Here is a 141,417-nt window from a genome sequence, read left to right as displayed (position 1 = left end):
GCATGCAGACAGCCGACTGCACTGAGGGTCTGGCCGTGGCTGGGGTCCTGCTGTTTTGCAGCAGCTGGCAGAGAACCCAGAGAACCTAGAAGTGAGAAAGAAGTTGCTGGTGGGAACACTGGCAGGATGCCAAGCAAGCATGACCCTCCTTGCTCTCCAGGATTGCTGCAGGACTGGAAGATTTTGCTTTGTGACCTGTTGCTCATAGGGCAAACCCTGCCCACGCCCCCTGCTCAGAAACCGCTTTCAAAAGAGATGCAGGGATCTCTCATGTGAAGGTACCAGGGTTCTGACCTGTGTGAGGCACAGTCCCCCTGGGCCAGGACTCCAGCAGGAGACTCCTGGAGGAAGCCCCAAACCCAGGCTCACCCATTCTGGCCTGCGGACAAGGTGGCTGGCCTCACTGGCAGAGCATGGTGTCTTGAGCCTCCTGCTGGCTTCTGGGCGGTCTCTAGCCCTTGATCCCTGCCTGGAATTCTCCCTGGTCCCAACGTTCTCATTTTCCAGATGGGCAAGGCTGTGGGCTGCATGCTGCTCTGCAGGTTTGGGAATCCAACCATCCAAATAGTGGGTTTTACTCACAGGCCGAAGTCACCCGGGGTGGCTGAGCTCTCGCTGGGCGCCTCTGAGCTGTTGATTTTGAGGAAAAAGCATTGGCTGGGAAATTCAAGTCACTGCTGGCCAGCAGAAAGCAGAGATGCTCTTGGGTCTGGGGTAGGAAATGAGGGGCTCCTTTCAGCCCCATGGACCTGTCCTTGGGGCTAGACTCTTGACCCCAAGGCCACCTCTGTGCTGAGGGTCTTCTTGTGGTAGGGAGGGGGAGGGCAACCCTAAGGGCTCTATGACTGACTTGGATCTCCGGAGCCTCTCTTCCCTGCTGTGTGACCTCAGGCAGGTTGCTCGACCTCTCTGTGCTGTCACCTCTGCGTTCCCAGCTCAGCGAGGCACAGAGTTCGGAGTCATGTGAAGGCCCCTGCTCCATTCCATCCTGGAGGGGGCAGGAGGGTCTTCCTCCTAGTGCAAACAAGAAGGGAGGGGGCTGGAAGGGTGGTTGAGAACTTTCTAGCCGAGAGGGTGTGTCTGCATGACTGGGCTCTCTGCCCCCAGGGCTCTGGGAAAAGTTCCAGGCTTGAGCAAGTATATCACATTCCTTTCTTTACCCACCCAGCCTTGGATTTCATGGAAAACAAAATAGTGAAGGAAACACACAGAGAGGCCTGCTGCTTGTTTGGGATTCTGCTTGGGTTTGAATGGCTTTGCCAGCTGGGTCCCTGCACCCAGTGACCTGCTCAGCGGGTGCTCTTGGGCAGGACAGGCCAACCCCCTGCCCTGAGTTTAGGCTTCTCCGGTCCTGCAACTTCTGGCCTGGGGGGGACGGTCCAGTGTCGTTAGTCTGTCTATAATACTCAGAGAGACAGAGAAAGCTCCTTGCTACTTCCCTCCTCAGGCGCCTGGGTTGCCCGAGGCTGCGCTGGCGAAGGTGGATGTTCGAAAATCAATCTGGGTCTCCCATGTGTTGACAAGGACCCAATTACCTGACACACACCTGCTGCTTCCCAGGCCTGAGGCAGCAGGAAACTGGAATCAGGACCGGAACCGGGTACCGAACCCAGGCACTGTAATGTGGAACCCAGGTGCTGTGACTGCCATGCTCAGGGACCACCGCCCATCCTGGGAGGAACAGGTGGTCAGCCCTGGCAAGCACAGGGCGACAGAGGCCATGGGTGCCATCCTCCCGCTCAGCAGCACTGCCCGCACCAGCCCTGGGCCTGATGTCATCCAGAACCCTTGCTTCTCCACATGTGCCCAGCTGCTCTCTCGCTGGTGACCTTGGGCAGGATGCTACTTTCTTGGGACCCCAGCTATCTCTCTCTGAACCAGGAGGGGACAGGTGACCACGGAGGGGTACCCAGCCAGGACAACTCCCCCTCCGTGTGGCCTTCCTAGATTTCCAGACAGCTCTTTGGGCCTGCCCATCCCGCCAACCTCCACTGCTCCAACCCGAGCAGAGTGTGCACGTGTTTTGGTTGGTGAAAACGTGTCTTCTGCCACTCTCCTTTGGGTGGGTGCTGCCCCAGCTAGCCACAGGGGTGTGCCCAGAGCCAGATCCTTTGCATAGCCGTGGATTCTTTGCATCTCTGATAGCCTGCCAGAAGATGGAGGGACAAGGGTCACTCACTCCAGCCATCTCCTCAACGTGGTCCGCTGTGCCTACGCCATTACACAGGTGCTGCCTTTGAGCATCACGTGTGTCTTTGCCCTGTGTGGTTGCTCTAACCATGTGACTGGGGCACTAGGGAATAGTGGCGATGTCTTGCCCACAGCTCTACAGGCTGGGAGAGCAAGCCAGGGGCAGCAGGCTCGGGGTCTCTTGACCACCCTGCTGCCTGACCCGTGGACGAGGCCTTCAGGCTCAGCTCTCACGTGGCAAGAGGCATTGTCCCAATTCCAAAGGGCCTCTCTGATGATAGACACAATCCCACCTACAAGGGTGGCGCTCTCGTGACCCCATCACCACCCAGAAGCTCCTCCTTCTGACGCATCGCATTGGGGAGGGGAGGGGAGGGTTTCACATGCAACCAGGAGACCCCAGTGGACAGGGTCATTGTCTGGGCTGTGCTGGTGAAACAGAGGCTGAGTCAGAGCAGGGAGATGATGTGGTACAGGAAGCAAAGGCTGAGGCGTAGGGGCCAGGAGCCAAGGGAGGACTATCTGCCTCCCCCTGGAGCCCGCAGCAGGAGCGCAGCTGTTGCCACCATGGTGGGGCAGGCTGGGCTGCAGAATCATGCAGGATAACTGAGCGTCACACCAGTCCTCTGCTGGGGATGTTCATTGTGGCACCAAGAGGACCCAGCCCTGCCCGGCGCTGGGAGCTTCCTGCGGTGGCGTGCCGGCGCTGTTGGCTACCATCTGGCTGTGCTCCATGCATTCCTCCTGGTGTGTGTGTGTGTCTGACTAGGTCCCCTGGTCAGTGCCCTTTGGGCTGTTTAGTTCATCCTCAGTTTGTCAGATCCGACTCATCAGAGGCAATGAACCGTGTGCAGCTGACAATGTGTTTGGATTGGGTGTCCTCAGGAATATTATTGTGCTGGATGGCTCTCTCTCTCTCTCTCAGGTTTTTGAAGCTGCCTTCAAGCCAGGGGAGTCTGGAGATGTCCCAGCAGTCTGAGAGGGCTGGCCACCATCCTGTGAGTGTCAGGAGCTGGGGGATCTCCGAGGCCACCCCAGTTGATGACTTGGGGAGTTGGAGAGAGAAAGTAGAGCAGCTGTGCAGGAGTGTGGGGTGCAGAGAGCACATGTGAAGATGTTTTGCTTTATTTCTGCTCCCATTGCCCAGATGCAGTCCTGGTGCCAAGAGGCTGGACTTCGTTAGCTTGTCCCTGTCACGTGGGAGCCCCTGGGGGTCAGGGGCAGGTTCACCCTCCTCTCAGGCCTCCACCTCCGGGTGTGAGCCATGGACGGGCACGTGGTGACTCCGCAGTGGACATCCTCTGCTGGGCTGGACAATGACAATCGTCAGTGAGATCCGGAGGAAAAAACACTGTGTTCAAGTTCAAGTTCCAGCGCCACCCATGGCTTGCCTGCCCTTTGGAAAGCCACTCCCACTCTGGCTGGCGCTCAGCCGTGTAGTGGGGGTACAACATCCTTGAGGGACAGATCCGTCTCCTCCAGGGATGCTTGTAGAAGTCAGGGATCTGCCGATGCCCTCTGGTACCCTGTGGCCCAACAGACGGCCTGGTACAGAGTGAGGCATGGAGCCTAATGTTTGTGCTTGGGGGGATGCTCTTTGTCTGTAACTCCACCCCCTCCATTCCTCCCTGCACCCATCTCCTGGGCCTCTGAGGTCTCCTGACTGCCAAGCTGCCCTTATCTAAGAGATCATGCCTGCGTTCTCATCAGTCTGATGAAAGAAATACTGTTCCTCTTTCTGAATGGTAGGGAAAAATGTGGAGGAGCTGTTAGGGGGCTTGGGCCGTGTCTGCTGTCCTCACACATGTTAACATCACGCCTTCATTCCTCACTGTCTACTGGGCATTGCTTGCAAGACTCTCAACAGATACCAAAACCACAGGTGCTGGAGTTTCTTCTGGAAGATTGCACATAAGCCATACGCATCCTTCAGCATACTGCACGTCATTGCTGAGCTACTTCCAGGGGCAGGTGCGCTGCCTAGAGATTAAGATGCTCAAGTCCCACTTCGGATTGCCTGAGTTCAAATCTCCACTCTGGCTCCAGACTCCAGCTTCCCACAGGGACACCACAGTGATGGCAGCAGGCAATGTGTTCTGCCGCCCCCCCATGTGGGAGACCAGAGTGTCTTTCCAAGCTCTTGGCTCCGGGCCTGGCCCAGCCCTGCCCACTGTGACAGCCAGGACCTTGCAAGCTCTCTCTCTCTTTCTGTCTCTATGGCAAGTAATAATTTTTGAAAAATTTAAAACTTCTTAATACAATGTAAACATGATGATATATAAACATTTATATGGGTGCGCATTTACATGTATTTATTTTAGTAAATATTAATGAGAAAAAGTTCTATACCTATTCAACACAGGCATGATTTTTTGAAAACTTTGATTCCACGCTTGATTGAATCCATGACCTTTGCATTCACAGATACAGAGGTTAGCTGTGATTGCTATCTCATTGTTTTGTTTTTAAGATTTTCTTATTTGTTTTGAAATAATTTTTCAGAATTACAGTGAGAGAGGGAGAGACAGAGAGAGACCTGGAGGAAGCTCTGGCTTGAGCACTTAGACCTCCTGATGCTTTTCTCAACCACTGGAAGTGTAACCGTCAGGACACAAGGGACGCCAGCACAGGACGCCAGCACTGCAGGCAGAGGCTTTGCCCACAGCCCCACAACACCATTCTCACTACCTTTCCCCTTAATGTAGACACCTGTTTCCCGGCATTTCAAGCCTTAGTTCTAGCATGAAGACTTTCCCCTACACTTCTGTCAACGCTGGCTTCAGACATCTAGAAACTCTGTTGTTTGACACATGAATATTGAAAATTGTTATATCTCCCTAGGGAACTGGACCCTTTATCATCATACGATGTCCTCTGTGGTTCTTTGGGCAGGTTTTGAATTTCACTCCACTTTGTCAGCTGTTGGATAGCCATCCCTGCTCCCTTTGGTGGTGGTTGTGCTCTGTCATCTACACAGCTTGCCTTCCCGAGTTCCCGTGGGCCAAGATGGCTGCTATGGCTCCAGCCACAGCAATCCAGGTCCCCAGCGAGGAACTTCTGATTGGAAGGGGGGACTAGCTTTATTCAAGGCAGCTTTCTGAAAGTGCCGTGCCTGTTTTCCATTGCTGTCTAACTAATTTCCACTAACTTAGCATCATTAGCCTAGGCATGGCCATGCTGAGTATTCTCTTCAGGGTCCCACAAAGCTGCCACACAATGAATTCAGGCCTGAGCTCAAGAGAGACTCATTAGGGAAGGGAACTTCCAAGCTCAAGTGGCTTCCGAGAGAACCCCGTCCCTGTGGCCGCTGGAACTTGACGGGAGGGTGGCTGCTGTTTCTTACCTTTTTAGAATCTTTCAATGAACAAGGAAAAGATGCTGTCCTTGTAGCTGATGTGTCATTCACAAATCCTCACGGAAGCCATGTAACAGTCTGACGTTCTATACACACCTCTTCTCTCTTCACGTGATCTGATGAGTTGCAAAGGCAGACGGGGAATGTAGTTTCTTTGCTCATCAACAATGTATCCGCTGAGGAAATCGGGGTTCATTGCCAGAAACAAAGATGTCATCTCTAAACAATCTTGTCACTATTTGCCTTGCAATAAACAAAATAAAATGTTAAGAAACACAAATGCTTTCTCCTTTCCCTCAGGCTGTCACTATTGGTTATACTCTCTTAACTTTTTTTTCCTTTAATAAAAACTCAAATGGATCTGTGCAATGACCTCTTGCCCTCAGGGAAATTTCTGGCACAGTTGGCCATGCCCTGTGACTTCCATCCTCCTCAGCCTTCAGTCAGAGGCCGGTACACTTTATTTCACTTTGTCATTTCTGAGTCATTATGGCATCCTAGAGTAACCCTCTGAGCTGTGAGCATGGCCTTGGGCATGGGAGTTGCCCTCAAAGGGTCCATGTTGATGGCAAACAGCTGATACAGCCCTGAAGGCCAGCGGTCATGCACACAGACAAACTGCAGATGTGTTCACACAGCAGCAAAATGAAACTACTGAGGACGTGAGAGGAAACAGAAAAAAAAAAAAAAAAGAAGGCTGGATAAATCTGTGCCTGTATTTTTATGTTACGTGTGTGCAATTATATAAAAATGCATGTAATGCAAATAGTCTGAAAAGGTGCATGATGGAAAGCTAACAGCGCTCGTGGGATTTCAGGCATGAGCTCTTTCTTCCTTTCCGTATTTTTACCTTCTGCAGACTTTACATAGGGGCACGCTTCTATTTAGGATCATAAAAAGGAAAGGAAAAAAAACACGTGCATGCATGAGTTCTGGCAGGGAGGAGAGCTTCTCCCTGTTGGACTGCATGGGTGACACCTATGGGGGAGGGGGAAGTGCAGCTCACAGTGGTCTCCTGTGGGAGAGTCGACCTGAGGCTGGGATGAGATGATACAGCCCCTGCCAGGGCCCACCCACAGGCAACAGCATCACGGGGAAACCCCTGTGTTCACACCCTCCACACACAGCCCCGCTAATCCGTCCCTGTTGTGCCCACCCCTCACACACACAGCCACACTGATTCGTCCATGTTGTGCCCACCCCTCACACACACAGCCACACTGATTCGTCCATGTTCTGTCCACATACAATCCCCCCCCAACACAGCCATGCTGATCTGTCTTGTTCTGTCCACTTGACACCTCCCATTTCCAACTCCCTCCCCCACCCCCACACACAGCCAGGCTAATGCATCCATGTTCTATCCACATCGCCCGATAGGGCTTCCTGCCTCACATGCCCTGTGTGGCCCTGAGTACAGACTTACCCAACTTGCATCAAGGCACAGCCGGGAGCTGGTGGGTCTAGGCTCTGGGCAGTCTCTCGGAACCACCCCTTGGTTGGAGTCCTGGGCACCACACTGCCGACACTTGCATCAAGGCACAGCCGGGAGCTGGTGGGTCTAGGCTCTGGGCAGTCTCTCGGAACCACCCCTTGGTTGGAGTCCTGGGCACCACACTGCCGACACTTGCATCAAGGCACAGCCGGGAGCTGGTGGGTCTAGGCTCTGGGCAGTCTCTCGGAACCACCCCTTGGTTGGAGTCCTGGGCACCACACTGCCGACACTTGCATGAGCCAGCTGTGCCCTCATTCCCATGTCAGTGACTGAGTCTTGGGAAACTGAGCCTGAACCTGCTCCCAACTTCCACCTCTGCTTCCATGCCTTCAATATTCCTGCAGGGACAGTAACAGCCGTCAGCACACAGAACCTCGAGGAGGGGAAATCACCCAGGGAGGAGTACTGAGTCCCATGCAACCTCCCAGTCACCAAACACGCCAGACCCGTGGCTCAGAGACAGTGCCTACCGCCTGAAATGGAAGAGTCAGACGAGACCATACCGGTGCAATAACCAGATGGTGGGCCACGAGGGCAGCGACACACAGCAGAGCAGAGCCTTCTCTATTCTACACAGAGTGAAGTATATGGGGACTGCTTGACCTTGGAAGTCAAGCCAACAAACAAAAAAACACTAAAAAAAAAAGCTCCTCCATTTCTTCTCCCTGTATGTGTATTTTAACTTTGGTGGAGGAAGTCTTTACAACATAGCTTTTCTTTTGCTGTGAACAAGTTCAATAAATGAGTTTCGCTTTCATTTTCTCTTGAAGCAAAGGGATGTTCTGGTGATCTAGAGCCGTCATCTTTGTTCAGTTGCCTCTGTCATCCCCTCAGCCCGTCTCCATTGAGCACCTGCTCTGTAACAGGCACCGCTGCAGGGGAATACATGCATAACCAGGCAAACGGGAGAAGTCGCAAAGCCAATGCTGAGACCTGTCTCTAAACAAAAGAAGGAACGTAGGTGTTATGTAAGGGTATTTCTGGAAACATGGAAAACAGAATTACAGGATAAACTTTTTTGAGGGTAAACACATTTTGAGATCCAAGCATAGGTCATTTTCTTTTTTTAGAATTATTACACTTACACACAGTGAACAAATTTATGCATTCCATGATACAGATGCAGGAGCACCGTGACACCCCCGCCCACCCCCACTTCTTTGCCTTCCTACAGCCCTTTCTTACCCTCCTCCCTGCTGAAATTTTCTTTCCACAATTGAAATTATTTCAGTTGGCTTCACAATGACAGGCTTAACACTCCATTAGGTAAGAAATTCAGTAAGTAGCAAATAGAAAAAAAGAAACAGCAACTGTGTCTCAAGTGTGTAGTTAAGGGCTGCAAACAATAATCCAATCTTAAAAGGTCAGTTTCGCTTACACAGATTGTATTCTTGGTACTCTATACATCGGTTACCACGAATCAGGAAAAGCACAATGCTTGTCTTTTGGAGACTGGTTTGTTCCACTAAGCACAATAGTTTACATTTGCATCCATTTTGTTGCAAAAGACAGACTTTCATTTTCTTTTATGATTGAGTAGCATTTCATAATGCAAATAGCATTTTCTTTAATTATTCGTTGGTGCATGTCTGAGCTGATGTCACATCTTAGCTATTTCTAATTGAGCTGCTATGCACGCAGGGCTACAAATAGCACTTGCGTATGCTGATTTCATTTCATTTGGATCAGTTCCAGGTAGTGGGATGGCTGCGTCACACGGTTGATCTAATTTTAGATTTCTGAGAGTTCTCCAAACTTTCCTCAATAATGTTTGTACTAGTTTGCTATTCCCCCCCAACAGTGGGCCAGAATGCCCTTTTCTCTATGTCCTTGTCCTAGTTATTGTTTTCTGATATCTGTCTGATGGCCATTCTAATTGGAGTGAGGTGAAACCTCATTGTGATTTTCACTTGCTTTTGCCTGATAGCTGGTGATCCTGAGCATTTTTTCAGCATTTGAATACCATCCTGTAAAAAAACACCCATTTCTTAACGGAATTGTTTTGTTGTTGAGTTTCTGAAGCTCTGTAGAGATTGTACTAACCCTCCATCATCTGCATAGGTTGCAAACATTTTCTCTCATTCTGTCAGTTGCCTCTTCACTTTGATGAAGTTTGTTTTGCAAGGCAGAACCTTCTTAGCTTGATGCCACAATGCTTTCCAGGAAAATTTTACTTATCTATTGTGCATCTATAATTCGTTTTTTCACCAAATTACACTGTCTTCAACTCACGTGAAGAGATGTCATGTATTCCATGCATGCAATTCTAAGCAAGTGATACTCCCTTCCCTCCTTTTCTTCTCTCTTCCTTCCTTCCTTTCTATTTGTTTGGCAATTCTTGGTCTCTAGGGCCAGACAGATGGGTTTCTACTGAGTCCAAGCCTTCTCAAGTCCGCCTCTGCCTTGGGACTCCTGGGCTGAGCAGCGTGAGGGCTGACTGTGATCTCCAAACGTCCCCTAACGTGAGGTCTGAGTTGGCTAGTGGATCTCTCTTGGCATATTTTGATGTGTACATTCTGAAGATAGATGCCTTAAGTAAAAATCCCAAATCTGGTGTCCCATGCTGGGGAGGCGACCTCTGGGCTATGACTTTGAATATGGGAGCTCCACTTTCCATTCAGTCCCCTATTAGTTACTGGCCTTGAGGAGACTCATTGACCTTAATAAGACATGGTTTCACTTTTTTTCAGAGGTGATTATAACCCACCAGCCTATTTCACAGGGTTTGTTAAAAAGACTTCTAAATAAAAACACAGTCAAATTTCTTGCACCATATAGTCTGCCTAGAGAAAGGGACTGATATTTCAAGGGTTGGTATTGTACTGTCTACCAGCAGCGCTGCTATCCGTAGCACCACCATCCTCTTGTGTAGCACCACCTTACAAGCCACACTTCACGCCATCCTTGTAAAATAGAGGTATAGCCATGCTGCAGGTGCATTCAACCCTTCACCTTCTCTCCATGCCTACCAGATAAACTGCAGATCCTTCATTTGTGGCACAGAATGTGCTCCAGGCTCTGGTTTTGTCTTTGCTAAACTCCGTCTTCAGTTCATGGTGTGTGTGTACTGCTCTGGGTTGGAATGGCACGGACCGTGTGCCTTGGCCACCTTGGCCACCTTGGCCACCTTGCCAGCTTTGCCACCTTGCCACCTCCATGTTTTTGCCCCTTCTGTCTGGAACTTGGGTCTCTCTCAGAGCTCTTCATCTACTCTTCTTGTCAACCCTTTTCTATAGTTTTTTTTAATTTTTAAAATATTTATTTTATTGGAAAGGCAGATTTTTTTAAAAAAAAGATTTATTTATTTTATTACAAAGTCAGACATACAGAGAGGAGGAGAAACAGAGAGGAAGATCTTCCGTCCATTCATTCACTCCCCAAGTGACTGCAATGGCCGGTGCTGTGCCGATCCGATGCAGGGAACCAGGAACCTCTTCTGGGTCTCCCACGCTGGTGCAGGGTCCCAAGGCTTTGGGCTGTCCTCCACTGCTTTCCCAGGCCACAAGCAGGGAGCTGGATGGGAAGTGGAGCTGCCGGGATTAGAACCGGCGCCCATATGGGATCCCGGCGCATTCAAGGCAAGGACTTAAGCCACTAGGCCACCATGCTGGGCTCTGAAAGGCAGATTTTCAAAGAGAAGGAGAGGCAGAGAAAAGATTTTCCACTGTTGGTTCACTCTCCAAATGGCAACAATGGCTAGAACTGAGCTGATCTGAAGCAAGGAGCCAGGAGTCTCTTCCAGGTCTCCCATGTGGGCATAAGGATCCAAGGACCTAGGTCACCCTCCACTATTTTCCCAGGCCATTAGCGGGAGCTGGATGGGAAGTGGAGCAACTGGGACATGAATTAGTGTCCATATGGGATCCTGGCAATTGCAGGCAGAGCCATTGTGCTAGCCTTTTGAGCCAATGAGCTGGTCCCCCAACTTTGTCTGTGTATAGAATTACATCCTCTTTGTTTGTCTAATTGTCATCTGAACCACCCTATGAATGTCTTGAGAATCCAGATTATATCCAGCTCAGAATGAGAGACTGCACTTGGCAAAGAACAGATACTTCCCAAATGTGCTAAAATGTGATAACATGGGATGGGTGCTGTGGTACAATGGTGTTTGTGTGGGACCAGTGTTGTGGTGCAATGGGTTTAGCCACTTCTTAGGCCACCCACATCTGCTACTAGAGTCCCTGGTGTGTGTGACAGAATGATGTTCCTCCAAGATGTCTGTGTCTTCATTCGCATCATCTACTTAGGCAAACATGGCTCTATAGGCATGACTAAGTGAAGGATTTCACCCAGGGAAGTGTCCTGGTCATCCAGAAGTAGGGGTGCTTGGAAGAAGGCAAGGGAGGCAGAGGAGTCTGCCAAGGAAGCCTGGTGATTTCTGATTTTACAGATGTGGGAAGAGCCAGGAGCTGGGGAATTCAGGCAGCTCCTAGACCCTGGAAACCAAGAGGAAGTGAAACTCTGTACGGGCCCTCCAGGGGCAACATGCCCTGAGAACACCTGACTCCTGGAATTCTAAGATTATACATCTATGCCCTTTATTTCACAATAATTATTTATTTAAAAGACAGAGTGGTGGGCCTGGCCCGGAAACCTAGTGGCTAAAGTCCTCACCTTGAACGTGCCGGGATCCCATATGGGCACCGGTTCTAATTCCGGCAGCCCTGCTTCCCATCCAGTTCCCTGCTTGTGGCCTGGGAAGCAGTGGAGCACGGCCCAAAGCCTTGGGACCCTGCACCCGCATGGGAGACCCAGAGGAGGCAGACTTCGGATTGGTGCAGCCCTGGCCGTTGTGGCTGCTGAAGGAGAGAATTCATGGGTGGAAGGTCTTCTCTGTCTCTCCTCCTTACTGTATATCTGACTTTGTAATAATAATAAAATAAATCTTTAAAAAAAAAGAGTGGCAGAAAAAGGGTGAGAGAAGAGAGAAATTTTCTATCTTCTAGTTCACTCCCCAAGTGCCTACAAGAGCCAGGATTGGGCCAGGCTGAAGCTGAGAGCCAGGAACTCCATCCAGCTCTCCAACGTGGTTGGTAGGAACCCAAACACGTGAGCCATCAGCTGCTGCTTCCCAGGTAAATGAGTAGGAAGCTGGATCTGGAGTGGGGGCGGGGCTCCATCCCTGGCACTCAGGAATGGGCTGCCAGTGCCCCAAGTGGTGGGTTATGTTGCTGTCCCACGATGCTCGATGTGCTCGTGCTGTTGTCAGGCTCTTAGCGTGCAGAAAAGAAAAAGGCAGGAAGCTGCCAGGTGTCAACTGTCAGTGCTGAGCGGGGACTGGAACCCAGGACCTGCAGCTCCGGAGCCCGCCCCAGTTACTCTCTGGAATAGAAGTCTGCCAGAGAAGGGCAGCTCGCTGTAGGCCAGGCACCCAGTGACTGAGTGTTCCAGTGCCAATTCAGAGGTGAACCTAGAATGAGCATAGTTCCCTCTTCAGTCCAGTCCCTCTGTCTTCGTCTCTCCCAGCAGCAAGGAGGAACACAGTCGGGGTTGCAGACGTTCAGCCTGGAGCCAGAGAAGCTGGGAGGCAAGCCCTGCTTGCCTGCTGCACCCTGCCTCCTTCCCAGGTCTTCCTCCCCAACTTCCACTCCCACTCCCCCACTCCCCCACTGAGTGCTGGCCTCCCACTGAGGTAGGGAGCTGGGTGTCCAAGTGCCAAGTCAGCCTCAGGCACTAACCAGGTGGGCTGTGGTTTTTCCCAGAAATCTTTGGCTGGTGCCAGGTCCTCCTGGAACCTGCCCAGCGACTGTGCCAGCAATTCCTGTGGTATAGTTGTGATCTGGTTCCATGAGAGCTGGGCAGTGGGGGGCACCCAGAGGGTTGAACACCAGGTGCAGGAGGTGGCTGTCCAAGCGTGACGACCAAGGGCATCTCCAGAGCAAGCACCTGACTGAGGTCTGCATGGCCTCAGTCCTCTGGGTACCAAGGGCAGCAGGAGCTCAGGAATTAAGGGACAAGCACCTGCCCTGCTGACAGCTGAGGGTTCACACACTAGTTACAAGCAAGTTCAGGAAATTAAAATAATACCCATTGCTCTTGAATTGGGATAAATTTTCTAGAAGTCAACATAGCTTTGTGTATCTCTTTCCAAACTCCTTACATTCTTACCCACTAGTTTTGCTTCCAGGGAATCAAACTGGTAAACAGAGATGCAAAAGAAACACCTGCATGAGGAAGGCCACCAGTGAAATGCTATTTATAAGAATAAAAGCAAAACAAAACAAAAAACAAAAGTTGGCACCATGGTGTAGTGTGTTAAGGCTCTGCCTGCCATGCTGGCATCCCCTATGGGCGCCGGTCGGAGTTCCAGCTTCTCCATTTCTGATCCAGCTCTATGCTAATGGCCTGGGAAAGCACTGGAGGATGACCCAAGTTCTTGGGCCCCTGCACTCACGTGTGAGACCTAGAAGAATCTCCTTGAACAGCTAACCAGGACCCAGCTTTCTATAAAGCATCTCATTGGGTCCTCTCCATGATCCTGGGAGTTGTGTTTCATTCTTGAGATGTGGAAACTGAGACTCTAGCATAGCTGGTCACGTGCCCAAGGACGCATGGCAGGATGCCCAGGCCTTAGCATCTTACATTATGCTACACACAGCCTGGAACCGGGTCCAAACCCACTTCACTGGACCGCATGCCCTGTGCCACACTCACCTTAAATACAGCTCTCACCTGCCTATCCTCTCTTAAAGGCCCTGGGTCTCTGAAAGTGGTGGGGTCCATGGAAGGAGGGTGAGGGGTCCTACAGCATCTGTCAAACTCTGCCCTGCCTTTCTTCCCTTTGCAGGTTGATTATTCCCATACCACTGGAAGCATTGCAGGTTGCAGAGTTTTGGAGGATTTTGAGATATCGCACATGCACAATAAATCATCTTGGGAATAGGACCTGAATAAACCTGAAACGCATCTAGATTTCATATACAACTGGTACACAGAGTGTGAGTGTATAGTGCATTTTATTTTATTTTCACTATTTATTTTTATTTAAAAGGCAAAATTACAACAGAAAAAGAAGGAGAGACAGAGAGAGGGATTTTCCATTCACTGGGTCATTCCCCACTTGGTTGCAATCGTAAGCCAGAAGTTAGGAGATGATTCTGGGTCTCCCAGAGGGTTTCAGGGGTCCAAGGACCTGGGGCATCCTCCACTGCCTTTCTAGGTCATAGGTAGGGAGCTGGATCAGAAGTAGAGCAGCTGGGGCACAGATTGGAACCCACATGGGATGCCAGGACCACAAGTGGAGGCTTAGTCTATTATTGCCCCTGGGGCAAAGGTACTTCCATACTGTACTTTTAGTGCCCCTGTTTTGATCGTGGCCTTTCCTGTGGGGCCAGGGGTGTAATTTCACCCTCCAGTGGTATCTGCCCAGTGTTCACAGAGTTTCAGATTTGAAATTTCAGATGTTCAGGCTGGTGATGCCCACCCTTATAGAGCCAGGGATCATCACTGAGTGGGTGCATTCTGGTCCAGGCTCGAAGGCGTTGAGTGGTATTCTGGTGCTGCAGTTGGGGACCAGACTTAGCAGGGGGAGGCTGCAATTGTCCCTGCCCAAAGTCCTCAGAGAAATTGGGGCCATCAGGTGCTTGTTTATAGAAGGCAGGTGTGGAGGCCTCAGGATCCTGGTTACTCATTACACTTTGTTAAATGCTGATAGTGCAAACCCTCATAAATAGGCCAAGGGGTGGTAAACCCACACAAGGGCCAAGCCAGGCAAACACAGCCTTACTGATTAACCACAGCCCGGCCTCCAGGCCTGCCGGCTGCTGGGCAGCCTTGGAGCAGCTAGCGCCAGGGCCTCCGCCAAGGTGGGCAAGGGTCAAGGCTGAGTTTGCTCGCTGGGCCCCACTCATTGGGGTTCCTGAATCCCAGCTGTGCACACGGGAACCTGGGCTTGGGTGTCGGCTCCTGGAGCTTTTAGGGACCCCGGGGCATCTGCTGCTGCTTGGCGAAATGGTCCTCTGAACTCTTTCCCCAAGTGCCTGAGGCAGCTTGACTTTCTTCCCTCCCACTGGGTCCAGGGCTCAGCTACTTCCTGCGATTCTGCCCCTCAAGCTGGGTTGGGAACCATGACATTCTCAAGTGTCCCCCAAGACTAGCCCAAAAGCTTTCTGGGCTTTCACATTTTTGTGAATAACTTTTGTAGATGAAACACCAAAAGGAAAAGAGACATAGCTAGCGATGACTAAGAAAGTACTGGACTATTCTGGAGTCGGGGGCTGCTGCAGCACAGAACACAAACTAAGCATGCACAGAACAGCATGGATCTGTTTCCCTACAGCCCTAAAGGCCAGAAGCCCACAATGAATCTTCATGGGTCAAAACCAAGGTAGAGCTGCCTTCCTCCTGGAGGCTCCAGGGGAGTGCCTCTCCCAGCATCAACGGCCACCTAGGCCCCCAGCTTCCCGTCTCCGCATCTGACCCTCGCCCTCCCACCTTTGTGTTTACCAGGATGTGGTCTTTAATCTGGGCCCAGTCAGACCGCCTTGGGTATCTCCCCTCTTGAGTCCCTTGGTTTCACTGCACCTGTACCAGGGAGCACATTTCCAGGTTGGGGGATCAGACCCTGGACATCATCATGAGACCACGGTGGGTCTGAGCTCTGTCCCAGTGGCCACCAAGCCTCCTGATGACCCACAGGTGCAGGCCCCCTCGGGTACTGGAGATGCTGGGTCAGGGTGACAGGTGCTCATCAGGGCCTTGGGGTGGGGAGACACTCAGGCCACCAGGCTTTGGCTTCTCCACTGCTCCCCTGTGAGTGTCCCCAAACCTTCCATCCTGACAGCTTTCTGTTCCCCATGTCTCTCCGCCAGGCCTTGGGTCAGAAGCCAGACTAGGCCAGTCCAAGGTCATGAATGAACTTGGACACTGCATCATCTGACCCTTTGTTCTCCACAGACCCACCTGCACCCCAGGGCTGTCGAAAGGGTGGATTGCCATGGGAACTGCACAACTCCAAAGCTGATAATCACCTCTTATTCCCTGGAAGCCAGCCTGGGGTCTTGGAGCTTCGGCCTCAACCCTCCCTGGACCCAAGTCCTCTGGGGGTCTTCACGGCACTTCCCACTAAGAGCTGAAGCTGCCCCTGCTTCCTACTCATTGGTCTAATCTCACCCCAAAGCATCCCAGCTTATGAGTCACCAGCCACATGGGCCACAACCCACTCTGCACACCCACCGTAGGGACCTTGCTTTTCTGTCTGCCCTGGACAGTCCTCTAGGGAACTGCAAATGGAGGCCCGATCATCTGAACCTCCAGACCCCAGATCAAACAATTTCCCCAGGAATGCCCTGACTCTAAGCCTTCTGTATTTCCTTTCCAGCACTGGCTCCATTCTTTCTCCTCTCCTCCTTGGTGCCTGGCTGGACCCCAAACCCAGACTGTTTGCATGCAGATCTGGTCTTGGCCAGGGGTTTATGGCTGGGGGTGATGTTGCTCATTCATAGTCCATGATGCATAGGGACATTTCTGCTGTGCTGAGCCTTGGAGATTGTGCCAATGTTGGGCACCTGCCTTTGTGGCACATCCTGCCTTTCCCACAACATGCAAGCACTAGGAGAGCAGAGTTAGCTCCCTGTATCCCCATCACACCCTCTGGAACATACTAGCTGCACACCCATGCTTGTGTGATCACTGAAGAAACAGGGCCGTACAATTGGCAAACTTGTTTTGCATGCTTTCTGGAAGTCCCAGCTCTTCCTGGGCTTGGGGAAGCAGGGGTTGGCTCAGAGCCCTGGGGTCCTGCTTTCCTGTCTGCCGAAGTCACGGATTGGAGGGCTTTCAGGCCATCCTTATCCTTGTTATAAGTCAAATAGGCAACTCTGCTTCCCCTCCTCCCTCCTCTCTCTCTCTCTCTCTCTCTCTCTCTCTCTCACACACACACACACACATACAGAGTAACCCAAGTCTTCCTTGTGTTCAGAACACCTGATAAGCCCAAGAAAGACAGAGATGGGTGTTAATCCCACGGCAACACTCACAACCCCACGATCCAGTCCTGAACCATCTACAAAACTCCCTGCCCCTAAGATCCTCCCCTTCTGCTTCCCTGCACGTGGTGCTCCCAGCCTGCGCTCCTTTGCTGGTCTCCTCCCCCACCCATCCTGCCCCTGCCTTGTGCCAGTGGGATCTTCCTGTCCAAAGGTGTTTGTGGCCATGTCTCTTGCCACTCATGTGCTTTTGCTACCCTCCCATCAAGATGGGGCATCTCTACCCTCTCCCTTGGCATGGGGCAGGGCTGTAACTACCCCTGCAGAGTGCAGAGGAAGAAGGGCTCCGGGGTGGATCTGAGGCAAGGAGCTTACGTTTTGTCCAGGGCTTCATGCTTTGAGAGTGTCCCCCCGGGGTTCAGGTTCATGTGTAGGGAACTCCACTGTCATGGCTGCATTGCTGACAGGTGGGACCTTTAAGAGGGTTTGCATTGTGATCACAGGGCTGCTCTCTTGCCGGTCTACCTTCTTCCATGGATGACCCAGCCAGGAGGCCCTCACTGGATGTGAGTCTTTTGACCATGAAAGAGTCAGTGTTCAGGACTGTAAGAGATAACCCTTGTGCTTCGTGACGAGCCATCTGGCCATGTTGTGCCGTTAAAGTACATCTGCTTTTAGAAAACCTGGACTGACACATCAAAAGTCCACGACAGGAGCTCCAGCCGTCTGTGAGCCCCAGCTGAGGCACCTAGGTATGAAAGAAGATACCGCCAGACAAGTCTTCCCAGCTGAGCTGCTGGGCGAGGTGGAGCAGGAAGGCACCAGCCCTGCTCTGCTGACCTGCTCCGTGTGTGGACGCAGTGACGTGGTTTTTCCATGCAGGCAGGCTTTGGGGTATTTTCCTGTGCTATAGAGGGAAACAGCAACTGGGTCACCCCCACTGCCACTGAGCCAAAGTGCAGCCCCTCACTTCCTGAAGACGAGGTGTTGCCTTCTACCCGTTCCTTGGGCCTCCAATTGACCCCTTGACCTCCTGGGCAGTGGCAAGGTCAGTGACGGACTGGAGAAAGGGCGTGTACTGTCAGGATCCCATGACTCTGCCCGTATCTACCAAGCAGGACCTGGCTGCCTAAGAGCTGCTACCCAGAAATTGAACAGAGGAAACTTAACACGGGGAATAGATACAAAGGGCCTGCAAGAGCCGAGAGGCCCTCCGAGCTGCCAGACCAAATACATGTATGCCAGAGAAATTGGTATGGAAGACAAACAATGTATCTCTGTGTACAAGCATGAATTTTACCTGCATGCCCCATGCAACATTGGGGAAAGATTATACTCAAGACTGACTCCTCACAGCCCTAAAGGGCAACTTTACCTGGGAGGCCCGTGTTTTTACTTGTCATTTCTGGGAACTCTGTCCACGGGGGACTTAGAGAGCTTGGGGCTTGGGACAGCCAGAAGCTGCCTTCCCGGGGCTGCCACACAGGGCTGGAGCCCAGCAGAAGGGCCTGGGATCAGCGAGTGGATGCAGCCGCTGCACAGAAGCCTGGCCAAGGGAGGGGAGCAGTGCAGTTACTTCCCTCCAGCCCACCCTGAGATTCAGCAGGTGACTGAACCCAGCCAGGGGCCACTGGCAAGCATCATTTGCAGAAGCCACAAGTGCTCTAAGACATGGGCAGAGCGGGCCACGGGTGCAGTGTTCCTGCTGTAAATGTCATCATTGTGTCAAAAAGACACTGTTAGCCATTTCCTGAGCCCACATGATGCCTGTGGTATCTCCTCCAAAGTCTTTCCATGTGACGACATGGTGGATCAGAGAAGGAACACAAATTTGCTCCAAAGCCCACAGAAGGCTATGGCAGGATCACATTGCTGCTACACTAACAGGGGGCGCTTCAGCCCTGTGGGCAGGTAGGAGGGAGGACACAGGGCAGTGTTGATTCATGGTAGAGCATTTTGTCCAGCAGGAGTGCCATCTTGCTCTGTGTCCATGTAGTTTGGCTAACATCACAGCTTCTCATTCTCTCTTTCTAAATCCATTCTTCACTTCCTTCCAACATTCAGAACCTCATATTGACACCCAAATATGACACAAGACAATGGAATGTAATAGTTAGGTGCTTAAACTGCAGTCAAAAGGCAAGTTCCAATGCTGACTGGCCGATGTGGCAGTACTTTGCCCCAGGGTGGAGGCAGGACAGAGGGACCAGCTCTGGTGGGCTGGGGTGGCACTGATGGACAGCCCTGTTCAAACCTGGGAGGATCTGGTCTTGTGGGGAGTGCAGGGAGGGACGCTACAGGCAGGGAACAGCTGGGACAAAGCTGTGGGGAGAGCACACATGGAATGGGAGAGTGGGGGGACGTGGGCCACAGTGAGACCCAGAACCGGAGAGGCGAGCATCCTGGGTCTGCTAGGAACTTGGGATTATTCCCAGTGCTTGGCTGACCTCAGCACACACACAGTGGGAGGACAGGAGCAGCAACCAGGAGGAAAGATGCTGCCAGCGCCTCGGATGCCAGCCCTGCCCTCCTCCCGTGCCCATACCTGGCAGCTCCTCTGCCCCCTTCCTTGGACGGCTCCCACACTGGCAAACCTGCTCTCCCTAGTGCTCAGTCTGATCCCTCCAAAACAGGCCTGATGCCCATTCTTAGCTCCCTGGCTGACACGCTGAGTCCTTCTCCCAGAGTGGAAACCTCAAGGGAGTTTGGGCCTCCCTTGTTGTGAGGCTCGGGTAGGTCACTGCGCCCCACTTCCCACAGTGCAGAGCTGGGGGCTCTGATCCCAACGCTCTGAAAGGTTTGCAGGCAGCAACGATGACTGTGGACACATCCAGAAGCCAGAGCTTAGAATACTGAGTGCTAGCCCCTGTCCTTCTTCCCCACTCCAGGTGGACTCTCCCAAAATATCACTGACCTGGGCGTTTGGCCTTGGGAAGGCCCCCTCCTTCCCACCTAAGGGTGTGTCTGGGCTCAGAGCATCTTTTAGGGTCAGAGAGGAAAGACCTCCTGCTCCCACTGGAGCCTGCCACCCACACGCCCCTTGCCTGAGAGAGGAGAACTGGAAGTTAAACAAGCATTGGGCATTTGGATGGCTCTCTGGCAGGTTAGGAACAATGAGGGCCCTGCCCGTTATCCCACAGCAGCTCTGCCCTTAACCATCCACCAGCCAACAACCATTCACAAAGTGATGCCTGTGGCCGGTGCTGTGGTGCAGAGGTTTAAACTGCTGCATTCACAATGCTGGCGTTCAATGTCAAAGTGCTGGTTCGAGGCCTGGCTGCTCCACTTCCGATCCAGCTTCCTGCACCTGGGAAAGCAGCGGAGTGCAGCCCAAGTCCCTGGGCCCCTGCCACCAACGCGCGAGATCTGCATAGGGTTTCTGGCTCTTGGCTGCAGCCTGGCCCAGTCTTGGCCATTGTGGCCATTTGAGAAGTGAATCTCTCCCTTTCTCTCTGTCACTCTGACTTTCAAATAAAATATAAATATGTACTCTTTTTAAAAAGCGATATCCCTTCTCGTGTAGCCAGTCCTTGTTGAGCACCCGTTCAGTACCAGACCCTGAGGACACAATAATGCGCTTGCTCCAACCGGGAGCTTCCTCTGTACCAGGGTGACAGAGTGCCAACCTATAGTTGTGCTAAGCTGGGGCATTGGGCTGGAGGGGAGGTGGTCTTCCTGGGCCTTCTGATTACCTCATGGGGTCTGAAAAGGAGCGAGGCTGGACAGCAGAGGGTGGCTACTTCTGGATGGCCCCAAAGCCACCCCTTCCTAGAGGACCTGGGACCATCCTGTGCAGCCCCAGTCAGAGGGACAGGTGTGGGGCATGGACCAGGGTGTGGTGGGCCCTGGAGGCATGCAGCCCAGGCCTCAGCAGGGCAGGCGGCCCCCCAGCAGCCCTCCAGCTGCAGCTGTGCCTACGTGCTGGGAGGCAGGACAGAAGCCCCCACCCTCGGCACCATAGCCCCTGGGGTTGGCTGAGCCCAGGCTTTTTCCATCTTTATGTGGAAAGTTCAGCGGGTAAAGGGAAGTAGCGTTTGAGTAAGAGGAAGTCTGATTTCCAGGACATGCTGTGAAGTCACAGCTCTATTTTGGGAACAATTCCGTGGGCTCTGATTTCAATAGAACCTGTACAGGTCAGCGGACAATGGCTGGCTTCAGCGCTTCTCTTCCAGGCTTCCTGCTGCTGAGCCTGCCCTTCTGATAACCTGCTGGGACTATGCCACCTGCACCCCTGCTCCCATTGGGGCTTCTAGAAGGCTCCCCAGCCACCTCCTGTCAAACTCAGCCAAGAGCACTTTTGACTCCCTGACCATGGCTATGGATCTCACAGTGAAGACACCCGGTCCCAGCAGGACCTGGCGATACAGCTCCTCCAGGAACCTTCTGGAAACCTCCCTGACTTTGACTTGCACATCCATGAACAGGACTCATTAACGCAGACTCTGCCTACCTCCAGGGCTCCCTGTGCTCAGTGAGAGGGAGGGGAGGCAGTAACGAGGTCCTTCTCTGCCTTTGACTATGTTCTGGCTGTCCCTCATGACTGTGCTGACCCACTTCTCTGCCTCACTCTGTTGCCTCCAGCTGCCTGCACCTGCCTTGAGCTCCCTGCCCCACTCACCCCATCCCAGCCTGATCCGTTGGGGTCCACGCCATCCTGCCTCTTCCTCTTCATCTTGTTTGTTTAACTGTGATGCAGTCTCCACTGAAGACCCCAAATCGCCCATTCCCTGGAGGCCAGGCCACGGACTTCTCTCTTGGAGGTTGGGGTTTCAGGACCCCAACTGCTGGGATCCGTGCAGTGGATGTAGAGGACACGAGAGTGTGAAGAGGATTGTTCCATTGCAGGCAGGGCCACAAGGAATTTCCCGCTGCATGGCAGGCCCAGAGGATGTCTCTACAACCACCTGAATGCAGCTCCATCTTCCTTTGCATGGACACTGGACCACCCTGCGGAAGAATTCTAATCCATTCAGACATTGTTTGCTACTGTGGAGTTGGCTTTTTACTCAATTTGAACTTGGTGGTTGATGTCAATAATAATGTCTTGCAAAAGGGCCTTCTGTTGTTCATACTGTCTTGGCTGTCCCCATTGACCTTATGCTAATCAACGGACCTATATTTAGGGTTTCATTCTTTCCTTGATCTTTAGGTACTGCTTTTCTTTGTGATACAAGATTGAGTTGTAGGGTAAGAACTGTAGTAGGAACTTCTATTGTTTTTAGGTGAAACAAATGGCAGAATTATTCTTGGATACACCCATTTGACCATGACGTCAAAAGTCTGTGCCAGGGCTTGTGATTGCTTCTGTATAAGTAAAGGGGACAGTTTCCTCGCATTGTCTATTATGATCCTGGATTTGTAGTGGTCCGTTTCGTTCCTCTTTGCACCTCATCCACACACCCCTGTCAAGTTCGGAACTCAGCTGGAGCTGGATTCCGGCACCCAACAAGTAGACCATCCTGGGACAGAGGCTCTCGACACAACCCGAGCGGCCAGGAAACAACTCCCTAAATCCCCCTCTCGGTTCTCCTGCACACCCCCTCCCTTCCTTTCCTTTCTCCTCTTCCTCCCTCCCTCTTATCCTTCTCTCCTCTTTCCCTTCCACTCTTTCTCCATATCTTCTTCCCATCCCCATTTGCTCTTTCTATTTTCACAGAGAAAAAGACATGCATGGCCTGTTTGTGTAGGAGTCCAATGGGAACTTGTAGAACTTCAAGGCTCTGGGGATTCTGGGTGACTAACGGCAAAGCACTCCTAACTTCCCCCGCCCCCCTGAGTGAGGGTCAGGCTGCTCAGTCTCCGTCTCTTTTTTTTTGGCGGGGGGGGGGGGATACTTTATATTTATTTGAAAGGCAGACTTGACAGAGAAAGGAGATATAGATAAAGACCTCTCTGTTGGTTCACTCTCCTAAATGACCTCAGTGCTAGGGCTGGGCTAGGCTGAAGCCAGGGATCCAGAACTTCTTCCAGGTCTCCCACATGGGTGCAGAGAACCAAGGCCTTGGGTCATCTGTTGCTTTCCCAGGCGAGTTAGCAGGGGTCTGGACTGGAAGTGGAGCAGCCGGGACTTGAACCAGCACCCATGTGGAATGCCTGTGCTGCGGCCAGTGGCTTAACTTACTAAGCCATAATACCAGCCCTGAGCTGATCATTCTTGAAGCAATTCACCTGGCAGATGCTGTCTACTGGCAGACCCTGAACCTGAGGGGATCTTTATGAAGTTCAGACCCTGAACTTGAAGGGGCCCCTCCAGTTATAAGTGCATCGATTACCCATTTGTACCAGGCTGTCCACTTGCTGAGCAGTCAGTCTGGAGCAAGAGAGCAGACGTCAGCCCCAGAGCTGGCTTCCCAGCCTCGAGTCTCTGGGTGGTTCTCAGGCTCACACTTTATCTGCCAGAGCCCAGTTTTCTCAGCTGCTCCTGGCTGGGTTTTGCTGTGCTGAGATCAAAGGAAATGCTTAGAATCTGCTTTGACGTCACCCAAAGGGTCCCTTACTGATGGCTCTGTGTCCTGTGTTCCGTGGAACCCGAGCTGCTCTGGTGACATGTGGCCCTGTCTTCCCGTGGCTGTGGCTGGTTTGCCTGCATGCAAAGTGTTACAGAGTGACAGAGCAGAGCCCCCTCCAAAGGCTGTCCTAGCACTCTGAGCCCAGGAAGCCTGACTTGCAGAATGAATATGATCCTTTCTCAGGGCTCTCTTAGGGGCGAGAACCAGCCAACTCCCCTAGACCCAGGGATCTGAAGCTGCCATGGAGGTGTCTGTGTGTCGAGAGGGTGTGTGGCTGTGGGATCAAGTCCCTATCTTAGCTGACATCCCTTGAGCCTCCCACATGCCATCCTGAAGCCATGGGACCTGGTCCAGCCAGTCGCTCACATGCCAACCTTGTACAACCTGTCTCTCACTCACTGTCAAGGCCAGGCCTCCATCCCCTCTGCTGGGTAGAGGTAGGAGGATTACCTGTTTGACCATTCCGGCTCCCTGATTACCAGATCTAGCCACCTATATGAGAAGGTGGCACTGCCAAGGCACAATGATGCCCTCCCCCAGCAGGGTAGTCTCCAGATGCTCTGGACACACCTGGGCCTTGAGGGCAGGTGGACATGGCGCTGTGACTGACCGGGTGACCTTCAGCAACTACAGCCATCTCACCTGCTCTCCACTGGGCTCCTTGGGCACTACACAAGGGCTTCGTGTGTAGTCACTGGCTCAGGCCCCCAGCGATGCCCAAGTCGAGGGACCCTGCTGAGTACACTGGGCGCCCATGGGAGAGGCAAGGTGGAGACTGGTGGCTGGAACTGGACAAGAGCGCAAAGCAATGCCTTCATTTGCAGGATGCATGTGCCAACAAAGGGCATGAACACACTGAAGCCTGGGGTGGGTGAGAAAGTGGACACAGGAGGTGAGACCTGGAGCCTTCACCCACTGAGGGTTGGGGAGACCTGCGGGTGCCTGGAGGTGGTGAGGCTGACCCTAGGACGACAGGTGCCCACTTCCTTCCCCACGAGCAGAGTCCAAGCCTAGCCCTGACAGCCTTCCTTCACAGAGTCCTCAGTGGAGGAACCAGCAAAGCAGGCTCTTGGTTGCCATGGAGATGCGAGGTGGTACCTGGGAAAGCCCTGCAGCCTGATGCTAGATGGAGGAGGTACTCAATGGGCATTTCTAGTTCCTGGAGCAGATGGTCTTTTGCAGGCAGGGTCCATGCTGGGTCCTAAGGACCTAGCATGGCCAGTGCACCCTAGATCCTGGTTTCCAGGATCCCAGGCTAAGGAAGAACAGAGAGACCAGCAGTGTCCTAAAGAGGGTAGGGGAATCAGGAAGGCTTCCTGGAGAAGTGACATCATATCTGCGACCTGGAGGTTGACCAGGAAAGAAGAGCTCAAGAGGCTCGCGGCACAATCAAGCCCGGGAGGGGATGGACAACGGGGCTGCCAAGAGACCCCAGGTGTGGGACCCCTGGGACACGGAAAGAAGTCTACTTGGGCCAGCTCCTGGCTCTTGGGGATACTGCTCCATGTGTATTGATCTGCTTTCTCTCATGTTAGCTCAAACATTTATATTGTGTCCCAAGTTGGTGCTTTGAAACCTCCCAGACATACACAGCTTGCTTGGCTGGTGACATCTCATGCTTCTTCATTTTACAGCAGAGAATATCAAGTGCGGCTGAAGGTACCAGGAGAACTAAACCAGCAACCTGCTCCGAAATCAGCACCCACCACAGGTCCTTGTCCAGAACCCAGTGGCCCTGAGGGGGCGGGGTCACGACTGTGAGTCCTGAGGGGGCGGGGTCAGAGCTGTGAACTTTCTTATTCTTGACCTTGGGTTTAGCATCTGTTGTGGTCATCTTCTGCTACGTGCTAGCTACCTCAACCTTAGTGGTTCCAACAGTACTGATTTGCCTAGCCCACAGAAATGACTGGGTCTTGGGGTGTGGGTGTGCGTAGGTGTGTGGGGTGTGTGGCGTGTGTGTGGCAATATGTGTATGCGCATTTGACTTCTCTACTCCACACGCCGTCAACTGGGACTAGAGGATCCTCTCTCGACAGGGCACACCTGCATGGGAAGCAAGCTGGCGTTGACCTTGTCCTCCCTGCCAGGTTGCTCCAGCTCCCCTGCCCTGTGGAGCCTGGCCTCCGAGAGACAGGAACCTCAGGCCCGACCCGTCCCTGGCACACTCACTTGGTCCTGTCTTATGGGTCGGGGCGTCACAGACCTCGTCCAGCTTCTTCATTGGAGGGTTGTCCAAGAACCTGTGGTCCTCATTCTTGGCTCCATCATGTGACTTCCTTCAGTTCCTATGATCCCACAGAACACGACACATCAAGGCTCCAGGGTGCACCTGTGGTGTCCAGGCCCAAGAACAAGGAGAAGCACAGGGAGGCACCTGGATGGAACCTGCGGCCTGGCGCCCAGGGCCAGGGGGCCTGCCTGGCGAAGTGGAGACTTGTGGCGTGTTACACAGTGTCGGTGTGCCAGTTCCTACTCCTACAGTCATACAGGTTGGCGGACGGACTGGGGCTCAGTAAGACCAGCAGCAAGGGTTAGCTTTTGTTCTATGAAACAGAATCGAACCAAAAACACCCACAAGGCAATCAGCACAACTTTTATTCTTGCATTCATTTTAAGATTCATCTATTTACTATTTATTTGAAGGAAGGGGAGGGGATCCATTGATTCGCCCCAAAGTGGATGCGATAGGCCATGGCTGGGCCAGGCTGAAGCCAGAACCTGGGAACTCTATTCTGGACTCCTACATGACTGACAGGGCCCCAGCCCTTAGAACAGCTTTTGAAGTCTTCCCAGGTACACGCACAGGGAGCTGCACCAGAAGCAGAGCTTCTGGGACCTGAGCTTGATTTTCACATGGGATGCCAGTCTCAAGCAATGGTTTAACCCACTGAGCAGCAACAACAGCCCCAATCAGCACTTTCTGTTGCATGCCTACTATGTGCATGGCACTGTGCCAGATGCTAGGCATTTAAAAGGGAAGAAACAGAACATTCCTGTCCGTGGTGGATGGCTATTGGAGGCTGCACTGGCAAGCGGGAAGTCGGTAAAATGCCTGAGACACCGGGTTCTGGTCCACGCCCACCACGTACAGACTTGGAAGGAGAGGAACCAGTGGTCAGCTTGTAGAAGTAGCCACTGTGGCCATCTGCATGAATGAGACTAGCCCAAAGAGCTGGCAAGAGGCAGCCTTTCTTAAAGTCGAAAATGGGTCCTGGTGCAGTGGCGAGGTGGTGAAATCCTCACTTTGCATTCACTGGAATCCCATATGGGTGCCAGTTCTTGTCCTGGCTGCTCTGCTTCCAATCCTGCTTCTGGCCTGTGGCCTGGGAAAGCAGTCGAGGACAGCCCAAAGGCTTGGGACCCTGCACCTGTGTGGGAGACCTGAAGGAAGATCTTGACTCCTGGTTTTGGACTGACTTAGCTCTGGCTGTTGCAGCTCTTTCCAATAAAAATAAATAAATCTTTTTTAAAAACAGAGAATACTGCACAAACTTTGTGGAGTTCCCCCCCTCCAAATCCATGGGAGAGCGTCATCCCACCTATCGATTAAGAAGGTCTGGCCCCTCATCAGAGTGCCTGTATTTAATTCTGTCTCCAGCGCTTGCTTCCCGCTAATGCTGGTCCTAGGTGGCGGAGGTGATGGCTCAAGTCGGCGAGTCCCTGTCACACATAGGCAAGGTCTGAGTTACATTCGTGGCTTCTTCTAGGCGCAGTCCCGGCCATGGCAAGCACTTGGGTTACAAACTATTGGCAGGGGCTCTTTCTCTTTGTCTGTCACTCCAGTGTATAAATATTTTGCTTTTTAAAATCATCAAGAAAATATGCATCATAGATAACTAAACAATGTAAGGATCCATTCCCACGTGAGTTATACTTTCACCTGTTTTCCAAGACCCCTTTGATGCCCCTTGTGCATCTGCCCCGATATGCCCAGATGGCTGCTTCTGCAGCCCTCCCTGGGACAGTTCTCACCACGGAACTCGCATCCTCTGCGAGACAACAGGGTCTGCACTAGGGACGGGCGGTGTGGCAGGGAGCAGGCAGCAGAGTGCGACAGTGGCAGCAGCCGGGAGTACGCTGGCTCCCCTCCACACAGTGGCATCAGAAGCCGGAGATGGCACATCGGTGGAATGGCCCTGCTCTCAGACCCTAGGCTTCCTGTCTGCTATGGTCCTGCCTCAGGGGGCACCCGAGCTGCCTGCATCCCCTGGAGCCCCAAGCCCTGAGGGTTCTGCCCAGCCCACACAGGGCCATCCAGGACAGCACCTGCCAGCAGCAAGGCCATGGTCTGTGACTCCAAGGGAAGACATCGGTAGAGTTAATGTCCTCCTCATTTCTGCGGGACCAGAATGGTTTCCTTTAAAGCTTTTTGGGACAGAGTGGCTGGCTTCAGCCACCAACCTGCAGCAGCAACGATGGGTACCAGGTCCAGGTGGAGACAGGTGAGAGGTAGCAAGCCACCCTGGGTCCCTGTTCCTTTTGTGCCTCTGACCCTGGAGGTCACACATTGAAGGTGAGTTGGCATCATGGGAAGATGGAGATGGCCGGGCAGCCTGCGCTGTCTCAGCAACAGCCGGCATAGGAGCATGGTCAGACCCCACTGACTGGGATCTGGCAGGATCTCAGCTGGGACCTGGGGGTGTGCCGTGACGCTGGCCTCGGCCAGCCCATCCTGACCTGTTCTTTCATCCCAGCTGGTCAGCTGCAAGCTGAGTGGCTGCAGGCAGGAAGTTGGGGTCCTGTGTGTCCTGGCCTCCCCAAGGCCACTGCCATGGTTCAGGGAAACTCTTCTGAGCCCTCAAGGGCAAGACACAGGGAACACACTCAGCCCAGGCTGCCTGCTGTGGGTGCTGAGCTACTTTGTACCCATTTTGCAGGTTGAGAAACTAAGTCAAGCAGGTCAGGCTTTCGGTAAAGGTCCACACCTAAGAAACCACAGGAAGGCCAAAGAGAAGGGCCAGGTGCAGAGCTGGGCACTTGGAGGCCTGGTCACATCCCTCAGCCAGTTGTCATGTGCTTGGACACGTGGCCACTTCCCTCGGAGCTCAGACTTTGCTCTTGGCCTGCTGTTTGGCTACATCATGGAGATTCTGATCTGCTAGTCAGCAGGGTGCTGACCCATTGGTATTTGTAGCCCTTTGAAGTTCTTTCTACATGGGTGTGTGCCTTCTCACTTGTCTTTCCAAGTGTCTCGTGTGTGTGTGTGTTTGTGTGTGTGTTTGTATGTCTGTGTTTGTGTGTGTCTCTGTGTGTGTGTTTGTGTCTGTGTGTGTGTGTGTGTGTGTGTGTGTGTGTGTGTGTGTGTGTGTGTGTGTAGAGCCTGGTTGAAGCTGGGTGCATTGTGCCCTCTGGTGGCCATCCTCTCGTCCAAGCCAGCCAGGCGTTTCCTTTGGGAGCAAAGCTCAGAGCCGGTCCCTGGGGAGGGGGTAGAGTGGCAAGGGTCACTAGCCAGGACTCAGGACCCAACTTACACCTTGCAAGTTCTGGTTTCACCCCAGCTCCTGGGCAAGTTTAAATTCTCTGGTGAGGCTAACACCTCATGGCAGGCCACCTGCAGGAATCTGGAAGAGCTACAGGTGACGGCCTGGCAGGTGCTGCCTGGGAGTGCCAGGGAGCCAGCTCCTCATTATGAAGCTCATTATGAAGCCAACACTGGGCCACCATGCTTCTCTCTGGACTGTCTCTGACCTGCTCTCCCCGGTGGACCTTGGATACACATTTGCTGGTCACAGCCCCATGTGTTTCTGCACGCGGCACCTGTGACTGCCCTGTTTCTTCTCTTAGAACACAGAAACTTTGGGACTTTACAGATTCGTCTGAGCTAAAGCTCCAAGGGGAGCAAGCCCCGGGGTCATCCAATGTTGCAGGAGGAGCTCTCAGCCTGGGGGTGTCCACGGCCAGTTACACGTAGATCTCAGGGCTCTTGGGAAATCCTTGGAATATTGGGCTACCTGCCCTGTGGAGGTGAGGCTTAGCTGGATCCTCCTGGGACCTCCACTCCCTCTGGGTGCCAGCCCTGCCCATAGCTACCCCAATCCAGGAACTTCCCAAACTCTGAGCCCCAGGGTTTGGACGGGGGGCACAGCAGATGGGTAGTACTGTGATAGGAGTCCTTGAACCTGAACCCCAAAAGAGGAAGCAGAGTCCAACCCCACCCCAATAGGTACAGGGGTCCTGGGCCTAGCTGGGCCCTTTCTGCGCAGGTGCACAGGAGTGCAGGCACCCCGGATCTCAGGCAGTCCCGTCACAGAAAGTGACATACTTAATGAGTATGCAGGGTTCATCCAGGGCCTGCATGCGTTCCTGGATGTGTAAGTCCCTTACACAAAATGGTGTGGGACGGGACCAGCATCGCAGCACAACCAACTAAGCCACTGCCTGATTCATGTCGTGACCGCTCCACATCCGATCCAGCTTCCTGACCACGTGCCCAGGAAAGCAACAAGTGGCCCAAAGTGGTTGGGCTTCTGCATCCACAGGGGAGACCTGGGTGGAGTCGCCACTGTAGTACTCCGGGAAGTGAACCAGAGGATGGAAGGTATTTCTCTCTCTCTCACTCTCAATCTCTCTCTACTTCTGCAATTTTGCTTTTCAAATTAATCAATCAATCTTTATGAAGCTAAAATGGCATGGTCTGTGCATAACTCACGGGTGTCCTTGTATACTTTATGCCACTTCTCGATTGCTTGTTGCGCCTAACACACTGAATAGCTGCGAGAGGCTATGGTTTAGGGGTTCATGCAAGTGAACAAGGGCTGGACATTCTGTAACCAGACTGATCTGACCTGGAATTGGCTGAATGCATGAGTGTACAGGCTGGATGTGCTGTCATCCCTGTCTTGGTGTCACAGGGACTGTTAGAGTATCCCACCGAGCTGCAAGGAAGCCAACTGGCACTCTGGGGGCAGAAGAGAGGCCCCTGCACAGGCTGGGTATCAGGGGACACCGGGGTCAGGAAGCTGGCATTTCAGGGGCTCTCGCCCACATGGACACAGTGGCAGCTGAGGTTACCCCGAAGCACTGTGGACACCCAGTAGCAACACAAACAGCAGCTGGATCTAGAAAATGGACAGGTCTCTCTGTCACAGGACTCTCCCGCCTCACGCACACTCCAAATCCTCAAGCCTGAGGGTGATTCCTAAGGCTCTCCCAGGGCACTTGTCCTCCTAACCCCATCGTGGGCACACCGGAGCTTGTGGGAGGGGCAGGGAGTATAGCAGTAGGGTGGCCTCTGCTCTGGCCAATGTATCCAGGCAGTGGCCTTACAGTCCTGAAGAAATACCTGCCGCTCAGGCTCAAGGCGGAGGCGTGGTGTGCATGACCAGGGGCCAGGTCACAGGGAGTGAGCACCTGCATCTTGCCACCTCATGGTCATTTAAGGCATTGCAGCCATGACGTAAAAGCAATCAGAAGCTTTTGGAGTAGAACCTGGGTCTGGGGTGGGGAGGAGTGGAGAGGTGCTGGGCTAAAGGAGGACCCCGGTGATGGGGAAGGGAGGCGGGGTGCAGGGACTGCGTGGGGGAGCTACAGAGCAGCAGGAAGGCCCAAAGCAATGGGGGCAGGGTGGGCACTGAAGCGGGTAGGTGCAGAAGATAGGCTGGGTCACAGCCTGGGCTCCTCCTCTGCCCAGGTGTCCCATTGGTAACAGCTGGGGGCGGCCGTGTGCCAGGCTCTGTTGCACTTGTTTAAACACTGGTTCACTTTATTTGTTTGAAAAGGAGAACAGAGAGAAACAAGAGAGCCCTTCCATCTGCTGGCTCAGACCCTAGGTGGCTGCAGCGGAGCCTCGGGCTCCATCTGCTTCTCCCACATGAGCAGCAGGGCCCGGGGACTTCGGCTGCCTCCACAGGAGCGACAGAGGGATGCTGGCTCGGGGCGGAGCAGCTGGGGCTCATCAATGCTCAGATGTAGGATACCCAGGCTCTATTCCAAGCCCACTGCACCTGCACTTTCACAGGGAGGAGCTGCATCCTCCCAGCAATATTTGCAAGGTGGCAGACACTGTGTGAAGCCACGTGCTCAGACTCACACACCTAATGGGTAAAGCCCGGGGTGGTTGGGTTCCAGGGATCTGTGTGAACCTCTGCTTCATCCTGTCCCAGGGTGGGGTGGGGCTACCATGGAAGGCACTGTCAGCAGGATGCCAGTACCAGGAGAGAAAGGGCTGGGGCGGAACCCAGCTGCCCTCAACTGTTCATACGGCTGCTGTGAGAATCCAAGGTCACATACAGGGAGCACCCACGCAGGCTGTCCAGGGCCACACCGGGAACTGTCACTACAGTTCACATCCCTCTCACACCCAGCACACCACTGCCCTTGCAGTTGCTCACACCCACTTCACACCATAGCTCACACCCATTCCACGTGGCTGTTCACATCCATTTCATGTAGTAGTTGCTCACTCATTTCTCACACGGCAGTTGAAGTTCAGAGAGCAAGCTGGGGTGACACTCCCACCCCTCCCGCATGATCACACAGCAGCAGGTGCATTTGAAGAAACATCCCTGAGGCCAAAGGCGAAAGCCTGCTATCTCTGACACTTTTCTGGGCCCTGGGGAGGGGGGCTTGGCCCACCCTGGTCTAGAAAAACACTGGCTGCAGTAGAAAAATGCCCAACACATGCAAACGAGAAAATAGCTCTTCTTTATTCACTTTGATTGGGATCATTGGAAATAATCGACAATAAATAAACCCAAAAGCAGGGGCTGGGTGGGAAGACAGCTTCATTCAAAACCCATCCAGATCAACCCACACTCAGCTGGGAGCCAGCAGGGGACAGGAAAGCCCAGCACCCAGATGCTGGGACTGCCACGAGGAGAAAAAGTGCTCAAGAGCCTTGGGCTGCAAGGGGGCTGGGGCAGCTGTGCTGCGGGCAGATCACGGGCCCAGCCAGCCGACCAGGTTGTGCCGACCTTGACAAACACTCATCTGGTGACGGCCACTGTCCTGCTTTGCCCAGCACAGATGGCAGCTGGGCGGCAAGGGCTGGATGGTCCCGTGTCCGGAGGAGGGAACCTGACACCACCGCACTACCTGCTGGCCCTAAGCGTGGGGGAGAAGCGGCAGCTGGGGGCAGGTGGCCGGGTAGCTTGCCACTGACATGATGCTGCTCCCGCGACCTGAATAGGAGCGAGACCAGCCGATGGCAATAACAGCACATGCCCAGTGTCTGGCATCTTCTGCCCACCTATGCTGGGCGGTGGCCCCCGGGGCGCAGGCCTGCTGGCACAAAGGGCGTTTACCATCGATACACTGGGAGAGGGCAGGCGAGCCCTTGGCTGGCCTCCATCTTGCTGTGCCCAGGCTACGGGCCACGGCAGGTGGCACAGACATCGCGGTACTCAGCCTGCACTGTGCTTCTGGAGACCTTGGACGCAGAGGCCCGATTCCCAGGGAGGTAGTACTGGCCTCTAGGGCCCTTCCTGCTGCCCCCCCAATGTCTGCACATCTGTTTACGCCCCCTATGTGCTTCTGGCTTCTCCCACCGCATCCTGCTCAGAGGGTTTGCTGGAGGGTGCCAGGCAAGCAGGAGCAGCCAAAGAAAGGCACCCACTGAAGGAGAGCTTGCTTCTTTTTAGCTGCCCACCTGCCCTCCCCTCCCCCAACAGGCAGGAGCGGGGTGTGCTGGGCTGGGCTCTCAGACAGCCTCCTGCTCCCTCTAGCCCAGCGCTGGACATCAAGGTGTGCTCTGGCTGCTACGAACTGAGCCCTGCCTTGGCTCCAACTGTGTGTGTGTGTGTAGGGTGGGAGCTTCTCCTCCAGCCCACACCTGCAGGTGGGCTGCAGCCACCTTCACCCCCTGGGAGGGGACAGCGGATTCTTGAAACTAGAGGCTGGGAAGTCACAGACGCTCCTGCTGCACCCGGAGAGCAGAAGCTAAGGTTCCAGTGAGTTTTGGAGACTCTACCCTGAGAATGAGTGCAGGCCCATGGCGAGAAAGGCGGCAGGCTGGGTTGGACTGCAGGGAGCAGAAGGGGTGGGCACAAGCTGGGCTGGGCGAGCTGGCCATGCCCATCTCTGGAAGCTGGGCGTCTGATTCTTGCTCAGTTTGTTTGCGTTACTGGCCACAGCCAGAGCTCTCTGGCCAGTGACGAGGGTTCGTCTGGGGCTAGGTTTGCTCATGTATGGAACAGGAGAGCTGGAGTTCCTGGGCTGGGAGATGGCGCCCAGTGGAGCATCTCCATAGCAAGGCGGAGTGGGGGAGGGAAAGATCAGAGGGGGTGCCCAGGACAACAATGGATGCCATCTTCACCGTGGGGAACCTACATATGCTCAGTGGGACCCAAAGCAGCCAGTGTGTAACCCGAACCTGGGGTCCTTCACATCCTGGGGGATTGGGTCCACCGTGGCTGCCTGTGTGATGTCCATTCAGGTCAGTTTTGTCCTGGGGACTGGGGAGGGGCGTAGGGGTGAATCAGACCAGCAGCCCGCTGGGAGCTCAGGCTTCATGGCTGGTTCACAGCGCCGACCTTGCAGCAGGACGGGCATCAAGTTTAGGAGAATTTGTTATTTTTCTTGAATAGGAAACACCGTCTGGGTTCCGAGTCTTGCAGAATCTCACCAAAGCCATGGTGGACGCCCTCCAGGAAACCCACACAGAAGGGCGCACAGGAGCCTCTCACTGCTCACCCCTCCCCCAGGATGCAGAGGGGCCCCAGAGCCAAGCGGCCCCCGGGGATTCTAAGAGGGGCTTTCTTCTTATCTCCCCCCACTCGCACTCCTCTCCCAGCAGCAGCCTTAAGTGGCTTTTCTGAATCAGCACCGGCAAAGAGCCGAGCCCCACCGTGCCCGAGGCCTGCCAGCTCCCCTCCCGCCTGGCCCCACGGAGGCTTCAGAACTTGAGGGACACCAGGCCTGGGGATGAACCCGCCAGGCTGGGAGGCCGGTACAGGTACAAGTGCACTGCGTGACCACTGGCCTGACGCCCCTGGGGATCGGCCCCAGACACCCCAAGCCTAAACAGCAGCTGAGCCTCAGTCAGGACCCCCAGACCCCAGCTACACCAGACCAAGCTTCACCACCCAGCCAGCCCCACCAGCGCGACCACACACCAGTGCGTATAATGTCAGTTGAATGAACCAAGAAATCAATAAATAATCAGGGAGGTTGAGGAGGAAGGAAGCCGCCAACAGGCACGGAGGCGTGAGGTATGTGCCAGTCACCGTGGCTCAGACACTGCCCAGACCCCACACAGGGGTCCTGCCAGAGGGCTCTGGGACGGCCCTGCAAGGTGGGGGCGTCTAGACCAGCAGTGGGCCTCTGTGGCTGAAGGCCACTTAAGCCTTGTTCCACTCCAGGCAGTGGCTCGGGAATCTGGGACAGACACTCCTGGGACAGCCACAGAGGGGGAGCGATGGCACCTGGCCGGGAGAGGCTCCCCTGTCCCACGTGGGTTCCTCCTTGTCATGTGGGCCATTGCATGCGTTTCTGCCCTCACCCCCACCACCAAGGCACATGGACGCCATCAGCTGTGCTCCCGGCCACAATCAGAACCACCGCTGATGACTCCAACCGGCAGAGGCACCTGCTCCCGCCAGAAACATCACCACGCTTCTAGGGAGATCTCAGTCAGAGGCCTCTCCTGGCCATCGCCAAGTGAGATTTGGGAAGGAAGCGGTGACAGGGGAAGTCACACCAAGCAAGAGGCCAGGCTTCGTGCAAAGGCGGGCAGTATCTCGCCCGGGCCCCATGCCCATGGATCAGGCATGGCTCTGAGCTGTAGGGCACACGGGTGCACATGGGGACACCCTGGGGGGAATGGAGTCCATCGCCCTGGCCCCTTGCCAGTGACTAGGCCTGTCTTACAAGCAGGGTCTTCCATGCCAGGCACCCCTCCACCCTACAGGCCAAAATGATTTTAGTGTCCAGAGCTAGGCGGGACTTTCCCTGCTACCCCAGGGCAGAAGGGGGTTGTCCCCCAGGGCAGCCGTGCAGGGAGGGTCCGCCTCACTGGGACAGGTTCTGAGCATAGCTCTGCAGCTGGCAGGACCGAGCTACCTTGCTCAAGGTCGGGCACAGGCTGAGAGCGGCAGCCTGGGCACACCCAAAGGGGGCCCCTTGGCTCCGTGAGGTGCTGGAGCTGGAAACAGAGAGGCGCAGTGGGGCGCATCCCTTCCCCGCCCTGCACAGCGTCATCTGCCTTTGAAGATCCGGATCTTGTGGTTTGCCGCCAAGGTGGCCGTGACATTAGACTCGAAGTCTGCGTCGTGCACGCCGGTCTTGCGGAAGGCACCGGCCGAGGGGTTGTTCTCCCAGTAGTGGTGCCAGTTGCCTTTGCTGTCTGCCCCAAAGCCATACAAGTCCACCTGTACAGGAGAAAGACAGGTGAGACACCTCCAGGAACCGGGCGGGGGGCGGGTACAGACCCTGTGTCACATGCTCCAGGGCACAGTGCCCGCCCCCTCCTTTGGGACAGGAATGGGCCAAACACTCCCGGGGCTTGTGTGCAGGTGTGCAGTACACCATACACCACCATGACCTGTGGTCGCTCCACTGTGCAACAGAAAACACCACCTACCTGGGACCTTGTACCTGTTTAACATCAGGTCCTCAGGTCTCCATCCCCAAGCATCACGTGGCACCCACGAGGAGCATGTACAAATAATTGTTACATGTTAATTTACAAAAACAAGTTGGAAAGGATGGAATAGAGGCTGGAGGCCTTCTTGGAGGAAGCAAAGTAGCTTGCCAGGATTCAGACAGCCCTGCTGTAGGTTCCCGGTGCACCCTGGGCTTGGTGAGGCAAACACAAGTCAATCAACCTCCATTCCAGGCCAGCCAGAAGGCTGAGTGTGTGTGTGTGTGTGTGTGTGTGTGTGTGTGTGTGTGTGGTGCTGAGGGGGCTGGACCCCTTCTGAGCCAGGTGCAAGCTTTACTTCACACGGGATGGAGAGAAATGGAAAGATGAGGAGGGCTGAGCTATGGAGCTGAGCCCTAGAATTCCTCAAAGGTCATCTGGAAAATGGGGTGAAGAGCATGGCCCAGCCACCGCATCTGAGGCCCTCACCAGCCAGGGCTGGCAGCCAGGCTCTGCTCTCAGGATGAAGCGCAGGCAGCTGTCCACTGGGGGCGCCAGGGAGCCCAGGGACATGCAGCCTTTGGCCATCACAGCCTGGCTGGCCCTGGAGAGACATGGGCTTGATTTAGAGCTCCTATAGCCAAGAAGAGGCAGAGGCCAGGGCCTGAGGTTGGAGGAAGCTTTCCCATGGAGGGGCCTTCGAGTCAGGTGGCAGAGGAGCCCCAAGGAGTGGCTTCCAGGGAGGGGACAGCAACATGGAGAGTGGACTCCAAGGGTGGGGCGGAACAGGCCGGGGGCAGCCTGGGAGGGCCAGCAGGGACGGAGTCCTGGAAGAGGAAGACCGGGAGGCGGTGAGTGAGGTAGACTCCCAGCAGACCGTGCAGCTGGCTGCAGCTGGAGGGGCTGCAGACCCCAGGGCTGGCTGTGAGGGTAACTGGCATGGAGTCTGCGTGGCCACCTTGCAACCCCCTTCCTGGGGATCCATCCGTGAGCCAGCGGACGGTGGACTGCCTGCACTTGGGCTCCAACCAGATTGTGTGTGTGTGTGTGTGTGTGTGTGTGTGTGTGTGTGTGGTGGCCCAGTCTCCTGTAAGACAATCCACAGACATGCAGGCCCACAGCTTGGTGGAGAGTGGGACCCTCGGGTGACATCTGACTCCCACCCCCTGGAATTGTGGTGAGTCTGGGCTGTGCTGTGGCTGCAGGCGCCACCATTTCCTCCCCAGGGGATTCTATTGAAGCCATTATGACCATGCACCATGACCTTGGGCCGCTCTCCCTGTGGCCTCCTGAGCTTGAATGTTGAATCTGAGCCTACACCAGCAGAGTCTTGAGGGCTCTGGGGGACCCCTGCAGGACACCCCGGGAGGTGGGTATCACACGGAACCTGAGTTTTCAGGAGGGATGGACACGCCCTGGTCACCTGTCCCCTCAGTATCCCTGTCCCTGCTGGGCACGCAGGGGTGTACCTCATCACAGATGTGCATGGAGAAGATGACGGAAAGGATCCCGGTGGACGGGTACCGCCCGTGGCCCTGCAGCCAGCTGTCGAAGACGTACTTGATGAAGGCCGGGTGGTAGATGAGGATCTGCAGGAGCGATCACAGGGCCCGGGGTGAGCCATGAGACAGAGAAGGGGATACCGAGCGGGACTCCCCATCCACTGGCTTACACTCCCACCGCCTGCACCAGCTGGCCCAGGCGAGGCGGGGGCCTCGGGACCTGATCTGAACCTCCCTTTGTGAGGTGCGGGAAGCCAGCCCCTGCTGAGAATCCGGTGCTGCCTCCCGGGTGGGCGGGGAGCTGGATCAGGACCAGAGCCAGGCACCTTCACCTGGAACGGGCATCCCAAGGGGCAGCTTAGCTACTGCGCCAGGCACCCACCGCTGGAATCACCCACTTTGAACAACAAGCTAACACACTGAGGTCTCTGTCCTCGGGTGACTGATGTGCACGTGGGTCAGGAGGGTGAACTGCAGTATGTGTGTGGTGTTACCCAGCTGGCAGGAGCAGAGCTGGGAGTGTGCATGTCCCGCCTCTTGGCTGCTCAGGCCAACGGTCGTGCAGGTCTCTGACGAACCCTTAATCTCAGCCAGGCCCAGGTACTACTGTCTCCCAGGGGGCTCTTCTGCCCCCCAGCTCTGCCCGTGCTGGTGTCCCATGCCTACTTCCCAGCAGGGCAGCACGGCCCGGGGCAAAGGGGCAGGAGGCACAAGGAACCCGTTTTATCTGAGCCTTCTGTGTGACCCTGGGCCAGCTGCCTGACCTCTCTGTGCTTGTGGAAGGATGGTAGTTTGTCAAGGACCAAGGTGGGTTCATTCCAATCCCTGCTTGGCCTGTCTGCAGCGGGGTGGGAACACAGCGAACCCACAGGTGAGCATGGATTTGAGCGACTCTGAAAGTGCAGCTTGATGTACCAACCAGGTGGGCTCGTGGGGAGTGATGCCCGGGGTCTCAGGACCCTGCTCTGCCAGCCTCTCCCAGGGCCTGGACCCTCCTCGTAGGGATGCTAAATGCTCTGCTGCTGCCTCCACTGGGAGCCTGGAGCCTGGGGTCTAGGGGCTGGGGCTGGAACCCAGGCCTGAGTTGAGAGACTGAGAAACGCTTGAGCCTCAACTTACCTTCTCCTGTTTCACTTTGATCTTGGAAGGCACAGGGACGTAGGTGCTGCAGTTGGACAAAGAGAAGATGGGTTACACAGGGAGGAGTCCCCCTTCCCCGGCTCATCCTTAGGTTTCCTCCTGCAACAGCTCCCTGTGGGCGCCAGGGGGCGTCCTCGGCTCACTCCTGCAGGAGCTTCACACCTGCCTGGGAAGCTGGGAGCAGGAGGACTCCCTCCCAGCACCCATGCCCAACTGTGGGGCCTCAGCTGCCCTTGATCGACTGTCTCGCCCATCCCAGAGGTCCCACGTGAGGACAGAGGTCACTGTGTTGGGCCTGACTGCACGCCCCTCCTGGCAGCCAGGGTAAGGCCACATCCTGGTCAGTCCTGGCTGCTCCCAAGCTCCGAGCCCGTCCCTTCTCCCGTGTCCCGTGGGCCCAGCTCCCAGCCCCCTGCACCCAGCTCCCAGCCCCCTGCAAAGGGGTCCGTAGAAGCAGGAAACCCAGGCTACTCCTTCCCCAGCGAGTTCTGGAACCTAGGAACTGGAGCCAGAGAGGAGGCTGGGCTGAACTAGCTTCAGCCAGAGGCAGGCTGCTAGCCAAGCCTCCGCTTTCTCATCGCGGGGTTCGGAGGGAATATAACGGCCATGGCCAGGATTCAGTGAGTGAAGTGTCCAATGCCAGCTCCTCACTCTGCAGGAGCCCAGGTGACTCAGCAGGAACCCAGGTGCTCTGTGCACCCTGGCCTCTGGGGGCAGCAGAGGCACCAACTGCCCTGCTCTCTCTGGCATCTGACCTTGGGGGTCCACACGGGAGTCCCTGAGCAGCAAGTGGTGGGATGGGGATGGGGGGGCGCGGGTACCCAGGAGAGGCTGGGGCTCTGCACGGAGGCAGGGACTCACTGGGTGATGGTGCCCGTGGTGGTGGCGCTGATCACCCACTGCAGGTCGGTGGTCTTGAAGGGGACCAGGACCATGCTCACGTTCTCCCCCAGCTCCCGGAAACTCTCGGGGTACACAAGATGGTGGGTGGTCTTGCTCCCCACGTCGACCTCAAAGCCCACAGTGGGCGCTTTGTTCATCCTGGAAGGGGAAGTGACACATATGGTGGCAGAGGGGAGTGGGCCTGAATTGTGGCCTTGGCCGAGTCCCTTTCCAACTCCTTGGGCCCCATCTGTGAAATGGGCACAGATGTGACCCAGTGCCAAGTATCTGATCTGAGAGGGTGGGTCTGAGCATGCCTGCCGCTGGGCACCTTGGGGATGGAACCCTATGTGTTGTGCTACCCTTAATCAGGGACAGAGAGGCTGTGCGAGGCCAGGAACCCTGAGACATCAGGTTAGAGGGCATGGAGATGGAGAGACTATTCTAGAAGGTCTCTGGGGAACGGGAAGGAGGCTTCTCACCCTTGTGAGTGATCTCCAAGGATTGCAGACAGACTGGGGACAGCTTCCTGGATTGTCTGCTCAACTTGGGGGAGAGCAAAGGTGTCTTGCATTACAAGCCCACGGTTCTGTTATAGCCCCGACCGCCAAGCAGGGAGGGATTTGAACAACGAAAATGGGCCTCGTCTAGCCAGTTGTGTCTTGTCTGTGGCTTCTCCATCCCCCTCCGTATAGATCCATCCTGACCCCACAAGCTGAGATGGGGAAACGAAGGCTTGGAGGGTGCAGGAAAGAGCCTGGGGTCCCCAGGGCAGTCTTGACTTAGGCAGCCTGAGGCCAGACACTTGCCACTGCACCAGCCCCCCTCCGCAGCGTCCCGTGGCGTATGGTGCAGGTGGGGCGGGGGCCCGGGCACTGACCTCAGCACAAAGTCGTGGCTGTCTATGTCTGGCCCGTAGAAGGACTCTCGCAGGTTGCCGGAGTTGCCCACCACAGCACAGCGCCGGCAGCCCACTGACCCTTTCTCCAGCACAGGGTCCACGTTGCCCGGCACCACGCTGAACAGTTCCCTCACGGTGTCATTGAAGTTACTGGGCTGCTTCTCCCGCTGGAGCTTCTGTGGGCAGAAGATGGGACGGGTGAGCCTGACTGTGCTGCCTCTGGCCCCAGCAGGCTTTGTTTCCTGGCTGTGGAACCGCCTGATGGGCATTTCCAGGCCCTCCGTTGTCTCCTTCTCTCGGCTGGGCCCCTGAGATGGAGGCCACCAGACACTGCCCTGCAAGGAGACCAAGCTGCCTCACTCACCCAGCACCTGCCTGGAGCCAGGCACCTGCTGTGTTCCCCAGCTGAGGACTTCTCTGAAGGCAATGGAAACTTCATCCAGGAATAGTGACCAGGGGAAGGGCCTTGAGATGCGATCATACTGGGCTGTCATCAGGGTGCAGCCCTCAGGACTGAACCCTGGGGGCTTCTCATCGGAGACCACAGAGCTGCACCTGTGAGCATCCCCTGCCCAAAACCCTGTCTCTCACCATGCAAAGCACTCTGCCACCTCGGGGCTGGCCAGCAAGAACGCCAACAGCAGAGGCTGAACCAAGGATGAAGCCAACCCTAAGGCCCTTTTCTCTGTAGAGTTCTCTTGGCTCCGGCACTTCACTACGGGAATGAAAAGCTAAGGCAGGACTGCTCCGGTAGCCTGCAGCAATTGTGGACCTCGGCTGATCGGTCAGGCACATGGCACAGGCACCTGGCGGGGGTGGCAGCTCGGATCTGCACTGTCCACCTGGGCCCAGCTTGCCACACTGGGCAGAGCCTGTGTGGGACCCACCCTCTTCATTCAACCTGCTTCTCCTTAGCATCTCTCATGGGCCACAGCCACGACCTTGGGAGCCCATCCAAACCTCATCCCACCTTGCTCTAGATCTCACATCAGATCCAGACACTGGCCTTGGGGCCTGCGGACCCTCACTCACACCTCGCCAACAAGAGCAGCCAAGGGCAGCGGGGGTACACAGGCTCCCCAACCCTAACTGCCACCTGGCTGGCTGGCACACAGCACCTGTGCCTTCCCTCCATTCTGCTACCCTCCGCTCCCCCCACCCATGACAACCAGAGTCAGCCAGACACATAGGACGCCCCTGATGTGTGTAGTTACTGCACGTCCAAGGTCAGGTGGTGTCTACGGAAGACGCAACGAGGTAGAACCTTGAAAACACTGTGCTTAATGCAAGAAGCCACAGAAGGACAGCGGTCGTTTCCTTCTGGTTGCACGAAGCACTTAGAACAGTCAAACACATCATACCAAAGCAGAAAGGAGGGGTGACGGAGGCTCAGGTACAGTGAAGATGGGGTTGATGTAGACGGGCTGTGGGTAGGAAGTGGCAAGTTACCTAACCCTGGTGCAAATGCATGGATTCTGTTACATGCACTTTCCTGCAAATTAAGATACCGATTAAACACCTGTTGCTAATAGGATGCCCAGGGCCGGCCATCGCCTGTGGACCACGGCAAGGCTCAGCTGCGGGTCAGCAGGGCTTGGGACAGTCTAGATGCTGCACATCCAACTGGCTCCCAGGCAATGCCGCAGCTGCTGCAGTAGCCGCCACTTCCCAGCACGCCTGGGTTGAGGCCACAGCCAGGCTACTCTGCAGGAAGCCCACCGGAGGTCCCCAGCCGAGAAGGGCTGCCGTGCACTTGGCCTTGCCAGCAGGTGACCTGGCCTTGTGTTCCTCCCTGTGTGGCTGCTGAACTAAGCAAGGCCTGGTATCCACTGGGTGCTATGCACAGCACTGCCGTGAGTGACATGGCTTTGCTCCCATGACTCACTACGGAAAAGCAGCCAGCTCCTTGGGGATGCAAGCCTTGTGAGCATAGCCCAAGTGGACAGAAAGGACAGCTTGGCAGGAATAGAGAGTCACTGTACAGCACAATGAAAACGACACAAGCCGAGCGGGTCCCAGTTCTGGCTGTGCGTGCTCAGACAAGCTGACTTCTCTGGGCACACAGTGAGACTGACAAGCGCTGAGTGCCCAAGGAGGCAGCCTGCCAATTAGAGGCAGCATGCTGCCAAGATGGAAAAGGAATTCCAGCAGAGTCGGGACGGGATGACCTCCAGGGGGCAGCGCCTGGTACACTGTCCTGTGTCACTGAATGTCACGAGGCCCACGCTCCAGGACCCCAGATCTGTTCCCGTCCTTCCCAGCAAATGCGCCTCCCAAGGTCTGTCTGGTTGCTTGGTGCCCCCTGTGGCTCCTTCACTTGCCATGGCATCCAAGAGACCACAGCGCTCTCTCAGCGGTCTCTGGCACACGGCGTTACAGCACGATGCTCCTGCAGATGCCCCATCACCCCAGACCCACGCACAAGCTGACTCCTCTAGGCAGAGCTCGCCCCTCTCCTCTGGGAAGCCATCTCTGAGGGCCCAGCCCCAGAGGAGGGGTGAGCAGGTGCACCTGTGTGCGGCCCCTGCGCCCACTCTGCAGCAGCAGGGCCCTGCCTTGGGACCCTCTGTGTGCCCTCTCTCCCCAGCCCTGTGCCACCCCAGACCAGGGAGGCAGGGTCTTCTCGACCACATTCTATCAGTGCTTGGAGTATGGCAGGTGTCACATGAATACAGCACGATGCATCCGGCTCTTCTTCGATCTACTTATGCTCAACCCTGGAACAACCTTGCAGACACCTGGATCAGACCCCTGGATTCCCCTGAGTAGAATTCCGCCGTGACTTCCGGCTGCGTGTCCAGCAAGTTCCAGGTTTCTTTGCTCTGGGTTTAGCTAAGTCCCAGATCTGCCTTCAGAGCATCTCCTGCTACCAGGGCTGTCTGTGGTCCCTGGGATGAAGATGCAGGAACCTAAGCAGTACTCCCCTTGCTCTGACTGCCACATGTCACGGATTCTGTGGCTAAGGACCAAAGAGGAATAACCAGAACCCTGCAGGGCTCCAGGAGCCCCCCAGGAGCCCCAGTCTCCCCCTTCCCACTGACCCCACTGCTGCCCAGGCCTCACCAGCCACCATCTGTATGTGTCCTCATCCAGGAGGGCGTTGTGTGTCGTGAGCAGCGGCTGCATGGTCTGGTTGAAGCGCTCGTCAAACCATGCCGAGAGCTTGCGCTGGCCCACACAGTGCGTGCAGGTGCACGGCCGGGACTTGAGCAGCCTGCGCAAGTTCTCGGAGAGCTCCAGGACCATCTGTTTGGGGAACCAGGTGGTGGTCACCATGGTGTGCGAGTAGTTGAGGAGGAAGGAGGTGAGGAAGATGAAGAGCATGAGGAAGGCGAGCGCTTTGAGGGTCTTTTTCCTGGGGGTCACCATCTTTGCTCTACTAGGGACGAGCCCTCCTAGCAGAGGACAGATGGAGGATGGCTCCAAAGGGGTGCACCCCGACCACGTGTGGCAGGTGGCTCTCAGCAAACACGGGAGCCAGCCATGGCTGCAATCCCGGCACAGCTGAAGCGTCTCTTGGCAAAACTTTCATTCAACCTGGAAGCTGTGGCTTTCGAGCGCAGCCGTGGGTGCCACGGGCGCTCGGGGAGGGCTCCCTGTGCGCTGCAGCCTAGAAGGAAGGGTCTTGCACAGGCTGGAGGGAAGCTGTCTCTGTCACCCTCCCTGGAGAGCGTGACGTGACGGTGCTGTCAGGGCTCTGCTGCTGGCACGCTGTGTCCGGGGTTGAGGTGGTCACGGGGCCGGCCTGGGGAGCGTCCTGCTCATCAGTGACCTGCGCAGAAAGGGAGGAAGCAAACGGTGAGATCAGTGGGACTATTCATTCCACACCTCCCGGGGAAGCACTCCCGGCCACTGGTCCAGCCAATGTGGCAGGGGACTCCAAGGATGACAGGCCTTCTGGAGCCTTGGTGTGAGAGTGTGTTCAATGGGCTGTTTCTTTGCAGGTTTACCAAGAGTCTCTGCAGAGCCAGCTGCCCAGCTGTTACCTGTCATGAGGACCCAGGACCTGCAAGTACTCAAGGCACAGAGAAACGGGCCAAGCCTGCATCCCAAAGCAACCAGCATGGGCAGTGCTCAGTGCACTTTCCTGTATCTCTTTCCTGGACTTGGGATTTCTGCAGCAGCAAACGCAAAAATGCTAGGCCCACGGCATGGCTCAGGCCACCAACCACCTCCCCATGGGCTCTGCCTCACTCCACTAGAGAGGAGTTTGAGTTATCCACGTTCTAGTTCTGGTTGATTGAGCTGTGTGGCCGATTTCTTCTGAAAAGTGAGATAATCACTTCCTACTGTGGTACCGCTAAGATAGAAGTGATATAAAAAAGGGACTATCAGGCAATTGCTAAACTTTCATTTTCCTGTGTCAACACAGGAATGAGTGAGTGAGTGGATAGATAAATCCACCTGTGTCTGTTCAGATAATCCCCCAGGCATTACTTCCAGCTAGATGCTGGGAAGAAAATGAGACCTGAAGTGGTTCACTGACGGGTTCAGGTGTGGGAGAAAAGAGGAAGCAAGTGTGCCCACAGAGGCCAAGGATGGAGGCCCACAGAGGCCGAGGATGGAGGCCCCCAGAGGCCAAGGATGGAGGCTCACAGAGGCCAAGGATGGAGGCCCACAGAGGCCGAGGGATGGAGGCCCCCAGAGGCCAAGGATGGAGGCCCACAGAGGCCAAGGATGGAGGCCCACAGAGGCCGAGGATGGAGGCCCACAGAGGCCAAAGATGGAGGCCCACAGACGCCAAGGATGGAGGCCCACAGAGGCCGAGGATGGAGGCCCACAGAGGCCGAGGGATGGAGGCCCCCAGAGGCCAAGGATGGAGGCCCACAGAGGCCAAAGATGGAGGCCCACAGAGGCCAAGGATGGAGGCCCACAGAGGCCGAGGGATGGAGGCTCCCAGAGGCCAAGGATGGAGGCCCACAGAGGCCGAGGATGGAGGCCCACAGAGGCCAAGGATAGATGCCCACAGAGGCCAAGGGATGAGGCCAGGGAAGGGGGATGAGCCTCTGCTCTGGCAGTGGTGCCTAGCTGATGGTCACAGTGGAAAAGCCAGAGTAAGAAGGGAGGACAGTTGCCAAACGCAGCAAGCAGGGACCCCCATGTCCACAGCAGGTGCAGGCCCACCTCCACACTTGGCCAGGGTGCTACCTCCCCTTCTCCAGTGCCTGTGCGTCTATTCAGCTCTTCCCCAGCCTCCATCAACTGCGAAAGATGGAGGGAGACCACCCTCTAGTACAAAGAGCAGCAGCTCAAAACCAGGTTAAATCTGCATTGGCACCCCAGAGGGGTTTGGCACCCAGCCGGCAGTCTCTTCCCAACAGTCCATTGCCGAGCAGGACAAGATTCAGGCTCGTAACAACCCAGCCCGTGTTGGTGAGCTAGTGGTGGCCACATCAGTCTTATCCACTGCCCTCACTTCCCCCAGTGAGGAGCGACCCTGTGGTGGAGCTGGACAACCTCATCTTCACGAGGGGCCTCGAGTTCACCTGCTAGTAGATGGCTCCCATCCGTGACGCATAGGGATTGGTCCAGGGCAGGGTGCAGGCTCAGACACCTGCTGTTGGGATGCCTCTGGATCTTTGGATGTGGGCACAGCACGATGCCAGCCATTTTGCTGGCTTGAGTCAAAGGGGTGAGAGCTGAATGAGGCAAATGGTGCCAAATTCCTGATCAAACCTGCCCGCAGCTCTCTGTCCCCAGACCTTGCATCTTTACACACAAGAAAGCAGCTGTCCTTTCTCTGTGTAAAGCAGATTATCTGTAACCCAAGCACCATGAGTGAGTGTCACATGTTACAGCCGCTCTGGCTTCTGTCCCCACTCCCACCTTCCTGGACAGTGTGCCTCTTGCTAGCTGGGTGGGGCCCAGTATGTGCTGATTCCCACAAGGAAGCCCTGCCCATTCTGGGCTGAGTTAGGGGCCCCTTGGCCTGCAGCCCCCACCTGTACTGTTGACTCCTCTGTCCTCTCCTGGACACCCTGTAATGGATGGCCTGGCTCATGCTGGTTGTGGCCTGGTCACCTGCCACATGCTGCCTGCCCGGTGGAGTTCCCTGTGGTGAGAAAAATGCCAAAATGAATGAGGGAAGGAAAACCCAAGGGCATATGTGAGCCCCGAAGCACGGGCTTGAGAGGTGACGGAGCTTGATTTGCGCTGGGCTGTGCCACCTGCTTGCTGCGTGACGATGCTGTTACTCAGCCTCTTTGAACCGCCCCTTCAGCTGAGCAGTCTGCTCACCAACTCATCAAGATCTGTGCATTTCTCCAATTTACCCACCTTTGCTGTTCCCCGTGCTGTTCCAGGCACTGAGTGAGCAGGCTGGAATACACCACAAAGGGCTCAGGGCAAAGCTTCCGAGGCCTTCACAAGGTCCCAGTGCCTCTGGGAGGCTGGAGTCCAGCACAGCTGGGTAAGGGCACACGAAGAGGACAGCAGTGGGTGAGGCACAGAGCTGGGAGGGCTGGGGGAGGGTTGGGCCACGGAAGCCACTTGGAGGGTCTGAGCAACGGGGTACCACGATCTCACACATTCGTTTTTATAATGAGATGGGCCAGTAGCCCTGCCTTATACTGTTGCCCAAATCCTGGAGCAGAGCTGAGCTCTCCTGAATGGGTGCTGCTGAACCATGTTGGTGTGTTAAGATACTAGGTGAGGGGTGAGGTCCCACAGCATGTCCTGGCCCCACGTTAGACATGAATGGTGCAGGCTGATGCTCAGGGGGTGGGGACCAGGGGGCTAAGGGCAACGGTGAGCAGCACCTGTGGGACCAAGATCCTCTCTTCCCCTCCCTCCCCACCCAGTACCCCTCTATCTGCATCTCAGAGGCCAGGGATCTCGTCTGGATGGCCCTCCAGCACAGGCTCCTGGTGCATTTTCAGCACCAGGAGTGTGGCAAAACAGCAGGTTAAGCTGCTGTCTGTGATGCCAGCACCACAAACAGGTGTTAGCTGACACAGCTGCTCCACTTCCAAGACAGCTCCCTGCTCATGGCATGGGAACAACGGCAGGATGTCCAAAGTGCCTGGGTCCCTGCTGCCCACGTGGGAGACCCGGATGAGGCTCCTGGCTTCAGCCTGGCTTAGCCCTGCCTCTTGCAGCCCTCTGGGGAGTGAGGCAGCGAGTGGAACATCTCTTTCTTTCTCTAACTCTGCCTGCCAAAGAAATAAATTGCGTTTCAAAACAAATGAGCACTCTGAAATTCCTAGGAGAAATTGCAAGGATGCCCTCTCAGCCTCCAGGCCCCAGCAAAGCCACAGTAAGACGACAGCCTGTTCTTGGTACAGGGTGAGGTAGCCTGGCCTGTGGGGGATGCCAAGCTTGGCTCCCACAAGCGGAACCTGGGTGACGACACAGCAGACCAAGGACGTATGCGTGCGGTGCCAGCCTCTGGAGGGAACCAGGGAGAGGCAGGAGGAGGAAAAAGGACGCCTGGCCTTTTCGGTTGAGTGACGGTCACCACTGCGAGGCTGGAGACACCACGAAGCCTGCACCTGTCCCCAAGGCTAACAAGGTGCAGCAGCAGTGAGGCAGATAAAGCTTCTGGGGAATGAGGTGTCAGGGACAATTAATTACCAGGGACCAAGAGAGCTGCCTGAAATCGCCAAGGGATGACACACATAGGGTATGAGCAATTGATACGCACCTGCTGGACTCGGGTTATTGCCCGCCTGGGACAGCCTCCAGCTCATTATAGACAAACCCCTGAGAGTGGGACAAGCCACAGAAGCCAGCCTCTACCCCAGTCCCCAGCCCTGTGGCACTGCCACTACAAGCTGTTGTTCTCTGCTGGCGCTCTGCACCTTGGCCTTATGATCAGCACAAAGCTTATGTGGGAAGCAGGCCACCTGAATCCCTACCTGTACTACTGTGGTGGGTTCCTTCAAAAGACCTAATGACATTGGGCACTGGGACCGGCGCTGTGGCACAGCGAGCTGAACCACTGATGCAGTGCTGGAATCCCATATGAACTCCGGTTCGAATCCTGGCTGCTCCACTTTTGCCCCAGCTCTCTGCTAACGCTTCAATGCTTCTGGGAAAGCGCTGGAGATGGCAAGTGCCCAGGCTCCTGCACCACAGAAAGGCTTTGGCCTAACCCAGCACTGGCCATTGTGGCCATTTGAGGAGGGAAATCCGCACAGGAAGATCTTTCTGTGTCTTGCTCACTCTAACTCTTCTTTTCAAGTTAACAAAAACTAAATTTAAAAAGAAAAAAAGAGGAAGAAGAAGAAATGAAATCAGGGGCCTGGTGTGATGGCTCAATTAGCTAATCCTCCCCTTACAAGAGCTGATACAATATGGTTACTGGTTCATGTCCTGGCTACTCTACTTCCCATCCAGCTCCCTGCTTGTGGCCTGGGAAAGCAGTAGAGAACCGCCCAAAGCCTTGGGACCCTGCACCCATGTGGGAGACCTGGAGGAGGCTCCTGGCTCCTGGCTTTGGATCAACTCAGCACCAGCCATTTCAGCCAGCAGATGGAAGAGCTTTCTTTCTGTCTCTCCTCTGTAAATCTGGCTTTCCAGTACAAATAAAATAAATTTAAAAAACAAATTAAAAATCAGACATCAAGAATATCTTCGAAAATTTCATGGAAATCTATATTATGACAAAGTTCTGTATGAATTTCAACAACCTTCTAATCCCATTTTTCTTTGGTCTCTGAAGTGACCAATCACAGAGCACAGGAAGAAGAGGAAGCACGGGTCTGACACACTGCCTTGTTGCTCTAACCCTTAGGGGCTCTGGGGAGCAAAGGCGGCAGGTGAGGGGCCACCAGCACCTCTGGTCCTGCAGGGCAAGGCTGATCATGCCCTGTGGGGAGGACCAGGGGCGGGCGGCGGCCCTCACGGAGGACCAGGGGCAGGCGGGAGCCCTCACGGAGGACCAGGGGTGGGCAGGGCTCTCACAGAGGACCAGGGGTGTGTGGGAGCCCTCACGGAGGACCAGGGGCTGGACAGGGGTCATCAGGAGGACCGGGGTGGGCGGGGGCCCTCACGGAGGACCGGGGCAGGGGGTCATCACAGCTGGGGGAGGACTGGGGATGCAGAGGGCTCATGAGCACCTAGGAGACAGAGGACAGTATGGAGTCTCTGGGGTGAGACCCATGTGAGTCTGACTTCTCCAGAACATTCATCATAGTGCACCTATAGGTAAACTGAAAACAAATGTGCTTCCCATAACCAGGGGACACTGGGTAAGTCAGTCCACTTTTCTGGGCACTGGGCCTGCATCCCCCAACACAGGGGCAGCCCTGTCTCTTCCATGGGACACAGGTGTGAGGGTCAGGGTAGAAACACTTGCTGACCCATGTCGTGTTAAGGATGCTCAGTGGTGTTTTATACCAGACCAGGGCTCACCAGTGTCACCCATGCTCCTTGTCTGGAGACCCTAACAGCCTCGTCATTTGTCCTGTGCCTGGCTTGCCCAACCCAGAGGGTGCCAACCTCTAACACAGCTTTCATATGGGCACCTTGGAGCAGGTGCACCCAACTCTGCTGAGTTCTCCTCACACCATGCAGCTCCTTAGGGAAGAGCCAACATGCGGAACACAGTCTCCGGCTATGCGATGGAGATGGACACACCAAGCCCATCCTACGGAGGACCTGCGCTCAGGTAGCTGATACCAAGTCACATGGCTACGTAAGGCTAGGGCTCACCCCAAGCCTGCTCTTGGATATTACCCTGTCCTACCTCCCCAATGCTATCAGTGACACCCTCGCTGCTTCATTTTTCTTCCCACTGGGGAGTGCAGTCATGGAGAAGGCCCACGCCCAGATCCAGCACCTGGACCATCTACTCACCAGGGACCTATGTCTCCAAGCAGGTGGTGCTGGGCGTCACCAAGGTTAAGAAGTGTCAGGGTAATTGTAGCATGATGCTGGCAGAGGCCAACTCACCCCTGCCAGGCACACAGCAGTGAGGCTGGGGAACAGCTGCTGGAAGGGCCCCCCGTGGTGGCTGTCTCCAGGCACGGACTTGGCTGGGAGCCACAGCTGGCGTGCGAGCAGCAGGCAGAGAGGGGTGCCCACGGTAGTCCCCGGGGCTCCAGCTCAGTGACAGCGCAAGTGAAGCTGCTGCTGGGGCTATACCGGTCCATTCCCCTAACACCCCAAAGGGGAGGGACTGCTTCAAATCCTCTTCCTCTTTCCTTCTCGCTGTCCCCTTACTGGGCAGAAAATAAAGCTGCTCCCCCAGGACAAAGAGTGGTGCTGGGCAGGACTGTCAAGGAAGAGTCCAGAGGAGGTGGATTAGGCGGGATTAGTTAGGTCACGTGGAGGAGAAGCTGGGCGTGTTTTCCTATCCCCAGCCACATGAAAGGAATTCAAATCTTCTTAGGCCTGACCACTGGGCTTGGAGGGACGGACAGACCTGCAGACATCAAGCCAGGAACGCAAGGGGTTGTGGGTTCACATGCCAAGCCTGGCACTTGCACCACAGGGAGGAAGCATTCCCTGATTGGGGTGGCACAGAGCTCAAGACACTTCCAGCAGTTCAGAGCACCTGATGCCTGAACCATCTGTTTCAGAAGCTTCCACCGTTGGCTGTGGCCCAGCTCCCCGTATCCCCAGGAAGGGGATCAGAGGCAACCTTCCTCATCTGAAACAGGGCGGGGGTGGGGGGGGGCAGAGCACTGGGAGGACCGGATGAAGCTGCCCCCTGCCAGGCACAGCCTGCAGGGTCACCTGCTCTCAGATCTACAGAGAGCACTGGACCCGCACTGCCGGCTGTGTCCGCAGTGGGAACTACACCCTGCATCCTTGGTTGGCACCATTCACTGCCATGTAGGCGCTGGGCACAGGGTACACCCAGGGGGGCTCCCTGTGGACTTCATGGTCCCTTGTGACAACTGTGAGCTGTCTCATCAAGCTGTGTGCACCGGACCAAGGCAGGTTCAAGATGAGAGCTCTCCTTGTGAGTCCATTTCCAGAGACACCGGGAAGCAGCAGCCACAGCATGTCCTGCACGCAAACGAAAAGCAAGGACAGTGCTCCCGAGACCCCCAGAAGGGTCCTCAGCTTGTCCCCATTCTACCAGAGCAACAGCGATAATAACAAACTTCGGAGCCTTATTCCACTGACTGCTTACACACCCAGCCTACAGAAGAGGAAAGTGAGGCCCCGAAAAGTTAAGTCATTTGGCCCAGGGGGTGCATGTTTGATAAGATGGAAGCTAAAGGGAGATTCCAGCTGTCCAGCTCCGGTAGGACACCTTTTCCTGTGTGTGTGTGTGTGCGCGTGGGCACTATGCATCAGGGCACATCAACACGTTTGTGAGACAAAATGGAATTATAAGAAATTTGTTTTGATGCAAAAACACTTGAAATGCATGCACAGATTTCACATAATACACTTTATAAACTTTTAGAAAATGTTCAAAAAAATCTTAGACCAAAGGAAACTGATATTTTAGCCCCTTTTCTATAAACCTTTAGGAGTCCCCAGCCACCTGCCTCTCAGCCTGCTGGGGGTCGCAGCCGGGGTCCCTGATATAGCTTGCCTATTGCCCCACCTGAGAGCGTATCCAGGTGGAAAAGGGGATTTGTATTCCTCCTCAGTCCCACCTGGCCACCAAGTGGTCATACAGGCTTCTCTCCCTCTTCCTGATAGGGCAGTCCAGTCCAGTAGGACAAAGATGAATTGATGGCAGATGCCCTGGTGGCCAGGGCTGGGAGCCTGCCACTTGTCCGAGTCCACAGTCCCTCCTGGGGGCTGCCCATCTGCGTGGGGAGCCCAGAATTCCAAATACGTCCCGTTCAGGCCACTACGCTTTACGCCACACAGGCATTATCTGTCTCCTGCCAGAATGCAGTGTGAGAGGTGGTCCGGAAGTAGCTGTCTCCTGTCGCTGGATCTGAGGGACAAACTGAGAGCGCTTTCTGGCACTCCTGTTGATTCTCTTCGGATCCAGGTAGAAGACCGGAGACTGCTGGGTCAGAAACTACAGACTGCTGTTCGGTGAAAGTGCAGCATTCTCCTGAGGCAGAGTGGGTACAGTGGACGCCCTGTACACCTCCACGCTTCTCCGTGTGCGCCTCCACCTGCTGCAAGACTCAGTTTGCTGTGTACTTAGCATCAAATCCAAGGCTCTCACACACCGTGAGCCCCATCAGCTTTCACGCTATCCCAACAGAGCAGCATGAGCTCTCTGCGCTGCCCACAGTGCCACTTCTTCAGCCAATTAGGGAAGCTGAGTCCAAAACCAGCTCCGGGACCAGAGTCCCCTGAGCCACGGCGTGTACTGCCTCAGTGTTTTCCCCACCTTGCTGGGCTCACCGCTCTTAGGATTAACCGGCACCCAAACATGAAGGGATGCACCTTGCAACAGGGCTGCTGGCTCCACCCTGTGTTCCTGAAAGAGCGGTCCTGCACTGGATTTAACAACCACTTGAAAATTAGGCATTTCCCCACTTGACAGATGGGGAAACTGAGGCCACAGGCAGTCCAGCAATGGCAATTTAGCTCCTCTCACACTTGGTGTTAGGGCCAGGATTCAAATGCAGAGATTTTCAGCATCAGATTATCCGTGACTCTGCTCCGTGGGTCTCCTGCACTGGCGTGCAAGCAGCAGGCGGGGAGGGGTGCCCATGGCAGCCCCCAGGGCTCTGGGGAGCAGCCGGTCTCTGGCTCAGCGACAGGCAACGCAAGTGCCTTGCCCTGTGGACAAGGAATGCAAGGCTCTGATGCCACAACCCCGGGGCTGCCACAGGACACACGGGGATGTCTGCCTTGGGGACAGGGCATCGGCTTGTCCTCAGGTTTCTACAAAATGATGGCGCTCCTCAGCCTCAGCCAGTGCCCCTGTCCTCTCTGGTGACCCGCTGCATATGCCAGCAGTTCTGGGGCAGGCACAAACATGGGGCCCAGGCTGCTTGCTTGATACCTCTGAGCCCGGACTTTTGGGTCTGCCACCAGCTCCCAGGAAGCGGTAGTAGGCTAACGTATAGGCTCGTAAGTGAGGCAGAATCAGATCCCAGATCCCCACAGTGACCATATTGCCTCTTATTATCAACACTTTGTCTCCCGGCTCCTAACTGATCAATTTCATGTCCCAAGTGCAACCTTCCCTAGCAACCCTTCACCGGCTCTCCATCTCCTTCCCTTCTTCCCAGGACTCCTAGGATCCTTGGATAAAATGGAATGAATGGATCTGATTAAGAGAGAGAGAAAGGGAAAGAGAGACCAGCTTTAGTTAGCAAACCTAGGAATATCAGTCTGAACAAGGGCCAGATATTGGGGTAAACACACAGGTTAGAGAGTCGAACGTCTTTGACTACTTGACACGATTGAAACCAAAGCTGAGCCAAGAGCTCTCTGGAGTGTGCCCAAACGAAGACAGCGGTCAGCCTGAACCTGCACTGCCACTGAAGATGTGGTCTGTTTCATTCAGTACTGAGTCCCTGGTGACGTGCCCTGGGCCCCCCGTGGGGGCATGCTCTGTGGATAGGCAGGGACAGCCAATGAGCCTGATCTACCCCCGGCTTGTTGGCCGACCCCTAGCCACCTGCTCCTTGGGGACGGAGAGGGGCATGCTCTGCTGTCCAGATGCTGTGTAAATGCTCCTTAAAACAAGCTCCTGGGGCTCCCCGGCCAGAAGCCAGGCACAATGACTTTCTGATGATTATTTTTCCAGCTGAACGAGATTCAGTTAATGGAAGACTTAATAGGTCCTTCTGGGCCCTGCCGAAAGCGAGCCACTCTGCTACTCCCAGAAATGAGTTGGCTGCATTGGCAGCCCCAGGCCCCAGGTAGGGGAGAGTGAGGACAGGCCCACAGCTCCAGTCTGGAGGCCCCAGGCAGGACCGCCACGGCACTGCCCCCTCTGAAGGCCTCCCTGCACCGAGAGCCAGAGATCTGCTCATCAAAGGGAAGCTTCCAGAAGGCTCTGTCCCCAAGCCCAGCTGTTCTATGCCTCAGAGCCAAGGCTGGCTGCGTTTCAGGCATGCGCGGGAGACACCACCTGTCTGATTTGTCTTCTGAGCCCAGGGAAGGCACAAGGGAAGCTCAAGCCTGCACGGTCACTTGTGGAGTCCAGGATTCCTAACTCCCCACGCTCTTCATGCTGACATCATGCCAGGCACCCACAGGAGCCCCACAGGTGCCAACATTGCCACGGGGTGGACAGAGCAGTCTCAGCATGGTGACTGCCAGGACACAGGCTAGCCCACCTCTGCCGACGACCCGGGCCTCAGGTCAGAAGTTCAGCATCCTGAGTGAGTTACTGCCCTGTCTCTGGTGTTGGAATCCAAGTCTCTACTTGGAAAGTGGGCCTAGAACAAGTGCATGGCCCTGTACTGAGAACTCACAGTCCTGGTTCAAAAGTACATCATGAGAATAAACACAGCACAAGAATAGGAACCAGTTTGAAGTTTAACCCAAGGGGAATTGTGCAAAGAGGATTAAGAAGTAAGACAGGTAGCTTCCTCCTTTCAGATTCAACTGTTCTGCCCCCACTGAATTCTGCCTGACTTCTCTGGATACAAAATATGGAATTCCTGGCACACTCCTACGAGCGTGGGGAGAAGACAGACAGGGGAATATGAGTGAGCAGGAGCTGTGGGTAGAAGGGTGGGGAGCCAAGCAGAGAATCCAACTCAGAGTAGGACACTTTGCCAGGCACACTCCTTTTCTTGGTCTCAGCACACACCAAGCCTGCTCCTGACTGGCTTCCTTCTTTGTGCAGCCCTAGTTTGACCCTGGTTCTGGCCCAGTGCTCTCCTGTGCAGATCATGCCTGTTGCCTTTACTCAGCCTGCTGTCAAGACCCCCTGTGGCTGAATCATGTAGCCACACTCTACAGTGTGCTGAGTCACCTGGCTGCCCCTCACTGTCCTGCCCCCAGCTAAGGGAGGTAATGACCCAGGCGGCAGGTGGGAAGCACTGCAATGCAGCAAGGCCCTCAAGCTCAGGGAGCCACAGCCCATGCTGCTTTGTGCTTGGTGAGAATTGGGGAGTCTTGCATTCCTGGCCTCAGAATCCTCACAGTAAAAGGCAACAAGGGCAATGGCAATATCACACCACCTGGACCACGAATAGTCAGGAATTCTGATGGCTAGGGGGTTAGGCTAGCAACATCGGGTCTTTGGCCTTGTTATCTGAAAATTCTCTCCTAGCAGGCTGTGCATGGCCCTAACTGGGCTGTGTGTGTCCCTAGCTGGGGTGGACATTATCCTCCCTGGGTATGACCCTAGCTGGGCTGTACATGATCCTACCTGGGCTGAGCATGGCCCTGGCTGGGCTGGGCATGGCCCTGGCTGGGCTGTGCATGGTCATGGCTGGGCTGGTCATGGCTGGGCTGGGCTGGGCATGGCCCTGGTTATGCTGGGTATGACCCTAGCTGGGCTGTACATGATCCTAGCTGGGCTGGGCACGGTCCTGGCTGGGCTGGGCACGGTCCTGGCTGGGCTGGGCATGATCTTAGCTGGGATGGGCATGGCCTTGGCTGGGATGGGCATGGTCCTGCCTGGGCTGGGCTGGGCATGGTCTTAGCTGGGCTGGGCTGGGCATGGCCTTGGCTGGGCATGGTCCTGGCTGGGCTGGGCATGGTCTTAGCTGAGCTGGGCTGGGCATGGCCTTGGCTGGGCATGGTCATGGCTGGGCTGGGCTGGGCATGATCTTAGCTGGGATGGGCATGGCCTTGGCTGGGCTGGGCATGGCCTTGGCTGGGATGGGCATGGTCTTAGCTGGGCTGGGCCGGGCATGGCCTTGGCTGGGCATGGTCCTGGCTGGGCTGGGCATGGTCTTAGCTGGGCTGGGCTGGGCATGGCCTTGGCTGGGCATGGTCCTGGCTGGGCTGGGCATGGTCCGGCTGAGCTGAGCAGATCAGCCATCTTCAGGAAAAAGAAAGCAGAACTCTGCCAATAGACTGGCTGAGCCTTTTACAAAAACAACAGACCAAAAATACTACAAAACCACACCGTGCAGAACTGTGGCAGACCAGACCTGGGCAGGATGCGAGGCCAACAGCTCGGGAGGAAGTGCCTGGCCCCTGCTGTGTGGCCCAGCCCTGGTTCCTAGAGAGTTTGGAGCGTTGGAGGGTCTCCCTGGGCAGGTGGACTCTGGCCATCCCACGAGCTCACTCCAGCACTGGTGTGCAGTAGTTTGGGGTTTGTATTGGAGCAGGGGCTGTTCTGCTCAAATCTCACCCTGCCTGCCCTTCTCACTTTTCAGCCCTAGGGGTTCTTCCTCACCCTGAGACAAAGACTGGAGCCACAGGTGTCCCTGCAGAGAGCCCTGCCTGAAGGGGCAAAGAACACCGGGCAGTACAGAGAGCAAGGTGTTCATGCCCAGCTCTGCCACCTACCAGTGCTGTGTGACTTCAGAGGAGATCCTTAACCTCTCTGAGCCTCATTTCTTTACCTATAAAATAAGAAAAAAAAAAAAAAAAAAAAAACTCAGATTTACCACAGGGAGAGAGTGGCAAGATTTGAACAGAGGGCCTGCCATGTGCTCAGCCGGGCAAGGTCAAGTTCATCACTAACATGGTATGCATGGGCCCAGTGTGGGGCAAGAACAGCACAGGCAACTCTGAGAGCTCTGGTCAGCAGCCAGGGACACGAGGGTGCAAAGCCCGTGCCCCAGCCACACTGGGAGTCCAGTGAGCTCTGCTGGGCAACCTCTCACCACTTCCTGCCCTAGTGCCCATGCTGAGTGTGCAGAGCCATCCTAGAGGAGTTGCACTTGACTTGGAGAACTCATAGCAGCGGGGAGGAGGGACTCCCAGTGGCCCTGGGACTGAGGGCTATCGGCCCGAGGCCAAGAAGTGTAAGCAGGGCTTGGGAGAACTGACCAAAGGAGGAAGCTGCCCTCCTCCTCCTCCTGCCTCCGGCACCTGCTGTGTACCCAGCACCAGGGAAAATGGTGCCACAGCAGTTCCGAGGGCAGTGAGGGACCCAGCTCCCCACCTCCTCTGAGGACAGGATGTGGCTGGCCCTGAAGAAGAGCAAGGTTGTTGTCGGGGCCGGTGCACCTGCAGCATGGCCGAGCCTTCAGGGAGGTGACAGGGAAGAAGGTCATCAAGCCAGGCCCTAATCTGAGAGGGGAGACACCCTGGCACCCCAAGAAGGGCTACACAAGGATGCAGTATAAAGCTGGCCTCCAGCAAGCTGGGAAGAGAATCCCAATTGAGGACCAGCTCTGCGGCACCCTGGCCTTGCACGACCAGTCTGCAGGACTGGGGGGAGTGCACTTCTGCTGTTTCCACAGTTGTGCCAGGATGCACGTGGCTCCTAGGAGCACCCCCATCTCACAGAGGAGGAGGCTGAAGCCCAGGGTGGTGATGAGGGATGTGCAGAGCTGAACAACCCCTCCTGGGCAGACAGAGCCAGGCGTCAAACCCGAGTATCCTCTGCAGAGCGCAGGCGTGCACGGCCAGTGACATCATGCCATGAAAAGGCATCAAGCCCCTGCCTACAGGCAGGCGGTGCCTGCAGCTGCACCGAAAGTGGGCTTGCCCATGCCACCTGTTTTGGGCAACAGAGTCTGAGTATTTTTGATGTGTGCCGCCTCTTGCCAGAAGCCGCCCATCTGGCACAAGCATGGCGGAGCCCAGGTATTCAGCATCCTCAGCCAAGAACTTTGACTGATAAAACTCACTGGGCACCTTGCACTGACCCTCGGCTTGCTCACTTGCCAGTCACTGAGCCTCTGGGCTCGCTTGTTGGGCAGCAGCGCCAACAAGCACAGGAGGCCTTTCAACATTTTTCTTTCTTCTCTCCACAACTGTTTGACTTGCCACAACTGGGCAAGGGTCTGGAGGACTGCGTTCCACCCAGGCCCTGGCACCTAGCAGGCAGTGGCCATGCACAGCTGAGCTCCAGTTTCAGCACTGGCAAAACGTGGCTAGCAAGGAGGGATGCCTGGTTCCAAAGCCTGGCACGTGGTGAGGTGTGCTCAAGCTGGCAGTGACCTGGTGATGGTGTGATGACTGGGGCTGCAGGGGGATGGGACAGATCAGAATCAAACACAGCTCTTTCAACACAGCACTTCCTGGCAAGTGCTCCCCAGGCCGCACAGCTGGAGAGGCTGGCACCACACAGAGAGATAAGGTCCCTTCACAGAGGCGGCAGGAAGTAGCTGGGGGAAGGGCTGACTCCACAGCCCCTGTTTGCAATCTTAAAGCAGAGGCCAGAGGGGTGTGCGCAATGGCTCAAGTGGCTAATCCTCCACCTCCAGACACAGCATCCCACACAGGCACCAGTTCTAATCCCGGCTGCTCCACTTCCCGCTCAGCCTGTTTATGGCCTGGGAGAGCATTGGGGAATGGCCCAAAGCTTTGGGATCCTGCACCCACATGGGAGACCCAGAAGAAACTCCTGGCTTTGGATCGGCTCAGCTCCAGCCGGAGTGAACCAGTGGATGGGAGATTTTTCTGTTTCTCCTTCTCTCTGTAAATCTGTCTTTCCAATGAAAATATATAAATCTTCATATAAATTTTAAAAATTAAAGCAGCAGAGGCTAGGACAGGGAGTGCCTGCCTTTTCCAAGGTCACATGGCTTCTGTTTGTCGTTCAAACACAGTCTAATCCTGCTGCCCGAGAGCTGCCGGACCTCACTCCAGCCTCTGTGGTCAGGAAATGAGTCCGGTCCTCCGGCCAGTGCAGGCCTTCTGCAGCTCATGAGCAGAGTCAGCAAAACTCCTGCAATACTTGATTCACTACGAAACCTCTCCCCACTTCCTTTTCTTTTTTTTCCTAATCTTTATTTTATTTTTATTTGAAAGGCAGAGTTATAAAGAGGGAGACAGAGATAGGCCATCCACTGGTTCACTCCTCAAATGGCTGGGACCCAGGAACTTCTGGTTGTCACAGACGGGTACCAACTCCAGGGCCTTGTGATGTCCTCTACTGCTTTCCAGGTCATAAACAGGGAGCTGGATCATTAGTAGGGCAGCCGGGACACAGCCATGCCCATGTGATATGACGGTGCCATAGGCAGGAGCTCAGCTCACTACACCATGTAGCCTGCTCTGGTCCCAATCCCTTGCCTGAGAAACGCAGAGGGCCACCTACACCTCTGGGTCTGGGGAGAGCAGTGAGCAGCAAACTGGGGCATCAATAATGTGGGGCACATAGTGGGCACTGGGAGACCTCCAGCTTTGCTCTTGGGGGCCCTTGTTTGTTGGTCCATTTGCCCCCCAAGCCCTGAGATGGCAGCATAGGAGGCAGTAGCCAGGTGGAGGAACAGGCTCTGACCTCAGACACTTCCTTAGAGGGCAGGGCAGGGCAGAGCATTCGAGGGAGGAGGTGGAGGGCAGCCGGGGCCTAGAAGGGTGCCACAGCAGGGAAGACAGGAAAGGAGAATGCCAGCGTACCGGGGGTATGCTTTTTTCAGATGTATTTATTTATGTTATTTGAAAGACAGGGTTATAGACAGAGAGGGAGCTCTTCCACCTGCTGGTTCACTCCCCGAAAGGACCTCAACAGCTGGGGTGGGCAAAGCTGGCATCCTGTGTGTGCACCGGTTCTAATCTTGTCTGCTCCACTTCTGTTCCAGCTCCCTGCCAGTGCGGAAGATGGCCGCTGCCACTCACAGATGGGACCGGATGGAATTCTAGGCTCCTGGCTCTGCCTGACTCAGCCATTGGCAGAGTGAACCCGCAGATGGAAGGTCACCCTCTTTTTCTGTTTGTCCCTCCCTCTCATCTGTCTCATCTATGAAGCCAGCTCTTGGAACCTGAGGGACAAGTGACAAGGACGCTGTCCACCTGCCTGTGTGCGTGAGCAGGGAAGATCCGCCTCTGACTGTGGGAGCTCATGCCCGTTCCCAGTCCCCGCCAGCAGGCTGTGTTAGCTTGTGGGCAGCGTGACATCTCAGGCTTTCCAGCCACTAGCTTCTGGGAGCTACTTTTAACTAGAAGTTAAGATACAGTTGCTCAGTCGTAGAGGCCCGACTTTTAGTACTCCAGGTAGCCACTGGCTACTGAAGTGGACAGGGCTGACAGAGGCCATTCCCAGCCCTGGGAGGGTTCCAGTGGAGACCACTGGTCTAATGCGTGATTTGGGGGCCACCTTTGGTCTGCTGGCTCTCAGCTCTGAGACTTGCGTGGTTCATCAGCCTCTCTGAACTCCGTTTTCTCTTTTCTAGTACAGAACTGACCTCAGGCGGTTCTGGTGAGGCGTTCACAAGACAACCGCAGCCCCATCCTGGCCTGAGATGAGGCGCCCGGCAGAGAGTCTATATGGAGCAAATGTTGGTTTTTTTCACATCTCAGAGGGAGGTGGGGTGTATGGGCAACATCAAGACTGAATGGTTGGAAGGAAGCTGGTAAACCAAAAAGGAACCCCAAAAGTCAAGGCCAAAGTTTTGGCTCTGCCCTGAGGGCAAACAGGAGCCACAGAAGATAGCGTGGGAAGATAGGGGCCAGCAATTGCATCTCAGAAGTGTTTCCTAAGGAGGACCCAGGGAGCGGGTCCAGGCAGCTTGGTGTGTGAAGCAGACTGTGTGAGTGGCAGGAAGCCCCCGATTCCTTGCTGCAACTCCAGTGCTCATCAGCAGGGGCACACCGGAGGAAAGCACTGTGCTGTGCAACTGCGCAGAGAAAGGCCAGTGCAGGCAGGAGCAGGAAACCCGAGCTGCCTGGCCATTGGGAGCCGCTGGACTTGCCTTCGGAGCAAGTCACTCCTTGTGACCTCGGAGTCACTCCACCTGCCCAGGTCTCAGGTGTTTGTTGCCTCAGCTGAGGTCAGGCTACCTGGAAGCTGCCATGCCAGGGGTGCTCGGTGGACACCTGCAGGGTGGGGGTGGGGTGCAGCTGTGGCTAGGCTTCTAGAAGCTCACAGGGTACCCTTGGCTCCAGAGAACTGCCTGCTGGCCAGACAAGGAATGCCCTGTGCGGGAGGTGGCCACAGACTTTATCACCTCTCTGGGCAGCACCCAGAAATGGCTAAGGGGGCATCTGCTTCAGAGTGGGGCTGGCCTGTGGTGTGGGGCCTCCCCATGGCACCTGCTGAAGCTCAGCTCCGGCTGGGAGCACCTCTGCTTATCCCTGCCTCCCTGGCCCCTCCGTGAAACACCTTCTCGGTGGCATCATTCGTGGGCGCTGGATCCCTGTGTGGGGTCCTGCAGGAGCCTTGCATGGTTCAGCACTGAGCTGATCCATGTGAGAGCCTTGTCGAGCACAGGGACTGTCCTTAGTCACCGCCTGGTGCAGACTCCTGGTTTATTAGGAAGAACCAGAGCTGCGGGTTGTTTAGCCAAGAATCACGGGGTCCCCAGGACACATCAGGCCCATTCTTGGGTGCTGACAATTAATTCAACAGTGAACAAAGTTCCTCTCCAGCTGGAAGCTCAAACAAAACCGACCAGTTCCTGGCAAAGGCTCCTGAAGAAAGCACCCTGGGACTTTGCGGACAGGCTGTTTGATGTGCTGTAAGGAATAAAGTGCCCTGTCGCTCACCCGGACAAACTGTGTCTACTGCAGGCAGCTGCCAGCAGGCTAATCTGTTAGCTTACATGGCAAGCTCCCTCAGGTGGCTAATTCCTAAAGTGAAATTGAAATCAAAAAAGATAACTCCCGGGGCTGGCCTTGCGGCACAGCAGCTTAAACTGCAGCCCACAATGCTGCCATCCCCTATGGGCACCAGTTTGAATCTCAGCTGCTTCTTTCAATCCAGATCCCTGTTACTGTGCCTGGGAAAGTACTAGAAAATGACTCGAGTGCTTGGGCCCTTGCCACCTTCGTGGGAGGCCTAGACAGAGCTCTGCGTTCCTGGCTTCAGCCCGGCCCAGCTCCGGCCACTGCCCTTGCCACCTTCATGGGAGGCCTAGACAGAGCTCTGGGTTCCTGGCTTCAACCTGTTCCAGCTCCGGCCACTGCCCTTCCCACCTTCATGGGAGGCCTAGACAGACCTCTGCGTTCCTGGCTTCAGCCTGGCCCAGCTCCGGCCACTGCCCTTGCCACCTTCGTGGGAGGCCTAGACAGAGCTCTGGGTTCCTGGCTTCAGCCCGGCCCAGCTCTGGCTACTGCATCCATTCAAGGAGAAAGTCAGTGGATACAGGCTCTCTCTCTGTCCTTTCCCTCTTTCTCTGTAATTCTGCTTTTCAAACACATACATAAATCTTAAATTAAAAAGTTCCTCATTTGCACTAATGAATTAACTAATCATCATGACTAACTTCCACTTCAACTAAGAATAGGTCAAATTTAAGTATAGTCATTCAGTTACACTGGCCACGTTTCCAATGCTTGCTAGCCCTGTGTGGTTTGGTTATGGGAGTTGACAGGCCTGAGGTCCACTTCCTTACCTATGAGGGCTGCTAGGGACGGAACAAGCCTTTGTTCCCCAAACGCAGGCCAGTGTTTGACCTGCAAAGCCTTATCTCCAGCCTAACGGGCTCATGGTTCATGGCTCAGGGTGGAGGTCTGATTCAACAGCAGTGTTTCGGGAAGCGATGGGGATAAGTTGCTAGGGCAGGCCAAGTGGCCGGGTCATGGATGGCTGCATCAGGAGAGGTCACAGACTTGGTAGAGGAAGGCATGACCCTTGCGCGTGTTCTGCCATTGCCAGCCTCCACCAACGGGACTGCAAACTCCCAAGCTGGAAGCCGAGGGAAGCCTCTCCCCTTGCCAAGAAGCTCCTTTTAGGAGTTTAAGTTAAAGAGGTAAAAAGCTGACTAGTCCTTCCAAAGAGGTGAGTTCCCGGGAGATGGAATGAAAAAGACATGTTGATTTACATGCCAAACATGCTGAATTCCATACACATTTTTTTAATGTAGAATACAGATCTCCACAATCTTTCCTAAGTCCCCTGTGGTCCCAGGCATCTGCACCAAAGCAAGCTTGGCTTTTAGTTCCACTTCCTGTCAACTGATGGAAGTGTCCGCTTTCTAAAACCAGAACCCCAAGACGGACCTGGCGAAACAAAGGATTTGTTTTCAACAACCAATGCCACTTTCCAAGGTGCTTCTCTTGGGTTCCTGAGAAGGTGTCAGTTGAAGCCAGTGTGCAAACACGTGTAGCTTCCCAGTCTGTAAAGTGGGGATGCAACCATCGGAGAGCAAGCCGAGGGCGACGCACAGGCTCTGTGCATTGGGAGCGCCGTGTCTGCTCCTTCACTCAGGGCGAAACCTCAGTAGGGGCAGAAAGCGGAGTAGAAAGTAGGAAGAACTCTCCCCCAGGTCTTCACACTAATTCATGCCAACGGTGACCTTTTCAAATGGGATTTGAAGCGATAACCAGAAGTGCCTGTAACCGCAGTGGGAGGCACGAAACCTTGTTATTTTCCTGCTTGGGGGCTGCAGGGCTGCACTCTGGCACCTGAGCTAAGTCCTTCTGAAACGTGTGCACGTTCTGGCAGTAAACACTCATTGCGTGGGCTTTAGAGGATCGACGAACACATTTCGGGAATTCTTATCAAGCTATAGCTTGCTAAGGACGGTAAAGCAAGGTTATCTGGGCTTAGTGCCTTTAATTAACAGTGTTTATGGTAGAATGATACGCATGTCATTGGATCCACTGTCCTTGCGATAGCAGCAAAGATGAATAGAACGCGGTTGTTGAAGCACCACATAACACAAGGGCACTGGTATTTATTAAACATTTACACTGTGCCCGGCAATAACTCCTCGGCTAACTGCTTCTATGTGCGCTGCTGCGAGCACTTCGGGAGGATTACGGCATTCCATCTGCCAAACAGCTTCCCATTAGGCAGGCCCGGAGGAGCGAGGTCACCTGTCCCAGGTCACACTGAGATGGAAGATGATGGAGTCATTACCTCAAGCTCGAAGGCCAGGCCCTGCAGCTGACGTCAAGGGTGACACACGATCCTGAGCCATCCCCCTCATTTCCACAGACCTTGAGGTCACACATCTCCAAGGGATGCAAAGGACCGTGCTAGGTCACGGGGCCCGCTGGGTCCACCGGTGTCTCCTGACTCCCCTGCCCAGCTCTCCAAGTGTCAGGAGGCTGTGCATGCTCACCCAATGTCTTCCGGTCCAGAGACCACACGGCCGCCACACACCCACGGCGAAACCAGCTTACTACTCTCCGATCCGGGGTCCTCACTCAGTGGAAAGCCTGCTGCAGGGGTAAGCTCCTTGCCGCCATCCTGGGAGAGCGTTCCCTCCATGAGACGCCAGGCAGCTGGTCCTCTCCAGGCCCCAACCTACCCGTGGTGGTAACCTGAGTCGCCTCTCTCACTCTGCTTCGCCCTCACAGCTTCTCATTTGCTCTCTCAGTTCCAGTCCCACTGGCTCTGTCTTGTTGAACTCTCCAAGCTCCGTCCTGCCTCAGGGCCTTTGCACTCACTCAGACTTCTAGCTTCTTTCCATCACTCCAGTCCCAGTTCAAATGGCATCCTTCATGAAGGCATAAGATCCAACACCCAAAGATGCCTACATCACATTAGCACTTTTCTTGGCATCTCAGATCCGGACACTCTGCTACTGGACTTTCACCACAGTTCTGGGATGCGGGCCAGAGCAGTAATGACTAGAGAGGCGAGGCCAACCAGGACCCTCATGAGCTGTGGACCTGTCTGCTCATGCCTCTGCCAACTCCAAGCCCAGCCATCTTTCCTGAGCCATAGGACCACAAAGGAGACCACACAGGAGGAGCTGTCACAGGCAAACTGGTCAAGGAGGCCAAGGACATGGGCCGGGGTTTCTATTACATGGCAAGCACCGGACTGCAAGCACTTCAGAAGGAGGCAGGCCGGGCTCTGGTCCTGCAGCTTCCTGCTGCTGGGAGGCGGCTGCACAGAACCTGCTCAGTGCAGGCTCTTGGTGCAGCTTTCCCAGGAACCTTCATACGGGCTCGCTTTCAGCCACCCGAGTGCTCAGCTGTCTCATCCCACGGTGCCCAAGGCTTGGGGGAGTGCTGGGCAAGCTCACTGACATGGTGGGCAGGGGTTCTCTGGGTGAAGAAGGGGGTCTCCACACTGAGATGTGCTCTGTGGCCATCAAAGTCCCAGTACCCCAGGCTTTCCGGCAAGGCCCCAAGCCAAGCCTCAGTCCCCCAGACTCCTCAGCACACCTGGCTGAGGGCTGAGTCTGTGGAAAATAGGCTCTACAGCAAGTGGCAAAACTCAGAATGACTGCAGCTTTCACACACCAGGATCACCCACGTCAATCTCCACCTCTTCTCTTTTACAAGAGAAAGGGAGATTGGGAGCCCTGTACTTGCCTGCAGCAATGTGACAACACCCCAGGACTGGGCAGCAGCCACTTGCTGTGCCAAGCGCCTGCTCACTTGCAGTTTACTGGAGGAGGCCCCCCATCACATCCTATTGTCCAACCAACTTACACTTGTTGTGCCCAGTGATTCCTGCCACGTGGCCCCTCGACTGAACATCCTCAAGTCTCTGCTTCCACTGGCCTCGACCTTCCTGGCATAATTTACCAGATGCTGCCCAGCCATCATCTGGAGTAGACTTGGAGGGCCAGCCAGCTTGGGGCTGTCCCTCACTACCCTGCCAAAGACAATGGCCTCTGCTCAGCCCACAGTGCCCAGGGCCTCCTGCAATTACCTGCTTTGTACAAGGCAGGCCCCACTTAGAAACCTTAGAAAGGAGCCTACAAGGAGAACCTTTTCTTAGTAATTTCCTGGTTACAGAATTTCAGGGTTGCCATGGATTGTCAAAAAGGCCTGTAGAGTAACCCATCATTTCAGGTACAACTTCCCCCACCATGCTGACGTGGTTGCTGGGAACACAAAGATTCAGCCCCCAGCAGGAGGCCTCCCTGGTAAACACAAAGCCAGGCAAGTACCACGAGGACGCCAACACTGGCACTCTGCCACTGGCTGGCTATGGGGTTTATACAATACTTCAAACACCTGTTGGCACCTGGAAGGCCAGAAGATTCTCCCAGAGTGCAATGTTTTACCCCTGGGGAATAGCAGAGGGCCTGGTGCCCACAGGCTTATATCTTAGGGGGAAACTGAGGGCAGGCAGGGCTGGAGCAGTCTGATCTCAGCAAGGCAGTTCTAGGCAGGGAGGAGTAGAGAGGCTGGCCTGGGATTCAGAAAGGTAGAGAGAGAGAGATCTGGGGCGTGGGTGGAGGAAGCCAGAGCAGCCAGGCTGAGGGCAGGGAGGACCAAGGGAGGCCTGGGGCTCATTAGCAATCAGAGAAATGCTAATAAAAACACAAGGAGACATCCTTGACATCCAAGAACCTGGCGGGAACTGGAAGGCTGCACAATGCCAAGTGCGGATGCGGGTTCTCCCGCCCTGCTCCGGGAGGATGGGCTCATCGGCCAGGGGGGCATTGGTGTGGGGCCTGGGGCAAGTGAGTCCCAGCACCCCCACTCCTGAGTAAATACCAGTGCCAGGTGAATCAGCACACACATTCTAGAATGTTCTCACACACATTCAAGGCAGAAAAATCCTGGTTCACTAAGAAATTAAAATATTGCGGATATGTCCAGGAGGCTGTCGCGGCAGGGGGAGGGATGATGGGGTCACCTTCCAGGTAGCAGAGTTGCTCGTATTTGATCTGAAAACACACCAGGCCCACATTGAGAAGGGAGAAACGCAGAGCTGTGGCGCCAGCATCCTATAAGGGTGCCGTTCGAGTCCTGGCTCTACTCCTTCCCCAATCATTTAATCTGTAACCCTAAGCCCTACCTGACCTGTGAGGGTCGGGTTCTGTCCCTGATCAGGCAGGACTCCAGCAAGAAGCCAAACAGATGAATGAATGGGGTTCACATTCTGGGGGGAACTGATAATGAGCAATAAGCAGAGAGCCGACACCGAGTAGGCTGGAGACACACAAGGCCAACAGCCAAGGCCCAAGCACAGCAGCAGGTGCTGAGGGACAATGTGCTGCACACAGGTGCGGTGTCGCAGTGTGCCCCACCTAGCTAGAGGCGGCTCCTAGGCTGGGCTATCGGAAATTCCTACACTCTGAGTTTCTGGCTTCTTCCGGGGACTCCTAGCTCTCCCAGGTCCCAGTGAAACTTGGCTGAGATCAGCAGAATTCCTGCTGCCTCTTTCAGAGCCCGAGGTCTTTCCCTGGAGTCAGGTGTACATACGGAGAAGGCTGTGATGGGAGGCTTTGGCCTGGTCAGCTCTGCCGCATCACGACCTTCAGCAGTTCACAGACTCCGCCCAGGCCAGCTCACCACTTCCACCCCATCACCGTCCTTCCGGGAGACGGCTCAATGCGCAAGCAACATCTCAGCCCAAAGACGCCAACTTGAATGTTCCTTTTAACAGCCAAAATGCCAAACGCTACTACACGGTTTACATAAGGATAAAAGTTAATCAAGGTATCAAATATAAGGGAACTTCAGAGAGTTCACAGGGTATGTTCATTATGCCAAAATTATGCATGGATTTTAAGTTTTTAAAAAAAGATTTATTAATTTGAAAGGCAGAGTTACAGAGAGAGAGATCCACTGTCCGATGGTTCAGTCCCCAAATAGCCACCTTGGCCAGGGCTCGGTCAGCCAATGCCAGAGCCAGGAGCTTCCTCCAGGGCTTCCTTCTGAGCCTCTCAAGCGCCTGAGCCATTCTCTGCTGCTTTCCCATGGGCCTTTGCAGAGAGCTGGACCAGAAGTGGAGAAGCCAGAGCTCAACCCGGCACTCACATAGTATGCTAGGCCACAGACCGCCCACTCTGCCACGGCGCCCACTCTGCCACGGTACCAGTTCCCTCATTTTGTTTGTTTTACACCCAAAATGAACTGATATCTAATTCCATTTCTCCACAAGTTTCCTGAGGCATCCTAACCTGGATGGAACATCGTTAACAAGGTCCTGACTAGAGCTAGCGGGCACTGTGGTGTGGCGGGTTAATCTGTCAAATGGGAGCAGCAGTTCAAATCGCTGTGACTCCATTTCTGCTCCAGCTCCCTGCCGATGGCCTGGCTCAAGCGCTTGGGCCCCTGCACGCATGTGGCAGACTCAAGCAGTGCCTGGCTTCCGGCTTCCCTGGTCCAGCCTTAACCCATGGAACCACAAATGGGAGAGCCCTTTCTTTTTCTGTCTCTCTCTCTCTCCCTCTATGTCCCTCTGCCTTTCCAATAAATAAAATAAATCTTTGGAAAAAAAAAAACACTATTAAAAGAAACATAAGGTCACGATGATTTTAAAATGACGGGGAGAAATAGCTACTGTATTGTTCCACTGGAGAAACAAGCTGAGCATGAAGTACAGTTCTGGTAGTTTTTAACCATTTAGGAACCAAAATACCCCCAGAGTGAAAGAAAACAGCTCCCAACCCTAAGTTGGGCCCTTCCCAGGAGACTATGCTATCAGGTTTACGGAGTCTTTGCTTGGGTCCCAATGATTCTCTGCCTTCTCAGAATTTTCATCAGCAGCCATGGACCACTTTATCCTGAGTGAAAAATAAAACTCACAAGCTGACCCACCACCCTCCACTCCCCCTGCAACTGTGCTGTGCGGGGCACCCCTACCCCCAGCCGTGACGCTGGCCCCCACAGGCTGCACTCACCAGGACTGTGGAGCTCACCTCCTTAGCTCAGCCCCAGCTCGGAGGCCGAGCACAGGTCCTTGGGTCTGAGGGTTCCAGGGGAGCCAGCCCAACTGCCCATGACCCCGACACAGGCAGAGACCTCCTTTCCCGCCAAGCCATGCCTAGGCAGGCTGTGGCTTACCATGCAAGTCTCTGTCCTGGCTGAGGGTCTGAGGTGCACAGAGGCGACCAGTCCTGGGGCACGAAGCGACTAAGGAGCCAGGTAACCAGGCGGATGTACACTTCCGGCCACAATACCCTCAGTACTTTACCCCCTGCAAAGCTGGCCCAAGCTGGCACAGAAAAGCCTGGGCTCAATTCCCAGTGTGAATAATGTGCTGGGAAAACCAGGACTGGAGGAGTTTGCACTTCCAAACTCCCTAGGCTTTCTGGCTGCATGGGGCCGTTGCTGGCCAACTGTGCTCACTGCTCTGTGTGTAATTCCAAACAGATACAGCGTGGCCCAGCCCACACGGCCTGCCTGCCTGCCAGTCTGCTCATGGCCCGAGCTAGCCGCCAGGAACCTCATGCTGCTGACCTGCCCAAGCGGAGCTGCACGACTTCCCGGTGGGTGGGCCTCCCAGTCCAGCAAAGACTACAGAGCACAGAGGAGCCTCGGAGGCAGGTCAGGTCCAGAACAGACAGGCCACCCACCTGCCCCTCACTGTCCTATCACACGTCACCAAGCAGCCAACACAGGGCAGCAGCTGAGGCTCCCCCCACATCCACAGGTAACGCACCCACAGCCTAGCAGTCGGGCACAGAGGCTCCACAGCCAAGCCATCTGACATGGGATCCGGCTCTGTTCATCTTCGCTAGACACCCTGAGCCCAGTCACACCACCTCTCTGCACCCACCTTCCTTCTGTAACATGGGCATGGTGATCCTTAAACTAGCAGCCACCGCCCAGGAATACCACGGAGATGCCCACTGGTTTCCACAGAGATCTCAGGAGTGTCTCCGTGCCCACGCCAGTGGGCACAGACACCAAAGCAGTCGCTTCTGCCACTCTGTGGCAACACACGAACCAGTTCCCTCCGGAGAGAGGCCGGCAAGGGTTGGTCCCATCCCGCAGTGACAGATTCCCAACTTCTCAAAAAACGTCTGTGCACCTGCTTTCTGACAGCGCGTCTAGCAGCATTCCAAAATCTTTGCCTACTCGGAAGCAGGCCGAGCTGGGCCGTGGGGCTTACTCTGGGTAACGGGAGGCAGGAAGAGGGGCCGGGTCAAGGGGCTTTGAGTGCCTGTCCTCCTGAGGTGAACACGCTCCAGGCAGCCCAACGTGGGCCCATCACAGACCCAACCAAGAGCACCCCGGAACCACACAATCAGAATGCAGGCTCTCCTGCCAGCCTGAGGAGCTGCTTGTCATTCAGCTGCCACTGACTGCTACACGGACTCGCTCAGCCACTCCCACGGACGTGCTCTCTGAGAGCCTGCAGGCAGTATTAAGACACGTTCCTCACTCAGCTACTGAGGCTTGTAAGAGATCCTCTCACGCCAGTGCCTCAGAGGATGACGTAAAACGGAGAGGCTAAGAATTTGTCCAGCATTGCCCAGCTAACAAGTGCTAGAACCTAGACCCAAGCCCAGATTGTCTCCCAGACACACTCCCTCTCAATAGCATTTTGCACAGGAGGTCCCACCACCCCTTCCAGCTCTCACAGAGGCAGCCTTGGCATGGGTAGGTTGGCCTGGGCTTGGGCAGCCTTCACCCTGGCAAGCCCTGGCCCTGAGGACACCCCTCCCACTCCTGCAAACTGTCCTGGGCTCCTCCAGCTTACAGTCCGTAGCACCACTGCTTGTGCCTCAGAGCTTGGGGGTTTGGGCTGCTGTGGGTTGTTTGAGATCAAGAAAGGGGGACACAGAAGGAGTCCCTGAAGGACTCCGAGGGCTCCTCCACCGCCCAGAGGCACTCAATGTCAGCGGGGAGGCTCCCTGGGGGATTTGACGGATCACATAGCTGGCTTCCAGCAGCAAATGGCTTCCTTTGTAAGGAGACATCTGTCCCCAGAGAAGGTGGCAGCTACCCAGAGAGGCTGTGGGTTCCTGAGATGCAATTACACATCCCACAAGGCAACAATGTCAGGACTTTGAGGCAACAGAGAAACCACTGCAAAACCCTGCAATTATAGCGCAGGCACACAAAAGTGAGCTGCGTTGGCTGCTCAGGCAGAAACTAGTCAGCGCGACTTCCTGGATTGGGGAGGCCACTGAGAAGAGGGGTGCTTAGCGATGTTTTCCAGCATCGTAGGCAGGTGGGGCACATGTTAGTTCCTGGTTGGCATGACAGATGAGGAAGCAGAGACAGGAAGCCTATGTGCTGAGGGGCCCAAGGCCCCCCATGGCCCCACCCTCAACACAGCGCCACTCTGAGCCACTCTGGGGTAACAGCTCCAGGGGGATGAGAAGACAGCAGCTCCAAGGGGTGAGGAGCTGGGCCCAGTCCACCCGGGCCAAGGTCTGTCCACCCCCAGGGCCCTCAGCCCTGCTGCCAGAGTTGCATCTTTGTCCGGTGACCTCTCGGCGAAGGGTAAGGACAATGGTTATTTCACATTGGCTGGAGTGGGTAGAGAGGAGGAGGCACGCTTCGCCTCTGCTTGCTCCCAGGTGCTGAGCCAAAGAACAGGCTTGGCACTGAGGGTGAAGCTCTGAGTTGGAGATTGAGTCACCTGCTTCTCCCAAGGCTATGAGGTCCTGGGCAAACCACTCCCACCTCTGTGCAACCGCCCTCCTCTGGAGCTGGGGGTGGAGGTAGCGGGGAGGGATGGGTCTGCTCCCGCATGTACCTGAGTCCTTCCCTCTGTCCTTCAGCACTGTGGCTACGAGCAAGCTCCCTGGGCTCACACTGCTGGGTTCACATCCCTGCTGCCCGCTGGGGGGCCTCCGGTGAAATGACATTTGCCACCAAGGTCGCAGTGACAGAGCCCTGGGAGTCTCACTGTCCCTGCAGACATGTACCCAAGACCTGGTCTCCGGGGCCACTCGGAGCCCAGGCAGGCGCCACCGCAAGAAGCAAGAGCTTGGCCTCAACCCATCACAGCATCATGCAGGCATCCAGACAGGTCCTGGATATAGCTGGCCGGGGGCTTCGAAATTGGAGGCTGGGGCCTTGAGGGATGACGTGGGATGTCAGAAGCCGAGCCTGGATCCCCTCAAGACCACTGCATGCAGACCTCATGCAGGACTCCGCTGAACTCCCAGACACCTGCAGCCACCAGGAGGGCAAGGACTTCCAGCCATTTGTGTGTTACCTATGGCTGCACTCCTGCTGCAGTGAGGCTGTCGATGGACACACAGTCTGACGTCCAACCTAAAACACTTATTTCTTGGTCCTTCTCAGGAAAGGTTTCCTAGGCTGAACAGGCTCGTAAGCAGGAAGGAACCAGAGGGCAGGCCTGATGAGTCCTGTTGCTCCCCGAGCCCAGCACAGCTCGCTAAGCCAGGTGGCTCCCTGAGAACACACCAGGGAGAGTTGAGGAAGAGCCTGAGGTTGCACTTGCCAGATGCAGAAGTAGGGAACCGTGTTCCTGGCAGAAGGATCAGCATGTGCAAAGGCTACAATGAGTGAGCGAAATGGACCAGGCACAGAGGACTTGGGAGCACCAAGGCAGCGGATTCACGCCGAGTGAACACTTAGGGCATGGCTGCACAGCAGGTGATACGGATACAGCCAGCCTTGCTCCGTGGAATGTACTGCTTAACGGAGAAGGGCAACAGGCAGCATGTCACATGGGCCCTGGTGACAGACAGGACATGGAGCTCCTGGCTGTGGGGAGAGAAGAAGGCATCTTAGGGAAGCCGCAGGAGCTTGGGAAGCTGCTGCTTTTCCAGGAAGGCTTTTGGAATTCAGCCATCTGCTGCACCCTCTAGTGAAATGGAAAACAGAGCTGGGCCTACAGGGGAGATGGCCTGGCAGACAGGGGTGCTCCCTGCCTCCAAGGCTGGGGTGAGAGGCTAGAGGTCAGCATGGACTAGCAGGAGATCCCTTGGACTCCTGGTCCAGCAGTGGGCTTGGGAGTGGTTTCCCAGAGAAGCCCAGAAATCAACAACATGAAGCCCCCCTTGGAGGTACAGCATCCTCAAAGGCCACCAAGGGCCCTGTGACCCACCTGTCCCCTTCCACTGACTCATGCGCGAGAGCCCCTCCCATGCTCAAGGCTCCCGAGCTGCTGCTACTCACACTGGCCAGGCAGCCTCCTCCAGGCTCAGGGCTTAGCTGTGAGGACTCCTATGCTGGGCATCAGGTGCCCACGTGGTCATCTCAGTGTAGCTGGCACCAGGCACCTGCACTGTCAACACCCAGATCCTCCTGCCTCTGCTGACGGGTCAGGGACACTGAGACGAGTACCCCCCGGGGCTGGCCAAGGAGGGGTTGCTGTCCACTGGGACATCCCCAGATCTCTGACTTGGCCAGACCCACTGGGGCTGTGTTCCAGGTGCATGCCATCACACTGACCCGTCTGCACAGCCAAAGGGAGGAGAAGTAAGAGGCCTTCTGGAGCCCCACCCCCTTCCCAGATGGATTCTCTCTTGACCAGCTTTGCTCCTGAGTTTAATCGCCCAAGCTGAGCTTTTCATGCCGTCTGAGCCAAGGGAAGGCATGTACTTGCACGAGGCTCACGTTGCAAGTTTCCAGACCGACAGTGTTTCAGGAACAGGCATGCTGAGTGGGCAAAGCACCCAGGGCTGCAGCCGGGGCATCCCTGCTTGGCTGTTGCTGGTCACTGTGAGGAAGCTGAGGGCAGGCAGCAGCCTAGGCAGCCAAGGGGGAGGAGCAGCTGTTCCCTACTTTGTCTCCAGGCCCCTGGTGCAGAGTCCAGGGGAGCAAAAATGTGGGGCAAGGGTCTGCAGATCCCTGGTGCCCCAGCTCATCTCTGTTCCCACCCAGACTCCTACGTTAGCCACTGTGGTCCACACAGCCACGCTGAACACAGCACTGTTCCCCAGTAAGCCCTCTTTGCTGAGGGAATGGAAGTGCTACCTTCAGATACGATTTTTAGACACGGTGTAATACCGGTTATTTCTGCTGTCGTAATGCTCGTGGGTTTTATATATACAAATACATAAAAATATATGGTGAACTTGTACATAATATAGATGATACACACATACACACATGTACACACCTAGCGTATGTATGCAGTGTGGATATGTGTTTATGGTATAGAGATACACAAGACCTAACTAAGAAACATAGCATTTAATATAACCTAGCTCCATTCTGAAAGGTAGGTGAAATTAGGTCATCAAACTCAAAATCCTCCTGAAACTATGAACCATGACCCATTGGACAGAGCCTAGGACTGGGACACACTGGTTCACTGCACTGGCTGTGGATGCACCTGTTACGAGCTTGCTTGAAACGCTACTTTCTTCCCTACCTCTAAGAATGTGTCCTTAAATTTGGGTTCTTAAACCAGTGTGAATCTTAAATTATGTTCCCAGAAGTTTCTATGAAGTTGCTATTGTCAAAGCCAACAATATTAAGACTTCATTGCCTTTTCCGGACCACTTCTAGCTACAGTGGCAGTTGCCAGGAGTGATAAAGATCTGGAAACAACAGCCCTCTTCTCACTCATTTCCTTCTGTCCTGCTAAGTACTTAGGCCTTGCTTCAGTGCTATTTGTGGCCACAAGAAGAATGTATAATTGTTACTGCTTCAATGACAGAGTAAATATTTAGTCAGTGGTCCTGGTTCATGTCAACTATGGACCACATTCATAGCCAGAACCCTTCATAGGGAATAACGTCAGGGTACCACCGCAGGCCACTGCATGAGGCTGCTCAGCAACATGGAAAAGCACCCTGGGGTGCTTCTGCAGGGGGCACTCTTGGCGATTTGCCAGCACCTTGCTTTTGGCAGCTGTAGACAGAACTTCTTCAGCCCAGGTGCTGGGACAGCCAAACCCAGTGTGTGTGCTTGTGTGTGTGTGTATGTGTGTGTGTTGGGGCGTGTTTACACTTGCAGCGGGGAAGCACAGCTTTGAAAAGGACAACTTTCTCCTTCATTCACTTGATCCACGCTCACTCTCACCGACTGCTAAGGAATTGACCAAGTGCTGGGTTCAGGCTGCCACAGCTGCGGAACATTTTTCTTTCAAACGACTTTCCTGGGGAGCCAGCTTTCTGCACGTACACTGGGCACCTGCTCTGCACTGGCACATGAGTGTCTGCTCCTCTGCGCCCCATATTCTTCAGGTCTGCAGTTCTCGAGGCGCCAGGGCAAAGGAACCCCCATAGGCACGGAATGGCACCATTCTTGTGACGCAGTCCCCACTGGCCAGGATCAGCCCCCACCCCATTTTCCACATGAACTGGAGATGACTTCCAGGCTCCAGCGTAGCCCACTCTCACCCCAGATCACCATCACAGCACAGGAGCTACCCAGAACTGACGGGCACGAGGCGCAATGTGTCTTGTATCAGGAGTGAAGTCCTCCCTGCACATTCTGTGTCCCGCTCGGTGACTCCACCCTCTTCCCATGGTCACATGATGCTGCCCTGCTATGGGGCCTCGGTCTCTGCCCTGGATGCTCTCCCAACTCTTGACCTTAAGTTCATTTCTCTTCGCACAGTTAAGACAAGAGGCAGGTGGCACAAGTCCTCCACACCTTTCTTGGCCAAGGATGTAGCACAAAGGGAAATGCTAAAGGATCGTGCGATGCTGTGGACGATGTCCACTGTTCAGCACATACCACAATAAAGGCAACACATCTGGGGGGCAGTATGTCACTCAAACATGGCCCTGCCACTTGAGAATATTACGCAACTATAAAGCAGGATTTGCTCAAGGGAAATCCAAGAACATTCCCTGGAAGCTCACCCCGGGCTCCTGCACAAATGCTCTGTGATGGGGTGTGTCCCAATAACCCCACTGTATGTTGAAAATGGCATAAAGTCAGTACAGGATGGCCCAAAGGCTTGGGACCCTGCACTGGTGTGGGAGACCTGGAAGAAGCTCCTGGCTTTAGATTGGCTCAGCTCCAGTCATTGTCGCCACTCGGGGGAGTGAACCAGTGGATAGAAGATCTTTCCTGTATCTTCTCTCTCTGTAAATCTGCCTTTCCAATAAAAATAAATATTTTTTTAAAAAGCAAAATGCATTAAGTAAAAAAATCTATGCTGTACCAGGATCAACCTAGGTTAGCAACACAGCAAATCATGATGGGAAGGCAGACTGGAAACTGCTTGGGGCAAGTATCCACTTTGGGGGGCTATTCAGTGATGAGGGAGAAAGATACAGCCCCTCCCCACCTGCACGGCAGCCAAGCGCAGGGAGTCAGTTTCAGCAGAAACTCCCTACCTGAAGGCCTCCTCTCTCCCGGAGGCCACTCCTTCAGCAGGGGACCCTCGCTGGGCCTACATTGCCCTCATTCACTGAGGAACATGGGGCCGGGTTTTCCTCCCAGGGCACCCAGCACCATCAGCAGCCAGCAGATGTCAGATGGGCAGCTGTGGTCCCCTGCCCCACCCCCCATCATTTTTAGAAAGGGTAGCTCGTTATGGCAGCCGGGTGTGTGCTGCGCTTAATGCGGGGCACACAGATCTTCAGAGTGGGAATTCTGCTGAGAATGCCAGGGAGCTGGTGAGCACATGGGGGGGCCATGGCCAGACGACTCAGGGACCTCTCCCTTCCATCCCTCCGACAGCTGCAGGAAGAGGTCCCAGGAGGGGCAAAAGCCTGCTGGATGCCTGGGAACGCTGAAAAAGCTCCCAGGCTAACACAGGAAACACACAGGCTGCCGAGCCATTCACAAGAACAGTGTGGTCAGAGATCCAAACCACATCAGGTGCGCAGGGAGAGGTCCCCAGCTGAGCACAGGGTTTGAGTCGCAAGGAAGGGTTCCCACGAGAGGCTTGGCTCAAGCTGAGGCTTGAAGCCGGGGTTAACTCACTCGGAAGGCAGGACAAGGGCATCACAGGTGGAAAACAGCAGGTATAAACCTTGCAGGCCAAATGCTGCCGCTGTGGCAGATGCTTTGTTCAGAGTCAGTGTTGGCCAGGGTAAAGAGAAGCCAGGCTCCATTCTATCTATCTCCTCACTTGCAGCTATGGCTATGTCTCCCATACAAAGGTACACTGAAACGTTACAGACAATGCCTAGCATGAGAAAGCTCTGCATGCGGTTAAGGTTTTATCTCCAAAATAAACTTACTCTTCCATTTTGCAGAGCTCTCAGAAGTACCCTGGGGTGTAACTGCAGCTTGTAAAGATTCTTACATGTCTAACAGGGTCTGTGACACATCCTGTTCATCCTAAACGCTGCTGTGATCTCGATGTCCAATTCGCAGGTGAGGAAAGAGAACAGGAGAGGTCACTCTGCATTCCCAGGGACACAGTAAGCAGGAGGAATGTGGCTGGGACTCGGGCCTGTGCGCCTGGCATCCACACTGTGAATTCTTTTAGGATTACTCGGATCAGCGGAAGGAGATGGGGGCAGGGACCACAGGAAGGAGCCAGAGGGGCCCTGCTAGGGTCTGGGTCATGGCGAGCCTTGCCCGGCTACTGTGGGATTTGGACGCTGTCCCAGCACCACAAGACGCATGGGCAGCAGAAGCAGGAAGGACACAGTCTGATGCCCTCAGGAACAAGAGCTATCTAAAAAAATGCCCACGTGCTTACCAGCTGGGCACAACAAAAATACAAATCCATTTGGAGAAGGCTTTAGTCTGTGGGCTTGGCTTCTAGAAGCACAGAGGAATTTTCCATGTTTCTGGTGGCCCTGCCCCCCCCACCCCCCCGTGACAGTGGCACTGGCAAGGTCACTGGGCCTGGAGACAGTGGCTAATGCTGCAGGAAGGTCTTGGCCACATCCAGGCAGCCTCCCCAGCTGGCACAGGTGGGCCCCGGCTCCCATGCTTGGTGCTTGCAGCTCATCCCGGGCAGCTCAACCTCAAAGTGAAGTAAAGAGGTCTACAACGTACTCAGCACGCCTTGGAAGTCCTCGTGCTGTTTGACACTCACAAAACCTTACCAGGGGAGGATGGGATAACAGAGCTCACGATGGGAGCTGGAGAGAAGCCGACCAGACAGGTGCACTGGGCTTGTGCAAACCCAAGCCCTCTCTCGGGAATCCTCTACTGCTTGCACCTCCTCACAGGAACCACCACTCTTGGCCCCATTTTATTAGCAAGGCCAAGGTCACACAGGGGTGAGTGGCGAAGGCATCAGGAAAGTTGCTTTAAGGAACCCAGGACTCTCGTGTTCTTGCCCTGCAACCTGGCTGTGGACAGCAGGGGCAAGTCTGAGCACCAGGAGGGTCCTGACTGCAACCCTCAGTGCCTCAACTTTCTAGAAGATGAACTGAGGGGAGAGTTGTGCTCCCGGAGCCTGCAGCCAACCAGGGCAGGAGCTACATACACTCTTGGGTCTGGCAGGTTGCGTAGGAGGGAGCAGGCACAGGATGGTAATGCGGGCCCGAGCAGGCCCACCTAGGGCTATGTGGAGAGGGTGCACCATGGCAGACAGAACAGCAGGGAGCAGAAACCAGCTTCCTGGTAGGAACCCAGCATCCGCATGTGAGGCACTCATCCAAACCCCATTGAGGGACACTGGGACACTCGCTGCCAATGTGCCAGGGAGGCAGAGGATGATGGTTCAAGTGCTTGGAGCCTCTGCCAAGCACACGGGAGACCAGGGTGGAGGTCCTGACTCCCGGCTGCAGCCTGCTCCAGCCCTGGCTGGCGGGGGCACATGGAGAGTGAATGGATCCTGTTACCCCTTCTCTTTTCAGGTAAGACAGACATGATCTACTGAAAGGATATGGGAATAAATGAGCCCATTATCCCTGCCCAGGACAAGCCACAAAAGGCTGAGCTGCCTTACTTTTCTGTGTGCGCATGACTAACCTGCCATCTTCACCCCTGACAGCCATAGTGTGGCACCGCACATGTTCTGCCATTCTCTTCATCTTGGCCACAGAAGCCATTTCTACCAAATTAACAACTGTAAGAGAATCAGCCAGCAAGGCCCACAGAGAGGCAGTTCAGCAAGTAGACATGCCCAGGTTTGCGGGGGGGGGGGGGGGGACGTCTTCCAAGTCCAGATCCTCCCCTTTACAGAGAAGTGACAGAAACCAGCTCCCAGCCTAGCCCTGTGAGTTCTACTCGTCCCCATAAGCAAGGCTGTTAAGTGAAGGAGCCACACGCAGCCCCACTTGTGTTCCAGTTTGTGCAGCTCACCAGTTCCTTGGAAAGCAGTGCGGTAGGCCACACCTGGAGGTCAACCCTCAGCAGTGCAGGGGAAGTGTGGCTGAGCAGGGACTTAGCCCCAGGACAAGGACTCAGAGGACCCAGCAGGTGCATCCCACAGCCCCTGGTGGCACACAGATCCTACTGCCATTCCCCAGCTGTGCTCCAGGGACCTGGGTGTTCCCTGGAGAGCATACAGTTCCCATTGTGCTTAACCTCCAGGGCTCCCCCAGGGTTCTGAGGCTGGAAAGCCCTCCCGGGGAGAATAAACAAAGAGTGCTGCCAAGCCAGGCCCCAGCAGGATGGCACAATCACGAAGGCCTGCTCCCTCCGGAAAAGCACCCTTCCACTGCTGCCACCCCAGTCTGCTCTGCCCTGGCCTCCTTCGCTCTTCACCCTCTTCACTGAAAGGTTATCTCAGCGGAAATTCCACTGGCTCCTCTGCTGCCACTTCCCTATCTGAGCACAGCCAGGACGAGCGGCCTTATCTAATCAGAAGGCCTGGGCTGCAGCCCACTCTGGGGCAGCCAATAACTGCTGTCATTCCAGAGAAAAACAGGCCCAACTGGGGTGGGGGTTGGGAGGAGCACCAAGCAGCCCTGGACACCCTTTGACTTCAGCCTTCAGCTGCCAGCTCAGCTCTCTTCTGGGGCTTTTGATCCGGGTCCCTGAACATCCCTGGGGCTGGACCTGCCCTGGGGTGTGTTTCTAGCAAACTGGCTTCCCACCCCCGGGTGAGGAAGTGCAGAGCAGGAGCAGAACAGAGCGTGGTACAGGAACGAGATGCATGGGTTCAGCTAGCTGTTATCCAGAACCCAGGCAGCCTGGGACTGCTGTGGGCGGGGCTGAGGGCGTGGAGGAGCTACTTATGGCTCTGGCCAATGGGCTGAAGTCGCTCTGCTAGGAAATCCTAGGCTGGGAGTAGGGGATGGGGTGGGCGGTGCTGGCTCCATCAGAGAGGCCCAGTGGTGTCATCCCACTGGACCCTCACCAAGCACAGGCTGAAGAGCAGCCAGGAGCCACCACTGCCATTGAACAGCCACCCCAAGTGTTCACTTTTCACTTGCAATCCCACACCCCTCCTGGACTCTGGTTGGGTCCCTGGAGAGTGAAGAAGCCTGCAGCCTGCCTCCCCCCACCGGCAAGACCCCTGGTCTGGGACACAAAAGCTCTCTCTCCCTCTGCTCGGATTTGAGTCCAGCGACCATGGCCTTTCTTGGGTCTCTGATGTTAGTAGACAGGTAGTGCCTGATGTGACAACTGTTCACAGGCTTGCTAGGGTGGCGGTATCCTTGTCTGCATTTGGACTCCCAGGTGGCAGCCAAGAAGAGGGTCCTGGGCTGGAGTTTAATGAGAGTGGCGGCCAGTGCTGGTGGTGAGGAGGCTGAGGGTAGGGTTTGGCACCATGATAGATGTGGATTGAGTGTGAGTGCACGCTGGGCAGGGTATGGTGATGATCTACTATGTCATGGATGTGTGCAGGATGTAGGCATGTATGTGCACAACATGGTGTGTGTGTGTGTGTGTGTGTGTGTGTGTGTGTGTGTGTGTGTGAGTGCTCATGCACACACCCGCCTGCTCTGTTCAGAAGGCTCAGCAGTAATGCTCTCCCAGCACCAGGGACTACACTGGCGAGCAGGATATGGCTCCTAAGTATTTTCCTTGATATCAAGTCTCCTTGACAAAGTATGGACGCCCCCACTGGGTAGGGGGAGCACAAGATGGAGCTAGGACAGTCATGTTACTGGGAAAGGGTTACTGGAAGGAAATGTCAAAAAGACATAGGAACCAGGCCCCACCTGACAAATGCAGAGCAGCCGGAATATCAAAGCACCTGCTAATACGGGGCTGGAAGCTGTTTGGTCCAGCGGGAAACCAGGAGGGCATGCCAATGTCAAGAGAGCGAAGCCAGAGAGGACGAGGAGAGGCAGAGCATCCTTCCTCGCAGAGAAAGCCAGACAATAACAAGAGCCAACAGGGCCCAGGAAGCTCAGGGGTCCTCAGCTCTCTTGCTGCCAGTCTCCAGGACTCTCTTGCTCATGCCATCAGCCCTGGGGGACACCATGGTCATTGCCTCCGCCCCTCGCAAGAGGTCACAGCTGGTGTCACACCTGCCTGCCATCATGGAAGCATCTGAACGCACATCTCCCTCTTTACTCTTTGTAAAAATCTCAGGCAAGTCCTAGGATCTGGCACTACGGTTAGGTTGTGTCTTCAATGCCAACATCCCATGTCAGGATGCCAGTTCAGATCCACTGCAGATGCAGCTCCCTGTTACACCTCTGGAAGAGCAGCGGCAGAGGGTTCAAACACCTGGGCCCTCAGCATCCACACGGGCTACCCAGCAGTAGTTCCAGGCTCTGGCTTTGGCGTGGCCCAACTCCTGCATCGCAGCCATTTGATGGAAGATCTCTTTCTGTCTCTCCCTCTTTCTCTGTCACCCTGCCTTTCAAATAAGTAAAATAAATATTTTCCCAAACAAATTCTTTTTAGTCTCAAATTCTGTGTGGCTTAGTTTCTGCACAGAGTCAAATACATCACAGCTACACGTGGGCTCCTCAAAGAAACTTGAAAAGTGATTCCGTTCTTGAACAGGGAGGGATGGATGGATGGACACCCTACAAAAGCGACCGTGCAGGAAACAGCCAAAGGCATGCGTGCAACCTTCCTTTTTCGTCCTTGATGGTTGTGATTATGCGCCAGCTGAGTTAGAAGCCAGCAAAGTGGCACAGCATGAGAGGCACCCAGGCACAAGCCAGTCTTCTGTGAGATCAGTAAAGTTCTCAGTCAGCTTTGTCCTGCGTCCTCCGGACTGGCCACTATCTCATGTGACTACTGAGTTCTCAATAGCAGTCTGTGTGACCAAGGACTGAAGGTTGTGTTTCATTCCACTGCACTGAACTGACATTGAAATCACCCAGGTGCACGGCTCTACATGGACAGCTCATGGCTGGGCTGGGCTGGGCTAGAGCTGGTCAGAGGCTGGGCAGGGGCTGGGGCTAGGGCTGGGCTGGGCTAGGGCTGGTCAGAGGCTGGGCTGGGGTTGGGCAGGGGCTGGGCTGGGGCTGGGCAGGGGCTGGGCTTAGGCTGGGCTGGGGCTGGGCTGAAGCTGGGCCGAAGCTGGGCTGGGGCTGAGGCTGGACAGGGGCTGGGCTGAAGCTAGGCAGGGGCTAGGCTGGGGCTGGACAGGGGCTGGGCGGGGCTGGGCTGGGCTGGGCTGGGCTGGGGCTGGGCAGGGGCTGGGCTGGGGCTGGGGCTGGGCAGGGACAAGGGCTGGGCTGGGCTGGGGCTGGGCAGGGACAAGGGCTGGGCTGGGCAGGGGCTGGGCTGGGGCTGGGCTGGGGCTGGGCTGGGGCTGGGCTGGGCTGGGCTGGGGCTGGGCTGGGCTGGGGCTGGACTGGGCTGAGGCAGGGGCTGGGCAGGGGCTGGGCTGGGCTGGGCTGAGGCTGGGGCTGGGCAGGGGCTGGGCTGGGGCTGGGCTGGGGCTCCCGTTTCCTGACTGCAAGCAGGGAGAAACTGCTCAAGCTTGGCAGCCAGGTGCCCTCTGCTATGATGGAGTTGAATGTCACAGTTGCACGGGTCAGCTTTCTCCACGTAACTCTAAGAGCCCTGTGCCCCAACAGTAAACAAGGACCGTCTCTCCTGACTGTGGGGTGATGGGCACAACCTGGCACGGGACTCACTGCTGGCCTGGCCAGACCGTGGGCCACATTTGCTGACCTGCTCTTTTTCTTTTTCTTTTTAAAAGATTTATTTATTTTTATTACAAAGTCAGATATACAGAGAGGAGGAGAGACAGAGAGGAACATCTTCCATCCAGTGATTCACTCCCCAAGTGACAGCAAACGGCCCGTGCTGTGCCGATCCGAAGCCTGGATCCAGGAACTTCCTCCAGGTCTCCCACGCGGGTGCAGGGTCCCAAAGCTTTGGGCCGTTCTCAACTGCTTTCCCAGGCCACAAGCAGGGAACTGGATGGGAAGTGGAGCTGCCGGAATTAGAACTGGCACCCATATGGGATCCCGGGGTGTTCAAGGCGAGGACTTTAGCCGCTAGACCACACCGCCGGGCCCTGCTGACCTGTTCTTGAATGCCATACAGTCATGCCAGCCTTCTCCGGTAGAACAGCTGTCTGTCAATCAAGGATATCTGTCACCGGTTCTGTGATCCCAAAAGTTTGTTCTCCTTTTAAGAAGCCACAGAGGTCCCTGGCACGGTAGCTTAGTGACTAAAGTCCTCACCTTGCATGTGCCTGTATCATATACAGGTACCAGTTTGTATCCCAGGTGCTCCATTTCCCTTCCAGGTCCCTGGCCTGGATGGCCCAAAGCCTTGGGACCCTGCACCAAAGTGGGAGACCCAAAAGAAGCTCCTGGTTCCTGGCTTCGGATCAGCACAGCTCTGGCCATTGTGGCCACTGGGGAGTGAAATAGCACATGGAAGAGCTTCCTGTCTTTCCTTCTCTCTGTATCAATGATTAATCAATTAAAATTAAAAAAAGAAGTCACAGAGACTTCTTGGACCTCAAACACAGCTGCACGTGGCCCTGGAGGAAGCCTGTGTTCCCCTCGCAGCCAGCAACGGTAGTGGGAGACACAAAGAAATAGCAACAGGGAAGTGCTGCTCTATCCCAACCGTGTCAGCCATGGAAAAACCCAGAAGGTCAAGACCTCCTCCGCCTGGGAGGGGAAGGCCACCCATATCAGGTACATGAGGAGAAAATTCCAGCCCTAGCGCTCACAGCTCTTGTCCATCACAGCACCCTGGGCGGGCAAGTCTGCAACTCAGGATGGTGGAAGGACTGGGAGGGAAGACAGGAAATTGTCCATCCCCTTTTTTAAGGTGATGGAAATGCACTCGCGTGCCCCAAGCACTTAAGCATGAGTCTATTTCTCCCATGGAGCATTTATTGTCATCCCTGTTTGAGCAGTGACAGGAATGGGGTCAACTCCTTACCCTTTCCTATGGGGAAGCTAGCCTAGCACAGCCAACAGGTGCACAGATCTTTCTGGAGAAAAATACAAGGACGTGAATGGAGTAGGGTCCACTAGGGCAGGTCTCAAAGTAGCAGCTGGAGCAGAGATGATATTTTTAGCCGCCCCTTGTGCCAGGACAAGAGAGGTGATGTGAGCAACATGAAAGACCTGGGGAAGCAGCTCCAATGAGGAGTCAAAATGAGCCGAAAGACAGTGGAAGTGCGAGATGAAGGCAGGGTGCTCCGGCCACGGCAGGTCCCTAGCATGAGGGAGGCAGGTCCCTCCATGAGCGGACCCTCCCACTCGCCATCATCAGGTCTGCTCCGCCTCCCCTAGACTGTGGTATGTGCCTCCCCTGACCTCTTGTGCGAACTTGACCTCTTAGCATCTCCAGCTAGACTACAGAGCTTGGCCCTGCCCTGTGCAGTCCCTCCACGTCACACTAAAGACTAGTTAAACCGTAAAATCTGAAAAGAGCATTTTTCTCATGTGATCCCCTTATGAAATCAGGAGATGTCAGGCTGTTATTCCCAGGGCACGGATGGATAGCTGAGGCTGGGAGCACTTGGCTGAGTAAAACGGCCAGGATGACAAAGGCAGCCACTGAGTCCTGCTGCGTGGCCTTTTTTCTTTGCAATGGTGATCACAACAGCAGTGGCTCCTGTGGGCTCAGGCTACCTGTGTGCCCGCCCTCTGCAGCTGTGCCTCAGCTCCTCCCCCCACCCCACAGCAGGAGGAGGAGCTAGGAGGCTCTCCAAACAGCATCCCCAGAGTCTTATGCTAATGGTTAATGAATTGAGGATGGAGATGAGGTTTAATTATGGCACCTAGGAGGTGGCCCAGGGAAAGGTCTCCAGGGCTTGGGGCTGCAAGAACGTGGGTAACTCAGCCAAGTTCAGCCCAGCTCTTCTCCTTCCGCTTCCAGACCTGCCTGCAGCCCGAGTGTCGCTCCCCTCACACACTGCATCTCTTCAGCCCTACAGAGCTGACAAACGTAGGCGGAGCCTCTTTCTCCACTCGCTGAAGCAAAGGACAACTATATAACTTGCCAATGGCACAAGAACAAATGTGACATACACACGCTTACAAAATGTTCATATACAGAAGCCCCCTTCCTGCTGCTGGGAATCACTCAGCTGCCTAACCTGAGGGGCTACCTAGCCTGAGCTAGCCCCTAGGAGAATGGGCCAACAGCCTGAGAGAGGTCAGGGCACCCCCTGCCATCCCAGCTGATCTCTCAGCCAGGCACATGAGGCCACCACAGGCTACCCAGCCCAGCCAGGCTATGCAGAAAGGTCAGCAATGCCTAGACTTGGGAGGAATAATGCGTGCCTGCAGTTCTAACACTCTGGGGGTGTGCTAACTGTTATGCACACACACTGACCAAGGCATTTCAACCTGACTGGGCACCGCGACAGAGCACGATCCACTCACACAGCAGAAGGAAGGCTGGTCTGCACGGGCGATTGCCTGGCCAGTGAGGCCTCAAGGCAGGGCTGGAGGCAGAGTAGGAGGGGCAGTTACCACCGCCTGAGACACACAAACAGCAGGAGTTAGTGACCGACTGAATCCAGCTGTGTTCTGGAAGCCATGTGTGCTGCTGGCAATAGATGGATTCTCTCTAGAACTCCTGATGGGTGGGATGCTGGCACAGAGGCACACAGGAGTGGGCAGAATCAGAGAAGAGGAGGAGCAGGCACTCTGGAGGAAGGAAAGCTGCAGGCAGGAAACATTCACTGTAGGAAGTGAGAATTGAGCCACAGCGACTAGTCCTGCACTGCCATCTCCTGCAGTGCCAGCCCCTCTGTTTTTAGGAACAGCCACAGGGACCCTGTCAGATACACCTAAGACATCCTCCCCTCGCACTGAGGCCTGTCCCTCTGAACTCTCCACTCACCCTCAGATGCACTATGGACAGCTCTTCCCAAAGGTCTGTTTGCTGGCTGCCCACACCAGGCTTGGCACTGCCACACCCTGTGTCCTGAGTGCTGGGCATCAGCAAGTGTCTCCATGAGGGCCTCACACAGTGGCTGGCCAGCACTCAGCATGTCAGGCTCATCCGGTATTTATTTGTTTACTCAAAAGGCAGATCACAGAGAAAGAGAGATGGAAGACACACAGGTGAACAATCTTCGTCCACGGGTTCACTCCCCAAATGGCTGAAACGGCCTAAGCTGGGCTGAAGCCTGGAGCCAGGAGCCAGGAGCCAGGTCTCCCATGTGAGTGCAGAGGCCTAAGGATTTGGGGCTATCTCCCACTGTTTTCCTAGACACATTATCACAGAGCTGGATCGGAGGTGGAACAGACGGGAGTTGAACTGGCACCCACATGAGATGCCAGCACCACCGGCTGCAGCTTCACTTGCTACACCACAGTGTTGAACGCCACCAGTAGTTCTTGAATGTGAACATGAATAGAACAACTGTTATGCTGGCTTCCAAACTCTAAGCAGGGTAGGGACCACACCTCAGAGCAGGGTGACCATGGGTTCCTGGTGTTTATCTGCATTCCCATGTTGGCATACTCGTGAGCAAAGACTGATCAAGCAGCAGGAATCACTTTTTTTTTAAAGATTTATTTTTATTACAAAGTCAGATATACAGAGAGAGGAGGAGAGACAGAGAGGAAGATCTTCCGTCCATTCATTCACTCCCCAAGTGAGCCGCAACGGGCCGGTGCACGCCGATCTGATGCCAGGAACCTGGAACCTCTTCCGGGTCTCCCACGCGGGTGCAGGGTCCCAAGGCTTTGGGCCGTTCTCAACTGCTTTCCCAGGCCACAAGCAGGGAGCTGGATGGGAAGTGGAGCTGCTGGGATTAGAACCAGCGCCCATATGGGATCCCGGGGCGTTCAAGGCGAGGACTTTAGCCGCTAGGCCACGCCGCTGGGCCCAAGCAGGAATCACTTTAATCCCACTGTCAGCTGCTCTCCCTGGACTCAGCCTCAAAGGGGAGGGTGCTTTATTCTATCTGTCATAGGCTCTTGCCACCATCAACTATAGAATAGCTATAGAATGAGGTCAACAATGACTGTTTGATGAACAAATAAATGGATGCATAACATAACAAGAGATGAGTCCGAGTTATCAGTGGTACAGAGTCCATCCCTAGGCTGGGCCTGACAGATGTCACATCTGAGTAAATAGCAGATAACCGAGCTGTAAACACCAGCATGTATGCCCATGTAGGGGCAGACACTGTCCCTTTCCTGAAGACCTGGGGACAAATCTGTGTACTAAACAGGACACAGAGCCCTGCTCCCAACTGAGGCTCAGGTCTCGCACTCCCCAGCCTGGCACGTGCGACCATTAAGGAAAGGTGCGGACTCTGCTTACAGTAACATACAATCCCGAACCAACCGCTCTACTGGTCTATTGGTTTTTGAAAAGATGGGTCTATTTACACATTTGTGTTCATTGGTCCCACAGAGGCCAGCCAGAGCAGGGCCAAACTCATGGCTGAGGCCTAGAACTCCACAGGGTCTCCCAGGCAGGCAGCAAGGATGCAACACCTTGAACTACCACCTATGGCCTCCCCGCATGGGTGGCAGCAGGAAGCTGCAATTGACCAGAGCCTGGAGTTTAACCCAGGCACCCCCACAGGGGACGCAGGCAGCTCTGGACACCCCAAGCTGAACTGGCTTTTTAAAAACAAACTTGTCATTGAACTTTGAACCTCAACCGGCAAGCTCTGCAGACCAGGGCCTTTTAACCTCTAGGTCGGTGCCCCAAGAGTGGCTGACTTGCAGCAGCCCTGTTCTCTCAGCTGCTCTACGTGGCGGCCCCAGAGGCCACCGCTTCCCTGTGCTGGTCCCCCAGACGGCCAGTAGCTGCTTCTGCCTGGCTTGCCCTTGATGGACTCACATCGCCCTGACCCCTGGCCACGCCTCTTGCACAAGCAGACTCTCTTCTCCTGCGTCCTGAACATGGGCCTGCCTCGGGGGACACGTCAGACGCTCTTCATCTTCCAGGAGGCCCAGGGACGCTCACATGACTCATGGCTCTCCCTGGGCACAAGTGGGGCAGGCACGGCCCAGCCAACATTCGCCCTGTCCCAGCTGATTAGCCCATTCTTCTCCACTCACTTGTGGTGTGGTCAGTAAGACCCACTTGGGACCACAGCAGGGAACTGTCTGGCTTAAACCAAGAGACTCAGAGGTTCCAAAAATACACATTAGCCCAAACTGGAGCAAATTCTAAGCCAACACACCACAGCCAAGCTCTTAACTTCTCCTCTTCATATTCCATAAATCATTCCGGCTCCCCCCATTAGTGTAGCCACAGCTCACGCTGTACCCTCCTCACGCTATCTGACATTCCTTTCTGCCTCTCAGTATAGCACAATAAATCTCCAAAGGGATTTTTGTTCTCCAATGTTGTTTCTTCTCAGGGCAGGGCAAGGAGATAAAGTTGACATAATTCGTGGAGGAGCAGGGCCAGTTCGATTAATAAATCATTGTCATTCTCTCCAAGTGAAAAAAAAGTCATCTAAATAATTGTTAACACAGCCCTGGCTGAGGGCGAGCCCCACTTTTTTTTTTTTTTTTAATTACAGGACTCTTTTCTTGGAAGCTTGTGGACATGTTGTGATGCAATACAGTGTGGCCTGTGGCTAGGTGTGCCCGCAGGGGAGGCTGGTGGAGTCAAGACGGGGGAGGGGAGATTTTCCAAAACCAGCCTTTCCCTGAGGCTTGATTTACTCATCTGTGTGATGGAAACTGTACCAACTTTGACTATTTTGCAACGGGTAGCAGTAACAGCAGGAAGGTCTTGGAAACCCTCACTGGCGCTCTGCTAAACTTGACCGTGTCTGTTTCACAGAACCCCCTTTCACAGGAGTGGGCATCCTTGACTGCTTTTCCAGGTCACAAGCAGGGAGCTGAATGGGAAGATGGGCTGCTGGGATTAGAACTGGCGCTCATATGGGATTCAGGCATGTGAAAGGCAAGGACTTTAGCCACCAGGCTACCTCACCAGGCCCTATAAATCGAGTCTTACAACAGGTAGATATCGGTGACAGAGGGGGCAGAACTGTGTTTAGCTGCCAGGAGCCTTGGAATACAGCCCTGGTGCCTAACAGGGGCTGCTGCCCACAAGGCTCAGGGAGTCCCACCACCTCGGTCTCTGGACGTGGGTTTTGCTACTGTCACTGTTTTGAAGATGAGTAAGTGGAGGCTTGAGGAAATGAAGAATCTACTGCAGGCCACACGACCAGTAAACACTGCCACCTGCCTTAGAAACCAACGCCTAAGTTGACTCTGCTCAGCCCATGAAGGAGTCACTGTGTCTGTGTCCGCCAGCCGGGGAGGGAGCAGACTCGCCCACAGGATGCCACGCCACTCTGCACACAGCAGGTCATGGCCAGTGACCAAGTGGGTGATGCTGACTCTGAAGCCCCAGGCAGAACATGATGCTCATGGAAAGTGAGACCAAGGCTGAGGCGGTGCAGCCAGATCAGTTTGCACACGGGTGGCTAGCTGACCAAGAAGTGAGAGAAGACGCAGGGATAGAGACAGAGGCTGGGTGAGGAGCATAGAGCAGCTGGGGCGGCTGGCTGGCCCTTGTGTGTGAGACAGAATGAGGGGCAGACAGGGTCCAAAAGCCAGAGAGGTGGATGGGAGGAAGCTGAGCAGAGAAGTCAGTAGGCAGCCCTCTTCCAGGGCTAGCAGAGCGAGTGGTCCCCACCTCCCTCCTGCCTCCCCAGAGGCCCAGAGGCTGGAGAGGTCAGGCCACCCACCACACATTCTCCCACACATCTGAAAATGAAAGTGGACACAATCTCAAGCACTTAGTACAGGTGCCTGTCACACGGGATAGCCATTCTCTAACCTCCCTTTCTGGGAGGAGCAGAACACCGGGGCTTCCTCATGCATTTTTTTCTTCCTCATCTGAAAAGATTTACCTGAAAAGTGGGAGTCCAGAGAAAGAGACAGATCTTTGAGGGTGGTTCACTCCCCAGATGGCCAGGAGCCAGCAACTCCATCCGGGTCTCCTACTTGGGTGGCAGCGACCCATCCTTGGCTGCTTTCCCAGGTGTGTTAGCAAGGAGCTGGATCAGAAGTGGAGCAGTCGCGACTTGAACAGGTGCCCATAGGGGATGCTGGCGATGAAGGTGACCTCTAGCCCACTGAGCCACAACAACAACCCCATGAGGTGGGTTTCTAAATGCAAAGGCTAAGGTGGGGCTGCATAGCCCAGACAGACTTTGTGGTTAGCAGTTTTTGGAGGGCCGTGGTTTGAGTACAGAGAGGAATTAGACACACTACAATTTGCGTTTGAGTATAGAGAGCACATGTACTGGACAGGCCATATGCCACCAGAGCAGAGCACCATAGCAGAGCACCATAGCAGAGCACCTTGACCTATCTCACAGATGTACAAACTGAGGCTCTAGAAGAATTCCATCCTTTATCCAAAACCACTTGGTTAGTGACTGGCAGAGGTCCGAAGGCATGGCTATCTAACACAGCAGGCCAACACTGCTGTTCAAAAGCTTTCCGCAGAGCTGCAGTCCAAGTTCAAATGCAGACAGGTAGAGCTTGCATGGGCCTTAAGCCCACCCTGCCCAACCCGCAACATCTCCTGGTGGGTGACACCCACCTTGCTCTCAGGGCTGTGAGTGGAAGTAGTGTGCCAGGGGGCTGTGAGTGGAGTAGTGTGCCCAGGGGACTGTGAGTGGAGTCAGTGTGCCAGGGGCTGTGAGTGGAGCCAGTGTACCAGGGGACTGTGAGTGGAGCCAGGGTGCTGGGCAGTGCCACACAGGATGGCATCCTCCATCCCAGCATCTGAGCTGCCTGATGCCAGGTCCTGTTTTGCTGGCCTGGTCCATGGACCTCTCTAAGCCTTGGCTTCTGCATCTGCAAGTGGAAATGATGATAATGATGAAGGTCAAGAGGGCAAGGAGGTTGTTTCACTGTGTCCACTCTTTCCAAGAGATGCACAAAATGAGAACTTGGCAAATGCCTATGACACTGATTGTGGCTGAGAGTAAACAATCTAATCACACAAGCAGCGACACCAATCTAATGATGCAAATGGTAAGACATTCCCATCCCCAAGGTTTGTAAGAATAAACCTGACAGTGTGGGAGGGACTTGCCCTTCCAAAGGAATACGGAGGAAGAGGGTTCACCCAAGAGTCCCTAAGAACCAGGTGAGTATGCTGGGAGACAGGCCAGGAGCAAGAAGTGCCAGAGAGGCGAGCATGGGAGGCATCAGCCTCATTCCTTCTCCAGGCAATCCCCACCTTGAGCTAGACCAAGGAGCTCAGAACTTCTGGAGACAGCCTCACTCTCCACTACACCGTGGATCTGCCCCACAAAGGCAGAGGGCTACTGCCTTCAAGGCCCATGACTGCCCTTGTGGAACACTCCAATTAGGCACCAAGAAGCTTTCCACAATCCAGCTGCACAGCCATAGGACAGTGTCAAATTACTGATCATTTTCAGATTCTACAACAGCAAGGTCACCAATGAGGGGACGTGCACATCCATGTGCCTGCTCAGGCTGCTGCCTGGCATTGCCATCCTGCTGTAGGTGACTCTGCTGGACCTGCTCACTCTCCCTCCCTGCCCTACTCAGGACAATGCCATCCCAAGCTGTTATACTAGTCAGAAAGGGGCTGAGAGTAGGTGGGATCAAGGATTGCACCTGTTCCCAACCCATCTCTGCTGCCTCCTTCTCTTGTCAGATACACCTAGTCAAGGTTTCCATGAGAGAGAAGTCACTGGCTATTACTGTCCTCCAGGGCTGGTGGAGGGATTGAGGAAAAGGCCCCACTGACAGGAAGGAATTTCACACATGGCGTCTAAACTGCCTGTAAAGGACACGAAACTCAGGCCGGGGAATTACTTCAGCTTTTCCAGAAAAGAGCCAACTCTGCAACTACCTACTGGAGGGAGGCCTTAAGAGCTCATCCTGGGGCTGGTGCTGTGGCACAATGGGTAAAGCCAGCTGCTGTGGTGCCTGCATCCCATATGGGTGCCAGTTCGAGATCCAGTTGCTGTTTCACTTCTGATCCAGCTCTCTGCCAAAAAGCAGTAGAGGCTGGCCTAACTACTTGGGCCCCTGCACCATGTGGGAGCCTTGGAAGTATCTCAAATGTTCATACTGGCCCAGATCTGACTGCTGTAGTCATTTGGCCAGTGAACCAGCAGGTGAAAGATCTATTTTTCTCCATCTTTCTCTCTCTCTCTTTCTGTCTCTAACAGCCTTTCAAATAAACAAATAAATAAATAATAGAAGAGCTCATCTTCCCCAATATGAGACCCACAGGTATGCTGTGGGAGCAAGAGCACAGCTGCTGATGCACAGCTCTGTGGCTGTGCCCCTGGAGTCCTCAGTGGCTTCCCAGTTCTCTCAGCAGGTGCAGCTGGAACTGTCTCAGTCACATTCTGTCTCCAGTGGCTCAGCATCCTAATGTAATCTGTTCTCACAGTCCAGAGGGAAGCAGTTTCCCCCTCTTGTCACGGTGGAACAGCTCCTGCAGACCTGGCTCACAGGGGCTCCTGTCTGTGTCTCAGCCCTTCTCTTTCCTGTCATGAACTGGGCCACACAGGTTTTTCTGAAGCATTCCTTTCAATCGCATTGGTGCTGCTGAGTCCCAGCTTGGGAACCAGCTCCTCGCTGGGGCTTTCCCGACCAACCTGCTACTTAGAAGGATGGGTTGACTTACTTTCAGAGCACATGGAAGGAGGCTGGGCTGGAATATGGCATTCACAAAGTCCATCCTGCAGTAACAAAGGGTGGATTCTCTCTCCCCAGCCCCAGGCTGTGGCCATGCCCTTCTCCTGCCTGGGGATCAGCTGAATCTGCCTGCAGAGGAGTGGGGTGCTGGTGGCACATGCCTTGCACCAGCGTCTTCCCGGAGCAAGGCTTGCTTGTCTGACGGGGGAAGGGATTGTGGCATGGAGACTATTGCTGAAGTGGGTGAAGAGAAAGCGGGGAGCAGAGTGAGGAAGAGGAGCCAGGCAAACTGCTACTGACCAGGGAAACCTTGGGCCCAGGGACAAAACTGACATCATCAAAGGCTGTTCCTGGCCACTCTGCTATTTATAGTCCTTTGAAATATGGGCCAGGGCAGTGTGGGGGAGAGGGGCTTTGTTCTCTGGGCTCTTATCTGATTATCAGGGACAAGGAGAAAACAGGTGGGAGGAAGGTGGGTGGAGGTGCAGCTAATGCAATCAGGAACCCCAGGGGGCAGGCCCCTGAGCAGCTTTCTGTCTGTGTTGATGCGGCAGCAGGGGTGAGCCCCAGGTCCCTCCAGTGCAAATCCTGGCAGCAATAAGGAACCCAAAGCTGGAGAGTGACCTGGCTCCAAAATGTCCATGGGCTGGGCTTCCTGGGAGGAAATGCAGGAAGGAAAAGGGCAGAGCACAGGCACAGGCAGCAGCTGTGCCCGGCCCAGGGACTCAGGAGGGGAAACTGGGCTGGGATCATCCAGCGACCAGGGCTTGGTCCTGGTAAGAAGACACCTTAGCAAATTTGCAGAAAATGTAATTAAAAGGGAAGTTTATTTCCGTGCCCACCCCCAAAATGTTGAGATCTTTGCATATGAGGGAGTCCAGAAAGTTCTTGGGAATGCATATTATAAAAAAAACTACACATGGATTTCACATTTTCTGCACCAAAATCCAATGTGACTTTTAGTTCCTTTTGTCGGTTTTTAATCGCTATCTTGAAGACCCAGCACTTGAAGTCATGTGTTGATCCTACATGCCATAGTGGGCAGGACACTCCAAGGTGACCAGTATCACGCCAGTGTGCGGGCCCAGAAGCAGATGACAGCACTGCCCACAGGCTCAGGCACATACCTGTTGCACCTCAGCTGCCAAATAAGGATCCTTCACCTGCTTCTGAAGTCCAATAACCTCACTCTACCTTGCTAAACCCAGACAGTTTTCCCAGCCATCAATGTAAGCAGCCCCACCCTGTCACTTCCTCCAGGAAGGCCCCTCTGCTTGGAAGTGCTGTGCAATGCAGACCTTCCTAACCCACATGGTGGTCCAGAGGTCAAGTGTGTGAGGTCTTAGGGAGGAAGTTGCTGCTTTGGGGGAAGATGAGCAGAAGGTTCCTAACAGAAATAATTATGGGGGGCATGGATGGTGCACAATATGTTAGCAACCGCTCTTCCACACTTTTCCCAGTATGAAGTCATACAGAGCTCACTGAGTACCTCCCGGGAAGGATGAACTGTTCCTGTCCATGTGCTATGGAGGCAGACACAGGCACAGAGGAGTTCAACAACTCCCTCAAGGTCACACAGTGTCACTTCAACAGAGCAAATCACAGTCAACGAATGTCAAGGTCGGTGAACACCTGAAGCCCGGGGCTGGAGGGGCGGGCGCGGGATGAGGCTCAGCCATGGCTTTTTGCAATGCTGACATTTTAGGTGTCTTTGTGCTGCTCACTACCCAACCCTGCAGCCTTCATCATCCGTTACCATGCAACCAACTGACCTCAGCCCCACTTCACCCCGAGTGCTGCCAGGACTCATGGCACCCAGGAAGAGGAAAGCCCCTGCATGCTGTACCAGGGTTGGGTCCCCTACATGCAGGGGATGGCAATGTCAGATGAGGTCCCACACTGATGCCTCCTCCTGCCCTGTGGGGCTATGTGGCACACGTGAGTGCTCAGCTCCACACCTGGAGGGATTGGTGTGCTCCTAGGTCTACCTGGCACATGTGAGCTCTCAGCTCCACACATGCAGGGGTTAGCGCTGTTGGAGTAGGTCCCATACCAATGCCTCTGCGTGCCCCTGGGGCTACATGGCACACGTGAGCTCTCAACTCCCCAATGCACTCCTGGACGTCACAGGTTACATGCCCACGGCTGATCATACAGAAGATCCTCCCATCACTGCAAGACCCTGAGCATGCCAGAGGAAGACCCTTGTGTTTACCTCACCTCCCCTTCTTTGTAATCCTTTTTTATTTTTTCTTTTGGCCAAGAGGGAATTCTCCACTCTAAGACTAACTGAAGAGCAAGCGGTCATACACCTCAGCCATACACTTGGTGTGTAGCAGCTGTTTCCCCAGCAACAAGTCTATTCGTCAGGCCACCAGGTGGTAGGATTATCAGAGGTGGCCAGTACCAAGAACAACAAACAAACCTCTCTCTCCTCGAGAAAAGAGATCATCTCCCCAGGGAGCTCGCCAGTGTGGCCGTGGCCAAGCTGCTCCCTGGGGCAGACAGCTCCTAAGTGACACCTGTGCAGGAAGCTGGGTGGTGGCAAGCTCCATGCTGGGCCTTCCTGCTCTGTGCTGGCAGGCCCACAGTGGCGCTGGGCATGCAGGTGGCCGGGAGCAGGCCTGGAGCCTGACGGCAACAGACTAACTAAAACCACCACTGGCTCAATGGCAGCAGGTCTACAAGTCCGTTCTTTGTCTAGAGACAGACGCTTCCTTCCTAAAACGATGTCCTGGCAGTTGGGCGCACGGGCCCGGAGCACACCTCAAGGCGGGTTGGGGAAGCAGGTGTCAATGCCTGGTGCCTCACAATGAAGCCACTTGCACCCTGCAGAGTAGCGCTGTTAGAGAGATACGCGGTGAGCTGGAGATGGCACAGCAGCATGGCGCCAGAGGTGCCGGGCTTCCCACTCAGAAATTCCGGTTCTGCCACCTTCTTCTAGCTGCTCAACTTTCTGGTTCAACAAGTTTGCCTCTCAGAGCCTCCTTTCCACATCTGTGAAGTGAGCTTTAGGACAAAAGAACAGAGCCTTCCGAGGGCTGTGGTAGAGATGCTGGAGGGGGGAGCTCACCTTGTAGGGGTGAGAACCAAGGGGGTAAGTGTAGCCACCCAGCCCAGCCCAGGAGGACGCACAGACCGCATCCCGGCCGCACAGCCTTTCTCTTAGGTCTTCTGGAAAATCCTCCCACTGCGATGATTTCTTTTTAAGTAATTTATCTTTATTGGGAAGGCAGATCAAAGAGAAAGAGAGACAGAGAGAAAAATCTTTTGTCTACTGGTTTACTCCCCAAGTGGCCGCAATGGCCGAAGCTGAGATGATGCGGAGCCAGGAATCTCTTCTGGGTCTCCCACGAGGGTGCAGTGTCTCAAGACACTGGGCTGCTTTCCCAGACGAAAAGCACAAAGCTGGATGTGAAGTGGAGGAGCTAGGACACGAACTGGCGCCTATATGGGATTCCAGCATGTGCAAGGTGAGGATTTAGTCAGTGTGCCATCACGCCAGGCCCCACTGCAATTATTTCCTGAGAAGTTTTAGCCAAGGCTGGGTCCCTGTGCCTGCCAGTGCATCACTACCCTGCTCCAAATGTAATCCTGGTTCCCTGTGCCTGCCCAGGTCTCTGCCCCTCAACTGTGACTTCACACCACCTGGGTAGACTCCTTACCATGGAAGAAAGCAACCGGCTTGCAAGACTTCAAGATCACACCCCACACAAGCTTAGGGACCTGCCTTAGTGTGGGTCCTTCTAGGCTCCAGTGTGATGTGCCACTCCAACCTGGCCCCGAATCCACACCCCCGTGCAATGGAGGGGTGTGTGTATGTGACTGCCTTCCTGACACTGGGTCTGTCCTTGACCAAATCCAAGACGGCTTGCAGGTCCCCCGACACTGCTTCCTGTGACACAGACATACTTGGGGGTTGCAGTGGCTATACTGCGAGGCTTGCTGCATGATGGTGAGAAGGCTGTGGCTCTATGCATTGACTGCTGCATTTGATCAGGATGTGGCAACTCAAAATGATGAGACTTATCGTCAAGCAACACAGCCAGGGACTGGCAGCTAGATGGAGCACGGCATCTCTGTCAGGGCCAGAGGCTAGCAGGTGACCTAGCCCAGCGCTCAGCAGGTCACCTGGCCGCACCCTGCTCTTCCACTGCGCACCAGTGAGGGGAGACGGAGCAGGGGGCAGGGTGGCTTTCAGACATGCCTCTGAGTGACTGTTTACCTCCCCACCTCCATCAGCAAGACAGCGAGCAGCATCACACACGCAGGGGCTATGCCCTCTAAACCCAATGCCCGTGGCCCTGGAAGGCTTCTCAGCTCTGGCACATTGGAGTTCTGCCCTCGGCGGGAGCACTGCCATATGCTGGCACCAGGGAGCTAGAGCGGAACCCCTGGCTTGGCCAAGCAAGCCCAGGCTCCAGCCTGCCCTTCCAAAGAGCTAAGGCAAGTCTCTCTCTCTCTCTTCCTCTCTCTGCTTTCCATGAGGACTTATATTTCTGAGATGGTAATTGCCCAATTAGCTGGATTTTCATATTTCTCGTGGAGTTGTCTGCAGGCTTTCTGAGCGTGAAACCATGTTTTGGAGCCCATCCACCCTCCCGGGAGACGAGTTGGCGCTCAGGGTTGAGTTTTTGCTTGGAGCTTTCTGCTAAATAAATATGCGTGAAGGCAATCTGAGGCCACTCCAGCCTATTAGTTCACTGCGGGTTCAAATGGATGTTTTGGTTGCTGTTGTTGTTTTTAGTGCAGCCAAATCTATCACCATGCTATCCAGAGGGGTCTGAAATGTTCTTAATGTATTTGCTGAAATTTAGAGCTGGGACCGTCTGCATACATCCGGATGGGGGCTTTCTAAAACTCATTTGCAACTGGCTGTTTGCTTCTGAAAACTATTTGGAATGAAAATTCTTCCCAGCTCTTCTCAATTACCATTATTTTTAACTCACATTTTATATTCTCTTAAGAGTTTCTGATTCATGCCTAGTTAGGCAATACTTCTGTGTTTCAGTGAAGATAAAGACCACGCGAGCAGGAGACCGAGGTGCCTGGTCTTGTACTCGGGCCACCAAGTCCTGCGTCTCTGTCGGGCTGCTGTGCGCTCTGGGCGGGAGCAGGTGATGACGCCTCAGCTGGGTCCCTGTCACCACCACAGGGACCACCACCTGCGTTCCAGGCTCCTGGCTCCACTCCGGTCCAGCCCCAGGATATCTAGGGGGTAAACCACAAGATGAACACTGCCTCCATTTTTGTGTCTTTCCTTCTCTGAGACACAAGATTAAACTCTCCATACATGCATAAACATATACACTAAGACATTTTAAAAACACATGGAAATGGAATAAAAGAAAAGTGTAATGCAGTACACAGAAACTGTGAAATCCACACATGATATTTTTGTGACCTGCCTTTTCTATGAACTTCTCATGAACGGCCCCTTGTCGCACGCACACCCAGCCCATGGGATCGGGACCTCGCCTTCTCGGTAGGAAAATCGCAGTGTTTGCAGGAAGCCTGCGTCCCAGTGTGAGGCCTTCCTTAGGGAATAACCTCGGGCATCCAGCACACCCTCACAACACACAGGAAACGCAGGTACCAGACAGGCGAGTGGTGCCATTACTAAGTTACTGGCGTGGGCCGAGAGCCAGGCAAACCTCCCCCGCCCCCGTAAGCCATTTGTTTTTCCATAAGATGCTACTTGATAACGCAGGGGAAGGTCCAACTGCATCCCCATGGGGTGCGCCTATTTTCCCTGCAGCCACAAGAGTGAACTGGGTCAAAACATGGTCTCCCCTGCCAGCTGTGTACCGAGGCCTGGGGAGTTCCCTCAAGGTCCCTGGAGCTTCTCACCTATCACCTGGAATCTTAGGACCAACTCCTCCTGCCCTGGCTGTTGCAGGATCAAAAGAGATGACAGGTGATCTCTTCAGGTTATTCTTTAGCCCTTGAAAAACTCCTGATTCTTACACTGACCAGGTGCAGCTCACGGATGCCCGTGCACTAAGGCAAGCAGGCTGGGCTGGACCTCCCAGCTCCTCCCCTTCCAGGAGTCAAGGCCAAGTCGGATTGCGATGCCCTGCTGGTACCCAGGCTAAGTTGGGCAGTATCCCTGAATACTGGCCCATCTCTGGGAAGAGGCCCTTGACAAACTCAGCTCGCCCGGAGTGGGAAGAGGTTGGTCATGCCTGACACTACCGGGCGCATGTCAGACACATGATGGACATGCATGCTGCTGAAATGATTCCCCAGGAGGCCGACCCACGTACCTCCCTGTGGACTGGAAAGCGATGCTGCCACCTGCGAGCTGCAGAAATGCTGAGTCAGAGATGTGTGTCAGGCCCCAAGCAGCAGCAGGTGGGGTAGCCAGGACACAGGGACTCTGAGTTGCTCCTCTCACTCGGGGAAACATCCCAGTACAGCTGTCCAGATGGAAACTGAGAAGCCGAGGCCACTCCCGGGACCTGTACCTGAGTCCTACCCCAGCCTGGAAACACAGGATGGCTGCAGCAAGGTGGTGTGCGACCCCACTGCCCTGCCTGCTAGGTGTCCCTGCTCCTGGGGACAGCATTCTGGGTTGCTCCCTGGGCCATGGTCCCAGCTAATTAGTGTTCCACCTCTCCCCTGCCCCCTGGGAGTAGGGGTGGGACTCTGTAAAAGTCTGTGCAACCCAGAGGAATGAGAGAAGGTACTGCTCCAACTCCCTGGAGCATTTGGCCCTTACTTCCAAGGGATGCAAAACTCTCCCTAGAACACTCATCCTTGCACCTCACAGGGCTCCTGCATCCCGGAGGTGTCGTCCTCTGCACCTCACACCTGGCCTGGCGGTGGGCTGGTAGGGGGAGCAGTGCTGATGTCACATGGCCACACTGTAGCCGTCTGTCGAGAACACCTGGATGTCCCTATCCATGCCACCCACCTAGATCCGCTGAGATGGGGGATCCATGCAAAACAGAATAGCCACATGGTGGGGGCTCCCTGCAGTATAGACCCACAGCCTGGCGGGGCAGCCAGGACCGAGTCCACGAGGCCGGAGAGGAAGCCAGGACCCCCTGACAGCAAGGGCAGCTGCCGCATGGGACCCCTGAAGGGCTCACTCCCTGCCCTCCCCTCTGAGGAACAAGAAGAGGCGTGTGGCCCACCTGCTGCTTTACTTGGTTTCTCTGGCACATCCGGCAGGCCACAACACTCAGAGAGGTCCTGTGTACCCGCTTCTGCCGGGCGGAGCTTTCTCTCCCACACCTCCCTGCTCTCAGCACACCCCTGCTCCCACAGCACACAGCACACAGTACACGCAGCCTAACTGTACAGCCCCGTGCAGCTCAGGTGTTACCCAGGACACTGTGACCTCTGGGAGAACATGGGGGGTGGCGCAGGGGCCACAGGTTCTCTCTCTATCTCCTTGAGCAGCACCTGGCCTGGATCAAGTGCCCCATACACGTGGGCTCAATGAAGACCAAAACACTCCAGCCACCAATGGCAGGAAAAACCAACCAAAGACTCTGAGGGCATGTGGGTTTCTAATAAGGAATTAGGGAACTGACTGCAAAGACAGCTGTGGGTTTGTGGAAGGAGTCTGACCCACTCAGGCCCAGTGACTTCCCCCAGCGCGTTTGCATGTGTTTGCATGAAAGGGAAGCTCCTATCGGTCCCCCAGATGCACTGGAACACCTGCTGTGCCCCCGTCAGCCTCATACCCCACTAGGGAGTTCCATGACTGTCACTAGACTAGGGCGGGTTTCAGCCCACAGACTCTGAAATTTCTGGGCCAGCTTTCCAAAGGCCATGTGGAAAGCACAGCTGAGGAACCTACAACTGCCTTGGTCAGCTGACTGTGTGTGCATGTGAGCTGGGGAATGCCCGGAAAACAGAAGTGGAAGGGGAGGAGGGGGGCCCCCAGGTGGTCCAGCAGCTGCCTCCCCAGGGAGGCCTACGACACCACTGGGTGTGGAGGCTGAATGTGGGGCAAAAGTACACGAGATGGGGCCCGGCGTGGTAGCCTAGTGAGTAAAGTCCTTGCCTTGTATGTGCCCGAATCCCATATGGGCACTGGTTTATGTTCCGGCTGTTCCACTTCCCATCCAGCTCCCTGCCTGTGGCCTGGAAGAGCAGTAGAAGACGGCCCAGGGCCTTGGGACCCTGCACCCACGTGGGAGACCCGAAAGAAGCTCCTGGCTTCATATTGACTCAGCTCCGGCTGTTGCGACCACTTGGGATGCAAAATTTTTCACTCTGTCTCTCCTTCTCTGTGTATCTGCCTTTCCAATAAATAAATAAATTGATTAATTTTTAAAAAAGTGAGATGGGAGCTTCCATCATTCCCCAAGCAAGGGAGACATTCAGAGCGTGCCACCGGAGACTTGCGGCACGCAGCGGGAAGCTGAGACCCAGCACCCAGGAGCGTTTGGGTGCAAAGCAGTGAAGCAAGGGCTCTGGGACTCACTGCAGACTCCTGCATGTGTGGGCTCCTGACACCAAATTAGAGCTGGGAAGAGGTCCCACAGCCTCCGAGGTCTGCCGGCGGTGGGGGTGGGGGCAGCCACACAGATGACCCAGGCTGCACGCCAGCCTTCTAGAATCCCCTGCCAAAGGACCAGCTCCTCCGGGGGCCTGGCGTGTGTGTGCGCAAGCATACACCACTCACTGCAAGGCATCGTAAGAGCAAGATGAAAGATGCCTTTTATTTTCGTCTTTTTTTTTCCCCCAGTGTGGGAGAAGGCCTGGCATGAGAGTTAAGGTTGAAACCCCACAGGGTGAAGCTCCATCTAAATTTAAGTCCTGTAAGTCAGCAGCCTACACAGGAACTGACCCAAGAGAGGTAACAGACCAGGAAGGTCAGAAAGTCACAGATCCGGGAGGCTCCGGCTGGGGGAGGCTCCGGCTGGGTGGGGGCTCCGGCTGGGTGGGGGCTGCTCAGTGAAGAAGGGAAGCGGACATCTGCCGGAGTCCCAGCAGCCCCAGGACCCAGAAGAACCGCTCAGTTGCAGGCCCACACATAGGTCCAGCCCCACCCCCTACACACACACACACACACCCCTGGGGGACCAGCAAGGGCAGGTGGTCAGGTGCAGCAGGGTGAAGTGGGTAGCCTGTGTGGGCACCCAGCAGCACACTGTGGTGTCTGCTGCGGCGGGTGCTGTGGGTGCTCAGAAGTGCTTCTGTCTGCTGGGGCCCAGCTGCGAGGAAGCCCTGAGCCCACGAGGGCAGCCACACTTCCTGTTTTTGTCTGTCACCCCAGGGCCTGCTCAGCGGGAAGCCCCTGCCTGGACAGTGCCACCCACACAGTGAAAGTCAGGGCCTCTGGGGTTTACAAAAGGTCATGTTGGGGCTGTCAACACGACCCAGGAGCAAGGGTACCATGAAGCTCTTTCATCTAGACTTGTACATCGTGAGGAGGGGTGGTGTGGGACACTTGAGCCACATCTGTCACAAACTGGCCTTCTCTCCTCGGGTCCCCAACACTTTTACTTCTCCCTCCTTTTATCTTAAAGATTCAATTACATATAGTTGAAACTGCAATACTTACTTGGAAAACAAGATGCTCATCTCCAGTCACAGACCCCAGTCCTCCCTCCTTATTCTCTTTCAAGATTCTGTCTGCTAGTTCACTACTACCCACATGCCCTCAAGAGTTGAGTCTGAGCTGGGCTGGGAACACAGTTCAGCTCTCCCGGGAACAGGGATGGCGATGGGGCAGGAATTCACTGTCTCTGGGCTCAGGAGCCCTAGGCAAGGTGCCCACCCAGGGACTCTGATGAGAACATCTGAGGTGCTTCACCAAAAGTGTGCTTGTGGATACTGCCACTGCTTGTGCCAGGTTACGAAGCATCGGTGAAGGGGTGAGTGGCAGCATGTGGTCTGAACTCATCAGTTCAGATCCAGTGTTTTGTCTTGGCTACTTTCCCTTATAAGGCAAAGGTAGGCGTGGGGGATCTCCTCTGAGCAGCGACAGTGCTCACTCGCTCCCTTCCTTTATGGAGACTCAATCTACTGTCTTTGTCACCTACTAACTCAGTCCTTGGGGCCTTCTCCCTTGCTTGCACATTGAAAATGAGGTTGTGTCCGTGGCTCTCATTTTCCTCTCTGTATATCCCACTGAACAAACTCAAAGTTAAAAATAAAAATATCCTTTGGAGATAAGTTAGAAGGGTACGTTTTTGGGTTCGGATCGGTCTTCTCCCCATTCAGCTGCCATGGCACGCCTATCCCCTTTAATTGCTCCCTACCATCTCCTGTTGGACTACTGAAGGTAAAGGTTGTCTTGAACTTTGCTGACAATCTTTAGAAGAGTATCTGATATACAGTGTATCCTCAAATATTGCCACTGAAATAAATGAACTACATAAGCCATAAAAAAAAAAAAAAAAAAATTCAGGAGCAAGGGTACCATGAAGCTCTTTCATCTAGACTTGCAGCCAAGGAGCGTACATGCACTCAGATATGTACTTGCATACGGACATGTCACAGCAAGGGCAACTCACAAGCTCATGGAGGGACAGGCCTTCGGAGGGTAAAACACCAGCTGAGTGTGCCTGCGTTCAAACGTAGGCTCAGCTCCCAGCAAGTGGAGCAGGTGGCTCCAGCAGTGAGGCCCCTGCTTCTAGTTCCAACCTTGTGCCTGTCCTGGTGCTGTGGGCAATCGGGGGGAGGATTCAGTAGATAAACTCACTCTTTCCCTCTCTTAAATCAAGAAGTTTTCAAAAAAAGATTACCTTTTCATTTCACATTGGAGCATGTTTGTCTCTCTCTCTCTCTCTCTCACACACACACACAGCCATACGTGACAGCTACTGAGATACATACGGGAAGTCAAAGAAACAGAACTTAGGATTCCTGCTGCAAGTTAGAGAGCACAGATGATGGTGAGCTCCGCTCCTGGGCGGTTTGAGCCACCTAGGAGACCTCAGAAAACGATCGGAACCCTGAGCAGAGGCAGGGTGCACCCTGAGCCACCCCAAGCACCCTGCCCCTGGCGCCCTGGACCCCCGCAGCCAGGAGGCACTGCCCAGAGCAGCCGGCAGGGGGCAGTGCACCTCGCCTTTTGGAACCTGGGATGCTCACTGGGCAGGAAACGTGGGGGCTCCACCCGCGGCTCCCCAGGCAGACAAGAGCTGTGTCCCCCGCACCTAGTAGGTGCGTCGGAGGCCCCGCAGGGGGTCGGCGCGCGAAGCCAAAGGCCAGAAGGTGGCTTCCCGGCCCCCAGCGAGCACGCGAGCTCAGCCGCAGAGTGGGCGTTCGCGGTGTCCCTGGGGACCCTTCAGAGCCCGGATCACCTGGACAGGCAGCGGGAACCCTCGAGGGTCGCGCCGGGGAGGCGCGGCTGAGGGCCGGGAGCAGACGGGAAACAAACAGGAAAGCCGGGCGAATGCGGCCACGCGGCCAGTCTGTCACTGCCCTCAGGGTCACGGTTGCCTCCTTCTCTGCGGGACGCGCCGGGCCCACGCGACGCAGTGGACGGCCCCGCACCCACCCAGGCACTTGCGTCTTGCCCCCCCGGGGAGCGCACACCCAGAAAGACCCACGCGTCACGGGCGGGCGAGGGCTCAGGGCTCCGGACAGTAGAGCCAAGATGATAGGGACACTCATTCCCTCTCGGGGCGGCCCCGGCCACGGGCAGGGCGAAGGCGCGGGCTCTGGCTGACCGTGCCAAACTGAGGCGCAACCTCAACCCCCCATCTCGAGTTCGGCCGCGCTTTTTCCTGCAAGGTCACGTTCAAAACACGCGTAGAGCGAGGAGGAGCTGAAAGTTGCGCCACCGTTCCACTTCCGAACTGAGCTGCGCCCTCTGCGAGGCGCCGTGGGGAGCCCCGTGCTCTCCTGCGTCGAGATGGCCCCTGCCCCCGGAGGTCACACGCGAGAGGCGCAGACAAGTTACGAACTTTCGTGCAAGGAGTTCTCGGCAGCCTGCGGCGCTTCACGGCTTGGGGGCGGCCTCGGAGTCCTCCCGCTACCACCAACACGGAAGCCCCCGAGGCCGCCACGCCACAGGCAGCAGCCCCGGTCCTGGCACCAACTTCTCCCCGGATCCCGAGCGGCGGCGCGGGCTGCGAGCCGTCCCCGGGGCCTGCTGCCTCCCGGGTCTGCGCCTGCTCGCAGCGGATGGGGCGATCCGATCCGCACCGCGCTCCTCCAGAGAGCGGCCTCCGTGCTCCACGAGAACCCGGCCTCGTTCCGGAGCCCCCTGGGGTGTCGGACGACGGGCGACCCCGGGCCAGGGAGCTCTCAGCCGGGGACCCGGCTGCAGTGTCACTGGGGCTGCTCCAGGGACCGACTCCCCACCACTGTAGGTTCCCCGCTGAGCCCCCATCAGCTCCTCCAGAGACCGAAGAAGCCCCCTGCCCTGAGCCTCCACCCAGACCCACCGCCCCGAAGCGCCCTAGTGGTCGCCCCGGCTAGGGAGGGGTCTCCCAGCGTGTGTCTTCCTCCAGGCGCCTGGGGTCTTAGGTGACACCTCCCCTGCCACACACACTCCCAGTCCCCTGCTGACCCCCTTCGCTGCCCGGGTCCCAACAGCCCGGAGAACACACAGGGAACTGCCTGAGTCTCAACTCGGGCGGACGCAGACCCCGCGCGCCCCGGAGCGGTGCGGCTGGGCGCGAGCACTCACCGCGGCTGCAGACCCGCTGGAGTTTTCCCGGCTTGGGGTGCGCGAGGGGGTCGGAGGAGAGCGCAAGGGGCGTGGCGTCCCGAACCCTCGTCCCCGGCGCAGCTCACATCGCCTCCTCCTTCGCCCTCTCCTCCTCAGGCTGCCGCTCCAGGGCTCTTTGTCTTTGCAAAGTGTCGAAACTGTCTGGCATAGTGGGCTCGGGCGGCCGAGGCTGGAGCCGGGAGGCGGGGTGAGGGTGGAGCGGTCTCGGGAACACCTTCCTCCGGGTGTAACGGGAGTGAGAGGCGGGGCGAGCGGCCAAGGGCCGCCTCCCCCGGCCAGCCTGCCCGGGAGCAGCGGTGCGCCCGCCCGGCGGCCGCCGCCCCCAGGACGCGCGGCCCTCCCGAGCCTCCGCCCCGCCGCCCCTCCCAGCCGGCCCCGGCTCCTCTCGCCCCGAGCGCGCGGGGCTTCCTGCGAGCCGAGCCACGTGGACCGCCGCGAGCCTGGCAGAGGGCCGGGTCGGGGAGACGCCGGAGGCGGCGGCGGCGGCGGCGTGGGGACCGATTCGCCGCCCCGACAGGGGCCCTGCGGGGACAGCTGCGCCAGTGCCGGCTTCCGCCAGCCAGGCCGGGGAAGATGGCCCAGGAGGCGGCCCCGGAGGCCCGTGGGCTCAGCCCGGGGCGGATGAGGCGACGGGCGCGCGTGGAGAGGACGTGAGCGGGTTGAGGGTGCCGAAGAAGTGGCCGGTCGTCTTGCTGCCGAGCCACTGACTTCCTCGGAGGGCCCGGGACTCCAGGTGGGATTTAGGGAGGGGAATGTGGGAGAAGCGCCGCGGGGCTGGCGGGGGGCGGGGGGGCGTCTGGTATGGCGGAGCCCTCCGGCTACCCCGACCCCGTGCTCCCAGCCGCTCAGAGCCGCAGAGTCGAGCCCTGCGGCCTGGCTCCGCCCGGCCCTCCGGTCCTCCCAGATGCGCAGGCTGCTGCGCCCTCCGGAGCCGGGCCAGGACTCTGCAGTGGGAGCCCAAGCAGGGGGCCCGGCTGCATGGCGGTCTGAGTGACGCTGGGGCTTGGGGGAGCGGGGAGCGAGGCCGGCGGGCCCCACAGGGTGCGGGCCTTGGAGGCCCAGTGCCCTGCGCAAAGACTAAAGCAGCATTTTGTTTAAATGTGTTTTTAGAGCGCCTGTCCCCCCTGGCCCACACTACCAGTCCACGTTGCAAGTTGAGAGCTTAGAGACTCAGCTAAATCAAGGGGCCAAACCCCTCCGTGGCTGCCTTCCTCCCACAGAGCGTGGGAGCCCCCGGCCCTTCCACAGCCCAAGGTGGGCCTTGGGGCTCCCAGGCAGTGGGTGACAGGCGAGGATCCGCCCTCTGGCTCCAGTCCACTGCTACTCCCGGGAACAAGTGTGGTCCTAGCAAGTTCCCCAGCTGGCCCCAGATGGTCCTGCTATGGTGAAGAAGCGATTGTGTAGGTGTGCAGCCCTTACCACAGTAGGGAATGGGGAAGACTTGAGGGAATCCAGATTGGACAGATGTGTACAGAGAGGGAGGGGAGCACCTGCCGTGTGGTGCTGGGAGGAGGGGCAAGAATAGCAAGATGGATTACCGGAATGGGGAGGGAACCGTCACTGGAGCCATGCCTGAAACGCAGCCCCCACAAAGCAACAAAATACAGCAGGCACATGGTCTTAGAAGCCCCTGAGGACCCCTGCCAAGCTGCCCTGGGACTGCCCTGCATCCTGGAGGTTGGGAGAGAAACTGTGGCTGAGCCTGCTGGTTTGCATGCTAGGGGCAGAGTGAGCCTGTGGCCTGCCTGAAAGCACCTCTTCTCCCACACCCCTCACCTGGAGGCTTTGATGGAGCCCAGACAGGACATTGGCCACACTTGGTGCTTCCTAGAAGACAGGTGGAGAGCATTTTGGGAGAATGCACTGGTGTGCTGTGTGTGGTGTGGACCACTCAAATCGTAGCACCTGCAGGCACAACTCCGGGAGCATTCTCAGGTCCCACCCACAATGACACTGCTGTCTGACCTGCAATGCCCTATAGACTGGCACGGTTCCGTAGTTCACGGCTGCTGGCCTCACGAGGTGACTGGCAGCTCGCTGGGGACAGGCAAGGTGTGGCATTGCTTCCTTCCTTCCCGGAGAGCCTTTGGGCTACACAGCAGATGGACAGTAAAGAGTGACTTGATGGATTAATTGAAGAAGTGTTGTTTATTGCATGCATCAGATCAAACCAGGACTGGGAAGGCACATGGAAGAGACCGTGTGAACGTGAGACTGTTACCATAGCCTGGTGCATCACGTGGGAGGGGCAGCGAGCAGGCCAGTAAGGAGGCTAATGTGATCCAGCTGTTCTGGTTGGTAGCCACGAGCCCAGATCAGCTCGGCTTCAACCCTGCATCCTTGGCAGCTGCCCCAGGAGACTGCACAGTGCGGTGGAAATTCCCCAGTGACACAGTGGAGAGACACACACAGATCATTCCCGTATCTGTAGCTGAACTTTGCAACAGGTGCGCCTTTCCCAGGCTGATGGGCTTGTCCAGGCCTTTGCTCATCACCCCACTTCCTTTCTGTGAAACCGCACGTTCCAGGTCCAAGGGCTGGAGTCGCGACAGGCAGCACTCCTAAGGCCGGGGATCCTGGGCACGCCCGCCGTCCTCTGCACACCTGGCTTGCCTTGCAGCAGGACTGGCCTCAGCTTGCAGGGTCTTCCCTGGGGAGTCCCAGCAATGATTCCATGCTCACTGCCATTCCTCAAGTGATGAGAGTACCCGCCCTGCTGCTGGATCCTGCAGGGTGGGATAGTCCAATCCCATTAGGGGACCTGCAGGAGAGGAAGGGACTCCCTCGTGTGTCGCAGCTGGGTCCAGAGGCAGGGGGCATGTGGCATCCTTTGAGGCAGTTGTTTTACTCCAGGTTAAGGAGCTGCCAGGAATGTGCCCGTTTCCTTAGAGGCAGGAAGTGTGTGGCGAGGATGTGCAGACTAAAGCTCAGAAGGTTAGGCAAGGAGGGAGCCTCCTCTCTCTCTCTCTCTCTCTCTCTCTCTCTCTCTCTCCTCCTCCTCCTCCTCCTCCTCCTCCTCCTCCTCCTCCTCCTCCTCCTTGCCCCACTACTAAATTCTGAGGCCTCAGTCACACTCATCGCATCTGTCCGTCCTTCCAGCTTCACTTCTCCGAGGGGAACACTGAGTTGTAGTTTCTCCGGCAGAGGACTCTGGTTAGCAGGCTCCATCCACAGGGGTCAGGGTCAGGGTCACCCCTCAGCTCTGAGTGGGCTGTCCAAGTAGCTCATGGCCATACTGGGGACCACCTTGTGGGAGATTCCTCATCAGGAGATGTGGGCCGTGTGGCCCCAGTCTTCTGCAACCCCGAATGTCTTGGGGGACATTTGAGGGAGCAGAATGACTCAGCTGCACCCGCCAACTCTACCGGGTTCCCAGGTGCAATCATGTACTGCGCTCCAGTGGACGGCGTGTAAGACGGCGGCTCCACCAGGTCAGCTAGGTGGGGAATAGAGTGTAACAGCTGGGTCTGAAAGCAGCCAGAGCTGAAGTCCCTTCAGCCCATTGTTCAGAACGATACGACCCTGTTATGTATTGTGTGGCTAGACTTGTGCATAGATTCCTTTTTTTTTTTTTTTTACACCAAAAGAAACAACTTTCATTCAGTTCCCTGGTACTTTTTCAAGTATTCTTATGAAGGGTCCGTACCAAGCCAGCTATTAGTCTTACTCAAGCTGGACTACCCTAACCTGTTTGTCCGGGATTGGCTGAGGAGTGAGTGTATGTAAGGCCTGTTTGGGTCACCAAGGTAAAAAGGAGAATTATTTTCAGCAGTTTCTCTGGGACACATCTTAACACCCATGGAAGAAACCCAATTGGAAACAAGTCCCTTAGAGTCCGGATCACACCATACCTGAAGCCTGCTTGGACCTTCTGTGAGATGAGTCAACACAAGTCTTATTTAAGTCACGTTGGGTCATAGTTCTGTTACTTGGAACCAAGTGTTTGATAACAGACACGTAGTACAGCCAGATTCATTTTCCTGAAGTTCTACTCCCTCTGCAAGTCCCTCCCAACCTCAATACCCTTAATGTTTCAGTGAGAAGCGATTCCAAGCTCAGAGTACAGCAGTTAAGTCCTCTGTGACGTGGTCCCCTGGAGTCCCTCTCAGCTGTTTACTGCTTCTCTGGACAACCACGGGCTCGGCAGGCATGACTCAATCCAGAAACTGCTCAGCTTCCTGTTGGAACATCCTGGAAGCCAGTGCAGGCATGTATCTTCCGGGGCCACTCAAGCCCCAGAGACGTGCGGAACCACAGCGGGGACCTTCCAGGAGGGAGGTGAGGCCGGTGATGGCGAAGCTTTGCCACCTCTGCAGAGCCTTCTGTGGCCACATGAAGGACTACAGCTCTGAAGCATCTTCCTCATCACAGGGCATGAGGACACGACAGCAGTTTTAGAAGTTAGGGGCAGGTGTTGGGGGTGGGGGGTGGCCAGCAGGTTGCGCTGCCGCCTGGGACACCTGCACTCCAGGTTGGAGCGACTAGAAGCAAGTCCCACCTCCAGCGCCCTGCCAGTGCACCTGCGAGGCAGCAGACAAAGGGCCAAGGCCTTGGGTCCTACTGCCCATGTAGGGAATGCCAGCCCTGACTGGTATGGACCAGCATGGGGAAGATCTCTCTCTCAATCTGCATGTCTTAGCTCCCTCTCTGTCACCATCTTTCAAATAAATTTCTTAAAATAGAGAAAATGAGGTTAAAAAAGGTTAGTACAAAAGCAAATTTAAAACGTGCATAGTTTTTTGTGGTTGTGTTTTGTTTTGTTTTTAATGACACAAAATTCCCATGAATTTTTTAAGGCAGCCTCAGGTGAGTGTTCCTGGGCAGCCATAAACCACAAGCTAAGGCCTAGCACTTGGCGCGTGCAGCACTCCCTGTAACATCACGGAAAGCAGGAAGCCAGGTGACGGGGCTGGGCTGGATTAGCACAGCAGGTGGGCACTCTGGGCATGGGCTGCAGTGGAGACACCTGAAGATGTTCACAGTCACCTGCGGGATGCTGGGAGTCTGATCTGGAAGGAGCAACTGAGTTTTGGAAGAGAACTCTCCTGGGGGCTGGGCTGGGCTGGGGGCTGCTTCCATGGATGCCCCCAGGAGGCAAGCAGGAGTCTCGTTAGTGATGGTGGCGGTAGCATCATTGCTAGGAGACTGGACCACACACCTGCGCTGGTGGCTGCTGTCTGAAGGCCGGCCGAGCTGGAGGGATGGAGCACAGACGGGCTCTCGTGGGGAGTAGAGATGTCTGTCCCGCACCTGTCACATCATCCACCAGCTCCTCCTATGGCCATTCCTGCGTTACCAAAACCACCGGAGAGCCACTTCACAGTAAGGATGAGTCCTGAGGTGGGGAACCGGCAGGCCCCTCGGCAGGATGACCTGACTCCTCCGCCGTGTCCCGGAGACCCTTGAAGCTGAGTGGGGCTCAGATGGCGCAGGCTGGTGCCATAGGAGCTGACCATCTGCTGGATCTGGCCACATGTGTGGAAAGGGCAGGGTGTGTCTTCACGGCCAGTGCCAGGAGCCTGGAGAGCTCAGACCCCTGTCTGAAGCTGCACCTTGTCTGCACACAGCCTGCACAAGTGCGCACGTGTTCCCTGCACCTGCAAGATCTGAGCGCCTGGAGCTCACTCACACAGAGGGCAGACTGGACTCTGGGAAGAAGAGTGACACAATGTGTGGCCAGGGTTGGGGAAGCTGCTGAGCTGCGGGCGCGTGCGGTCTTCAAGGACTGTGGAGCCCGATTCATGCCCAACAGGTAGGATGCGGTGGTGGAAGCCAGTGAGCATGCCAGGGCCTGTGGATGCCTGGGAAGGGGAAAAGGGCCTGGCAGGGAGCCCTGGGGGCCTGGAGCCTCTACTGCAGGGCAGGCTTTTGAATGTGAGCCACCCCAGACAATTGGCCCTGGGGCTGCCTCCTGCCTGGGTCCCGGCTCCGCACATGCACTTGGAGGTGCATACACCACCCTCAGCAGGTTTCTTGTAAGGCCTGCCCTGCTTCCAAGGAAACTGTAAACTAAACTTGCTCCTGTGCTGGACAGCAGGGGATGGGCCAGCCACCCTGAGAGCTGGCCGTTCTCTCTTAGCACTGGGAGGCTAAGAGCAGTAGCTTCAGACTGCGCCAGCTGGAACTTTGAGGGGGTCTCCCTGCTGGACCCCCTCAGTGCCTATCCAGCTCACACATACTGCATGTTGCTGCATGCCAGGCCCTGGGCTTGCACAATGGGCTCCAAGATGAGTCTGCGTGCAGGGAGTAGTCGCTCAGGCAGAGGAGGGGAGAACACAGACCCAGCGCTGGGTTGGCATTACAGAGGGGCTTCCACACACCCCCCAAAACGCCAAGAGATGGAGACATGGTGACTGGCTTTGTGTTTGTGTATATGAGTGTAATACCTCCTCCACTGGCAACGGAATATACTGCTCCCAAAACAACACCTTCGGGGTCCTTGCCGGCAGAAAAACCTGTGCTCTGGAACATGCTCTAGCTTTCCCCCATGAATAAAGCCCACAATCCACAGAGCGTTGGGTCCCTAGCTTTGGAATATGAGGCTACAAGATGAATGTGTTCTTTCTGGAGAGTGGATGGTGGCCCCTGAGGGACTTGGTGGGGCTTTTCAAACGCTGTGTGGCCTTAGTTTGAGAGTGGGTGACCGGACAGGGCAGAGGGGGTAACCCTACAGGCTGTGGGGAGCCGGGCACTCAGACACAGGGCCAGCTCAGCAGACGCCACGGCCAGGTGGCTTCTGTTTCTGCATCTTCAGGTTTTCTTCTGCAGTGAGTGTCCTGGTCCCTGCCGCTCACAGCCACTTGGAGGAGAAAGACGATACATCAACAATTAGCGGCTCAGCGCCAGCTCCCTGACGACCACTCTGCACGTGACAGCGCGGGTGAAGCACCTTCCTCGCGCATTGCTTACATGTCAACACATCTGCCCACATATTATAAATGAGACAGGAAAATTACCCAGTTTGGGACTTGGCAAGTGCCAGGGGGCTGCCAGGAAGTCAGAGCTGTCCCTGGCTCCGCCTCAGTGTGGCCAACTGGCAAGTTATTTCTTCCGAGTTGAAGTGTAAATAACCAGTTTTGGAATCTATGGTTTCCATGTTCAAAAGGGAGGAAGCAGACACCCACATCCATATTTGAGAAGATTCTGGAACAATTGCTCTGGGATTTTCGCACCTCGATAGGTTCATTTGCCTCGTAACTCGTTTCTGTCTTGTTTGGAGAGTTTAAGCGATACAGAGAATGCCCAAGACAGGGAGTAGCGCCGTCACGTGGGGCTCCAAGGCTGGTGCATGAGCTGGGGCGAGAGGCAGAGCCGCACTTCATGAAGTGGGGCGAGTGAGAGGATCCATGTGCTGGGCCACTGTGAAGACTAAATACACGAGAATACTAATGGACTGGGGATCTGCCAGGTGCACCCAAGGGCGACTGCCGTCCTCCCGTGCGTCCATTTGCCACACGTCCGGACATTGATAGTGTGTTTCGAGCTGCAAATTGGCAGAAGCTTAAAGTAGTGTCGGCTTCTTGCATTGCTGGCCTCGTCTGTAGGGCTAGCAATAGCCTGCCACTAATTTTACTATCATTTAAGTTAAGGAAGGGTCTTAGAACCATGGTCTACACCCAGACATGGGGAAATGACTGGCTGGTTATGATCCTGTGGCTGCTGTGGGAGGTTCAGACTTGGAACTATGAGACATGTCATAGTGTTGGTAGAAGAGTACAGCCTTGCTGTAGAAAACCAAAAATCATGGCAGCTTACTCAGGTAGATGTGAATGTGTCCCTGTCACAAGTCCTGGTAACCAGGATGGCATGAAAGAATTCAGTCTGCAGGTTTCTCTTGCCTTGTTGTGCCACAGTAGTAAATAATAGATACCATCTAGCCCCAACTTTACCTCACAGTGCAAACTGGCTGCTCCTGCCCCAGCCATCACATCTTTATCTGATGCTTTTATATAAGCATGTACACATACCTTTTACTTTTTAAAAATTTTATTTTTATAAATTTTGTTTTTATAATGATGGCATGGTTGATCAGGGATGAAAGAATCGAGTTTTAGGGAAAGTTGGGTGTACTCACTGTTTCCAAATTTGCTATTTCTTCTTCTTGTTTCTCAAGGAAGAGGAGAGATAAAGAGGGAAACCACTCATGACTTTCCACACATCCCAGTCCCCAGGGATGAGGAACCGCCACCTCATATCAACCCGGAGTCTCCATGTGTACATATTCCGAGGGCTCTGTCCAAGTGGTTTGGATCGTTCTGAAATGCTGCCGATTTCACCGATCCGAGAATGATGTCACCCTCCCAGGGCCCATTGGCTCCATTCAACGAGATTTCTTGCTGTCATCTTTTGTTTGGGGTAGTTGTCCAGTTCTGTTCTGCTGCAGCACCAAAGGAGCTGCCATATTCTTGTTTTACAACAGGGCCTGTGTCCACTGCTCTGTTTCATTAAGTAGGACATGTTCTTGCAGGCGAGTCCTGGGACCCAGGTCAGGAGACCCGATCCCTGCCTGATCCCCCACCCCTGGGCCTCACAAAGCTGACATCCAGCTGAAAGGCAAACCCCAGGATGTGGGCCAGGTGACCGAGCCCCGCCGGGTCCCGCACTCCTGAGCTCCCCCACCGTGCAGGTGGATTCCAGGACCTGAGCCAGTCTACCCAAGCCCTGTCAGATGCCCATCCCTAGGACTCAAAAACCCGGTCCCCGCTGGGCCCAGGCCGGCATAACTCGCTTCATCTCAGCGTCTGCAATCATATTGCACAGCCTGGCCTAGTCTAGTCTGCCCCCTGATCCAGCTCCTGCTGGTGGGTGCTGCAGCCTATCCCAGCACAGTCTGATTGCTGTCCTGGTCCTAGTGTGAACTGGCTGGTGTTGCAGCCTGATCTGGCTCCTCCTGCCCCCTGCCCTGGTTCTCAGATCTGCCAGTGGGTGTTATGTGCTGGCCCAGACTGGTCTGTCTCAAGACCTGATCCACGTGTATGCCAGTGGGTACTATAACCTGGCATGGTAGGGCTGCTCCCTGCCTTGCTTCTGTGCTCACCTGCAGGGGCTGTGTCCCCATGAAGAAGTTTCCCAAGCTCCTCTATGCAGCCTTCTCCCAGTGGCAGCTCTCGCACACACCGGTGGACCATTGGCCCAGGTTGACTTTGTCCACATCCTGCCCTGGCAATAACATGACCTTGTTAAACTAGCCACATCCATCCTGGTTCTTGTTGGTTGTTGCAGCCCAGTGATACCTGGTCCACACCCAGACACAGGAGTTCAGCAGGAGTCAAGGCCTAGCCTGGCCTGTTCTACACCCAACCTGGCTCTCACAAGCCTCAGTGGGGGCTGGAGTCCAGCCCAATCTGACCCTCCACAGCCCCAGTGCACACCTGCGCTGGTGCAGGCTGTAGCCACGTCCAGCCAAGCCTGCTTCCCCCAGTCCTGCTCTCATCCTCACCAGTGGGAACCCCTTCGCTTTGAAGGACATTCCCTGTAATTTTCTCCTCAGACCTCATCCTGTAGTCTGGTCAGCTTCAGGGCGTACTGGCAGGTAGTCTTTCTCCTGGGAGCACAGGTGCTGAGGAAGGGAAGGGGTTAGAGCGCTAAACTTTCAGATGAGGAGCAAGGATGCTGCAAACATTGGTCCCTTGTGGATGCACTGTCTCTTGTTGCCATGGCAACCAATAAAAAAACTGGACCTGTCCAGCTGTGATGAAAACAGAAAAGTTGCCTTTGCATCTTAGGTGCTGTGCCCTGGCCAGCAATCTCACATCAGCACGTATGAAGTTGAGGGCAGAATTTTCTTCTGATGTTAAACGTTACTGGCTTGTTCCTGTGGCATGGGCTTTTTCCACCGTGGGAAAAGGCAGCCTTCTCCGGAGAAGCGGAACTGAACCCCAGAAGGACTGTGTGCAGGGGAGCTGCTCCTCTTGCTTTTTTTGGTATTTGAGCACTGTATCTCATTTTTGGAAGTATCGTGGTAGTAGAGATGGCTTAGTCTTGTATTGATACCTGTAAATATCACTAACGATCTTCCTCTCTGTCTCTCCTCCTCTCTGTATATCCGGCTTTCCAATAATAATAAATCTTTAAAAAAAAAAAAAGAAAGGAGTTGTTTACCAGACTTCTGATTTTTCACTGAAAGAACGCAAATAAAATATTAGAAAAATGACTGTGTCTGATTGTTTAAAACAGCTGAGGGACTTCTGTGTGCAAGGTGGGTGTTTGCTCAATGTTTGGAGGCCTCTTGCTTGTGCCATCATTTGAACACTGGAGGGGACTTGATGCATTGAAATCCTACTCAGGGTTTAAAGCCATTTAGGCTTGACTTTGAGCAGGAGATGCTTTGAAAGCCCTGAATATGGAAACTGAATTCGAACGTGTGTGTAAAGACAGAGTGGGGAGATCTAAGGAAAGTAGGATTTTCACATGAGCACGAGTCCCTTGAAGGAAATTCACGCTGAGCACCTTTTCCTGGGCACGGAGGCTGCCCTCAGAGGCGGTCTTGCCCAAGGCGTCACCTTTACCTGCATCGAGGTGGCTGTCGGTGCAATTCCTGCAGTCTTCATGTGTAGGCTCTGGGTTGCTCATTTGTTCACTGCTGCAGGTGGAATCCTGTGTGGAGTCCACACTGGCCTTCTCTCTGAGAACTGTCCCTCCCTGTCACGAGTTGCGTGGGCAGCTGTCCTTGTTACAGATGGCAGGTGCCACACTATGCCTGGCAGGCACACTTCGCCTGTGCTGGGGCAGCAGCTGCTGTCCTGCTCAATGTCTCACATCTCGGGCTCCCCAGCTTTGTGCTGGGGAGCTCATCTCTTGCCTTCTCTAAGCCTCAATTTCCGCTTCCAAAGGATGGCGTGTGCAGAACAGGGACCTCAAACTCAGCACGAATATACCAGGAGTAGTTAGGCTCTATATAAGGATTTCTTGTTAAACTAGGGAAAGGAATTTAGAAATCTATAATGTACCCAACAAGTGTTCGTTTTAAAGATTGATTTATTTGAAAGGCGGAGTTACAGGGAGAGAAGGACGCACAGAGGTTTTTCATGTCCTAATTCATCCTGCCAAAGGGCTGCAGTGACAAGGACTGGGCCAGGTCAAAGTGAAGTCTAGAACTCCATCCGGGTCCCCCGCATGGGTGTCAAGGGCCCAAGCCCTGGGAACATCGTCTGCTGCTTTTCCAGGCGCATCAGCGGGGAGGTGGGTCAGAAGTGGAACAGCCGGATGTAGGCGTTGCAGGGAATGTCTTAACCCGGCCACAATGCTGACCCCGGCAGGTGTCAACTTGAGAAAGAAGAGGGGGAAAACAGAAAAGTAGAGGAATGGAGCAGAAGAAAAAGGAAAAAGGAGGACTGGGGAGGAGCCTCTCTGTCAGCCCCCGGGGCTCCCTGCACCCTGTGTTTCAGCATTCCTTCATTCTAGGAGCCCTGCAAGAGACAGCGCCCCAACCCGGTGTCCACAGCCATTCCTGGGCTGCCCTGGCCCTCTCCTCCCGCCATGCCAGTCCTCTTCCTGCCCCTGCCTCTATCACACTTCAGTCCCAGCAGCATGCAGGCTGTCACACAGCGCAGGGTCCCAGGCTGGTTTCTGTCCCCCTACCTGAGCTTGCTTTCTCTCCTCCCGGCCATCTCATCAAAGCTGCAGAATGCACTGGCCCCAGGCCCCTACTCACGTGCTGCCAGCCCTGGGAGCAGCACCTGACAGAACAGCTTCCCCTCCCGGCGCATCCACAGCCTCCCAGCTTGGTCCTCCCCGCATGAGATCTTGAGTGCAGGCTTTGTGTCTTTTCCACGGCCCCTGGTCTCCGATGCAGGAATCGGACTGGGGATTGGACATCTCCCGGTCCCCGTCTCACCCCACAATGCTGTCTCTCTCTGACAGAGGTGTACTCCCTGGGTTCTGTCAGACAGCGGGAGAAGCTGGGTGTGGGTGCTGAGTGGATCGGCCAGAGAGCACAGGCTGTCCTGGATGTCACCCTAAGTGGCTGAAGAAGATGCTCAGATCAACGTGACTGCAGTAGCCTCAGAAAGAAGTTCATCTGCTCACACTTTTCCTTGTCTATCTTGCTATGAACCTGCCTCGTCCTTAACTGAGAAGGTGGGGAGGGAATCCCAGCCCGGGGGAGGCACAGTCGGGTCCTGCTTGCCCCCACCAGGGGCTGTCTGAGTTGCCTCTGGGAGCAGGCACGTGGTCTGGGATCTGCAGACATCAGGGCGTGGTCTCAGGTGCTGCTGACCCCTGAGGGTGATGTCTGGGCTGGTGTCCACAAGGGTCGGCACAGTCTGCCGACCCATGACAGTGGCCGAGACAGACTCCCAGTGAACGCCATGAGCTTGGACTTGGCAGGACCGAGACCCACAGCAGAGCGCTGACCATCCCTGCACGTGCGGTTTTCTTCCTCCCCCCTCCTCCTCCCACTCCCAGTGACCTCACTGCCTCTTCTCCTGCCAGACCTGCTGAGGAATTCACAGGCTCTGGAATTTTCTCTGCTGTTATTCCTTGAAAGCAGTACAAGAACCCATATGCGCTTTGTTTTATAATCGTGTCTTTAAGGAAAGATGGGGCATTTCATCATAACACACAGTCAGGTTCTTGAAAAAAAAATTTTTTTAAAAAAGCAACTCTTAAACAAAACAAAAAACTCGTTCATTTGTCCCAAACTGCTGGGGCATGGGGCCCACGGAGAGCTGTGGGCCAGGCTGCGTGCACCTTTAGCACCCAGCCTGGAGGTCCGAGGAGCCACAGCTGGAAGGGAAGCTCCCATCCAGATGCTGGTCCCCTCCCTGTATGTACTTCCTCCCCCTTCCAGGCTGGACCGACCCAGCCCAGCACAAACTCCAATCTGGCACCCACATCCTCAGGCATGGATATTCCCAGTGCCCTGCACATTGTCCAGCTGACACACACTTCATCGAGAAGTGCCTGTTGAATCGGAGAAGGAACAACTGAGGACCGTATTTGCTGGTCCATAATGGAAGCTCAGTAATTCCTTGGTGACCTGGGACTTGACTTTGTTTTGAGCTGTGAGTGCCTGGATTGATCTTGGGAAGAACACAGTGGAGAGGGATTGTTTTTGAGCTTTTCTGGGCTCGGTTCAGTTCCACAAACATTTCATTAACATCCACAATGAGCCTGAAGTAGCTGAAGGCGGGGACTGACGCTAATGAAGAACGGACTGCCCTGTCCTCATTTCTGGGTGCGTCCTGCCAACTCGCCGAAACCCCGGGACAAATTAGCCACTTGAGGAGCATTTTTAATGAATGCACGTTTGTCTGTGTCCTTTGCTGGGACTAACAGCTCAGCAGAAAAAACAAGCAGGCAAGCTCTGAGATCAAAGAGATTTGAGTTTTTACTTGCTCTCTCTCTCCATCACACACACACACACACACACACACACACACGCTTGTTTTCCAGGTTTAGGAATGAGCAATCTCAAAGCAAGGACACACCGAGCCTGCTCCTCCTGCCAGCTCTGCCTTTTGTAGTTTCTTGCCTGCTCAGTGAAGATCTGCAGCTGAATGTCTCTCCCGAGCAGGGAGAGCCAGCCATGGGCATCCCTCTGCTCCAGCCGCCCGGTGAAAAGTAGGCAGGAGTGCTCCAGGCTGGAGCCTCCCCACTGCTCTGTGGCGGCCTGGCACTGGATGGCTGGGCAGACCCTGCATGCACTCTAGTTACTGTGCTGAGCAGGTGCATCAGGAAGGGCAGGGAGGAAGATCACAGAGGCTGAGCTGTCCACCTCCATTGTTGACCAGTGGCTGACAGATGATACTGTACAATCAAATTTACTGTGATTCGCTGTCAGGAAGGGAAGTGGAGCTTCCGGGAGACTGTCTTTGCACTTTCATAGACCCGGAATAGAGGTGAGCTCATTTGTCTATTCATCACTGCATTTGGGAGATGCCGGGGAGGGCATCAGACAACGCCTGTTGGAAGCAGACCGTGCGGGAAGCGGGCCTGTCTAGAAACACACCTTGCAGGGCCCTTCCCCTCTGTGACTCATCCGATGTGACTTCCACAGCCAGCAAAGGTGAATCAGTCTGTGTGTCTCCATGCCAGTGCTCCCAAGCTCTCCAACATAAAAGGCCTTAATTCCCCAGAACCCTGGGGCTTGGCTTTCTCCAAATGTCAAGGCAGCGAGCCACGGCATGGCTTTTTCTTGGATGGAGTTGATGTGTTTCTTTTTTTTTTTTTTTTTTAAAGATTTTATTATTATTGGAAAGCCGGATATACAGAGAGGAGGAGAGACAGAGAGGAAGATCTTCCGTCCGATGGTTCACTCCCCAAGTGAGCCGCAACGGGCCGGTGCGCGCCGATCCGAAGCCGGGAACCTGGAACCTCTTCCGGGTCTCCCAAGCGGGTACAGGGTCCCAATGCATTGGGCCGTCCTCGACTGCTTTCCCAGGTCACAAGCAGGCAGCTGGATGGGAAGTGGAGCTGCCGGGATTAGAACCGGCGCCCATATGGGATCCCGGGGCTTTCAAGGCGAGGACTTTAGCCGCTAGGCCACGCCGCCGGGCCCGAGTTGATGTGTTTCAAGAAAGGTGCACCTGCTGGATGGGTCAGCTGCTTAGGTGTACTGCTCAAGGAGCAACCAGCTCTTTCTGGAGAACAAAAATTTTCTTGGCTTTGCACACTTACAGTCCCACACCAGGGCACACATTTGGCCACAAAAGGGTGGTCCTTTTACTCACGGTCCCTTTTCGGCAGAGCTGCATGCAAGGTCCCTGCAGAGTCAGCCTTTGCTTCAGGACATTGACAGTTTTGAGCGCCTGCACTGACCGTGCCATTTTAAGTTCCAGATCACACAGGGCCCCGCTCCTAAGGTCTTCCCTGTGTTGATGAGCTCTGTGAGAAGGTCACCCCACCAGCCAGCTCTTTCCACTTCCCGGAGCCTGCACACGGCCTTCCTACTCTGTTCCAGCATTCTGCCTTTCTCATTTCATGAAGTTGTGGGTCTCCAGGTGTCTGCTACTCCCTCAGGCTTTCATCTGTGCCTAGAGTAGCATTGATCTTGTGTTCACACTCAAGCTATGTGAGTAAGATACTGCAGGCAGGGAGGGAAGAAGACAGCCATGAGCCTTCCTGGGTCCCTCCCTTCACTCAGCACCACCAGATCTGTGCTATCACCTGGATGCTGGTTTGCTGCACACCAACCCCCAAGCCCCAGAGTGTATTCTGTACTATGCACTGGTAAGGAATGGGTCTTATTTATCTCTACATTCTCTTAGCCCCCAGTGCCTTGCACCTGCTGGGTCCCCACATGGATCAATGAGAAAAGTCCAGTTAAGCACTCCCATGCCTGTTGACCTCCCCTTGACTATGCTATAGCAGAGCAGCATGAGAGCAGCAGCCTCCTGGTGTCACCTGCACTGACCCAAGCCATGTTCACTCCTGATCCACCTCACTGTAGCCTCCCAGACCAGGCCACGGCTTTGAGCTCCTTCAGGGTGTAAATGGATCCATGGCATTTATGGATTCCTTTTCTTTTCTTCTTCTTCTTCGAGTTTGTTTAGTAGGTTCTAAAGACCCCCCCCCCCCAACCAGGAAATTAACCTGATTGAAGCAGCTGCGCTTAATTCAGGCTCAGGTACAAGTCGACTTTGGGACTCTGGCCAAGCTATGTGTGTCTTCCAAGTCCCAGTTTACCCATCTGTAAAATGGTTATTTTTTACTAGAACCTTGTGAAGACCATGTTAAAGGCTATTTCAGAGAACTACCTCTACTCCATGCGTGAGACATGCCTGATGGTGACTGAGCTGCTCTCAGAGCTCCTCTCTGGCCCAGGGTCAACAGACTTCTCCTGTGAAGGTGAGGGACAGTACATCAGGCTCTGTGGAACACGTGAAGACCCAGCCTGGTTTGGTTTGTTGATTGTGTTGGCTTGGTTGATGAAGGGGTCTTTGTGTCTGACACAGGCATCATGTGTATCCACAGCTCTGGCATCCCCATAGTCAGCCTAGCATGGTTCAGAGATCTTTGGGGAGGAAGCGACTTCTATACCGTACATGCAGTGACTTTCTTTGCTGTCATTCTTCCCTGAACAATACCGCATGGCACCTGCTTGTGTCATTTACATAACATTCAGATTGTTCTTTGTGTCCTCTGTGACCTCTGAATGATTGGAAATATACAAGAGGAAGTGCATGGTTTATATGCAAATATGATACCATTCGATGTCAAGGATTTGAGCACTGTGGATTTTGGTATCCTCAGGGGAGCTGGAACCAATCCCTTGAAGGTAACAACAGATGACTATATAGTAATTCTTTAGAAATGTCAAGTTCATTCTTGGTTTGTGGACCAAAAAAAAAGTTAGTACAGCTACTGACAGGTGAATTACAACCTGTCAATCATTGCATCTGTCCAATGCAAGAAATTACAGTAAGTCTTTGAAGGATTTATTGACCTTTAAATGTTCCAATTATTCATTGTTAGTTTTTAAATTTATTTTCATTTTATGTGAAAGGCAGAGAAACAGAGGAAGGTGGCAGCTTGGGATTCAGTCTGGATCTTCCTTGTGTACGGCAGGAACCTAAGCACTTGAGCCATCATGTGCTGTTGTCTGGGATGCACATTAGCAGGAAGTTAGAGGAAGAGAAGGAACCGAGGCTTGAACCAGGCACTTAGAAAAAGGGTGCTGTCTTTCAAGTGGCCAAATATCTTGCCCACATTTTCTGAATTTTATGTTAGAATGCATTTTATAGTGCACTTGATTCTGTCCGAATGAGCATTTTGTAATCCACTCAGTATGTGTGGAGCCATCACCACCATCGCTTTCCAAAATGGCTCATCCTATAGAAACACAGCTCCCCACCCAGGACACAATAGCTCTAGCCCCCAGCTCGTGGCCTCAGCCCCCAGCAACCGTTCTTTTTTCTGTCCCTCTGACTCTATTGCTCTGAGTACCTCTGTGAAGGGAACTGTGTTGCTGTGCTTTTTGTGGCTGGGTGATTTCTCTGCAGCCCTTGTCTCCATGTCTAGCCACATGGCAGCATGTCCTTCAATGCTGCATTGTATGTATAGATAACGTCATGCTTCTGTGTTCGCCTGTGTACGGGCCCTTGGGTTATTTCTCTGTTTTAGCTGTTTGTTGATAGTGCTACTATGAACATGGGTGTACAAATTTCTCTTCAAAATCCAGCTTTGGAATATAGAGACAGAGTGGAACTAGTAAACCATATGGTCACTCTATTTGTAACTCTTGCAGGAGGTGCTGCACTGTTTTCTGTGGGGCTATTCCATTTAGCATTCCCACCAAAGCGCAAAAGGTTCCAAGGGAGCCACATCCTTCCCACAATTTGGTTTCCATTATTATTTTACCTAATTTTTTTTAAAAAAAGAGATATTTTCACACAAGAGACTCAGGGAGAAGGGGGCAAATCCAGTAGAGGGTGCTACATGGGTCTCCCCTGTTGGATCAAGACTCCCATTGGTGAGCGTGAGAGTTGGGATGGGAGCAGATCAGGCTGGGCAGGGCTACAACACCTGTTAGCCTCATGTGAGCTGGAGCAGGGGAAAGTCAGGCTTGGCTGAATGTTCCTACTGGTGCATGTATAAGCCAGAGTGGGTGTGCGTTGGTTGGGCTTTGCCACAGCATTAGCTGGCACAAGGGGCAAATTCTGTAAAGTTAAATTGCAGAATCTCCTGAAGAGTGCAAGATCTGGGAGTGGGAGTTGGCCCAGTAGGGAAATAGTAGGCACTTCCCTCTTAGGTCGTCACTCCAACTGGTGAGCATGAGAACCAGGACTGGGGCAGGAATGGCTGGACAGAGTGGCACCCTCCGGCACGTGTGTGGGCTGGATGGTGGAGCTGGTTGGGTTGACCTAGGCTTCAATGTCCATTGACATGTATGAGAGCTGAATGGGATGTGGGACAGACTGGACCAGTCAGCTGTACATACTGGCAAGCATGGGAACAGGACAGGGGGTGGGCCTGGTGGGGGTTATTGTGGGTCGCTCCAATTAGGCTTCAGCTCCCACTGATTTGCATGAGGACTGAGTTTGTAGTGGGCAGGATAGGGCTGGACTGCAACACCCATTGATTTGTGTAGAAGACAGGGCTGGAAACAGAACTGACTCAGCAATTACAACCTCTAACATGTGCATAAGCTGATTAGGACCCTGTACTGGCAAGCACATACAAGAATCAGATGTGGGCTCACCTCAGATGAAGTTACAGGGGCACAGATCCCACCATCTGGCTCCACCCCCACAGCCTCTCTTCTTGAAACCCCCACCTTGGAGGTTAAAACTTCAACAACAGAATTTTACAGGGTGCATGGTGTCCAGGACCCTGATGTGATGTCCTCAGCCCCCAGGGCAGCATCAGTGGCCCCAATTTACAGATGAGGCCAAAGATGCTCAGAGAAGAGAGGATTTACCCAATGTCACTGCTCCAGCAAGAAGCAGAGGCAGCTCTGATCCCACTCCAGACCTTCTCCAAAGCCAGGGCTTTTTGATGTTGCCTGGATAGATGCTGATCCAGGTACCAGTTTTTTCTAAAGGGTCTTCAAGCCCAGCAAGATTGAGAACCAGAGTCTAACAGGCTTCACCATGCCCAGAAAAGGCTCAGAGACCAGAGGGCAGCAAGGACTGAGCCAGCACTGAGTCCCAACGCTGCCTAGCGCGCTGGAGGTGGCATAGCTGTCATATCTGTGGGATGAGGGAAAGGAGCCAAGGCCACTGCGGGACACGGGTGGTTTTGGACAGGCAGTCATGAGAATTGTTGCATAAGCGTCCATGTGGTCTAAGGTCAAGGTCGAAGGTAGTGAGAGTTTAAGCAAATGACGGCTGAAAGAAGAGTGGTTTTACATGATGGGTATTTGAAGTGCTAACTAAAAAAAAACATGCCACTGACAATGTATTATTGATCTCATTGGGAAACCAGAACATTTTGTTTCGCCAAACCTGTTGGGGCCAGTCCATTGGCTGATAAACAAAGCCGTTTATGAGCTTTTCCTTCCCAATGGCATTTTGAAAAGTTGGGAACAATCTGCAGTTGGATCTGTATGCCGAGCCTGATTTGGATGATTGCTGTTATTATTATCTTTGCTTTTGATGGTGAAAACTCTCCCGGAAAGCTTGCAATGGCGCCCTGGAGCCAGCATTCCCTACCCTGTGCACACAGAGGGTCCCGGCTGATCAAGTGCAACATCCCCAGGATCAACACCTAAGGTGGATCAGGAGCTCCAAAATCCAGTGACATACAAGCACTCCAGGTAAGAAATCAGCTGAGGATGTGCATGGGTGTTTCTTAAAGATGAAACACAAATGACTAATGATGCCCAGTGCCACTAGCTGTCAGGACAACACAAATCAGACCCATGGGGAGTCACTGTGTCACTCCAGAGAGAATGACTGTTGATGAAAACACAATGGCTGATTAGGACTCGGAGAGAATGGTACACGTGGACACTGATGGAGGGCAGCAGAGTGAAGGTTCCCCCAAAACCATACTGAGAGCCGTTAAGTGACCCGGCCATCTTACTTTCGGGTAATCCTCCAGTATAAATGAAATTAGCCTATAAGGGAGAAGTCTCCACCCATATGCTCACAGTGCATGCCAGCTGAGCGGATGGGTAGGGGATGTGGCACAGCATGCGGCAGCATTAGTCAGCTGCTCAAGATGAGTGGAATGCTGACATTGGCAGCAACATGGATGGAACTGGCAGTCCTTGTACTAGGTGAGACGAGCCAGACTCAGAAAGACTAGTGCTGCATGCTCTCACTACTATGTGGCTATCCAAGGGAAGTCTACTGGACTGGAGAACATGGGCTGTGAGGAGCAGGATGGAGAGAAGTTGGACAAGGGAATGAAAGCCCAGTGAGAGAGAAGGCATGGGGTCCAAGGCTCCACAGCCCAAGTGGGTGACTGTGGGTCACAAGGATGTATTCTATACTATACACAGGTGGATTGAACAGAGGGCCTGGCAGGCTCCCAGCTGGGCAGGCGGGTGCAGAGGCTGACCGCCTATGGGATTGGCTTACACTGAGTATGAGTATTCAGTACTGCATAAGTATTGCCCATGAAATTAAAAAAAATGGAATTAGAAAAAAAATTTAAAGCACAGTGTCTCATTTAGTTGGCCCCATCTGGGATCTCAGTCTGCATTTCTCACCATCTCCTAGGATGTGCAGCATGGCTGGTCCATGGAGCACACTTTGAGTAGGAGACGCTCTGGACCACATCCTAGCTGCAAGTTGCCCCTGGCTTTAAGAGATCTCTATGGTGCACTTCTGGGCACTGTGCATCTGCCAGGCGCTGAGTTGGAACAGAGTGAACCCATGGCTATGCACAGGTCAGGATGCAGAAGTCCAAACCAGGGACTGTCCCAGGCAATTCTAGCTCTCAGCATTCCAGTCTCCCCCCGGTGGAGTTGGGGAAATAAACACATCTCCCTCGAGCGGCTGGGAGGATGGAGTGGGACAGTGTGTAGGGACACCTACCGCACAGTGGATACTCAGTTTTGCCTTTGCACCTGAGGGTGCACCTGTGTTCTCTCCAAGGCCAGCCCTGACCTCCTGAGCCCCTCAAGCAGCCCCTGCCAGCCCCAGGCTGGAGCCCATGGTTGGCTGTGCATCATGACCTTTCCCAGGTGGGGCGTGGGATTCCATGGAACACCCACCCAGGATTCTGGCTGTTATAATAAGTCACTGAGTTCTGAGAGTATAGAAAAGCAAAGGGCAGTTTTGCTTACGCTGCTTTTACCGTCTTTCATTTTCTCTCCTTTTGTCCCTTTTCTCCTTTGCTTTGGTCAATGGTCAAATGGTCAACATTTCCCAGGTCAAGCCAGTGCCTTTCCAAGCCCCTTACAGCATCCAGAGTGGGAGTGGAGGGTTCCTGCCATGGCTACTGAGCTGGGAGCAGCGGGCTGGTTTCCCCTCACAACAAGAGTGTTTGCCCACAGTTCTCGCTACTCCAAGAAGGGCTGCAGCTGAATGACTCATGCCAGACTGGGAGTCCTCTGCTTCCTTCACCTGCCCCTATTGTGCTGGCGCTGAAGGAATAGTGTGGGGAGAAGTGGGTGTAAATGTTCCCCAGATGGAGCCACTCTTCCATAGCAGCCTGGGACTGAATTCATGAGCAGGCACTACATCCATACCGATTAATGTGACAAGCAGGTACAGCAGGAGGGGCAGAGAGGAAGATCACAGAGGCTGAGGTGTCCACCTCCTGTGACTACTGGCTGATCCACTGTCTGGAAGGGAAGTGGAGTTTCCAGGAGACTGTGCTTGTATGGGCAAGTGGCAGAGGTGAGCTCATTCATCTGTAAGACTCTTACACACTGCACTCGGGAGGTGGTGGGGAAAGTATCAAGTACATGGGATGGAAACAGAGCATGCGCCAGGTGGGCCTGTCTAGAAGCACACCTTGCAGGGACCTTCTACCCGACGTGACTCATCTGCTGGGATGTCCACAGCATGCAGAGATGAAAGAAGGTCTACATGTCTTTGCATCTGTGTGTCTCAATGCCCCCTTGGTTACACTCACATCACCCCACCCTCTCTTGCTAGAGGTTCTTAATACAAATATTCAAGTATCACATGCTTCTCGTCTCTCCTGGTCCTTAGCATGCAGAAATACAGATGATCTCGCCCTGTAACGCTACACTGGAAAACAGACGTGGACCAGAAAATCTCGCCAACTCTCTGCTCTCTTTTTGCTCTCTGCTATCTTTGTGCAGCCCCATCATGTGTTGATGAGGAAGTGAAGCAAGGAGAAGAGAAATTTATAGAGTGTCTTCATGAACAGGCTTAGAACTCATGCTTTGTGGCATTTTCTCCCCACTGAAGAGCCGGCCTGCCTGGTTCATGCCCCATCCTACTGTTCCTGGCTCTGTGACCTCAGGTAAGTTCCTGAACCTCTCTGTAACTGAGCTTCCTTTACAGAAGAATGAGCAGTAACCCTGCCAAATGAGTGAGGTCGTTGTAAGTTTGATCCAGTCTAGAATGCATTCACTCACCCAGGCACAGCAGATGGTGCAGCAACTGTGCGATGAATGTCCGTCTTTTAAACAAGTGGTTTGAAGCAGCTGTGCAGGCAAACATGCAGGTGCAAGTCTCAGCTGTGTGTTCCTGGATGACACGCCACCTCCTTGACTGTGCCTTTCCTTACTTTAGGTGGTCGAGTCAGACCGCGAGGCTTTTACACTGAGCTCTGCATGTTGTGTGTGTGGTGGACAGCAGATGTTCAAGCGGTGACTCAGTAGATGGACTGTGGGTGACATACACCCCATTTCTACATTCAAGAAAGGAGACTTATGATTCAAGGGCATTGCTTCTTGCTTGGCGCACTCAAAGTTTCTGTGTACCCTCTGAAGTGTTCTTTTTCTCTCTCACTGCCTCTCTTCTCCCTGGAATTATTTCCCTCTTGTCTGAAGAGTGCTTTCTGTGTCGTGTTCCTTTCTATTCTGGTTTACCTAAAAACGTTTCTTCATCACCTTCCATTTTGAAAGCTGTCTCCATTGCACCCATGGACTTCCATTTGGCACGTCATTTCTTCCTGCCATTCAAGACTTCTGTTCCAAGGTCCTCTGCTAACATTGCTTCTGTTGGAAAGTCACCACCAGTCTTATTATCTGCCTCCCATCCTTTGGTTTCTATGGGATTTGGATGTCATAATTGTGTTGGGGAGTTTTTAGGGGAAGCCATGTGACTTTCTTTAAACAACAACAAAAAAAACCCCCACAAAATTTACTAAAAGTGCACGAAAGTATATTTAAAACTTAGTAAGTTCTCATAACACAAGTGCACTGCAGAATTAGTAAATGCATGCCCTCAGATGCTTTCCTGTCACATCCCTGCCCCTCACCAACCCACATCCTTGCCCCAATGCCCACTTTCAACTCATTGCTGTGGATTAGTTTACATTTGGGGGGTTCTTTATGTGAATGGAGCTCTGCACACTCTGGTACCTGGGTCATTTTGGTTCAACATCAGGTTTGTGGGGTTCATTTCTGAGCTTGATGTTAGGTGTTTTTGTAGAGGCTGCGTTCTCAGTGCTGTGCAATGGGCACGAAGTGAGGATTCCACAATGCAGGTAACTGCGCACTCCACAGTGGTCGGGCGTTTGACTCATCTCCAGGAATGAGCAGGGGTGGGATGGCTGTTCTAGGAAGAATGTATCAGGAGCAGAGGGGCTCATTCAAAGTTAACGACTACCTTAGCAGGTTCTGCTAAACAGTTGTGAATTGCACCTGCTGGCGTTATTGCAGTTTCCTTTTGCAGGGACTACACGGCCCAGCTGCTGGTAGCTGCCGTTTACACTTTGACTCATTTGAAGTGTGCCATACCACTGTTTTGAGCCTGATATTGACATCCTGATTGTACTGGAAACCACAAATTCTCAAGTCACTGCAACGAACCAGAGATGTGTGGCAGGAAGCAGAATCAGGAAGAGGGGCCCTGGCAGTTAGCGACCCTGTGGGAACCTGAATAGTTACAACAAAGAAAGCAAGATCTAGAAGCCAGTGACCACTGCTTGGGACCACATGGCCACGAGGAGTCAGGATCTGGGTTAGAATAGACTGTGGTCGATTCTGCAGGGGAATCTTGCTTCTCTTGCCCTCCTCTGCGTCACCCTCCTGCAACCCTTCAGTCTTCTGCGATAGGCCTCACTTCTTGCTACAAAAGCTTGAGGAAGATGAATAAGTGGAGTGTGTGTTTCAATCTATTCCTACAGTGACATCCAAGTGAGAACGAGACTGGGGTTCTAAGAGATGAAGAACGTTGCACCAGTTCATTAGCAGCACGAAGGAAGTGACTGTAAGCCTGCTAACCTGCCTGCACCCTGCCTGGCTGGCCAACTCTGTGGTCAGTGTGCCAGGACAAGCAGAGGGCAGCGTTCTCTTTGACTTTCTTGGCACAAATCAATGTTTGTATTGAGCTGTGATATGGGAGCTACGTATGTGTGTGTGTGTGTGTGTGTGTGTGTGTGTGTATACAGGCAGCCCCGCTGAAGTGATCCAGGACATTAGACACAGTTAGTGATCTTGAGTCTGTTTCTAAATCTTTATTAGGGTAGCTCCTGACCACAGGACCCTGCTCTGCTTTTGGTGAAAGAGTTCCTTGTAGGGGTAAGTGTGTATGTGTGCACAGGGACACACACACACTCACACACAGAGAGAAGCAAGCAGGCCTGTCAGAATGACTTTATCTAATCCCCCTACCTTGAGTGTGAGCAATGTTATGTCTTCATCGATGGTGCAGGGTGCCGCCTAAGAGTCATTAAATGTTACGGAATTCATTCATGATTTTAGTTCTAGCTCCTGGATGTGACTTGGAACTTAGGGTGAGTGATAGAATCTGTTTTATAATTGGCATCTGTCCACTCACTCACCCATCCACCCACCAAAGAGGTAAAGAGGGCTTGTTATTCTCAACACCTGCTGAGTACGAAGGTGAGCAAGACACAGGTCTTCTAGAATTTTGAGTGAGAAGTATCTAAATGGGCCTGTAACATACCCTGGCTGAACCCAGAAGGCAGAGAAATGGCTGCCTCTGCGTAGGGCAGCCTAAAGTCCAGAGGAAAAGCCCTGCACCTCAGCAGAGGCTGGGAGCCTTTCTGTAGGAGGTGGCATATGAAGTAGCCTTTAAGGGTCTGAAATTGCCCATGTGAGCATGGGCCACAGACAGGAGCTTTCCAAACCTGCAGATTCTGAATGCATCTCAGAGCACAGCCATGTGTCCGAGCAGGGGACTGGCTAGTGCACACAAGGTACAGGAACTTGAATGTTTGTGCATATTAGTCCAACACATCTGTGGGAGAGGCTGGCTCTGGGTGGAAGCCTTATTGCCCTTGATACCCCGGTGGCATGTAGAGTTTGCCATTGGCCAATGGAACTCATAGCTGCCAGGTCTCCTAGCAGCGAGATCACGGCCACCGCACAGTCACCAGGCTTTGTGCTCATTCGTGCTTTGATGCATTCATGTGTAGAGTAGATGCTTTCCTTCAGAGCCACCCTGTCACATTAGCCCCACAGAGAAGCCCACCACAGGAGACTGAGAGATAGGAGGCAGAGAGCAAACATGGCCAGAGATGGACCCCTGCCCGCGTCTTGAGCCCCGGGGGAGCCTTGATGACGCTTTAGGTTCTGATGAGCACAACTGAAAAACTTACCACAAAAGTGCAAAGACAGACCCAAGTAACAGCAGTGAGGACCGTGGATTCTTCGCCTGGGATTCTCTCCCTGACTCCCATCCCAAGCCTTTGTGCTCGTGGAGCGCTTGGGAGGGTAGACACAGCAATGTGCCTTTAGCTCCGCTCTCATCATGCAGCAGCCATGTAATCCTGAACAATGCTTGTGCCTCTCAGAGCTCAGTTTCCTTGTTTTATAGGAACACAGCGACAGCTAGAAGACAGTGTCATTGAAAAATCCCTCTTTTTCCTCTTCCTGGCACCAACAATGTGTTTGGGTGTGGGGGAGATATTTTTCGCTTGCCATGGCAGTGTGGGACTTGCCAGAGAATAACGAGTCCCAGGCCTCTCTGTGGTCACAGGGCAATGTTCTCCCTTTTCACATCATCAACTCTTTAAGCTGATTCATTCTTGCAGATGAACGCAGTGTTCTGGGGCTTCCCCCACTTCCATCCCTGTCTCGTGTGTCTATCAGTGAGGGTTGGGGGTGCCTGGAACACGCTAGCACAGCAAGGATGAAAACAAGAACCAGGAACAAGCGGCAGGTGCTCCTACAGCAGGCTCTGCTTCACCTCCTGCCTGAGTGCAAGGACAGACCTGGAACTGGGAAGGCAGCAGGTGGCTCTGATAGGAACAGTCTGGTTACAAGTGTTTATTTACTCCCATCTGCATCTATACTGCTCCATCAATACATACTTAAATAAGCATAGATAAAAATGAATCTATGGGAGATATGGGTAGTAATATTATCAATAATCTTAATTATATCCTTAATATTACTACACTTTTACCTGAGATTGATGACCCAGAGATAGCTACAATAATAGACCTTTTATGTAACAGACCTTCTATGTAAATTATGCTGTGACTTAATAATGGATATAGTATGTATGTTGGAGCTTTTGAACAGAGGTGACTCCATCTTCCAAAGCTACTGGTGAAATGGGGCCACCTCTCCATCACTCCAGTCAAGAAACCCCAATGTACGTAAGCCCTCTCCTGTCACTCCTGTCAAAAACCCCAATGTACATAAGCATGTCATGAAAAACAAGTTATGGTAAAAATGATAAAAAGAAAATATGTCTTGATAAATACGTAAAAAACATGTTTCTCAGAACTAAGAGAAAGCAAGTGTTGTTGATAGATAACATGTAATAACCAATCAAAACGTTGTAACAACTGCTTGCTTGACCCACTGAATTGTATATAAACCCATGCCTTGGTCCCAGTCACTGAAGCCAGCAGGCTCCCACTAGACCAGAGCCAAACCTGTAGGGCTTCCATCCGAAGCCAGTAGGCTCCCACGAGACCGGAGCCAAAGGCCCAGCAGGTTCCCACTAGGCCAGAACCAAAGCCCAGCAGACTTCCACAGTCCGAAGTCAAGGGCGCTCTCGGTGGCTTCCCCCGTCCTGTTTGGGGTGTGCTCGCTTCAGTAAACGCTTGATTGCAAGCATCCATTCTCTCGACTCGTGGCGTTTGTTCGAGTAACCGGGCTCGGTGTTGGCGACAGGCGCACCTCCTCCTGCACCTCTTCCTTCCTCCCCTCTGCTCCCCGTTCACTGTCCTCTCGTTCTCCCCTTCTTTGTGAGCAAGTTTGCTGTCAGCTTTGATTCTGCCAGTCACTATGCCAGTGCTTACTGTGTGCTTTCTGTGCACTGATGGCATGTTGCACACTTTTTTACACCTGTCCTCCCAGAGGCCTCGCTGCCACCCTGCGGGTGGGTCGAGCACCACTTGCCAGTTGCAGAGCTGGAAAAACCACAGCATGGCTAAGGTTGGCAGGCAGGCATTCTGGTGCTGTGTCCAGGTCCTCTCCCTGGAGCGGACCTTCTGTCCAACAGAGCTGGCAGGTTTTTCAGGCTGTGTCCACTATAATCCCACGTCAGGACTTGCTGCCCTCTCAGCGGATGCCACTGAACCATTTGGCTGTGAGTGGTCAGACAGGTTGAGCTTGGGCACACAGGAATGCCGTAGATGGCCCATTTCCTCCCAGCAGCCTTGCTGCTCCTGGAGAGGGCAGTGCAGGGTGGGCGAGCGGGGGACAGTGGGAGTCCTGCCCCGACCCAGACACATCCCGGTAAGGTTGCTCTTGGAGGGGAAGAAAAGAGTCAAGGAAGGAGTGATAAGCTTTCCCTGGAGCAAGTCCAATGAGGCGCAGAGACGTGGGCTGGCCCAGGACCCCTTTTCTGACACCAGGGTAGGCTTAGCATCCCTAAGCCTCAGCTTCCACATCTGAGAGCTGGCCTGCTAGCCCCTGTGATCAGCATTAACAGCCACACAGACATAGAAAGCTCTGCCTCAACAATCAGCCACGTGGCCCAGAGCTGGGCACACGCACATACCTGGTGAGGTAAGGCAGTGAAAAGTATGGTTACCTGAGCGTAGCAGCCTGGGTGTCATCAAAGGCAGTGACCTTGAAGGAGCTTGTTGAACCAGGTTTAACATTCACCTTTACTAAGAAGGTGAACCCCAGACACCTCGACATGATTCTGAGGACCCACAGATGCCTGGCCCCGACCCCCAGCTCCGAATTAAAATCCCTGGTGCCCACCCCCTAAATACACCAGCAGGGATGACACGTTCACCTGCTTCCGTAACTCATGTCCATTCACGAGACACTGAGGCTATTCGCATCTTCTGGGACTATATACATCGTTTCCTGTGATATTACATGGCTTATTGATAGCAAGCAGACTTAAATAGTGAGTACGCATATATTATTGTTTACATATAATCCTGCCAGCCATGTGCTGTGTCCCCAGTTCTGTGCTAAGTACTTTGTTTTCCCATTTCCATACCATCGTCCTCACTAGCCCATGGAGATGAGCCAAGGCAGTGATTTGAACAAAAACTTTTCCTTTCCAAGTACAACATGCTGTGCAATGTTCCGTGTGCAGGAGGACAGCCGCTTGGCCCTGGTGGTAGAGGGTGTGGAGACCCTGTCCATCTTCCAGTCTCTCCCCACCGAGTCTCCATGGGAAGAAAACAAGCATGGGTACTGGGTGCTGGGCTGTGGTGTGCAGTCCTCACCAGCTGGGGTGGAAGGGCCGAATGGTCACAGCTCTGATCCCATTTCCTTACTTTTTAATGCTTTCCAGGGGCCAGCATGTGGTCTAGCCAGTTAAGCCGCTGTCTGCCATGCCGGCATTTCACACTGGGCCAGTGGCTGGGATCCTGGCTGTTGCACTTCTGATCCAGCTCCCTGGGCAGCACCAGGTGGGCACTTGAGTGCCTGTCACCCACGTGGGAAACTCAGCTGCAGTTCCAGACTCCTGGCTTCCACCTGACCTCCCTCCAGCGGTTGCTGTCATTCAACAAGTGAGCCAGTAAATAAAAAATCTCTTAATCTTTGGCGCTCTCATTTTGTCAGCCTACACTTCAAATAAATACTTACAGCTTCAAAAAAATGAGGGAAATATTCTGCAACTATTGATTTTGAGAATTAAACGAGAGAAAGTGTTTCCCCAAAGGCCTTCTATCTCGGTGGCTGGTGTGGGATTTATTCAGCATTCACCGCTGGAAATCAGGGCTGTCTTAGCCAACCCTGCCAGGCTTCCCAGAAGCAGTTCCTGAAATAAGTCATGAGCCAGGGGCGAAGTAGCAGGTACTTCTTTGAACACTGTGACACAGTTGTCGGGGTGTGGGCCTGGTAGAGGAGACCTGGAGAATGGCTTTAGCTCAGCTCTGAAGGAGGGGTACCAGGGCAGTGGGGGTTATGCCTCAGAGTTGCTCAAGTTGGGGCCAAGCCAGCTGGCAGATTGATACATCTGTGTTCACCAACTTAAGGCCGTCCCCGGGGCCTCTGCTTGCTGCACAGGCTGGCTAAGCGGGTCCCGGCTCCCCCAGGCAGCTTCCAACACAGTGATGCAATGACACGGGGACATGGGAGCTAACATGGCCTGGCGTGTGCACGTTTCCACATGTGAGCAAGGCCCCGATGGGGTCTACTACAGCTCCAAGACAAGATGATCTGCCAAGGGGCTGGGCACAGTGTAGACATAGCACTGCAAGCAAGCCAATGGGGAGACTGCTTTCTGCTGACTTGGCCCTTGGCATCCAGCAGCAGTTTCTTAGGAGAGCCCCTGAGCCACGAGGGTGGGAGACCCAGTGTCCCAAGTCACAGGTTCTCTCGGCTCAGAACCCCAGCCCTCAGGTGCTGGAGACGCATCTTCTGCTGTGGCTAAGAAACAGGATGGAGCCCACCTGCCTCACTGCAGCAGGAACTGTACATGATGGGGTGGCATTTTCCTGAGGGCTTGCTCCGCCACCTTCTTGGGCTGCACGCAGCCCTTCAATTCTCATAGCACTTGGTAGAGGCACTTTTTGTTTTCATATCGCCCACCTCTGTCATTTCCTTTCTTAGGGAGTCCTGCAGCTCTGAGAGGCTATGCTAATTGCTTGAGGTCTCCAAGCTGCTCATTGCAAGGCACTGATGGCAGTCCTGCAGTGTCAGACTTACCGCATCGCCCGGCCCGGGCCCCTGGGGAGCTGGCAGTCAGACCAAGCAGAACTGTTGCTGGTTAGGAGCCCACCTGACTTTCAGCTGCTTCTTCTTAGCACTGCTCCTGCTTCCCCATCTAGAAGCAAATGAGACTGCAAAGAGGCCCCGTCCGTTTTGTCCAGTGGGTCAAGTTCTGTTCCTTTATTTCCACCCCATTCCAGGCTGCAGAGTAGAAGCTCCAATGAGCACTTCAGCCTGAGGATGCGCCCAGTGGGGCTCTTACGGGTTCCTGTGCATGCGGGTTCAGGATGTCCTCCAAGCCCACCCTTAATGTTAATTAGCCCTCCATCTCCCAGGACACACTTCAGCGGCTCACTCGGAACCCAGTGAACAAACTCTCATCTGACCAGCTTCGGAGGTCTCAAGAGCACAGTCTCCTCCTTTCCAAGACCGCCTGGCACCAGGGGCCAGGGGAGATTGCACTTCCGTCTAGGGCCCCAATGCCCACAGATCACTTCCATGCTCTTCACAAAGCGACGTGGCTGGGCTTGCTGCGTCTGACACCCCCGCCCTCCATGACAGGCCCATCTGTGAAGGAGGACTGCATTGCTAGCAAACTTCACCTCACACGATGACAGTGGCAGTTAGATGAGTAAACACCTGTGTCACACTCAGGAGTGTGCCAGGAACCTGGCAGGCTTGAGAAAGACACAGTGCCGGCCCTTAGTGCTACGACCTGCCCAACCCTTTCAGCCAGCTGCCTGCAGGTATCTGCCCTTCATCTGCACATGAGCAGCTGCTGAGCCAAGGCCCTTGGGCCATGGCTGTCCCTGCCTCAGTAGCCCTGTGTTCTCTCTCACCCTACACTGTGTTACCTTGAACAACAGACTTAATGATGATAACCTCATTACTTGGAATTGCCTCGCAGGTGCCCCTCACGAGGAGACCCTGCCTGCCCTGGCCTCCCACACCTACGTGCTGCCTGGTCTATGCTTTCACAGTGTTCCTTGCCGTTTCCAGCTGCTGAGCAGACTTCTGCCCCACGGCTTTTGCACCTGCCCCACTGTCTGCTGGCGCACTCTCACTCTGTTCACGAATGATTTTGTTTCTGTTTGGAGATTCAATATGTAGATCAACTAAAATGTGTTTGCAATATGGGCTGGCATGACCAAAAATGGCTGAACATCATGATGGTGGAAGAGCTTGGGGCATTTCGCCCTCGGAAGAATCACCTGCCCTGGCGGGGGAAAGACAGAGTGCTCTTGTTGAATGTCTTTAGGCCTGTGCTGCGGCAAAAAACAAACTTGCTCTGTGAAGCAACTTGAGAAAAAGAAGCTAAGGCTTGGGCACCGTGCTCGCCAGTTCTAACCATGTATTTGGCAGGATGTATTGTAAGGATATATTTGATTCATCCAAAATATATGCTCTGGGTGTGAGGAATTCAAGTCTCATTGTTGATTTGGGACATTCTGATTTTATTTTCTTTTGTTCCCCTGAGTACACTTGTGTGTGTGCGTGTGCATGTGTGTGTGTGCGTGTGTGTACCTGCAGATCTAATAAGCAAGCCAAAATGCAACTTTTTAATCGCAGGCTGCTGCAGTTTCTGACTCTGGGTGATCTAGGAAGCCACACTTCTCAGCTTGAAGGATGCACCTCAACACAGTTGGCCAGGGCTGCATGGATTCCCAAGCAGAGGCTGAAGCACCACCCAGGGTGTGCCCACGTGTGCATGTGTGTGTGTGTCTTGACTCTGGTAAAATTCCAAGCAGAGCTGGAGGTCCTGGCTTCATTCCTGGGTGTCCTGTCTCAGGAGGTCCCTAGTGAGGGTACAGGGCAAGATGGCTGCATGTGAGCAGACAGGTGCCCCCTGGGCACGGGCAGTGTGCGACAGTAGGCTTCTTGTTGCATCAGAAGCCCTGGCATCTATGCTCATTACACTGGAATAGAAACATATGGCTCTGGGGTTTCTCAGAACATCTCATAAACTAGAAACGCTCTGTTCCAGGGCGCCGTGGTGCATGACCTTCCCGACCCCAGCCTGTCTCTGCCGAGGCTCTGTGTGCTTGGGGAACCCACCCTGTCAGGCAGCTCAGTGCATGGCGAAGGTGTAATTGCTTCCTTCAGGAAATCATCTGTGTAGAGTTTGGGTCTTATTTTTTGAAAAAGATATTTGAAACAGAGACAGAGAGTGAGAGTGAGAGAGATCTATCCTGGTTCACTCCTTAAACACACACGTACAATAGCCAGGCCTGGACCAGGCTGCAGCCAGGAGTCAGGTCCCCCATGCGGGTGGCATGGGCCAAGTACTTGGGCCTTCCTCCACTGCTTTCCCAGGCACGTTAGCAGGAAGCTAGAGGGAAGTGGGGAATACCTGGGACTCCAGCCAGACACCTTGGCCTGCTGCGCCTCTACGCCCAGCCCCAGCTCATTCTTGGAGTCCTGTTAGTCATTTGTTTCTGTACTCCAAGTCAGCTGTTCACATACATGTGCACATGTGAAGTTTGCATCTGCAGGTTGAATGAGCAAGTTATATGAATGATGATCAAGATGTGACTTGCAAACTGGAAGCAGTCGAGGCTTCTGACCTTTGACCCTGGACAAAAGTTTCTGGTGAGCTCATCGTTTTTCTGCTCACAGAAAGTCAGCAGATACTCCTGCGGCACTTCCAGTCTCGATCTAGAAATTTCACGTAGCCTAGTCCTCTGGTGCAAGCACCACCCTCAAGCACTGTGGAGTGGACATTTCTCCCTGCACAGTTTGAGTTGGCCCAGGGCAGCCTGCAGCATCCAGTGAAGCCTAATTGGCTCCCTCCCCATCTCTCAGGAGGATCTGCTTTTCTTTTTCTACTCCATGGCCAACTTTGGATGCACAATAGGAACTGTATAGAACTTAAGGCTGGTGTCATGGTGAAGCAGGTGTGGCTATTGCATCCCGTATCAGAGTGCTAGTCTGCTTCTGATTTAGCTTCCTGCTAGAGGGCCTGGGGAAGCAATGGCAGGTGGCTCAAGAAATTAAGCCCCTGACACTCAGTGGGAGATCAGGATGGAGTTCCTGGCTTCCGGCTTTGGCATGGCCTACACCTGGCTGTTACAACCATCTGGGGGACTGAACCAGCAGGTGGAAGATCATTTCTCTGTCCTTCCATCACCCTTCTTTTTAAATAAACAAATAAATAAATAAGTAAGTAAATCTTTGAAAGAATTAAAACCAGGAAGGTAAGAAAGAATCCTGCTAGAATTTCCCTGGGCCTAAGGAAGCTTTATCTCTTCAGAGCGCATCCTTTCTTCCATGAGTCCCCGAGACAACCCTCCAGAATCCCGTATCCACTCACCCTAGCCCTTGGTCTCTGCTGCAATGTGGCATCCTGCATCCCTTTGTGCAGCTGCCAAATGTTCACTTGCAGATTCCTTCCCTCTGATCTCCAGCCACCCCTGTGCTGCTGCTGAGGTTGTTCTGAGACCCTGCCACTGGCTTGGGTTGCAGTTACCATGTGACCTAAGGGTCCACTCTGGCCTCCCTTGTCTCTCTGTGAGCTTCCCTTGGAGTACATGCTCATAGCCTCTGCTCATCTTTGCAGAAGCCAGAGGTGGTGCTCCCTGTCCCAGCTCCAGGGAGCAAACAGCAGGTCCCCTTGGAGTCCCTTGAAGGTCCTCTCTGGCACTGAAGCCAGAGGAGAAGCTCCAGCTGGGGTCAGAGGGACAGGCACTCCCACACCTTGGGAGCACATGACTCTCCTCCAGGGCACCTGGACATTCTTCCTCTGCTGATTTTCCTTCTGACCTTGATCTTGCAACGAGGCATCCAAAGGACAACAGGACAGGCATGACTTCTGTCTTGTTCCTGATTCACCACCTCCATGTGTTGGTGTGTGCCTTTCCCAGCTCCTTGGTGTTGCGATGGCTGTCGTCCAGGCCCAGCACTCAGTCTAGTCTGGAAGGGCCAAGTTGAAATGGCCTCTTGCTTATGGGATCCACCCCATGCCTGGCCCTTGGGAGGGACCTCTGGTGAACGGGACGTGCTGCAAGGCCTTTGCTCTCGAGAACTGCTCACGCTAGAGAGAGGAGCCAGCAGAGGAGGGAGAGAGATCTGAGTCCAGCAGTGTGCCCTGACTGCCTCCCGGATGCCAGGCTTTATGCCAGGTCCTGCACCTGCACAGGTAAGGAAGAAGGACCCGAACCCTGGCATAGAAGCCAGTGTCTGTGAGGACAGAGGATTGTGAAGGAAAACAGGAGAGCTGAGGTCAGAGTGGGAACGGTGGTAGGTGAGCACATCATTCATGTCCCAGAATGGGGGTAGGTGAGCACGTCATTCGTGGCTAAGGATTTTGGCTTTAAACCCCAATCATGGCTATTGTGGATTTAAAAGCACAATGTTGCCTCGCATGTTGGAAGAACCACTCCTGTTGCTTTGCTGTAAGACACAAAGATGAAGGTATGAGAACAGTTCCAGAATCATTGCACCAAGGCATTGGAGAGAGATGCGCATGACAGGGCGAGAGGTGTCTCCTTCATGATCTGCTTGATGGAAAAGATGACCTTTGCTGATGGACTTGCTGTGGAAGTTGATGTCTTCTAGGATTTTGAGAAAGCACCGCAAAGAATGCAGCCACCATTAACTGATTGAGGATGATTGTAGCAGTAGTAAAGTTGGGAGAATGGTGGGACTTGAGGAATTTCTGGACATGTAAAGTTTGAGATTCCATGGGACCCTCCAGCAGAGATGTCTGTAAGAGAGAGGGTGAGCAGATTTTTCCAAAATAAAAGGTAGGTGTGTCACTGACACCTAGCTAGCAGGTGAGGAACAAACTGTGAGGTTCCCACCTAGCAGGTGCATGTGGAACTAGAGGTGTGAGCCCTGAGTCCTGGGTCATCGCAATGTTTGTTGATATGTGACTGGCACAAGGCAGGTTAGGCCAAAGTTGAAGAGGTTAATAGGACTGAAGATAATATACAGAGGCATTCTAGAGACTACTTGAGATGTCACAACATGAGAATCAACTCTCTTTAAAAAGATTTATTTAAGATTTATTTATTTGGAATTATGAATAAGAGAGAGAGAGAATGCTCTACCTCTTGTTTTGCTCCCCAGATCTCTGCAACACCCAGGGCCAGGCTGGTCAGAAGTCAGGAGCAAGTAGCTTCTTCCAGACTTCCCACATGGGTGACAGGATCCCAACAGGATCCCAAGGGCTTGGGCCCTCATTTTCCACTGCTTTTCCAGGCACATTAGCAGGAAGCTGGATTGGAAGTAGAGCTGCCAGGACGCCAACCAGCACCCATATGAGATGCTGGTTTCACTCAGACTGGCCAGTTGATAAAGAAATGGTCATGTTTTTAGGATTACTATCTGGTTGAAGTTCAATGGGAAATAGGAAATGAGTATAGACAATTCTCCAATAGTGAAAAGGGAAAATATGGTCAACGGAGAATGTTTAAAACACAAATGTGATGCATCATATGTATTCACTGATTAAAGTGACCATGGAAAGGGAAAATGATAATGCAAGAGAGAAAGAGAAGAATGGGGAGAAGGACGGGAGCCATGGGAATGAGCAGAGGTGCAGCTAGGGTGGATATGGTGGCAGAGGAATGCGGATTTGCCTTCTGATTGCTGCCTTGTACTGAGTAGAAAGCTTTGGGTAATAGTGGAGGAAACCTTTGGTGACTTGAGAAGGGAGAGTGGACACAGCCTAGACTTCCAGGAAAGCTGGAGATTGGAGTGGTGTAAGTAACATGGGAGGATCGCTGGGAACCTCGGGGGCTCACCTAGGCTGGGGTCATTAACATCGGCATCGCCTTGGGTTTTCCTTCAGTGAAAGACAGACACTTGGATTTAGATAGAGAATAGGACTGACACTGATTTATCAAGGATTAGAGTCTTAACAGGAAAATATGGTTAAAGAAAGAGTTGGGAGGAGGGGACAAAGATACAGGGAAGGGATTATGATTGGATCCATGAACTTAAGGATGGAGGGAAGAAATGACAGCATGAGTGGGGTGAGGCACATTGTAGGATCAATGAATTTTGGGTTGTGTTGGAGTCAAGGTTTATTGGCACTAAAGTGTGAGAGGGCTGGAAATAAAAATGTAATGGTCTCGGAGAGGGAGGCATGATGATTCCAGGGGGGCTAGAGTGACGGTAAAGACAAGATCTAGGAAGCAGCAGTCAAGCTCTGAGGCCAGGGCCATCAGAGCAGGCAATGACAGCTTGGGCTGGATGGTGAAAACGAAGGAGGAGACAAACATGAGGTGGTGGATGCAGCCATGTAATGGTGGGGTCTACAGAGCACAGGGCTGTCAAGGGCTGATTGTCTGGAATCTGGGTCTGCATTATGTACTGGCTCCCTGAGCTTAGGCAAAGCATTCCCCAGGGAGTCACCAACAGCACCTGCCACCTGCCCTTGTCAGGAGTATTAGCTATATTTGCACCAGAAAAGCACACAGTAAAGTATTAACAGCGGTGCCGCATTTGCTAGGACTTTCGAAGTCAAAGGACTCTGCAAGGCAGAGGGCTGCCACCAGTGGGTGGTGCATCCTCA

General features: G+C 54.5%; 1 protein-coding gene and 3 long non-coding RNA genes across 4 annotated transcripts; 2 read left to right on the top strand and 2 right to left on the bottom strand.

The window, feature by feature from the left end:
• Nucleotides 1-35,470: 35,470 nt before the first annotated feature.
• Nucleotides 35,471-43,868, bottom strand: ST3GAL1 (ST3 beta-galactoside alpha-2,3-sialyltransferase 1). Its single transcript, XM_004580741.2, has 6 exons — nt 43,484-43,868; nt 40,400-40,596; nt 39,499-39,678; nt 38,617-38,662; nt 37,465-37,584; nt 35,471-35,783 (listed from the first exon to the last, which is right to left on the bottom strand). The coding sequence occupies exons 1-6, from the start codon at nt 43,787-43,789 to the stop codon at nt 35,610-35,612; spliced, it is 1,023 nt and encodes a 340-aa protein (XP_004580798.2). The 5' UTR covers nt 43,790-43,868; the 3' UTR covers nt 35,471-35,609.
• A 60-nt stretch (nt 43,869-43,928) lies between these two features.
• Nucleotides 43,929-105,658, bottom strand: LOC131481130 (uncharacterized). The gene is made up of 3 exons (XR_009246047.1): nt 105,281-105,658; nt 56,717-56,772; nt 43,929-44,192 (listed from the first exon to the last, which is right to left on the bottom strand). It is a non-coding gene; the product is annotated as an uncharacterized LOC131481130 (long non-coding RNA).
• Nucleotides 105,659-106,014: 356 nt separating this feature from the next.
• Nucleotides 106,015-113,721, top strand: LOC131481081 (uncharacterized). Its single transcript, XR_009246015.1, has 3 exons — nt 106,015-106,055; nt 110,890-111,074; nt 113,436-113,721. It is a non-coding gene; the product is annotated as an uncharacterized LOC131481081 (long non-coding RNA).
• A 7,278-nt stretch (nt 113,722-120,999) lies between these two features.
• On the top strand, nt 121,000-136,569 carry LOC131481080 (uncharacterized). Its single transcript, XR_009246014.1, has 3 exons — nt 121,000-121,111; nt 126,987-127,150; nt 136,470-136,569. It is a non-coding gene; the product is annotated as an uncharacterized LOC131481080 (long non-coding RNA).
• Nucleotides 136,570-141,417: the final 4,848 nt, after the last annotated feature.

The sequence above is a fragment of the Ochotona princeps genome, chromosome 9 (genome assembly GCF_030435755.1).
Source record: "Ochotona princeps isolate mOchPri1 chromosome 9, mOchPri1.hap1, whole genome shotgun sequence".
NCBI lineage: Eukaryota > Metazoa > Chordata > Mammalia > Lagomorpha > Ochotonidae > Ochotona > Ochotona princeps.
This window is presented reverse-complemented; position numbering and strand designations above follow the sequence as displayed.

What these genes read in the sequence shown, in the direction of transcription:
- ST3GAL1 (XM_004580741.2), bottom strand. Translation starts at nt 43,789, where the DNA reads ATGGTGACCCCCAGGAAAAAGACCCTCAAAGCGCTCGCCTTCCTCATG. An exon ending in ACACATACAGATGGTGGCTG is followed by an intron (nt 40,597 to 43,483) that starts GTGAGGCCTGGG and finishes TTCTGCCCACAG; the next exon opens with AAGCTCCAGCGGGAGAAGCA. An exon ending in AGCCACGACTTTGTGCTGAG is followed by an intron (nt 39,679 to 40,399) that starts GTCAGTGCCCGG and finishes TTCCCCTTCCAG; the next exon opens with GATGAACAAAGCGCCCACTG.